Genomic DNA, 144,179 nt, shown 5'->3' with positions numbered 1-144,179 from the left:
TGGGTCACCGGGGAGAAGTTTAAAAGAGGAGTTTTCATAAAGGGTCAGGCACCATGGGGAGAAAGCCGAGGGTAAGAGCCGGGCAGTGTTGTCACCCCAGGCCCTTAGGGACTAGAGGAGCAGGTCCAGGAGACCGGAACGGGCCCCGGCTGGGAGCTGTGGCCTTGGGTAGAAGAAAGCGGCAGGTGTCTGTGGGGGAAGCAATGCCCTGACCTCCCAGCTCCTGCACAGGCCCCCGTGGTGTGGCCCAATGGGAAGGGGAGGACCCGGAGCTTGCCGACGAGATGGAGCTGGACAGAAGACGGGAGCTACCGGACACCATGGAGCAAGTGGGTGGAAGGATAGCTTGGGACTAAGTCGCCCCCAGGAACCCCAGGCTGAGGGGATTGGACTGTATTCTACACATGAAGGGGACCCAGCAGACCTGCTCGGAGCCACTTCAGAAGGAATCTCTTGGTGAATTGGTCATGGGAAGAATGGAGCAGTAGAGTTGAGGGGGTGGAAAATGTGAATTAGCATATTGGCAATTATTCAAGAGACATTTTGTACGTCAACTTAACAGAATGTATGTAGAGAGTGAGGAATGTAGAAGTTTCTAGAGTCTGGAGGCTGGGTAGACGGTGAGAGAGCAGAGAACTCTGGAGATCAGCAGGGGGGAGTCGTGGGGATTTTAGAGCAGGAAGGGCCAGGGATGGTCACTCCAGGGATGTTTTTCCACTAGTGACAAATGTTTACGCTCACTTGCTGCTGGATATATTCAAAGAGGTGTTAGTAATAAGAATTTGGGGCGGGAAGGAGAGGTCAGGAGTAGAAATTAAAGTTAAAGGATGATTATGTAGAGTCAGAGATGAAGCTGAAGCTACAGTAAAGCTTTGATTAGCAGACCCTAACCCATAACTATCTAAAATACCTAAAATAGATATTTTAGATACCTAAAATATCTCCACTTCTACTTTATAGAAAAATGAGGGAAATTACAAGATTTCAATATTAAGATTTTAGAAGGAACAATCATTTCTGTGGGGAGTCATTGACGCATCCTGATCAGACTGGCCCTCGCTCTGTCCGTGGTGTGGTGAGGCAGGAACTGATTCATTCATTCTTTCACATATGTCTGCTGGGCTCCTGCTCTGTTCCAGGTACTTGGCTATAGCAGTGGCCAAAATAAACTCTTCTGGAGCTCATTTTCTATTGGCAAAGAACATTTACAAAATGAATCTATGCCAGATGGTGATTTGAGCTCGAGGAAAAGCAAAGCAGTACAGGGGTTGGCGTGGCAGTGCTGGGCGGGAACTGGCTGAGGAGCCTCACTGGAGCCCAGCGGAGGCGGGGTGGGGGCCACGCAGGTGCCCGGGGGAGAGCGGCACAGGTGGAAGGCACAGCATCCAGCGGGTGCCCTGGGGAAGCATGCTTGGCACGGTCCAGGCACAGCTAGAAGCACCTGCGGCTGGGCCAGCACGGAAGGGGTGTGTGTGCGAGAAGAGGGGCACAGCTACAGACAGGCCCCTTGGCCTCCGTGAGCACTCAGGCTTCTCCTCCGAGGACCTGCCCAGGGGTGAGGTGCCACCTGGATGTGACATACAAGGATGACGTGAGAGGCTGTGTCGGGCACCCACTCCGTGAGGCTGTCCCGATAACCCAGCGAGGGGTGGCAGTGGGGCCTGGTGGTAGCTGTGGGGATGGTGAAAAGCAGATTAGAAGGCAGACGTATGTTGAGGGTGGACCCGCTAGGATCAGCTGAAGGATGAGATGTGAGATGTGATGGAAGAAAGAGGCATCAGGGATGACTCCAAGGTTTTTGCTTGAGCAAGCAGAAGGATGGAATGCCATATACTGAGATGGATAAAATGGCCAATAGTTTTATTCTTATACCCATTAGTTAACTGAACTTCCAATTAGTAAGTTCATTTCCCTTCCTGAACCTTCCGGAGAACTCCCTGCTTATGCTCTTCTATTCCCTCAGTGGGCATCTGTCGTCACCATCATGGGCATGAACTCTGGGTGGGCTCTTGGCAAAGCCCCCTTCCCCCTACTGCAGAGACAGGCATGGCCGTGCTTCCCTGCAGGGTCCTGCAAGGGATGGGCTGGGGTGTCTGCCTTAGGGGCTCAGTAATGCTTGTGAAAGAAGAAAGACAGAAAGCGAGGGAGGAAGGGAGGAAGAGAGGAAGATGAAAGGAGGGAAGAAAGAAGAAAGGAAGGAGGAAGGGAGGAAAGAAGGGAGGGAAAAGGGAACAGGAAGAAAAAGAGAAAGTTAGAAACCATCTAACCACGTTCCCCAAAAGACAGAGGCACCACGTCTCCTGTGGCACCCTTGGGGCAGTGAACACTTTTTGGTGGGAAAATTACTGCCATAAAGTGATGCTGTATTAGTGTTATGCCACGTCAAAAGGTGTGGGAAGATGCCACCCATTCCGTGGTTTCAGAACGCAGTAAATTCACATTTAAAATGCTTGAAGTACCATCTATCTAAACCTAAATTACTATGTCCTCCATGCACAGGTGATTTAATTGATAGGCTGAAGGACAAGGAAGGTGACAGATCTACCATGTCGACTTAAGGATAAAACATCAAGTGTAATTGCAAACTCTGTCAATACATAGCAAATTTTTTTCCATGTGGCAAATGTGATTATAGAATTCCATTTCTATTCTTTTGAAATGTTTACATTTGCAAGTGTGCCGGTTTCGATATTTTATGTCCCCATAAAAGCCATATTCTTTAATGAAATCTTGTGGGGGCAGATTTATTAATCTTTTTGATTAGGATGTGACCTCTTGATTGAATGTTTCCATGGAGATTTGACCCCACCCCTTCATGGTAGGTCTTGATTAGATCACTAGAGTCCTTTAAGAGATGGTGGGAGCAGACCGAGATGCTTGCTGATGTTTAGAGATGCTGGGAGATGCAGACAGAAGGGCGTTTGGAGATGCTAAGCCGGAGAAGCCCAGAGACATTTTGGAGAGAGCCATTTTGAAATGCAACCTGGGAGCAAAGGACCAGCAGACACCAGCCACGTGCCTTCCCAGCTGACAGAGGTGTTCTGGATGCCATCAAATGTAACTTTGTAACCTAATAAATCCCCTGTATAAAGCCAATCCATTTCTGGTATTTTGCATAATGGCAGCATTAGCAAACTGGAACAGCAAGTATCTAAGGGCAGTCTTTTAACGTATTAAAAACAACTCATTCCTTTTGTGGCTTCAAGCTTGCATGTCAACATTGGGCTCAAACTTCAGAGCAAAATATAAAAATCTCCCAAATAAATTGATTTAGCATGTCCAATGAAACTGCTTTTTATAAGATGTTTTGAATATTTCAAATCGACAGAGCTTGCACATGGGAACTAGAAATTAAACATAAGGGTTTTTCTGTTTGGCATATGGTCTGTGTTATTACCATGGAAAACAATTTATCCTTTCCTCACTTATGCCAGTGGTCCTCAATCAAGGGGAATTTCGTCCCCCACAAGGTATCTGACAGAATCCGGGGACACTTTGGTTGCCACAGTTTGGGGGGGGGGTTCTCCTGGCAGAGGCCACGCACAGAGAACCATCGGCCACCGTCATCAGTGCCGATCGCCATGGCTCTCCGGGAGGGCACCGTGCAGCTGAGCTTAGAGTTCAGCTTGCTCAGCTCAGCATGAGAGTGCCACGGGATGCCACACCGTCACGCTGTCTTTCTAGGACCTGAGGAGCACACTATTTTGAGGTTGCATGTTTTACTGTCAGTCATTCCTGGAGTTGGAAGACCATTCAATTCCTTATTAGAGACTGGCCATTGTACCAGACTAGGGCTTTACCTGAGGGACATTGTGAGAGGTAAGGAGAGAGTCTTAAAAGTTAATAGCCACCTTCGCTTCACACCGAAGGACTCTATGCCATTCCAGCGTCGGTTCTAGCCAGCAATTCCAGATGCTTCAAGATTTTAACTGTGGCTGCCAGATAATAATGAGATTCAAAAGCCCTGAGCAAAATACTCTACAATGTGTAACTCATATATTAAAGACAATCTGTCTCATTTTAATTTAGTGGGCTCTGCCAAAGCTCTTGCACACAAAATGACTTTTTTTAAAATCTTACTTGGCGCTGCATTAAATGTTTTTTAAAAGTGTCTTTCTCAATATACAATTCATGTACCACAAAATCCTGCCAATGAGAACCTACCATTCATGATTTTTAGTATCTTCAGAGCTGTGCCACCATTCCCCAAATCTAGGTTTGGAATATTTTCATCATCCCAAAAAGAAACCCTGTGCTCATTAGTAGTCACCCCACATCCCCCAAGGCCTCCCCCAGACCTAAGCAACCACTAGTACACTTTCTGTCCATATAGATTTGCTTATTCTGGACATTTCAGATAAATGAATCACATAATATTTTGGAACTGGCTTCTTTCATGTTTTCAAGGTTCATGCATGTTATACTACACATCAGTATTTCATTTATTTTTAGGTCTGAATCATATACCAATGTATAGATACATCACATTTTGTTTATCCATGTATCATTTGATGGACATCTGGGTTGTTTCCACTTTTGGCTATTATGAATAATGCTGCTATGAATATTCATGTACAAGTATTTATGTGGACATATGTTTTCATTTCTCTAGGATATATACCTAGGAGTGAAATTGCTGGGTTATATGGTAACTCCATACTAAAAAATTTAAAGAACTTCCACATTGTGGATATACATTTCTTTTTCTCTTGAGCTAATACGCAGGAGTAGAATAGCTGGTAGGTGTATGTTTAACTTTTTAAGAAATGGATAAACTATTTTCCAAAGTGACCAGTAATGAATGGGGGATCCCAATTTTCCACATACTTGCCAAAACTTATTATCTATCTTTTTTATTATAGCCATCTTTTAATGGGTGGTAAGTGGTACCTCATTGTGGCGTTGATTTGCATTTACCTAGTGACTAGATCTTGATTATCTTTTCATGTGCTTATTAGCCATTTATATGTCTTCTTTGGAGAAATGTCTATTCAAATCCTTTGTCCATTCATAAATTGTCTTTTTTTTATTATTATTAAATTCAGTTTTATTGAAATACATTCACACACCATACAATCATCCATGATATACAATCCACTGTCCACAGTATAATAACATAGTTATGCATTCATCACCACAATCTATCTCTGAACATTTTCCTTACATCAGAAAGAACCAGAACAAGAATAAAAAATAAAAGTGAAAAAAGAACACCCAAATCATCCCCCCATCCCACCCCATTTGTCCTTTAGTTTTTATCCCCATTTTTCTACTCATCCATACACTAGATAAAGGGGGTGTGATCCACAAGGTCTTCACAATCACACTGTCACCCCTTGTAATCTACATTATTATATAATTGTCTTCAGGAGCCCAGAGTACTGGGTTGGAGTTTGGTAGTTTCAGGTATTTACTTCTAGCTATTCCAATACATTAAAGCCTAAGAGGTGTTATCTATATAGTGCATAAGAATGTCCACCAGAGTGACCTCTCGACTCCATTTGGAATCTCTCAGCCACTGAAACTATTTCGTCTCATTTTGCATCCCCCGTTTGGTCAAGAAGATACTCTCAGTCCCACGATGCCGGGTCCACATTCATCCACAGGAGTCATACTCTGAGTTGCCAGGGAGATTTACACCCCTGGGAGTCGGGTCCCACATAGGGGGGAGGGCAGCGAGTTCACCTGTCGAGATGGCTCAGTTAGAGAGAGAGAGGGCCACATCTGAGCAACAAAGAGGTACTCAGGGGGAGACTCTTAGGCACCATTACATACAACTTTAGACTCTCCTTTGTGGTAATGAGCTTCATAAGGGCAAGTCCCATGCTCGAGGGCTCAGCGCATCAAACCGCCAGTCCTAATGTTTGTGACAACATCAACACCAGTCCAGGTGAGGATGTCCAACACATCCGCACCTTCCCCCAGATCCTCAGGGCTGGGGAGGGAGAGGCTGTAAATATATTTTTTATTATCTGCCCAAATTACTCTGGGATGTGTCACTATTTCACTCCAGCCTATACTAACCTACCATATCTCACTTCCTATTCAAAGTTCCATGCAATTGTGGTGTTTGAACAAATCGACTGTAGAGTTGTACTGTTTAGAAAATTTAGATCCTGTACCAAATAGATATCTATTCAATTGGTCTCATATGAAAGTTGAAGTTTTAAAACACAATCAGTTTCAACCTTTACCCTTTGGCCTGGCTTGCCCTGGTCTTAACCAGACCTGCTTCATTCGTATCACTAATTGAAGTCTGGGCTCTTTTTCAGCTTTTTGTTTTTTGTTTTTTTTTTGACAGTGGCTGTATGCACTAATACTGACATTCATATCTGCCGAGCTCTAGCTCTGAGTTTCAGGTGTCTTAGAGATATGCATTGTTCCAGAGACCAATCAGGTTATACGCTAGGGGATCAGCATCTCAAAGTTTAGAGATAGGCCTTACAATTCAGGGATAGAGTTAACTGCTGTAAGAGCTTACAATCTAGGGACTATTACAATTATTGTGTCCATGTTAGGCTATGTTCTAAGATTCAATTCTGAGTTTACACATCGTAGTTAGTCCATATTGGTGAGGCATCATCCCTCTCACCATGTTTTCTCCAACACTTTTACTCCTATATATATATTTTCCTACAATTTTATAGAATCATATTCACATACCATACATTTATCCACAGTGTACAATCAGTTGTTCATGGTATCATCATAAAGTTGTACATTTATCACCACAATCAGCACTTGAACATACTGATTACTACAAGAAATTTTTTTTTTTTTTTTTTTTAGCAATAAGAAAAAATGATAAAAAGAAAAATAACATGTCATACAATACAATATACTACTAAGGACAGCAAATAACACCACTACCAAGAATCTCATATTACTCCCCTATATCCCCCTCTCATATACATTTAGCATTGGCATATTGCCTTTGTTACATTTAATGGAGGTATATTGCAATGTTACTGTTGACCATAGACTCTAGTTTGCTTTGATTATGTTTTTTCCTGAATACCATCCCTTTTTCAAATTTCTACATGGTTGACATTCATTTGCTTTCCCACATGCAAAAACATTTTTATATTTGTATATTTAGTAACAGTCATTGGCCACTCCAGTTTTTGCCACGTTATACAGTCCCAGTCTTTATCATCTATCTTTACCTCTGGTGTCATACATTCTCCTATCCCACCTCTTTCAGCTTTACTCAAAGACATCTTTGTTCAGTGTACTTACAATACCGTGCTACCATCACACAGTATTATGCTATCTATTTCTGGATCTATGCAATCAGTCCTAAACATTCTGTAGTCCTTCAGCATCAAATGGCTGATCTCTGCCCTCTTTCTATCTCCTGGTCACCTGTGTTGTCAGCTTTTAACTCCCAAAGTTTGTTCATTAATGTCTGTTCATATTAGTGAGACCATACAGAATCTGTCCTTTTGTTTCTGGCTAACTTCACTCAACATAATGTCCTCAAGGTTCATCCATGTTATTATATGATCCATGTCTTTGTTCTGTCTTTCAGCTGCATAATATTCCATCATGTGTATATACCAAAGTTTGTTTATCCACTCATCCATTGATGGACATTTGGGCTGTTTCCATCTCTTGGCAATTGTGAATAATGCTGCAATAAACATCGGTTTACAAATGTCTGTTTGTGTCTTAAGTTTCAGTTCCTCTGAGTGTATACCCAGCAATGGAATAGCTGGGTCATATGGCAAATCTATATTTAGCTTCCTGAGGAACCTCCATACTGTCTTCCAGAGTGGTTGCACCATTCTACATTCCCACCAACAATGAATAAGTGTGCCTCTTTCTCCACATCCTCTCCAGCACTTGTCATTTTCTGTTTTTTGGATAATGGCCATTCTGGTAGGTGTGAGATGATATCACATTGTCGTTTTGATTTGCATTTCCTTAATAGCCAGTGAAGTTGAGCATTTTTTCATGTTTTTGAGCCATTAGTATTTCCTCTTCAGAAAAAATGTCTGTCCATGTCTTTTGCCCATTTTTAATTGGATTGTTTGTCTTTCTGTTATTGAGATGCAGGATTCCTTTATATATTCGGGATATTAAACCCTTATATGATATGTGGTTTCCAAATATCATCTCCCATTGTGTAGGTTGCTTTTTTACTTTTCTGACAAAGTCCTTTGATGTACAAAAGTGTTTAATTTTGAGGAGATCCCATTTGTCTATTTGTTCCTTGGTTGCTCGCGCCTTGGGTGTGAGGTCTAAGAAACCACCTCCTTTCACAAGATCTTTAAGATATTGCCCTACATTTTCTTCTAAGAGTTTTATGGTCTTGGTGCTAATGTTTAGGTCTTTGATCCACTTTGAGTTAATTTTGGTATAAGGTGTGAGATGGACATCCTCTTTCATTCTTTTGGAAATGGATATCCAGTTCTCCAAATACCATTTATTGAACAGGCTGCTCTTTCCCAGTTGCTTCAGCTTCACTGCCTTATCAAAGATCAGTTGTCTGTAGATGCGAGGGTCTACTTCTGAACACTCAATTTGATTCCATTGATCAGTATATCTGTCTTTATGCCAGTACCATGATGTTTTGAGCACTGTAGCTTTGTAATATGCTTCAAAGTCAGGTAGTGTGAGACCTCCCACTTCTTTCCTCTTTCTCAAGATATTTTTGGCTATTCAGGGCACCTTACCCTTCCAAATAAATTTAGTTATTGGTTTTTCTATTTCTGTAAAGTAAGTTGTTGGGATTTGAATTGGTATTGCATTGAATCGGTAAATCAGTTTAGGTAAAATTGCCATCTTAACTATATTTAGTCTTCCAATCCATGAACATGGTATGTTCTTCCATTTTTTCAAGTCTTGTTCAATTTCTTTTAGCAGTTTCTTATAGTTTTCTATGTAAAGGTCTTTTGTGTCCTTGGTTAAGTTTATTCCTAAATACTTGATTCTTTTGGTTGCTATTGTAAATGGGATTTTTTTCTTGATTTCCTCCTCTTGTTGCACATTACTTGTGTATAGGAACACTACAGATTTTTGCGTGTTGATCTTGTAGCCTGCTGCTTTGCTGAATTCATTGACTAGTTCTAGTAGCTTTGCTGTAGATTTTTCTGGATTTCCCACATATAGAATCATGTCATCTGCAAATAGTGAAAGTTTAACTTCTTCCTCTCCAATTTGCATGCCTTTTATTTCTTTTTCTTGCCTAATTGCTCTAGCTAGAACTTCCAACACAATGTTGAATAACAATGGTGATAGTGGGCATCCCTGTCTTGTTCCTGATCTTAGAGGAAAAGCTTTCAGTCTCTCCCCATTGAGTGTGATATTGGCTGTGGGTTTTTCATATATTGCCTTTATCATATTGAAAAAGTTCCCTTCTATTCCTATCCTTTGAAGTGTTTTCATCAGGAAAGGATGTTGAATTTTGTCAAATGCCTTTTCTGCATCAATCGAGATGATCATGTGGTTCTTCTGCTTTGATTTATTGATGTGGTGTATTACATTAATTGATTTTCTTGTGTTGAACCAGCCTTGCATACCTGGAATAAATCCCACCTGGTCGTGGTGTATAATTCTTTTAATGTGCTGCTGGATTCGATTTGCGGGTATTTTGTTGAGAATTTTTGCGTCTATATTCATTAAAGAAATTGGTCTATAATTTTCTTTTTTTGTAGTATCTTTGCCTGGTTTTGGTATTAGGGTGATGTTGGCTTCATAGAAAGAGTTAGGTAGCTTTCCCTCTTCTTCAATTTTTTTGAAGAGTTTGAGCAGGATTGGTACTAATTCGTTCTTGAATGCTTAGTAGAATTCACATGTGAAACTATCTGGTCCTGGGCTTTTCCTGTTTGGGAGCTTTTTGATGACTGACTCAATGTCTTTACTTGTGATTGGTTTGTTGAGGTCATCTATTTCTTCTTGAGTGAATGTCGGTTGTTTATGCTTTTCTAGGAAGTTGTCCATTTCATCTAAGTTGTCTAGTTTATTAGCATATAGTTGCTCATAGTATCTTCTCATTATCTCCTTAATTTCTGCAGGGTCAGTAGTTATATTTCCTTTCCCATTTCTGATTGCATTTATTTGCATCTGCTCTCTCTCTCTTTTTTTTTTTGTTAGCCTAGCCAGTGGTCCATCGATTTTATTGATTTTCTCAAAGAACCAACTTCTGGTATTGTTGATTCTCTCTATTGCTTTTCTGTTCTCAGTTGCATTTATTTCTGCTCTAATCTTTGTTATTTCTTCCCTTCTGCTTGCTTTGGGGTTAGTTTGCTGTTCTTTCTCTAATTCCTCCAGGTGAGCAGTTAACTCTTCAATTTTTGCTCTCTCTTCTCTTTTAATGTAGGCATTTAGGGCAATAAATTTCCCTCTCAGCACCGCCTTTGCTGCATCCCATAAGTTTTGATAAGTTGTGTTTTCATTGTCATTTGCCTCGAGGTATTTACTAATTTCTCTTATAATATCTTCCTTTACCCACTGGTTTTCTAAGAGGGTGTTGTTTAGTCTCCATATGTTTGTGAATTTTATGAACTTCTGTCTTTTATTTATTTCCAACTTCATTCCATTGTGGTCTGAGAAAATGTTTTGTATAATATCAGTATTTTTAAATTTGTTGAGACTTGCTTTGTGACCCAACATGTGGTCTATCCTAGAGAATGTTCCATGAGCACTTGAGAAAAAAGTGTATCCTGCTGTTGTTGGATGTAGTGTTCTATAAATGCCTGTCAAGTCTAGTTCATTTATCATACAATTCAACATCTCTTTTTCTTTAGTGATCCTCTGTCTAGATGTTCTATCCATTGATGAGAGTGGTGTATTGAAGTCTCCAACTATTATTGTAGTTATCTATTTCTCCTTTCAGTGATCACAGTGTTTGCCTCATGAATTTTGGGGCATTCTGGTTTGGTGCATAAATATTTATGATTGTTATGTTTTCTTGATGAATTGACCCTTTTATTAATATATAGTGTCCTTCTTTGTCTCTTTTAATTGTTTTGCTTTTGAAGTCTAACTTGTCTGATATTAATATAGCTACTCCCACTTTTTTCTGGTTGTTGTTTGCATGAAATATCTTTTTCCAACCTTTCACTTTCAGTCTGTTTGTCCTTGTGTCTAAAGTGAGTTTCTTGTAGACAGCATATAGATGGGTCCTGTTTTTTAATCCATTCTGCCAGTCTGTGTCTTTTTATTGGGGAGTTTAATCCATTTACATTTAGTGTTATTACTGTAAGGGGAGTACTTTCTACTACCATTTTGTTTTTTGGAATTTATATGTCATATCTTATTTTTTCCTCTCCTTTTACCTTTCCTGATAATCTTCATTTCTGCACTCTTCTCCAACTCTCTCTCTCCTGTCTTTTCCTATCAGCCTGTAGCACTCCCTTTAGTATTTCTTGTAGTGCCGGTCTCTTATTCACAAACTCCCTCAGTGTCTGTTTGTCTGAAAATGTTTTAATCTCTCCCTCATTTTTGAAGGAAAGTTTTGCTAGATATAGAATTCTTGGTTGGCAGTTTTTCTCTTTCAGTATCTTAAATATATCATGCCACTGTCTTCTTGCCTCCATGGTTTCTGCTGAGAAATCTGTACATAGTCTTATTGATCTTCCCTTGTATGTGATGGATTGCTTTTCTCTTGCTTCTTTCAGAATCCTCTCTTTGTCTTTGACATTGGACAATCTGACCAGTAAGTGTCTTGGAATAGGTCTATTGGGATCTATTCTATTTGGGGTACGTTGTACTTCTTGAATCTCTAATTTTCTGTCTTTTATAAGAGTTGGGAAATTTTCAGTGTATATGTCTTCTATTACTCTTTCTGCCCCTTTTCCCCTCTCTTCTCCTTCTGGGATACCCATAACACATATGTTTGTGAGTTTAATGTTGTCACTTAGCTCCCTAAGACCCTGCTCATATTTTTCCATTTTTTTCACCATCTGTTCTTTTATGTGTATGAATTTGAATGACCTGTCTTCCAGTTCACTGATCCTTTCTTCTGCCTGTTCAAATCTACTGTTGTCCCTCCATTGTGTTTTTCATCTCCTCCATTGTGGCCTTTATTCCCATGAGTTCTGCCATTTGTTTTTTTAAGTTTATGAATTCTTCTTTATGGTCAGCCAGCGTCTTCTTTATATCCTTCAGCTCTTTTGCTTTATCTTCCTTCATTTCATCAAATTTATTTAGCATTAGTTGCCACCACTCCTGTGTCTCAGCTGAGCTATTAGTTTGTTCCTTTGGCTGGTCCATGTTTTCGTGTTCCCTGGTATGGCTTGTTATCTTAAGTTGTCTAGGCATCTGATTTTCTTGATTAGTTTATTTTGGAGCTTGTTTTCTATCTTTTACCTAGTGCTTTTCTTGTTGGTTGGCTTTGTTCTCTGGCCTCTGTTATTCAGTTCAACTTATTCTAGACCTCTAACTTAGGTTCTATTTAGTTGATCAGAATTTTTCCCCTCTTGTATTTTCTGTTTCTTGCTCTGCCTCTATGTAACCTTTTTGTGAGTGGGTCTCCTCAGATATGGTCGACCCTAGTCAGATTTTCCCAGTCTAGTGAGGCCCAGGTCTCATTGGGAGGGTATGGAGTTTTCCTGAGAATGAGACCCTCCTATGAGGCCTTTAGAATTGGTGCTTTTCCTCTCCTGTCCAGCAGGTGGTGCTGGCCAGCCCGCAGCTCCCCCAACAGTGTAAGGAGGTGTGGAGACTTTAGTTCTCCTGGTGACTCTGATCCTGTCAGGGGCGTGGCTGACTGAAGGGGGAATCTGAATTCCAGCCCCCGGGGTCTGAGTTCCCAGAAGGAGGACTGCCAGTTGAGCTGGACCTCCCTCCACTCTTCCAATCCTCAGAACTCCGGTTGTCTCTCAGGGGCACTATTCCCTTCTCCTCTCTCCTCTTTCGGGCCTCTCCAGGTAGATTCCTTGGTCAGCCTGAGTTGCCAATTAAAGACGGGGGTGGAGGCCTTCAGTAGTGAATACAGAACTCAAAGACACTGTGGGTACTCTGTCTCCCCCAAGCCCAGCCTAGTCCCTCAACCTGGGCTTTCCGATAGAAAATAACCACATATATAACTTTTAGATTAAAAAAAAAAAAAGTAGAAAAGAAATCAAGAAAAAGAAAAAAGGAAAAAAAAAAAAAAGAGTCTCTTTTAAAAGTCTTTCCCCATGCTGGAAATTTTGTCAGTGTCAGAATAGAGCATTTAAAGATATGCTTTGGGCTATTGTCTGATAATTACTCTCCAACAGCTTCAATTCCACCCCTGCCGGGGGCTATTGAAATGCAAAAAGATAAGGGATCAGTGAGAAGCCAGAAGGGACAAAATGTAGGGGGAAAAAAAATGGCTTTTTTGGAGCCTGGGAATGGGTGCCCGCTTTAATGTGCCCCCACTTTTCGGAGCCCAGCCCTTCTTTAGCAGCCCAGCTCCCAAAGTTAGTTAATTAATTTGTTAATTAATTCTGCAGTTGAGGCTGGGTTGAGCCTCCCTTCTTGCCCTCAGCAGATTGCTGTTTTTGTTTTTTTTCCCCCCCTTTCAGGGAGCCGGCAGCAAGACAGTCTGTGAGGTCTAGGTGGGGAGGGGCGCCAGACCCCTGGTCCAGGGAACTTACAATGTTCGCTGCGATCTCAGCTTTTCCTCCAATTCCAAACTTGTGTTCAAGGTGTGACTGGTTACTGGAGACCCCGAAAACACTGTTTCATATAGTTCTTGGGTAATTGCCAGCTGCTCTAGGGGAGAGACGAAATTCTGCTCCTCACCACACCGCCATCTTGCCCCGCCTCTCTCCGTAAATTGTCTTTTTAATATTGATTTTTCAAAAATCAATTGTAAATATATATGAGGTTTATTTCTGGACTTTCTATTCTATTCCATTGGTTTATATGTTTATCCTTGTGCCAGCAGCATACTTTTTAGGTTATTATAGCATTGTATTAAGTATTGAACTCGAGAAGTGTGAGTCTTCCAGCTTTGTTCTTCTTTTTCAAAATGTTTTAGCTATTGTCTTGAAATTCCATAAGAATTTCAGGATGGGTTTTTCTATTTCTGAAAAAAAATTTACTGGGATTTTGGTAGGGATTGTATTGAATCTGTAAATATACTTTGGGTAATACTGTCATCATAACAATATTAAGTTTTCCAATCCATGAATATGGGATGTCTTTCCATTTATCTAGTTGTTAAATTTCTTTCAGCAATGCTGTGTAATTTTCAGAGTACAAGTCTTTTGCCTCCTTGGTTAAGTTTACTCCTAGATAATTTATTCTTTGGGATGCTATTGTAAATGGAGTTGTTTTCTTAATTTCCTTTTTGGATTGTTCATTGCTAGTGTACAGAAATACAACTAATGTTTGCATGTTAATTTTCTATCTCACAACATTGCTGAATTTATTAGCTAACAGATTTTGTGGATTCTTTAGAATTTTCTACATATAAGATCATGTCACTTGCAAACACAGATAATTTTATTTCTTCCATTTCAATTTGGTTGCTTTTTATACTTTTCTTTGCCTAATTGCTTTGACTACAACTTCCCATACCATGTGGTAATAATGAGTGTTCTGGTTTGCTAATGCTGCCGGAATGCAAAACACCAGAAACGGATTGGCTTTTATAAAAGGGGGTTTATTTCATTACACAGTTACAGTCTTAAGGCCATAAAGTGTCCAAGGTAATGCAACAACAATCGGGTACCTTCACTGGAGATGACCAATGGTGTCCAGAAAACCTCTGTTAGCTGGGAAGGCATGTGGCTGGCATCTGCTCCAGAGTTCTGGTTTCAAAATGGCTTTCTCCCAGGACGTTCCTCTCTAGGCTGCAGTTCCTCAAAAACATTACTCTTAGATGCTCTTGGGGGTGTTTTTCCTCCCTTAGCCTCTCTGGAGCAAAAGTCTGCTTTCAATGGCCATCTTCAGACTGTCTATTATCTGCAGCTCTTCTCTCAGCTCCTGTGCTTTCTTCAAAGTGTCCCTCTTGTCTTTAGCTCCTCTTCAAAATGTCACTCTCAGCTGCACTGAGTTCCTTCTGTTTGTCAGTTCACTTACATGGCTCCAGTGATTTAATTTAGACCCACTCTGAATGGGCAGAGCAACACCTCCATGGAAATTATCCAATCAGAGTCATCACCCACAGTTGGGTGGGTCACATCTCCATGGAAACACTCAAAGAATTACAATCTAATCAACACTGATACCTCTGCCCACACAAGGTTACATCAAAGATAATGGCATTTTGTGGGACATAATACATTCAAACTGGCACAATAAGCATACTTTTCTTGTTTCTGATCTTAGTGGAAAGCCCTCATTCTTTCACAATTCAGTATTATGTTAGCTGTGGGTTCCTGATATACAGTCTTTATTGTGTTGAGGAAATTCTCTTCTATTCCTAGTTTACTGAGTATTTTTATCATGAAAGTGTGTTGGATTTTGTCAGATTCTTTTTTCTGCATTTATAGAGATGATCGTGCATTTCCCCCCTTCATTCTGTTCTTTGGTGTATTACAATGACGGGTTTTATGTTAAAGCACCCGTGCATTCCAAGGATAAATCAACTTGGTCCTGACACATCATCCTTTAACATGCTGCTGGATTGAGTTTCCTGATTTTTTTCAGGACTTCTGCATTCCTATTCATAAGGGATGTTGGTCTACACTTTTTTCCTTGAGGTATTTTTGCCTGACGTCTCTTGTAGTGGTAATGCTGGTCTCACAGAATGAGTTAGGGAGTGATGCCTCCTCTTCAATATTTGGAAGAGTTTGAGAGTTTGCTTTCTGATATCAACCAGAAACGCAGAGGACCAGCTATTCCATTCCCTGTGGGTGCCTCTGCCTTCTGGGGTGTAGGATTACTTCCTCTACCGTCACCCAGTCTGAAGAGTAGATCGATGTAGGGTGGATACAAGCAATGATTTAATAAGGCAGCTTAATAAGTGCTTTAATAAGTAAGATTCTGGGGTAACAAAAGATTTTGAATGCAAAGACAGCTTCATTTGAAGGATGGTTTTACTTAATTTATATTTCAAGTGCAACTTTAAGAAAATACACATTTCAAAACACTTCTTACATAGTTTTATAATCCACATTAATGGTTGGTTAATAAAAGGCTTAACATTTTTGATAGTGCATATAAATAAACATGTCTACATATGTAACTTAAAAATTTGGAACTAGGCTAATAGGCAAGGTGTCAGCTGGTTAACCCAGCAGACAGCACAAACGTGCCTTCAGAAACCGCCATCCTCATCTTCTTCACAAAGCATGATTTGCGTGATGACTCTATACACAGTCATGTAAATGCTCTTGTACAAAAGATCCTTTAAAATTAATCCAATGATCTATGCATGTTTTATGATTAAGCATAAATTAGGTGTTCAAAGTACCTTTGATAAAAAGATATTTAAGACATGGAATAAACTTACTATCCTAATATTTAATATAATTTTTTTCATTCTCTGCATAGTACTTGATACTGACTACAAATTATGAGATTAATTTAAAATATAAAACATTTCAGGAAATAAATATGTATGGAGCAGAGCCTGGTAAGCAATGCAGTGATCAAATTAGAAAATACTTTTTTGGTTAAGAAACAAAAAACATGAGGTTATGAGGACATTTCTTCTGAGTTCCAAACTGGCTTTTAAAGCAATTTTTTTTTTTTACTGTGAATTTTTTTTAATTAATAATAAATTTTATTTTGAAATAAGTTCAATCTTACAGGAACAGTTGTAAAAACAGTACAAACCCCCTACATAGAATTCCATCGTACCCTGACCCCTCTCCCCCGATACCCTGATCCATCACCTTTAAGATCCTGTCACACCACTGTCTCTTCCTTTCCCTCCCTCTCTCCCTCCCTCCCTCCCTCCCTAACATCCATCATCTATTGCTCTATCTTCTGAACATATGGGAGCAAGCTGCACATATCTTTGAACAGGCAATATAATTCACATATACCTTTCCCATGGACAAGAACATTATTTTATGCAATCTCATTAAACGCAGCTAAGAAGTTCAAGAAATTCAACATTGATACAAAGCTTACATTCTATATTTCCTTTTTTTTTCTTGTGTCCCAGCTGTGTCCCTTTGAGCCTCCTCTCCTCCGGCCTCAGATCCTGTCCAGGATCATCCTTGGCATTTCATTGTCTTCTATTTAGACTGTCTTATTTTTTTTTTTTTTTCAATTTTGGAAAGATATATATAGCCTAAATCTTCCTATGCCACCCCTCCCTAGCATTCCCTTAGTGGGATTAATCACATTTAGAATGTTGCAATGCTATCACCTTCCAACCATCCATTTCTAGAAGTTTCCCTTCGCTCCAAACCAAAACCCCTACTCTCATTTCTTAACTCCCCATTGCCCCTTCCCCCACTTCTTGGAACCCCTACTCTACTTTTTATCTCTTTGGTCATATTCTTTGATACTTTCTTGGTGTTTACCATGGGGCTTAAATTTAACCTCTTAAATCTCTAACAATCTTGTTTTTCTTTGAAACCAACTTAACTTCAATAGGACATGTAAACTGTGTTCCTATACTCCTCCATTCCCCCACCTTTATGTAGTTCTTGCCAAGAATTACATATTTTACATTGAGTCCAAAACCACCGATTTATCATTACAGTTCATGTATTTTAGATCCTGTAGGAAGTAAATAGTGGAGTTATTAATCAACCATACAGTAGTATTGGTCTGTATATCTGCCATATGCTCTTTACTGGAAATCTTTATTTCTTCATGTGGTTTCAGTCAATTGTTTAGTGTCCCTTCCTTTCAGCCTGCTTAGGACTGATCTACTGGTGATGAAGTTCCTCAGCTTTTGATTGTCCGGGAATGTTTTCATCTCCCCCTCATTTTTATCTTTCAGGTGTTTGTGAATTCTCCAAGTCTCTGATGGTTATTGACTTCTATTTGTATTCCATTGTGGGCAGAGAATGTTCTTTGAACAAATTCATTTTTACATTTTTTATTTTATTGAGGCTTGTTTTTATGTCCCCGCATACAGTCCATTCTGGAGAAAGATCCGTGATCACTAGTGAAGAACGTGTGTCCCAGTGACCTGGGATGTAATATTCTATATATATCTGTTAAAAGTCTCTATGTCTCTCTTTCATTTCTTTGTTTCTCTGTCGGTAGGGCTCGCTTTAGTATCTGAAGTAGGGCAGGTCTTTTATTAGCAAACTCTCTCAGCATTTGTTTGTCTGTGAAAAATTTAAGCTCACCTTCAAATTTGAAGGAGAGTTTTGCTGGATAAAGTATTCTTGGTTGGAAATTTTCCTCTCTCAGAGTTTTAAATATGTCATGCCACTGCCTTCTCGCCTCCATGGTGGCCTCTGAGTAGTCATTACGTAGTCTTATGTTGTTTCCTTTGTATGTGGTGAATTGCTTTTCTCTTGCTGCTTTCAGAACTTGCTCCTTCTCTTCAGTATTTGACAGTCTGATCGGAATATGTCTTGGAGTGGGTTTGTTTGAATTTATTCTATTTGGAGTTCGCTGGGCATTTATGCTTTGTATATTTATATTGTGTAGAAGGTTTGGGAAGTTTCTCCCAACAATTTCTTTGAATACTCTTTCTAGAGCTTTACCCTTCTCTTCCCCTTCTGGGACACCAATGAGTCTTAAGTTTGGACGTTTTATTTTATCTATCATACCCCTGAGATCCATTTCTATTTTTTAAATTTTTTTCCCCATTCTTTCTTTTGTTCTTTCATTTTCTGTTCTGTGCTCCTCGAGGAGGTTGAGTTGTTGTTCAGCTTCCTCTAATCTTGTATTATGAGTATCCAGAGTCTTTAATTTGGCCTACAGTTTCTTTAATTTCCATAAGATCTTCTATTTTTTTATTTACTCTTGTAATATATTCTTTATGCTCTTCTAGGGTCTTTTTTATGCCTTTCATATTCTGTGCCATGCTCTTCTTCAAGTCTTTTATATCCTGTGCCATGCTCTCTTTGCCTGTCTGTAGTTCTTTGATTAATTCTGCCAGGAACTGTGTGCCTTCAGATCTTTTGATTTGAGTGTTTGGGTTCGGGTTCTCCATGTCATCTGGTTTTATCATATGCTTTAAGATTTTCTGCTGTTTTTGGCCTCTTGGCATTTGCTTTACTTGATCTTTAATTTGTTAGAATTGCAGTTTGGTGATATACACTTTCTCTAACTATCCAGCAGATGGCATCTGTGAGTCACTTATTCCCCTCAAGTCATTTCTCCCCAACTTTGTGGTATGTGGGGATCTGATTCTTTTGGGGTCCAATTGGTGCACTTAATTTGGGTGTGTTGTCGGTGCTGTCTGTCCTCAATGAGGGGCATGTGCCTGAGTGGTTAGGGAGGAAGGGTGGGTTTAACAATCAAACCTCCCAGGTGTTCCTGGAGATTTAAGGCTGTTCTCTGCCGCTGACACAGAAGTTCTTGGTATTGGCGTAGGTTCCCTGGGATTTCCAAGTGGTTCCCCCCTCCCTGCTGTGCTTTTCCAGGACCTCTGCTGAGGGGGGGAGGGCCGTGCCATGTCACAAGTGAGCGCCAGCCTCCAGGGAAGCCCTGGGCCGCCGGCTGTGTAGGGGCATTCCCAGCCTGCTTCAAAGATGGTTGAATGGGACGCGTTAACTTCCCCCTTTCTGCACAGCTCCACTCTCCCAGCTCTGGGACAATCAGCTGTGGGTGTATTCAAGGCCACTGTCCATGGCCGATATTGTGTCATGTGAGCAATGCTGCGGGAAAGACTCCCTGTCAGGCTGGGTTTCTTGTCTCGGCTCTGTGCTGTGTGTTCAGCCAGGCAGGAGCAGCCCAGCCTGCTGTGGTGATGGCTGCGAGACTGGGTGTCTCGGTTCGGCTCTGTGCTGTGCGCTCGGCCCTGAGCAGGAGGAGCCCCGCCCACTGGGGTGACGGCTGTGAGGCTGGGTTTCTCAGCTCGGCTCCGTGCTGTGTGCTCGGCCCCGGGCAGGAGCAGCCCACCTGCTGGGGTGACGGCTGCGAGACTGGGCTTCTCAGCTCAGCTCTGTGCTGTGTGCTCGGCCCTGGGCAGGAGCAGCCCCGCCCGCTGGGGTGACGGCCGCGAGGCTGGGTTTCTCCCCTTTGTTTCCCTGGACCCGAGACAATCTGCAGTGGGTGTGGGAAGGGGTATCTTCCACCCCAGACACCGAGGCGTTAGTCCAGACCACTCCCGTCTTATCTGCAGCTGTCCCCAGTCTTCTCTTTTTTTTTAAAAAAAAAAAAAACGCCAACCCAGTGTCTCCCCACCCTGCAGCGTGGCCGACGGATCAGCTTACTCACTCACTCATTTCAGAATGCAGACTCCTGGTTTCACCAAACGCACATTCTCTGTGGCTTTAGCAGAACTTGTCCAGCTGGTGCTACTTTGGAAGTGGTGTTCTGGGTCCTTTCTGGTTTTTTATCTAGTGTTTTCCACAAGGTGTGTTTTTCTCTGTCTCACCTAGTCGCCATCTTAGGTTCCTCTTAAAGCAATTTTGAGAGTCCACAGACTGTTTTGGGCATATCTGGAGCAACAGCTTCTCACAAACATGAGTGCAGCTATGCCTTATTTACAAGAGATTTCCAAATTGATTTGGGAGGTTTTTGCAAATGTATTTCCAAGGTAATTTATTTTAAAATTAAACAACTTTATTGCTATATAAACAAACTTCTATTTTAAAATATATAAAAATTATAGATGGGGCGAGAACAAAAATAAACTTAAAATATTATTTTTATTTACTGAAGGGTCAGAAATATTTTTATGGTTATTCAAACATAGTTTTTAAAAGTTTTTAAGTGAAAGCAAGTCTGTTGAATAGGCTTCATTGTTTAAGCAAAATTTTGTTTGGCATCTTGTCAAATGGGAATATGAAGGTTCGATTTAAGTTGAGTTCATTTTAAAAGCCCCTTTTATGAGCCATCATAGTGGAAAGATATACCTGATAGGAGCACAATGAGTGTAGTTTGCATTTCAGCATCTTCTTGATAATCCAGAATTGCTGCCAGTGACATAGTGTCAGATTGGATTGGCTCAGACTTCACCATTTTACTGGCTTTTACCAGTGTTGTGGCTGACAGAACTCAGGGTGGAAGTGAAGCATCAGCTTCCCAACACGAGATTTTCCTGGTCCACGCACTATTACCTTAGATGCGTGGATTCTTTGTGGGAAGCTTTTAAGGCCACATGTTCATTTTGTGAGGCTTAGTTTAGTTAAAACGGAGTGCTAGAGCCTGTGAGGTAAACTCATGCTATCGGGCACATGGAAGCAATATGGTGGGAGTAGGAGCACTAGAATGGCCTTTCACTGGGTGTGGCCAGCAGCTCCCACCACCGGGGCCCTGATCCCTGAAACGGGTGTCAACAGGGTGTTTGTGTCGACCTGCATATTAAATGAGAGGAAACCTAGTTTCTCTTCTATAAATATTTCTCCCACCCAAATACATATCCTGATATTTTCTTCTCACTCCCTGGGTCCCTGAGTGTTCCTGGGGTGTGCACAGCCCTCTGGAGACCACTACTGCACATCAGTGGCACCCCCAAAGGGATCTCATTTTTGGGTGCAGCATCCATTCTTTACATGCTTAGGTAACATCTAAGCATTATGGATGTGTTTTCTTAGGAACATTACAATGCTATTTATCAGTTGCAGCACAAATATCTTCATCTGTTTGCTGGGTAAGGGACATCATGTCTTACTGTTCTTGTGCACACTTGGGCCTTTTCCCCAAGGGTGGCCTAGCAATCAGGGTTTGACTGGAGAATCAGAACCATTAGGAGAGGTATACGAGGGGATTTATTCAAGCAATTGGCTGACACAATTGTGGGGGCCACTGGGAAGGATGGGCTGGACCCCTGGTGTTGCTGGCACTGCAGTCCACAGGTGGACTCACTTCTTCCCAGGGAAGCCTCAGCCCTGCCACTAAGGCCTTTCACCTGGTTGAATCAGGCCCACACAGGGCTCTAGGGCGATTCCCTTACTTGAAGGCAGCCAATGATATCTGCACACTACCTTCACAACACCTAGAAGAATGTGTAGTTGAATAACTGGGACCGAGCCCAGGCTAGCTAACCATCAGCTCTGCAGCCATGGGGCAGAGGACACCACTCAGATCATTCTGCATTTATTCAGAGGCAAGGTTTCGGTTTTAAAAGTTGGCTATCACAGGTAACTTCAACCGCTGAAATTTTGTTTTGTTTTAACAAAGTGTAAGATGCAAGATTAAATGGAGCTCCTTGTTACATGAAGTCCACAAAACTTGGCTATACAACTGCTGCTGTGGGTAGAGTTCTCTCTGTAATAGGCTTGTAACTACAGACCAGTAAAAATGTGCCCACAGCACTTGTTACAAGCTTGTCTAGAAAATGTTTTGCCAACTCCCAGCCTTGTTGTTGATGAGAGAATATAGGTAATTTAAAGACAGGCTAAGGCAGTGGTTCGCAAACTTTTTTGTCTCAAAATCCCTTTATAAACTTCAAAATTACTGAGGACCCTGCAGAAATTTGTTTATATGGGTTACATCCACAGATATTTACCATATTAGAAATAAAAACTGAGGAATGTAAAAATGTGTATTAACTCATTTAAAAATAATAAATCCACTATCTGTTAACAAAAATACCACATTTTCATTGAAAAATGTTTCCCAAAGTATAACAAAGAAAAACACTAGTGAAGAGATGGCCTTGCTTTCCATTTTTGCATGTCCCTTTAATGTCTCCTGATGAAAGGCCAGGTCTCACATCTCACATCTGCTAGACTCTCATAGATCCTCATATATGTCTCTGTACTCAACCTGTTGTGCCATTTTGTTTTGGTTGATACATAAGACAATTCCAGGACCCTGCAGACCCATGAAAGTCTTGGGGATTCCTGGGGTTTTGAGGTCCACACTTTGAAAATTTCTGGACTATGGTCAATGGACAAACTTGTTGGGTCTTGAATTCTTCTGAGAATCTAATAAACAAGGATGGTCTCTCCAGGGTGTGGCCCAAATGCAGTTTCTGGAATTTAACTTTGGAAGCTCCTCTGTGGACCTCCTGCCCCCAGAGTCCACTGACTCCTGGTTTGGAACGTTTGAGCAGGGGTCTGCTAAGGACCTGTTTAAGTAATGGTTTCCAAAACCTAGAGGTACAGCTTCAAAACCAAAGAGGAAAATAACAGATAGGAAGGAAGAAAGGAGTAACAGAGAGAACTGGAGTATTTGTACAGTCAGTAAAGATGCTAGAAAGGCTGCTGTGGAAGAAGGAATCTTCCTAATCTCCTTTGCTATAGGCGTAAAGGAAGATTATGGGTAAAAATAAAATATGAATTAGGTGTCTGCCAAGGCGAGCCATGGCTGACAGCCGACTGAGAAGAGAGCCCGGTGAAGGGCTCGCTGCACCACCCAGGCAGTGTCTAGCCCCGAGGTGCCAATGCGAGCACAAGCAGGAAAGGCCTTGGCCAAGTGTTAAGGGTCACCTGCTAGCCAAGGAAGGGGTTCAAAGGGGGAAGGTTTTGAGGTTTCGGGTAAATGTAACGTTCCACTCTGACACTTTAACACTTTAATAGTGCGATCATTTATCAACATTCTGACACAATAAAGTCTGACACACTCCCCTTAAAACACAGATTTGCCTTCTCCAAGAGGACATTTTGTGACGGTCAGAGGGAAATACATTCAACATTATCAACAAGCACTAATGCTCTCATCTTAGCAGATGGGAACTTCTAGGCAGCATCTGGGAAAGGAACTGCGTATCGTGCTGGTGTGACTATAGAAAGCCAGGAGGATGGAGGCGGTCAAAGAGGCCTCAGAGCTCCAAGCACAGAACTAGAGATGTGGTGAATATAAACTATGGGATCCTGAAAGAAAGTGCACACACACAGGTCAGGGATCAGAACTGAGATGGCATGCAAATGACAAATCTGGGAAGATCTCCCTACTGAAAAGGTGTTCTTGGACAAAAAGCTTCCTCCAACTGCCTCGATGAGGGGTGGAGCTCCAAGACCAGCTTACTGGGGAGACAAGGATAACTGAGGGGCTTGCAGGGAAAAGGCTGGGCTATGTCCTAGGCAGAAAGAAACAGTCATCACCTCTACAGAGGATCATTATACACAGAGGTTAAATTTGATTTGTTCTGCAGGAAGAAAAGGAAAGTGTGGCCCTAAGGACTTGGCTTTAATGTAACAGCATCCTGGGGTCACTGCTGTTGAGCAAGGGAAGGGACCGGGTCTTCCTCACAGCAGGTGAGGCTGGAGACGCCACCTTGCCCTGCCACGTTCTCTGTTTTGGTTCTTGGGCCGTTTTCTGCTGCATACGGTATCTGGGTTCTGTGACTCAGAGGTGACACCACATATCCTTTGGGCCACCGGTTACCACAGGGCTTCCATCCAAAGGGGCTTTCCAGGGCCCCTCTTGACCCCTACAGTGACATGCTTTCATGTGAGCTGCACAACGTGGCAGAAAATTTCATGAAAGACAGAGTTCACTGATCCTGCTTTGAAGAAATGTCATTGAAGATTATATTTTCTTTATTTTCGTAGGCAGGCTTAAGAGGCATTGCTTGTATTGATGACGTTTCATTTTTATATTAACATGTCAATCAAAAATTATCAAATGGCATATTATTGTGGGATTTTGTTTATGAAATTCTGGAAAACTCTAAAGATATCTAAAAGATTTCACAAAGCCTGAGGTTATTTAGTACAAATGAGTTTTGCATTTCTTAAAGTTTATACCAGTTTAATAAACATTAGGAACTCAAGCCCACTAAATCTTGGGAGAATTAGCAAATGAGAGGAGAAGATTGAAAAGACACATTTCTTCCTTTGAATTGATGATTAATCTTGTGCTGCTAAATTCAATTCCCAAATATTTTGATAAGTACTGCTAGATTCAATGATTATTTGCTAAATATTTGTGGTTATATCTTGAACTTATATGGTAAGAGTTAGTTTGTAGTTATTAATGTGACATAAAAGGAGCCAGTCTCTAAAACTAAATGCTTGGGTCTTTCTGCCGAGGTCACAAACAGAAAAGCTAAGGCTGCGGTAAGTCCAGCAAAGCTAACAGCGCGTGGAGCGAAAGGCTCTGGAGTCAGGCATCTGTACTTTACATTTCATAGAAATAATCTTTTTGGTCCTACTAGTGTCATCCAGAATCAATTCCACAGATCCAAACACGTAAATTCTTCTAGTGACAAGACACATCTTACTTTTCCTCACCAGCTCATTAGTATAGTATGCACTTATGTTCAAGAAAAACTACTTCCAAGAATGGAGCTATTTCCAATACTCTAAAATCTCAGGGAAGGCACCAAGTAATTTGTTTGCAGCCAAGAAGCTGTGGGGATTTGATCTTTGTTTTGAACAACTGTTTAGAATAGTCACTATTGCTTGAAGAAATAACAAATGCATATAAATATGGGACTCTGCTGTAAAGGCAGTTTTGATTTTTTTTCTTGACAGATATAAAAGAAAACCTATGGAAAAACATCAGGTAGGAAATTTCCATCCCAGACCACACCAGCCCAGTCCCTCCCCACAGCCTGAGCCCCTCGAGGCATGGCCGGGTCCCCCCGACAGTGGACAGAGCCACTCGCAGCCGCAAGCTGCACCCCAGGTACATCCAGGCACAGACACCCAAGTTCACAGAGAACCAGGGCGGGCAGGGCCACCCAGCAGGGCCGCGACAGAACTGCTGGAAAGAATGTCGTGCCTCACTCAGTCCGGGTGCAGTCTGCTGGATCATCCAAACGCAAAATGGACGTTCCCGCAGTGACCCACCTCTCCGGATTGACCCCATCTGGCCCCCAGGGGCGGGAAATGCTAACGGGGGAAAAACCGGAGGCAGAAACGCCTCATAGAAAAAAAAGGGGAGGGTTTAAACTGAACTGCTGTAACTGAACTGATAGGACAGGTCCCAGAACTGAAAAGTGTATGGAAAATGGGGCACTGAGGGAGAGAACTGAAACAAATCATAGGAGCTGGGGAGAAAATTCTGCACAAAAACAAACAGAACACATCAAGATTCTCCGAGAAGGAACAGAGGAAAGGAAGCTTTCCTGGAGGTGAAACAACTGCACCACACATCCAGGAAAGAATCAGATGAAGAAGAGCTGCGAAAATCTCAGCAGTTAAACACGGGCTCTTCTAAAGGTCCAGAATAAGTCAGACCACGCAATAAAGAAGAGCCTTGAACACAGCCCATCCAGGAGAATTCTCTTTTTTCACTGGGACCGCCTGGCTGGCCCTCACCCTGGCCCTGGTTTTCCTCCTGCTGGTCAGCACCGTGGCAAACACGTCCTTGCTTTGGGGTCAAGAGCACAGAGTAATTGGCGCCTCATGGTGACTATGTCTACCACCTGCTGTAGGAGGTGAATGGGGTGCTCCTGGCCATGGAGGAGCAGCCAGAGATGCCTGCTGCCCTTCACGGACTGATGCCTCATTTCCTCGTGGTCCAGCCTCTGCAGGGGTAACTGTAAGGCCACTGGTGAAGATGTGTCTGGGTGGCCTCAGCCCATTGCCGCAGCCACACCTCCAGTAGCACTTGTGCCTCAGCCCTCACCTGCCCAGGGACCTGCAGCCCTAGAATACAAGGGCTCCCCAGGGACGCACTCCCACCTCCTCCCCTGCCTGTGTCTGCTGCCCACAAGGCCTGGCCTCCAAGGGCCTGCTTTGGTGCCAAAGACTCTACCTCCAGGAGAAAGGGCCACTGGGGAATTGAACTCTCTGTGATGGGATCATGACAAAGTGGCAAATCCCATCCAGTGCCCGGGAAGGGGGTATGGTTAGAGATGCAACTCGGACTTCCTGGTTTTCTACAGACCTCATCACTGAATTTGCTAACCCCAAATTCTATTTCCTGTCATGGGGAAGCTCATCGAAAGGTAAGATGCAGAATGAAAGCATCATGTTTACAGACTTTCTATTTGGTCCTGCCTCTGAAAGGACTTTCTATCACTTGAATAAACTGATATAATAAACGGAAAACAAAACAAAACAAACAAAAAAAACTAATGAGAAGTAAAACCCTGGAAAAGAGGGAGAAACGGATCTTCAGAATTAACTGATCAAGCTAATCAGATGCCTAGACATCAGCAACAAATAATAAGCCATGCTAAGAAACAGGAAGATATGGTTCAGTCGAGGGAACAAATTAAAACATCAGAGGAGACTCAAAAGTTGGAACAACCAATCAAAGATGTTCAAACAAATCTCTTAAATCAATTCAAGGAGATGAAGGAAAAGATGGATAAAGAGCTAAGGGACATTAAGAAGACAATGTGGGAGCATGAAGAAGAATTTGAAAGTATAAAAAGAAACAACAGAAATTATAGGGACGAAAGGCACAACAGTAGAGATTAAAAATACCACACAGGCACACAACAGCAGATGTGAACAGGCAGAAGAAAGAATCAGTGAACTAGAAGACAGGACAATCAAAATCATACAGTCAGATAAAAAGATAGTAAAAAGAACAGAAAAAAATGAGCAGCGTCTCAGAGATTTGAGTGACAGCATAAAGTGTACAAACATACGCATCATGGCTGTCCCAGAAGGAAAAGAGAAGGGAAAAGGGATTCAAAGAATATTTGAGGAATTAATGGCTGAAAATTTCCCAACTCTTATGAAAGACATAAATACACATGTCCAAGAAGTGCAATGTACTCCAAACAGAAAAAATCCCAATAGACCTACACTTGGACACATATTAATCAGAATGTCAAATGCAAAAGATGAGAATTCTGAAAGCAGCAAGAGAAAAGCAATTTGTCACATACAAGTGATCCTCAATACGACCAAGTGCCTATTTCTCATCAGAAACCATGAAGGTGGGAAGGCAGTGGTATGATATATTTAAGGTGCTGAAGAAGAAAAACTGGCAGCCAAAAACTCGCAATCCAGCAAAACTGTCCTTCAGAAATGAGGGAGAGTTTAAAATAGTCACAGATAAACAGCAGCTGAAAGAGTTCGTTAACAAAAGACCTAACTTACAAGAAATACTAAAGAAGTTCTGTAGGTTGAAAGGAAAAGACAGGAGAGAGTGGCTTGGAGTAGTGTGAAGAAACAAAGATCATCAGTGAGGGTAACTAAAAGGGTAAATGCAAAACACAGTAGTACTGTATCCTCAATATAAAATCAATTCTTTAATTCTTATAAGAATCAGAATACAACTGAACAAGAAAAAGGCATATTTCCTGATAATGGGTGTGTAAAATATAAAGTGGTCAAGTGAGACAAAAATAACATGAAGGGGAAACAGAGGGATATGGGAGGAGAGAATGTGTATATTATTGAAGTTAAGTTGGTTTCTTTTCAAATTAGTAGGTTATAGATGTAGATTGTGTTACATAAACCCCAGGGCAACCACAAAGAAAGTATTTTTAAAATTTACAGAAACAGAAATGAGAAAGGATCAGTCAAGATCCATTAAGAAAAAAAAAATCAACTATACAGAAAAGGAGGTTGCAATAAAGGAAAAGGGAGACATTAAAAAGATATGACATATAAAAACCAAAGAACAAAATGACTAAAATAAGTACAGCCTTTATAGTAATAAAACTGAATGTTAATGGCTCAATGGCTCAAACCCCCCACTCAAAAGACACAGAATGGCAGAATGGATAAAAGAGCATGATCCAACTGCACATTGAGTACAAGAGCCTCACCTTGGACCCCAAACACAAATAGGTTCAAACTGAAAGGATGGAACAAGATATTCCAGTCAAATAGAAACCAAAAAAGAGCTGGATTATGTACGTGAATGTGGTTGAAAGGGGGAGTTTTGGGTCGTGAATTTTATTAGAATGGAAGTTAGAAGATAAAACATGGGACCACATAACACTATGAATCCTACTGCAGATGGCACACTACAGTTAACAGTAAAAGTATGAGAATATTCTTTCATGAATTATAACAAATGTATGACACTAATACAAGGTGTCAATAATAGGGTGATGTAAGGGAAAAATACACCTAATATAAACTATGGACCATAGTAATAGTACTGTTTTAATATTCTTTCATCAATTGTAACAAAGGTACCACACTAATGAAAAGTGTCAATGATAGGGGAGTATATGGGAATGCTGTATTTTTTATATGATTTTTATGTAAAACACAAACTTCTCTAATTAAAAAAAAAATAAGAAGACACATTTCACAGACCTGGTATTCGGTGTTTTAAATGAGGTAATCCATGTAAACTGGTTCACACAGGGCCTAGAGCATAAACTCTATCAATGTATGCTGGCTACTAGTCTAAAATAAAAACGGCACACAAACAAATGTGCTCTCATCAACTGTAGCAAATGTTCCACACCAATGCAAGGTGGCGGTGGTGGTGGTGGTTTACAGAATCCTGTATTTTATCTCTGATGTTCCATAAACTCACAGCTTCTCTAATTAAAAAAAAATGGGCAGAGAGAGAATGAGAATGAGAAAGCAAATGGGGCAAAGCGTGTTTAGCAGGTGGATCTGGGTACAGTATATTAAGGAGTTCCTTAGGTTACAGTAGCAATTTTTCAGTAAGGTGGAAATTATATCAAAATAAAAAATTACCAGAGGAACTAAAAAAATAAATATATATATAAAAAGCAAATTGACAAAAACCCATATGTGTACAAAATTTGTATATAAATAACATTTTAATTTTCTCTTTCTATCACCTCAGAAGCTGAAGTATTTGGTGGGGTATTTGATTAGATCATTTCAGGTGGATTTTATGTTCTGGATTTGTGATTTTGCTAACAAAAATGCAAAGATTTTGGTGATTGCTTTGCAAGTATTTACTAATGCTTGAGTCTGAGCATCTGCATATACTGTCTTTTAAAAGTAATATTTAATATTTCATTAGCCTAATTAAGTGTAATAGAAATCACTGTTTTAAGTCTAAGAAATAAAGCATCATATATCTAAAAGAGGACTAATTTTAAACAAATTGATAAGGTTTTCTTTATTGATTTTTCTTTGGAATGTTTTATACACTTGTTTAGTTCTGTTTAAATTTTATTTTTAACTTGTATTTATAGTTTATTTTGTATAAACTTTTCTAATGACAAAAAAATAAAACTTATGTTCTATGGCTCAGAAACTGAATAAATACCCAAATTTCAATTTCCACTAAAATATTTATTAATATCTCACAGAAATAAATAAGCAGTTTTTCTCTAATACAGATAAGTATATTTATATATATATTTCTTAAAAACTCAAGCATATCAAATAGTTTTCCCTAAAACTTTAGCTCATAAGGGGATACTAGGAAACGAACAAACAGAAGGCAACACTTCAGAACTCCCACCACGCCTTCTGAAGCTCAGCGCACTGCGGTCGGCGAGGACACGGGGGGCGGGCAGGGGCCTGGCCCACGCCCCCCTGCTCTGTGCCACAGGCAGGTTTCTCAGTTTTTCCAAACCTCGGTTTCCTTAGCTGTCAACGGGAATGAAACTATCTATCAACTCCACAGGACTGATGGTGAATTAAACCCATAACGCAGAGGAAAGCGCTTTGTAACACGGGAGGGGCCAACACTAAGAGCTGTGTTTAATCTCCCTAAGAGAACCGATGCCCGTCTCCCTTCAGGTGAAGCACCAGCACCAGGCCCGTGGTTTCCCACAGGCCGAGGGAAGGCAGCGCACCGGGACGAGGCACCAGAGCCCTGCGCAGACGGAGTCCAGGGTACTCCTACCAGGGTTTCGGGAGCGAAGGGTCCTGAGGGTCACCAAAACTCTGAAGGCTGAAGAAACAACCAAGAACATGCCCGGCGAGGACCCAGCGGGCAACCTCCTACTCCGCGCTCTCAAAGCCCGCAGCTCTTCACGGCGGCGGCAGCCCTCCCTTGTGATTACTCGCGATCATTTGCTGATCTCAGCAAGACACGCTCTTGTTCCAAGGATCCACTATTTGTCTTTAAGGGAAGTACAACTGGGATAGAATAACAAACACTATCACAAATTTAAATAGTGGTTAAAAAGTATAGTTTCACATGAACATGGGAAAGGAAAAGAATCCAAGACATTAGTACAATAATGATAAAAAACCCTGCCATATTTCCATGTTATAATGACAAGACATGAACTAATAAAAAAGTTGTGATATTTATAGATATATTCTTAAAACATGTAAAAACTTAATAAGAAAAATCAAAAGTAGAGAAAGCAGTTTAGATCATTTTAAGGTAAATATTAATTCATTTAAAAAATGCTACTTAGAGTTTCCAGCCTTCATGACACCATTAACACATAAGGAAAGTATGAACAGTTTTCAGTGTTTTGATTCTTAGTAGCAAGATGCAGAGAAAAGAAGTAACTGCCTAATATTAATTTATTACATGAAATTACTATGAATGGAGTTACAGTCTAAATCTTACTCAAATAACTAGGAGTTAATATAATTCACCATCTATTTAGAACATTAAAAGATACTGGTGAACCACATGCTAAAGACATCAAAGGCCCTTTCTAGAATGAGATCTCTGTGGGATGACAATAACAGGTCATATAAAACTAGATTAGTTTATTTTCTCTCTTATTCCAACTCTTTATAAGACTCAGCTCATCAAAAGAAAAGTACACAGCACCTTTCTTCATTCCCTCACATCATCAGATAGATACACTCTTTGGAATAAAAATAAATGTTTTATTAGAAGTGTAAAATTAAAAATCTTTACAGATCCTTTGGAAATGGAATACTGAAAAGGATTCTTAACTCATAGGACACTGTACAACCAAAGAAGAAACAAAGTCATCCTCGTAGGCCCGGCGCTTACGGACACCCACTGGACCCCTCTGTCTACACTGCCCTGCGGCTCCGGCAGCTGACGGCTGCGCTCGCCCGAGGCTGGACCCGGTGCGAAGGCTTCACTCGAGCTCCTCCGTCTCCGTGGTGAACAGATCGGCCAGGTCCGCCACGGTCAAGGTGGAGGCCTCCGAGTGCTTCCCTGAGGGGCTCGTGTGGCTGCAGGAGTTTCCAGGAACCGGGTTGGAAAGAAACACGCAGGACTTTAGCACATCAGTAACGACAGAAGACGAGACACAGAAGGTCCCCAAGCTTTCGTCATTAGCCATATGGACCTCCCAGAAGAGAGCACGCAATGAGGGCATAATTTCATTTTGTGAAAATTAGTGGAGACTGCTGGATGTTATTTTCGAGCTTTGTCATACCATGTTTCCTTTCTCTGCACAGTTAATAAAACAAAGAAATGAACCCCTGCCAATGGCCACTGTGACGAAGGCTTGCACCTTATAATTTACCTTCTTGCTACCCAAAGGTACCTTGTCAAGAGAATTTCAGCAGCTTTCAAGTTCCCATTTTATTTAAGCAGCTTAAGTAAAACTACTGAAGTCTGTTACATATGGAAACAAGCCTTCAAGTTTGGGGCAAAAGCTCCTGGGGTAGCCGCTGTCCTTCCTGTAAACCACAGGGGAAGAAACCACCCCTGGTTTCGAGGTGCTGCCCTGCCATGGGGGGGGCTCTGTGGACACACTCCCTTCTAAGGCAACACACTCCAATCCCACCCACCTCGCAGGGAGCAGAAAGGCATTCGTTTACGTTTTTAACATGACTTTAAAGAAAACAGAATACGGCATGTTAGGAAGTTTTATGATTCTAAAGCAGCCTATTCCGCCAGTGCTGCCTGGCCTCTCCCGCTCCGCCGCTGGAGTTAACCTGCGACCGCCAGCTGAGCTCGCGGCGGACGTCCTCCAGGCAAGTTTCATTTAAAGAGTAATCCAACTTAGCAAAGAGATGTGAGATGGTTTAAACATACTCACATATTAAAACCTAGAAATAATTTAACTTCAGTCAAGTTTAGAATGTCCACAGGATTAGCTGGGAAACAAGAATAAGACTGAACAGGTAAAACGTCCACACACTGCTTTTAAAAGCTGGTTGTGCCTTTCTATGGCTGCCGCAGAGGACATCTAAGAAGAAAGCTCCAACCCGATTCCAGAGCCAGGAGCACCCTCCCCACCCATTGCAGCCAACTGTCCCTACCTCCTCTCCACAGTCTTCAGCATGGCCTGCATTCGTTCTTCTATTGTGGCTTTAATTAAAAATCTGTGTACGATGGTCGGTCTGGAAGACACGCAATTTTAAGTTAAAGTCCTCTTAAACAAGTTGGTGACATGCAGACCTCAGGTTTTACACTTCCTCGGTTGGCCTGGGCCTGCTTGGGTCAAGCACTCACCAACGTGGGGATTGAGCAGGGCTTCAAGGAGGCGAGCTCCCTGAACCGACGCTTCAACTAGGAATGCGGGCAACGGACACACAGACCAGCGAGCTCCAGCTCCCTGAATTCTGACGAGGGACACGGACGATGGACACATGGACCAATGAGCTCCAGCTCCCTGAATTCTAACGACGGACATGGATGATGGACACCTGGACCAGCAGGATGGTTTCTGGTATAGGTAAGAGCCACGAGGAGGCTGATACTCAAGGTGAAACTTGAGGGATGGGATGAGGCTGCTAACAGAGGAGGAGTGGAGGGGCACCCAACAGAGGAAGCACCAAGCCCCTAGAAGAGAACGAAGCGCACTGGGAGGGCAAAGAGATGAGCCTTTGACTGGAGGTGTGCAGGGCCAAGTCCTCCAGGGCCTGGAGGACACGTCAGGATCTGGACGCAGTGTGGTTACGATGGGAAGCCAGTGGGGGCTGTGTGCAGGACTTGGGTGATGCTTGGCTATACTTGAAACCCCTGGGCTGCTGTGTGGAGACAGGAGAGGGGCAGAGAGCAGGTGGGATGTTGTGGGGTGACCCAGGTAGGAGAGGTATGTATCGGTGGGGCCGGTAAGAGTCGGCAGACTTGGACTGTCTTTAGCAGGTCGAGTGACGGGACTTAAATCACGGTTTGGACGTGGGGCACGGAGAAGAGACACAGGATGATCCTGGATTTCTGGTCTGGTGGTGCCTGTTCTACGATGGAAGGCCTCGGTCGGTGGGCTGCAGCAGGACCCTTCCTGGCTCATTAACCTGAGATGCCTGTTAGTAGCTCTGCTATCCATGTGCAGAGACGGTCGCCTCCACGGCTCTGACTTGGATGGGGACACACATCTGAACCAGCTGAGGGCAGAAGCTACTTAAAGCTCTGGGCTGGACACACTCATGCGGGTGCAGAGTGAAAGGAGAACCCGGGGGGCTGCGGCTCTGGCAAGAAGCAGGTCATCAGTCGCCACATGAGCCTCTCCAGGGACACAGTGGGGACAAGACCACCCAGAAAGGGGGAGTGGGAATGGGAGGTGGATGTAGTGTTATAGGAGCGGTTTTTTAAAAATTTAAGGATGGATAATATTAAGATGGACTTATGAGCTGATGTATCACAAGAGGAAAGTCTGTGAGAACATGAGAGGGTGGGGCTGGCTTCTGAGAGAAGGGGCCACCCCCTTCCACTGCAGTAAAAGTAAACACACAATGCTGGACTTGCATATCCTGCTACCGAACAGAAACCCCTAGCTGGATGTCTGATAAACACCTCAAAACTATCTAAACTGAGCTTCTGTCCTCCCCTCTTGAAAATGCCCGCCCTGCAGCTTCCCCTCACCTCACAGCTATGTCATCCTTCTCGCTGCCTGCCCCCACGTCCAGTGGTTCTCCCTTCAAAGCCTGCCAGGGTCTGACTGCTCCCCCCACACCCTCTCTCATGGGGTCCCGGCCACCTGTGCTCTCACCTGTGTCTCTCTTGGGCGCTTTCTCCCTCCCCAGCCAGGCCCAGAATGGTTCTCCGAGAACTGGGCAAGCCCAAGCTCCTGCCCTGCTCAGAGCATCCAAAGGCGTCTGTGCTGCTTGGAGTGGGAGCTCGGGCCTCACAGTGGCCCCAGGCCCCGAGCTCATAACCTCACCTCTTCGTCTCTCCCCTAGGCTCACTGGAGCAGCTACTCAACCTGCTGCACACACCCAACTCACTCTGGGCCCCACCTGGGTTGCACCATGTGCTGGAACATTCTTCCCCAAGATCCCTGCAGGACAGACATTCTCACCACTTCCAAGTCTTGGCTCAGAGGCTGCCTTCCCAGCAAGGCCGTCCAGGTCTCCAGACCAGCACCTGCCCCCTCAGCCCTGCCCATCTGCCCCGATTTCCCAGCTTCTAAGAGCACCTTGACTCATTAACCCCTGCTTCAAGCCCACACCCCTCACAGCTGGAATGTCAGTTCCACACGGGCATCCCAAGTACCGGGACTGCATGGCACTGAGGCGGTGCTCGGCAGAAACAGCTGCAGGAAGATGGTGATGGAAATACAAGACATTTCCAACCACTCTCTGCTTCACCTGCATGGGAGGGCGGGAGGGGGAGAGAAAACCTAAGGCTGTCTCTCCTCTCGGCAAGCGCGCATCCCTGTCCTGGCAGAGCTGCACGGCCCTTTAAGACCTGTGGCCAGTCAGGGTGAGGCCATCTATGGTTTAGAAATGCACTTGTAGGACAAGTCAACATTTAAACAAGAACCAAATGAGCCACCCAGTGTTTCCAGTCGTGCTTTATAGTGAGCACGCAGGTACTATGCTAATGCCACTTCCCTGGACTTTCTGGAGGATTTGTTTGGATGGACAAGTCTCTCTCCTGCTTGCCACTGAGACTCCGTTTGCGCTCATGTCTACAGCTTAGAGCTGTCCACACTTCTCTGCCCCCAACCACACCTCATCTCACACTTGATACTCCAGCAGTTCCAAATGCAGGGCAGCCCTAGAAGGCCAAGGGGCTCTCACCTGGGAGCTCCTGGATCTGCAGTTGTCTGGCTGCACAGGCACCTCTTCTAGCCCAGCTGCGGAGTAACTGCTCCTTCAAGACTCAACCTAATGAAGCCTCCCCTGCCTCTGGGGCAGAGCTGATCACTGCCCTCTTTTCCACCACACAGGAACCCCACTCTTCTATTTTTGCACACTCGACTGCAGTATTTTAAATCATCTACTACACGGTGACCTCCTTGGGGGAGGAGACCGTCTGAGTCATTTGTTGTGTCCAGCCTAACATAGAGCAGGTGCTCAGACGATGTTTGATGACTGCCTTTTATAGACGCACCTGGTGTCCAGGAGATGACAGACCCGGGAGGCCATGGAAGGGTGGGCGTCAATATATGATATTTGTTTAAAGGGGGGACACACCACAGAACAGTCACTTTCAGGTGTGCGGTGGGCCCTGGACTAAACCCCACTGCCTCTCAGAGCTTGTCAGAGCTCTAGGGCTGGTCTCCTAAAGGTCAGGATGCAAAAGGAGTCATGCACAGGGGATGCCTTCGTTTAACCACAGGCTACTCAGTCTTGAGGAACCCTTCAACTGGGCAGCATCTTAGCTGTTTCTAACAAGCTTTCCTGAGGACATGATCAGGGTAGTTTTTGAAGGTGGAAAGGCAAAAATCTGGGAGATTCTGGGACTGCTTGGAGGACTGGTTGGGAATCTCAATTTGCCCTTTGGCCATAAAACCAGGCTTAAAACATGTACTGCAAAAGGCTGTCATCAGAAATGAATAGGGTAAGCGGGAGGTAAGAGAAAGGGGTTAAGGCTCATTGGTGTCTCAGGAACGCGCAGCCAGAAGGGCTCTCACTTGGTCTGCCCGATGCGGTGCACCCTGCCAATGGCCTGGAGCTCACGGGCGGGGTTCAGGATGGGCTCCACCAGGAGCACGTGGGTGGCTTCGATGAGGGTCAGCCCATTAGAACCTGTGTGCAGGGGCAGCAGCAAAATGTTGACTTTGGGATCATGTTTAAATGCTGAAAGGTTCTCCTGAAAGAGAAAGGCGTATTTTAATTTTGACTGGATGAGACAAAATCAGAGCAGAATGTCACAGTTTCCTTTAAGGACAAGGTCATCGTGAAATGTAACAACTGAGACAATTAAATGTAAAATGATCAATTTTAGGAAATGCAGACTTGCTACCTGACTTTAATTTGGAGGAAAAATACCCCATAAGCACTCCTATTCTTTGTATTTACAGGGATCACACGATAGATGCAGGGTGCATGCAGATTAAACTACATGACAGAGATGCGATGTCCCCGAGGGAGGTGAGATGGGACAAGACTCTGCTGGATGTCCAGCTAGGTCCAGCTATGTCCAGCCAGCCTTCTCCGTGCCTCCCAGAGCTGCTCACCACAGCTGGGTGACAGCAGGATGGGGTGACTGTGCAGTGTCTTTAGAACCCAATTCCTAAGGCCCTGTCCACTCAAAAGGTGTATCACAGGCAATCTTTTCCTACAATAAAGAACAGGACCTCAAAATAGAAGACCTTAAATAAAAAGATTAAAAGAAGACAGAACCTGGTCTTGCTGTGAGTATAATTGAATAGATAGCAAATGACTGTTTACTTTCCTTTTAAATGTTAATTTTATAATATAAAGAAAGCAAACCTTAATTAAGGGGTCTTATATGAAAAAAGACAGTAACTATGAGTAATCTTGTTAACTAACAGCAGTTTCAATTTGCAACTCAATCCACTCAAAATAACACAAGTGAAATCTTCTTGACAAACCTGAAATGTCTTAACACGACTGATTTGTGCAAATTCCATGTTGTTGTCTGAGAGGGCTTTCGAAATAATGTCCAATACATCTTGCCACTAGAACACAAAAAACAATAAGAAAACCAATATTTACACATAGCTTTCATATAAAGAGGAGCTGAAAAGGGAATGTATCAAAATTTAATTTACTTTAGAATTAAATTAAAAACAAAAACAGTCAAATACAGTGTCATCAATATTATTTAAGCTCTATTTTGAAAAAAAAATTTTTTTTTTTTTTTGCATCAAATGCTGGCTTAAAGATAGTGAAAAATACAAGTGTCTTTGAGAAATGAATTAAGATGAACATAAATAAAAGAAAAAGAATAGAGTACTATCTTTCAAAAATGAAAACTAGAATTTTTACTCATTATTTTACTCACTAGATTACCTCAATTTTTTCTTTTTCCTTAAACAACTAAATTCATTTAAGTTAGACTCCAAGTTTATAGATTCCAATTTTTAAAATATTAAAATAAGAAAATTCCTAAATAAAATATAGCAATTACCCTGTGAAGTATCATCTAATTTCTCTAACAATAGTTCTATCCTACAGACATGGACAAATCTCACAGTAATTCATTCTAAGTCTCTGCTACAATACGGCAAACATTAAAGAGCAGTTCTTAATACACTGACAAGAGAGAGAAAACAGGTCTGTGTTAAAATTGAGGGTGAAATGCTGATTTACCGTTGAGAACACGAGAGCTTTGGCCCCTGGGTCTCTAAGCTGGATTTTCATCAGAGTTCTGACTACGGCTTCCACTTTTGTAGAATGGCTGCCCTTTGAACACAGAAGAAGACACATCACAATCAAATAAAATCTAGTGCGGTGGAAAGGAAAACCAAAAAAAATATTTTTTATTACCAAAACGATACATGCACCCTAACAAATTGTCAGGTGCATATGTATGGGTTTACTCCTTTCTATTCTGTGTTTGCTGGAAATTTTCTTTAGCCTCAATTTGTAGTCATGAACTTATACCCAGAGAATCAAATATAACAGCATGCCAGAAATTCATATTGATATGATCCTGAAGACGAGACTTTTAGAAGTGGCTGGGTTTTATGGCTACAAAATGTTGTTATTTTAGATGAGAATGAATATTCAAACCACCCTTCACTTACTCATTCAGACATCAAGGAGGTGAGAACATTACGCACACAAGGGACACTGTAAGCACACAACCCCGGTCCTACAAAGTGTGTGCACTTGCTATGGCGTTGCCCACCCTGAGGGTGTGAACCCGGGAAAATGATCAACAGTGGAGGAGTGAGGAAAAGGCAGCAAGTGTTTCTGTAGGCCTGGGAGAGCTCCCCCGGAATGAAATGGATATGCAGGGTGTGGTCTTGAGGGGAGAGAGACCCAGGTCCAGCTCTCAGCCTCACTAGGTGTGTGGGCTCCAACCTTCCTCAGTCTTTAAACTCTCAGCCTAGACTTCCGCATCTGTCAAAAATCCACTTCAAAACGCTGATGTGAGGATGGAACGAGACGATGCAAACAAAGCAATGAGCCCAGCACCTGACAGAAGTCAACCAGGATTCCTATCTTCCCGGGAAATTAAACAGGAGCAGCGTCATGGGTGGACTATACCACAATGCGGGGCAGATCTAACAAAAAGGAAATAAAGTATTCCCACACCAGCTTTACCCACTTCACAGGAAGAGACACTAGAGGTAAAAACAGAAACAAAACAAGGAAGAACGTTAGACCAGTTTTAAGTTGTCACGATAGTTAGGGAAAATGCTGAGTCTGCATTTATAGACTTCCAATTATAGCTGATAGGTTAAAAAACAAAATGTGTTTATAAGTACGGTAGTTTGAAGCTGTTATGTACCTAGGAAAGGCCGTGTTCTTTTGACCCATTGCTGTGGGTGCAGACCTGCTATGGATGGGACCTTTTGATTAGGTTGTTTCAATTGAGATGTGACCCTGCCCATTCAAGCTGGGTCTTGGTCCTTTTACTGGAGTCCTTTATGAGAGGATAAAGGAAAGAGAAAGCCCAGAAAGCTCAGAGAATAAGCCCCCAGAGGAGATGAGAGGAAGCCACTGAAGCCAGAAGCTGAAGGCAATGAAACCCAGGAGAGAAGGAGCAGTAAATGCCAGCCATTTGCCCTCTCGTGTGACAGAGGTGTCCAAGATGTCAGCAGCCTTTCTTCAGAAAAGGTGTTGTCCTGTTGATGCTTTAATTTGGACATTTTCATGGCCTTAGAACTGTGAATCTGTAAGCTAATAAATCCCCTTTGAAAAAACCAATCCATTTCTCGTATATTGCATTCCAGGAGCTTTAGCAAACTGAAACAATACGAGACCCATTTCGGTCTAAAACTTATCCCAAAGAAGAGTAGAGAGAACACAGGAATTTAGCCTGAGTGAACATTCAGGAAGTCAGACAAAAACATCCAGGTTTCCTACAAGGTTTCACTCTTGAAAGTATTTTCAAGTGAAATACCAGGATAACCATAAAACCCTTCCATCTGTTGTGCTACTTCTTACCAAAAGTTCAAAACAAAACAGAACCATCTTTGATAGGCAACATCGCCAACGGGTGCTAACGCGATGTGGGAAGCGAGTAGAGCAGCCCCTTTGGTCCGTGTGGCCAGTTCAGCGCTGGCTCTTACTGACTCTCCCGAATGCCACAGTTCTGTGCCATTTGGGTCCCATCCAGTTACTTCTCATGATGAAAGAACAACAGGGAAGCTGAGAAATCAAAGGCTCTGCCTGGCAGAAAGTTACCCAATTCAACATCCTCCTTCAAAAGGAAAACAGGCAGCTCCCAAAGAGTCGGACATGGGGAAAAGAGGCGCCTCTATGTAGCTCTGCTCCTCTTTGGGCAGGCATGACCCCACTTTTTAAAATCAAAGCCAGTGACGGCATTCTCTTTGTGCTGGACCAATGTGTTAAGGCATTTTCTCCCAAGACAAAAGACTGTCTACACTACTTGAGGACAGTCATTTAAATTATAAAAACATGTCTGTCACTTCACATGACAAGATGCTATGATGAAAGTCTACTGTCTCTAAGAATCTGTTTTAATAAGAATTCAAAATTTACTGCTAAATGAAAACAAAATGCCAAAGATGACAAAGAAAGGATTACTAACATGAAAATATAACAGAAAGGCAGTATGTGGTAGTAGAAAAACTCCCAACAGAAGTCAGAAAAGCTCTGGTTTCCTCCTACTTGCTAAGTATGTCACAAACCCTTGAATTTTAGTTTCGTCACCTCTAACTTGGGGATACTCTTTTCATTGCTTACTTGACATTTTTTGGGTAATTTTTAAAAAAAACACAAAAAGCAATATATGCTTATTGGACTAGTAAGCTAACAGAAGTATATAAGATAAAACATTTAAATCCCTTTTCATTTTTCTCTCTAAACACCATTAAGAATTTGGAATTTATCCGTTCTAGACCGTCTGCATTTTAGAAGTCACTGTAAAAGTGTACACTCCACAATTCTGAAAAAGTATTTCGTAGCATGCTTCTTTCATTTAACATTGTACCTAGCAATCGTTCTATGGCTCTATATATTTATATCATTCAAACAGTTGAATAATATTCCATGATATGCAAAATAATTTATTAAATATTTTATTAATATAATTTAGGTTGATTTCACTCATTTCTTACAATTAAAAGTAACATTCTGTGACTGTGCTTGGGCTTACAGCTCTGGGTATACGTGCAACTTTTTTGCTGGATAGACACCTCAAAGTGGAATTGTTGGTCAAAGGTCAAAATTTTTAGATATTTGGATTTTGGTAGTATTCCTATCAAACTGTCCTCTAAAAATGCTAGAATGGCTCTTTTGCACACTTGATAATATCTTAATTTTTTTGCCAATCTGATAGGCAAAATGAGCAATCAGATTTTCTTTTAGTCTGATTTCCCTGAGAGTAAGTCCAAATTTGCTGGCCATTTAGGATTCCTCATCTGCAAACTGTCTATTCACATTGTTTGCTGATTTGGAGAACCTCTTTATAAATGGTGGACATTAAATGTGCATGGTAAATGTTTCTACCTGTCTTAACGAGGCTCACATTTAATTGTGTTAAACGCAATCATGTAAGCAACTCACCGTGACTTCCCAGTGCTCAATGGATGACATCTGGATTTAAACATCATGTATTCTTTGACTCTATTTTACTAGATTTTTCTGCTTGACATTTAAATTGGTCTTTCAGAAGGGAAAGATGAGGGATTCTGGCGGAGCAGAACCACTTTCTCCTGTCAACTGTCCACCTTAGCCCTCCCACCTGCGACTTCCTATGGGATCAGGTCACACCTCAGAGAGTTGCTGGGAAGCCACAGACATGCTCAGCGGCTGTCCCCCAGCCCTTGCATACCCCTGTCCCCTCTTCCCTCCTGCTTGTTTGCAGGCAGGTGTTTGGTATGTTTCCATTTCACCAGAAACTGCAAGTAGCCTGGGGGCAGATGTTGGATCTCATCAAGAAAAACAAGCTACCCAGAGATGGAACAGTGTTATTGTACCTTGAACCCAAAACTGGGAACAAGCTTGCCAGTGCAGAAACTCTGTAGAAAGCCTGCTTGAGGGTAGAGCCCCCTCCCCTTGGGGTGTATAAAAACTTAACCCTCGGGCAGCACAGGTGTCCCTCATCTCTGTTGCAAAGCAGGGCTTGTGGAGCTGCATCTGCTGACCCCAACCTGAGCAGCTGGTGTCCCTGGGGGACTACTGGCCACAATGGGACCGCCTGTGCTGTGTACGGAATAAGGTGGTCGTTTGCTGAAACTCTGTTGTTCCCGAGCCTGTGCTCCCACTGTGCACTGAAGAGTGACTCATTCTGTAGCAGTGCACATCTGTCTTCCTCCATCCAGCATGTTCCTTGAGGAAACGGGCCAAACGGCACTGGCCTTCAGGTCTCCAGAATCGAGCCTGGTCTCTTGTAAACAGCAGGCACCCAACCAGTTTATTACATGGAAAAAAAGAACTTTTAAGAAACAATCAATCCCCACAGTGCTGAGTGAAACACTTAGGAATAAACAAAATATAAGAATAAAAGGGGATCAGAATATAATTTGATCTTCCAACTTCATTCATTCAGAATGGTCAATGGCAGGCTGATCAAACCCAGTGATCAGCCTCCATCTTTCCCATTCACTCTGACAAGAGCAGTCATGACAGGCTGGGAACCTGACTTGACCCAAGCAGAGCAGGCTCCAGGAGAGTTTTGTGTTGGGTATTGGGTAATGGAACCCTTGGGACCAGTGTTCACAGAAGCCAGCCATGGAAGATTGGTGCCTTCTCATTCCAGTTGAAAAACACGGATTTTCTGTCCATCAACAGCTACAGGCAAGGGTAATAAGCAAGGGTAATGAGGACAGTAAACTCTGTGCTTTTATTTCCAACCTTTAGAAACACGGATTCCTACAACATTAGTCCCTTAGTCGTGAGCTTTTTCTTCCTTGCTCATTTACTGTGCTTTATAAATTTCCAAATGACAAGCAGTTTCAAAAGAAGGCTGAAAAGACACTGACTGGTCTAAAAGAAGTGCCAAAGGAAGTGAACACAGAGACCCCTGGGGCGACCCTCCCCTGCTCTGTCCCTGTCACTCAAATCCCTTCAACATTCAAGTAAGTCCACATCTGATTATTCAAGTGGCTCATATATCCAACAGAATTTACTATGCACCTATCAGACAAGAACTGGATATAAAAAGATGAGAAGATACACCCTCTCACCCCCAAATACAGGCTAATGTGCATTACAGACTGGGGAGAAAAACAAAAATCCATTGTGCATCCTGCCGGTTTGGCCTGAATGCTCTCTTCACCATCTCAGGGAATATCTGCACCTTTTCCTTCACTGACAATCTCAGGGAGCACCTTCATCTTCTTCCTTCACCATCCCAGGGAGCATCTGCACCGTCTCCTTCCTTCCCAACACCTCAGGGAGCACCTGCACCGTCTCCTTCCTTCCCAACACCTCAGGGAGCACCTGCACCATCTCCTTCCTTCCCAACACCTCAGGGAGCACCTGCACCGTCTCCTTCCTTCACCACCTCAGGGAGCACCTGCACCGTCTCCTTCCTTCACCACCTCAGGGAGCACCTGCACCGTCTCCTTCCTTCACCACCTCAGGGAGCACCTGCACCGTCTCCTTCCTTCACCATCTTGGGGAGCACCTACACCGTCTCCTTCCTTCACCATCTTGGGGAGCACCTGCACTTTCTCTTGCTTGTTGATGCCTCCCTCTGCCTCCAATATGTAAATGAACGGCAGCTCCCATCTGCCAATGTCTAAAGGACTATCTGATGTGGTTATTACTATAGAAAATAAACATTTACTTTGTTCACAAAGATGGAAACAGGAAGCAGGGATGGATTATTCATAGCCAAGGCTCACAGGGATCCTGGAGAAGGCAAAGACAGGAAAGGAAATGTGGGCACCCCGGGAGGGGTTAACTGACTGGTGACCCAGTCCAGCATGGCTATTTTTCAGCTGTGCCAGAAAGACACAGATGCTTGTTAGGCTGGAATGACTCATGTTAGGAAGGAGAGTACACTGGAATAGAAATCACAGAAATCCCACACAACTGCTGACCATCCCGTCCAGTGGTGGCAGATCAAGCTGCATTTCGTGTGGGCCCCCCTGTCCTCTGAAGCTCATGTCCTTCTCTCCTCATCCCCAGCCTTCCCAGTTAGGCCCTTCAACTTTGCTGGACATGCCGCCAGCAGCGCTGACTTTGGGGTCAGTGCCTGATTTTCCCTCTGTGTCTGGAGAATCCATGACTAAGGCCAGCTTTGGAGAGAAGCCCTAATACCTGTTCTCTGCCTTCACTCAGCTCTCTCTGTGGTCACTCTCCCTAAGGCGCCAGCAAACCCGAGTGCCAGACTGGGTGTTCTAGTTTGCTAATGCTGCCAGAATGCAAAACACCAGAGACGGATTGGCTTTTATAAAAGGGGGTTTATTTGGTTACACAGTTACAGACTTAAGGCCGTAAAGTGTCCAAGGTAACACATCAGCAATCGGGTACCTTCACTGGAGGATGGCCAATGGTGTCCGGAAAACCTCTGTTAGCTGGGAAGGCACATGGCTGGTGTCTGCTCCAAAGTTCTGGTTTCAAAATGGCTTTCTCCCAGAACATTCCTCTCTAGGCTGCAGTTCCTCAAAAATGTCACTCTTAGTTGCTCTTGGGGTGCTTGTTCTCTCTTAGCGTCTCTGGAGCAAGAGTCTGCCTTCAACGGCCATCTTCAAACAGTCTCTCATCTGCAGCTCCTCTCTCAGCTTCTGTGCATTCTTCAGTGTCCCTCTTGGCTGTAGCTCCTCTTCAAAATGTCACTCTCAGCTGCACTGAGTTCCTTCTGTTTGTCAGCTCATTTATATGGCTCCAGTGATTTAACTCAGACCTATCCTGAATGGGTGGGGTAACACCTCCATGGAAATTATCCAATCAGAGTCATCACCCACAGCTGGGTGGGGCGCATCTCCACAGAAACACTCAAAGAATCACAATCTAATCAACACTGATACGTCTGCCCACACAAGATTACATCAAAGATAATGGCGTTTGGGGGGACATAATACATCAAACTGGAACACTGACAGAAACACAACCTCGGTCCCCATTCGAAAGAGAAGGCAGCACCAAGGACATGGCAACAATTACCAGTGAATTAAAGGAAAAAACACCCTTCCTTAAGAGTAACACAAGAATCATATCAGACGCTCTTTAAGAAGATCTTTGCTCTCTTACTTGTGATTTAATTAACAAAACCAAAACAAAACAGGTTCACATAGCTACAAAGATGTTCAGTCCTTCATTTTCTGGAAATAAAGTACAAAGTTAAAAGCCCCAGACTTTGGATAGGAACTGAAGGCCCTGAAGAATTAGCAGAGAACTCAGCACCAAAGGCCCACAGGGACTGACCGTTCCTCAAGAAGTTTGGCCTCAAGGTCACCCAGCACAAGCAAAGATCAGAGTGTCATGTAGCTGCTGATCTACTGTTAGGTCATGGACTAATTTTGTCACAAAGTTAAACTGGATTGGAATAAGGTAGCTCTACAGTTTTAGGCTCCTGTAGAAATTTCTGAAAATCTAAACTTTGAGTTCAAAGTCATTAAATGGGTTAAAAGGGCAGAAAACTCAGCTTTGTTTCTGTGCCATCTACCCAGTTGACTGAAAGAATCCTAATAAAGCGATCGAGTAGTGCCTGATTTAGCCTGTATCCCCTCATCTCCCCCAGAACGGATGTGCATGCTTCCCCTGTGCAATCCTGGAGCGAGGGGCTGCTTTTCCTTCCTGGGGTCATATGAAGGAAAGGGGAGGGACCCTGTGTTTGCCGCAGATGGAGGACTGCAGCTGGCTCCACTCTACGCCCGATCTGCCGAGACCCTCACCTGGAGGGAGAGGAAGAACAGGGATGAGGTCTCTCTAATGCAGCAGCAAAGGGCTCCTCGAACTTGCTACATAAATCAAAGGAAAATACATGCTCTATGCCTGGAAAGTTACTGCGGCACTGTGTTTTCCTTTCGTGACTTATACTATAAAGGTGAATCTTGGGGGACAATCTGCAGCAGAGCTTGGCGATCTGCAGCCGACCAAGAGACAGCTGCCCACTGTGTTCCTTCACCAGCGCCCTCTGCCGCCTCTGACCTCTCTGCTCACCTCGCCTGCCCTGACCCCCTTCCCACGCTCCACCTGTCAGACGGGACCACTCACTTCTCAAACAGGAAGATAACAGTGTCACCTTTCCTGTATCACTTGGATTGATTTTTGCCATCTGTTAAACATACTACAAGAATCAAAGGTCTCGAGTCTAGAGACATTTTGAGGACTTCATCCAACCAAGGAACATCACTTTAAAGAAGACAAATTTATATACCTTAGCTTTTCTTTTTTTCTCTCCAGTAGAGAATGATGTTCTCTGATCAGAAACATGACCAACTGGGATTGCACATGGTGGCAGGTAACAAAATTTTCTTTCCTTAGGTTTCCCTAATAGTTGTAACTTGCAAATGTCAAGAATGATGTTTCTGACTGGTGTTTAGTATAGAGAAGGTCATTTCCTGTCTTGCATTTTTTGTCATTCCTGACTTTGATCCTGTGCTTTCCTCTTTGGAACAAACCCTCCAGTGTGCCCATGGGCTCCAGCGGCTTCAGCAGAGTGACGTCAGTTAACGCTGTTTTATTTCTGTCTGCACCTGTTCTCCGCGCTGAACATCCCTGTCGGCAGCGACAACACAATTCAGAGTGGACTGGTCTCATGAGGTTGGAATCCTTTCCAAGCACATGCCTGGGCAAGGGCTGGGTTCTTCGAGCTTCACATGTTGCCACTTGACCACAGTTCAGTGGGAACTCCAGCTACACCATACCCTGGAAATATTATCCTGTCCTTGTTAACATTTTGCATAATTATTTCCAAGGAATAAGTTAGCAATTGCAAAAATGTTAAAAATTTTATTTGGATCCAAAGGCTCTTAGGGGTATTATAAGCAGACACCATCCATTCGTCCGCCCATCCATCCATCCATCTGTCCATCCATCCAAATCCTTACTGATTATTTCAAGCCAGGCTCTGCCCTAGATGCTGGGGACACAGCAGTGAATAAAACAGTCTCTTCCTCATGAACAGTGTCCTCCCCACGTTTTAATGGAGTTGAGAGTTCACACAGTACAAGTTTTTCACAGGGCAATGTCATAAGGATAATTTATACTTTATGTTCTTAAGTCTCTACTGCATGTTCAGTTTATTGCAAAATGTGGCAACCTTCAACATGAGGCTCACTAATACTTACAGAATTACAAGTGCTGCCTTGGCCAGTGAGCAGAAATTGTTTTGTAATTATAATAATTATTTATTCATGACACTTCCCAATAAAACCACATAATTACATTCTAAATTTACCAGTTAATATTCATGTACAAGTATCACATAAAAATTCAGATTAGTATATTTAAATATAATCATCTGTGGATTATATGTACCAAATTACTGTATACCTTTTTTAAACTTAGTTAATTTTATAATAGTTTTTTTCCAATTAAATGTTTATTTTAATTATACTTAAATAGTATGAGACAGACCTTAGAAGTCACCTTTGAGTTAATTTAACAAAAACTAAAAACAAAAAAAACCAAAAAGCCACCAACCCAGAATTCTCCATATGGAATACCACACCCTACTGCTGGGATTCTCTGGGAGTTTGAATGCACAAATACAGTATTTTCTTCTCTCTACAAGAAAGCTGATTAAAACATTTCTATTATCACTAGATTTGCTTGTTAAAATGCCAATTCCAGGCCCATATCCTGGATCTACTGAATCATAATTTATGGGGCTGGGCCCTGAAACACATTTTTATTTTAAAAAGCAGCCCAAGTGAATGTCTAAACGCTCTGAAGTTGTGAGGATGAAGCAGGAGTGTGTGAGTGGGAGGCCACAGCCACATGCTCTGTTCTCTCCCACACAGAAACTTTGTGACGCAAGGACCTGAGCACTATAGGATCAGGGCTTCCACTGGTAAGCTGCCTGGACTGGAACCTGGCCACCCTGAGGACATGGGGACAGGCCACGTGGGCATCTGCTCTGCCAGGAGGCCGCCTTCCCACCCATGTGCCGGGTGCTGTCAGAACTTGCAAGGGGAATTTTGTTTACTTTGTGAGCTGCCCAGTCGGTTCTCAGGGTCATTCAGGAATACTGTCACAGCGCTGTCAGGGTGCACAGCCCTAAGGCTTTATTTGTGCAACATCCAGGCACCCACCAAAGGGGACATCTGTGATCCTAAGGCTCATTTTATTTCTAGGGCCAATCAAGAGGATTTCTTACATTATAAAATCTCTTGTATCTAATAAAGACCACTAGAAAACCATGTCTAATTCCATTTAACACTATTTTGATAGCATCTGAATATCTTTTTCTACAGATCGGTTATATGATTAAGCACCACATGTGTTATCGTGTGGCATCATCACACCGTATTGTTCAATATGTCCAAGAGTCTTGACATGAACACTGAGAGTGATGTGAACATTCCAGATAACAGACACACTTCACTGAACACAAAAGTTACCTCTCATGCTTGTTTATCAAAGAGCAGGGACTTGTTAGTAAACAATATTATACTAAAAAAAAAAAAACCTGGGCTTCGGAATAGTTGAACTACTTCCTGAATTACTCACACAGAGCCATCTTTCTTTTATACATGATCACTTCTCAACTCCAGGATAGGAGACATGAACATTCAGTGGGGAGTTTCAGACAGTCAGAGAGGGAGGAGCGAGTTGGAGAGCAGAGAGCAGATGCTTCTGCAAGGAAGTGTCAGACAGGGACACAGATACAACACTCAGGAGGGAGGCAGGAGGCAGAAGGCAGCTAGGAGTGGGGAGGGGGACAATGTCCACGCTGGCACATAGTAAAAGGCATTGTGCACTGATACCTAATGGTCCAGAACTCAGTCTTGGATGTCGAGGAAGGCTCCTGCAAGTGGACAGAGCTAGGCCTGGGGCTCACGGCTTGGTTCTAGCACAGCGGGCAGAGCTGGCCCTGGGAGCTCCTCCTCTTACTCACCCCAGACCCATTTTTCCCCTTCCACCCTGGACCCTTTGGGGATGAGCCGTGGAATGATGGACTCGCTCTGTCACGTTTGGTTCCTCCTGGGAAGGGCTGCTCCCCACTGCCCTCTAATGGAGCCTGGGAGTCCAGGATCCCGCCTTCTCCTGGATGGCACTGCTGCCCACACTCCCTGCCTGTGGGCGCCGAAGCCCTCGCTGGTCCCCACGCAGGGCCCAGGTTGCCAGGTCTCAAGGCTGTAGAAGTTTCCGTTCTCCTGAGCCTCATGGAGCCTGGCTATCCCCTCCCTGTACCCTTTGCTGGCATTTACCGGACACAACACTTCATCAGTAAGGACACTGGTGCCTGACTCACAGCCTGCACCCCCACCCCAACTCCAGACATCATGCGCTGTCCCCTCGAGGCCTGTTTCCCCTTCTGGCACCTTCTCTGGTCACCTGCAGTGACCCAGGCCCAGACCACAGCTTCCTGTCCAAGTCGTCCACCTACAGCAGCCCTGGGGTTTCCATGGGCCTCTACCGTCCATCCGTACCTCAGCCTTTTCCCCGTCCTTCCAAGAAGCTTACATTACAGATTATCCTTTCTCTCTCCAGAGTGTTCAAACTACCCCTCTTTACTGGAGATTCAACATGCTCAAGAATCTCTCATCTTAAACAAAATACAAGTAAAAAGATGCAGAGTCTTCCTGACTCCCAGCTCCTCCTGGCTGTGCCTCCCGAGCTTCTGCCTCACTGCTAAATTGAGGATGCAGTTGTGCATTTTCTTGCTCTGCTTATTTACTTCCCATTCGCTCCTCACCCTCTTTGGATGGGCCTTCTGCCTCTACACTCCCACCGGGATGGAATGGGACGCGCACCACTGGCCAGACCGGTCCTCGTTGCAGCTGACTCCATGGACACTGCCTGGCCCCAAGAGGCCTCCTGTGGCTTCCTGGACGCCTGGGTCCAGGTCTCCTTTCCCAGGCTGTCTCTTGTCATTACACCTTAGAAAGCTCTGGGGTCTGCAGGACTTGCTCTGAAGCTAGCTTCTCTTCTCTACTTTTCCCCAGGTATTCCCGCTTCCTCCTCAGATTTCAACAGTTCTCCCTGTGGTGACCCGGAGTCCCCGTCTCCAGCTCTGCACAGTGTGCCTGCTGGATGCTTGTCTGCCCCAAGCACCTCATATTCAACACGTGGAAATGCCCTCCTCTTCTAAAACTCCCGATTGCAGGAACGGTAGGTTTTTCACATCGGAAACCAGAGGGTCATCTACGAATTCTGCTTCTTCCCTCAGCCCTCCAGTCTCCTATCTAACTCATCAGCTGAGTGGAACCAGCTCTGAGCTCACCATCCAGCTCCCTCTCCACCACCACCAACCTCACCAAAGCCAATGGCACTGCCGCAGGCACCTGCCAACTGCTCTCTCCAAATTCTGTTTTCCACACTGCAGCATTTCTTAAAACCCAAATCCAATCACGACACTTCCCTGCTTACAGCAAGTAATGGCTTTTGCTTATCTGAAAACAAAATTCTCAAGCCCTCCTATGTACCCAGCTTCCCTCTATGCTCTGTCGCGGCCGCTCCGGGCCAGGCAGCTCCTTCCTGCCTTGGGCCTGCATCCGATGGGTTTTTATCTGCCTGGGACCCTCCTCCCCACAGGGGCACGGCCATCCTCCCCAGGATGGGCTAACTGCTCCTCCTTTCAAGACCTGCTTCACTGCAGTCCCTCGTCCCGCGGACATACCTTTTGTTTGCTTATCGTAGCCCTCACACGTGACGGTCCTCCCTGGCCATGCTGTCCAGCCCCGTGGGCAGCAGCCACAGCATGTTTAAGCCCAGAGAAGCATCCATGAGGCCCAGCACACGGCCTGGCACACAGCACGAGTCCGACAAACGCATAGAGTGAATGAAGGGGTGGCTGGGTGGTGCAGGGCAATTCATTCCAACTTTGGGATTCTGCTCATTGCAACACACTAGAAAACACCATGACTGGTATTCTCAGGTTTTACTCAGTAACAGTGGGAAAAAACAGCAAATCTTCTTAACAACTGCCTAACTCCTGGCAGTAACTTTCAGACTGTACATCTTTAAACTACAGGGGAAGAAAGTACTGAGTGTGTTAACAGAGAGATGTGCTCTTTCCTGAGCCCCTCCCCGAGGCCTTCCTCTGCTGTTGATCTGCATTGATTTGTCCTTTGCCCAAGTCTGGTTAGGGAAAAAAAGGACCTTTAAGGAAAACAAAAAACAAAAATGTCTAGCCAAGGTTTTTCATTAAATAAACGCTCTTTAGGCAGAAATCCCAATTATGATCTGTTTGGAATTCAGATTATAGAGCTTTTCCTAAAATCCCGAATGAAGCACGGGAAAGCCCGGCTGCGTGGAGGTGAGCGGCTCCTTGCCACCCCACAGCGGCCGCACTGGCATCCAGGCCCATCCGTCTTTATGCCTGTTCACATTTTCACTATCCAAGATCCGACCAGAATGAGGAAAAGTTTAAAAACACTGATCTCCAGCTTAACCAGAGCCTCATCTCTTTGCAGGGCACAGAAACACTGCAGAAGGGACAGGAACAGGGACTCGGCCCCCTGGAAGCTCCCCGCCACGGCGGCAGCGGACCTGCTGGAAAGCGCTTGAGGCTGCCCGCCCACCACACGGCTCCCACGCCACCTGCTCCCGGGCCCCGTGCCCACGCCTGCCAGCCGCCGCTTCCCTCCAGCCTGCTGTGGCTGCCCCTGCACCCGGCCCACACCCCACGCACCGTGTCCCCGTGCCTTGCCCTGCACCCTGTCCGGTGCCGCGTCCCCCAGCTCCGCGCCCATCCCCGGACCCCTCGGCCCGCGGCCTGCCCTCCCACACCCCTTGTTCCCGCAAAGCGCCCCTGGGCCGTGTCCCTGCGCCTCCCCGCCCCCGCTACCTTCACAGGCAGGTCCGTGGCACAGCTCGCCACCTCGGAGGTAAACACGTAGGAGATGTCCTTGTGGGGCGTGGTCTGGCGGCAGATGGCGCACCTGATGGCGCTGCGGTGGGAGCCGACGCTGTACTGCTCGATCATGATGGAGACGCACTCGTTGCAGAAGCAGTGCCCGCAGGTCAGCACCGCCCACTGCACAGGAACACACGGAGGGGCCTCAGCCGGACGCTCCCAGGCCAACTGCAAAGCCACCGAGGCAAGGGAGCCACCACCCCCTCACCCTCCCACACATTCGCACTCTTTCAATCCTAAGGCCAGGCTGTGCCTCTGACTCATTTCCCGGGGTCCAAGCCAAGTAGGCACCCCCAAACTCAGCTCTGCTCACCCAAGACGGAGCATCCCCAGGCAGTGGCCACCACCTTGGAGTTCACCTTCAACACTCAGGAAAGTGCAAATTACTCCTTCAGCAAATACAGAAGAGGGGCTGAGAAGAACCCCTGCTAAGAGTACTCAGCATGCTCTTTTCAATTTACTAAATGGACCTACATCTTTACAGGTTAAAGCACTTTTACAGAAAAGGAGATGGGCTAGGAGCTCATGGGGTTTATTTTTAAAGAGGAAGGTTACATTAAAAAATGAAAAGACCTTGCCTGAAAAACCCCTTGTCCTACTTCAAGAAAAGTAAAATAATCGTCTTGTGACTCTCTGGAGCATCCCACAGAGACCAAGGCGGGTGCAGGAGAACGTTAGATACAGTATGGGTGCCAGGTCTAAAAGCTATGTCATCATACACACACTTTTTACCTTTTTTAAAAAAAACAGAGAAAAACAACACACTGGCTGTTGCTGAGTGGCTCCAAAACCCCAGCTGTGTTTGCAGGATGGGGGCACGGGCAGTGAGGCTGGTAAGCCTGGCTGTGAACTGGCATTGGGCCAGGGGCTATTCGGGTTTTCTGGGTGATGCAGTTCACACTGTCCCCCAGCTGCACTTTGGCTCCTGAGGACCTGTGCAGCGCCTTCAGCGGCGGAGGCTGCAGTGAGAGGCGGAGGCTGCAGTGAGAGGCGGAAGCTGTTTCCTGGTGTTTGTGGGTGACATGAAGCAGCACCACCCAGCAGCCTGTGCTCCCCCGGCCTATGGAGGTGAAGGACACGTCTACTGTGGCTCAGGGGAGCGTGGAATGCACATGCTGAGCAGGAGGATGGGCCCGCCACACCTGCACCTGCCCCGAGGAAAGCAGGGCATCGACAGTGCTGGCAGGTTAAAGGAAGCAGCCCAGGAGAAGGCGGGACCAACGGCAAGGCCTCCAAGGGCACCAAGCCGGCTCGTAAGAGGCACCTGGCAGGTCCTGAAATGGGGGGGGGGGCACTGAGGGGAAGGGCCAGCCTTCTTGCAGATGGTGGGCACGAAACTGTTAGAAACGTGCAGCGTTATTCCTCTTACTGCGATCGATCAGCTTTCCTAGGTGCTGGAAACCAGGCTTATGAACTTAAGATGGTAAACGCTCAGGACAAAAACTGACTAAAATTTCGGAGACAACCCATCTGTGTGGACCTCATCACACCCAGAAGCAAACGAGACGCTGCTGTGTCAAGGGCCTTCCCACCTTCACCCTATCACACCTGTCAGAAGTCTCCAGAACCTGCACCTGGTTGCCGTCTTTTGCTCGGCTTTCAGTGCAGTGTCTGCCCTTGTACGCCATCACCAAACAGAGTGTCCCTGAAAGCTGACCTTCTCCAGAAATCATGGAAACTGAAAGGACTTTCTTCCTGATCATCATTAGAAACGATATGGAACTCATACATTCAGGTTTCCCTATTAGGTCCACAGGAAAACAACAGCTCGGGGTAACTTCAACTAGTTTAATATGCTGATCTTTCAAATTTTGAAAAGCAGTGAGCATTCTGATGTGTGTGTATTGATTTATCATACAAAGCAAGAATTTATAGTTCCATAAATTACAGTTGGTAAGATAAAAATACGAATCTCCTCAAGGAGAATGAACAGTGCAGGATGTGCTACACACATTTGTACTCCGATAGTCACAAAAAAACATGCTCATACTTAAAGGACATAACAGCCTTCTAAAAACCATGTCTCCATTCCTCCAGGGGAGATGGTGTTTGTACTGAACTGATAAAAGCTGGTATCATGAGATAGTAACAGTGCCAAGTGACAGCGATGCTACTCCACCTTTGTAAGCCCTTGTCAAGCTAATCAACGCTTGCTATGCTATTTTCCTGTGCAATTACCAAATAACCACGCTAAACAGACAAAGTCTAGTTAGCTGACAAAATCCAGTGACTTGGAACAATGTTCAAAATGATGCACCTTTAATGAAATAGATGGAGTCATTCTAGAAATATTCTTTCAGCTGTCATTTAGGAACACACTGCACAATGATGTCACCTGAACTGGTTGCCTAAACCTGGCCCCACTTTCAGGATGGAGGTAATTCTTACATTTCACACGAAGTTGCCATGAAGAGGGGTGGGGGGGGGAAGGACGGAGGGAGAGAGAGGAGGGTTGTATGTAGAGGTCCTTGAAAACAGTGAAGGGCTTTATAAATACATGTGATGTGTATTATAATTTCACCTGCTTTCCCAGCTGCCGAGCACAGATTGGACAAGGTTCTGGATTAATACCTCCTGACGTTTTGTCTTGAGACTGTCCAAAACAGAAAGAATTAAAAAAAATATTAGTTATACCTTTACAGTTAAAACCTGATATACATATTACAACCGATTTATAGAAGTAAATGCTGCCAATTGCAATTTAAACAACCGAATAATTTGGATGACTTAATTACTTATATATTACCTAATACTAATTTGGGGAGTTACAAAATAACATTTATTCAAAGAGTGAACAAGAAAAAAGGAAAAATTTTATTTAGTATGGTCAAGTTATATTACTGTGTTTCTGATTATACAAGCACACCTCAGGCATATTGTGGATTCAGTTCCAGACTACCTCAATAAAGTGAACATCACAATAAGGCCAGTCAAGGTTTTTGCCAGTACATATAAAAGTTATGTTTACACAATACGGTGGTCATTTAAATATGCAATAGCATTAAGCCTAAAAAACAAACAAAAAAACAAACATACCTTAATTTAAAAATACTTTATTGCTAAAAAATGCGAACCATCATCTGAGCCTGCAGTGTTCGTAATCTTTTGTTGGAGGAGGGTCTTGCCTCGATGTCTCTGGCTGCTGACTGATCAGGTGGTGGTTGCTGAAGGCTGGGGTAGCTGTGGCAGTTTCTTAAAGCAGGACAATGAAGTTTGCCAAAACCAACTGACCCTTCCTTTCATGAAAGATTTCTCTGTTGCATGCAATGTTGTTTGATAGCATATTATCCACAGAACTTCTTCCAAAATCGGAGTCAATCCTCTTAAATCCTGCCTCTGCTTTTTCAACCTATTTAATGTAATATTCTAAATCTTCACCATCTCAAGAAACTGTTCACTTTGCTCATCCATAAGAAGCAACTCCTCATCTGTTCAAGTCTTATCGTGAGATGGCAGCAATTCAGTCCCATCTTCAGGCTCCACCTCTAATCCTAGTTCTCTTGCTATTTCCGCCACATCTGCAGTTCCTTCCTCCACTGAAGTCTTGAACTCCTCAAAGTCATCCATGAGGGTTGGAATCAACTTCTTCCAAACTCCTGTTAATGTTATTTTGACCTCATCCCGTGAATCATAAATATTCTCAATGGCATCTAGAATGGTAAAATCTTTCCAGAGGGTTTTCAATTGACTTTGCCCAGATCCATCAGAGGAATCACTATGTATGGCAGCTATAGCCTTATGAAATGTATTTCTTAAATATAGGACTTGAAAGTCAAAATCACTCCTCAATCCACAGGTTTGTTAGCAGGCATGAAAACAACATTAACCTCATTGTACATCTCCATCAGAGATGTACAATGGTGACCAAGTGCACTGTCAATGAGCAGAAATATTCTGATTTTTCTGAGCAAGAGGTCTCAACAGTGGGCTTAAAATCTTTAGTAAACCATGTTGAAGCGTGTGCTGCCATCCAGGCTTTTTTGTTCCATCTATAAAACACAGGCAGAGTAGTTCTGGTCTGGGAAAACCTGATTTGGATAACCAAGGAAACCATGCCTAGACAACAGAAAATTACAACCTACACTAAGAAAAACAAAGTTATGGCCCAGTCAAAGGAACAAATGTACACTTCAACTGAGACACAGGAATTTAAACAACTAATGCTAAATCAATTCAAAAAGTTTAGAGAAGATATTGCAAAGGAGATAGAGGCTGTAAAGAAAACACTGGGCATATATAAGGCAGAAATCAGAAGTTCAAAAAAACAACTAGTAGAATCTATGGAAATGAAAGGAACAACACAAGAGATGAAAGACACAATGGAAACATACAACAGCAGATCTCAAGAGGCAGAAGAAAACACTCAGGAACTGGAGAATGAAACACCTGAAAGCCTACATGCAAAGGAGCAGATGGAGAAAAGAATGAAAAAATATGAGCAATGTCTCCAGGAACTCAAGGATGAAACAAAGTACAATAATGTAAGTATCATTAGAGTCCCAGAAGGAGAAGAGAAGGGAAAAGGGGCAGAAGCAATAATAGAGGAAATAATTAATGAAAATTTCCCATCTCTTATGAAAGACATAAAATTACAGATCCAAGAAGCGCAGCGTACTCCAAACAGAAGAGATCTGAATAGGTCTACGCCAAGACACTTAATAATCAGATTATCAAATGTCAAAGACAAAGAGAATCCTGAAAGCAGCAAGAGAATAGCAATCCATTACATACAAAGAAAGCTTAGTAAGACTATGTGCGGATTTCTCAGCAGAAACCATGAAGGCAAGAAGGAAGTGGTGTGATATATTTAAGATACTGAAAAAGACTGTCAACCACGAATCCTATATACAGCAAAGCTGTCCTTCAAATATGAGGGACAGCTCAAAATATTTTCTGACAAACAGACAATGAGAGACTTTGTGAACAAGACACCCGCCCTACAGGAAATACTAAAGGGAGCACTACAGAGTGATAGAAGACAGGAGTGTGTGGTTTGGAACAAAATTTTGGGAGATGGCAGCACATCAATGTATAAGTACATTGAACAAAGATAACTATGAATACGGTTGAGAGAGGAAGGTGGGGAGCATGTGAGACACCAGAAGAAAGGAGGAAAGACAAAGACTGGGACTGTGTAACTTGGTGAAATGTATTCAACAATTGTGATAAAATGTACAAATATGTTCTTTTATGAGGGAGAACAAGCAAATGTCAACCTTGCAAGGTATTAAAAATGGGGAGGCATTGGGGGAGGGATGCAATCAACATAAACCAGAGACTGTAACTAACAGAATCATTGTATTATGCTTCCTTTAATGTAAGAAAGGTGATATGCCAAGGTAAATGCAGATAAGAGGGGGGATAGGGGAGGCATGTTAGACACTTGACATTGCTGGTGTTGTCTGATTCTTTACTGTACTTTGATTTAAGGTTATTTTTCCTTTTGCTGCTTCCTAGCTGTCATTTTTTTTCCCCTCTTTCTTTTGCCTCTCTACCTTCTTTGACTCTCCCTCCTGCCTTGTGGAAGAAATGCAGATGCCCTTATATAGATAGTGGTGAAGGCGGTGAACACATAAATATATGATCATACAGAGAACCATCGATTATTTACTTAGGATGGAATGTATGGTGAGTGAACAAAACCATATTAAAAAAAAATGTGTTGATGACAAAACCTCGAGGGCAATATACTGAGTGAAATAAGCCAGACATATAAGGACAATTATTGCAGGGTCTCACTGATAGGAACTAATTATAATATGTAAACTCATAGACATGAAATATAAGGTACCAAGATATAGGGTGAGGCTTAAGAATGGGGAGTGGTTGCTTAGTATGAGCAGAATGTTCAATTAGGATGAACTTAAATGTTTGGAAATGAACAGAGGTGTCGGTAGCAAGATGTGAGAATAACTAACAGTGCTGAATGGTGTGTGAATGAGGTGGAAAGGGGAAGCTCAGTCATATATGTCACCAGAAGGAAAGCTGGAGCTCAAAAGATGGGAATGTATAAAACTGAATCCTATGGTGGGCAATGTCCATGATCAACTGTACAAATACTAGAAATCTCTTCCATGAACCAGAACAAATGTATGACAATACAATTAGAATACAATACAATAGAGGGGCATATAGGGAAGGAATATATACCTATTGCAAACTATATACTACAGTTAGTAGTATTTCAACATTTTTTCATAAACAGTAACAAATGTACTACATCAACACTATGAGTCAACAATTGTGGGGGGTTGGTTAGGGATAGGGGAGTATTCAAGTTTCCTTTTCTTTTTTTCTTTTTTTTATCTTTCACTTTATTTCTTATGTGGAGTAATGAAAAGTTTCTAAAAACTGAACAAAAATTAAGTGTGGTGATGGATGCACAGCTGTATGAGGGTACCCAGGGGCAAGTGATTGTACACTTTGGATCTCTGGATTATTGTATGGTATCTGAACAATCCCAATAAAAATGAAAAAAAAAAAATAATCACAATGTGGGCAAAATAATTACCAGCCTATCTTGCCTAAAGAAAAAAAAAACAAAAACAAAAAAACACAGGCAGAGTAGATTTAGCTAATTCTTAAGGACCAGAGGACTTCTGGAATGCTAAATGAGCACTGGCTTCAACTTAAAGTCACCAGCTGCATTAGCCTCTAACAAGGGACTCAGACTGTTCTTTGAAGCTTTGAAACCAGGTACTGATGTCTCTTCTCTAGGCATGAAGTTCCAGATGGCATCTTCTTCCAATAGAAGGCTGCTTCACATACAGTGAAAATCTGTTGTTGAGTGTAGCCACTATCATCAATCATCTTAGCTAAATCTGGATAATTTGCTGCAGCTTCTACACCAGCACTTGCACTTTTATGTCATGGAGATGACTTCTTTCCTTAAACCTCAAGAACCAACAACCCCTGCAAGATTCAAACTTCCCTACTGCAGCTTCCTCACCTCTCTCAGCCTTCGTAAAACTGAAGCGAGTTAGCATCTTGCTCTGGATTAGGTTTTGGCTTAAGGGAATGCTGTGATTGGTTTGATCTTCTATCCATACCACTAAAACCTTCATAGCAGCAATAAAACTGTTTCATTTTCTTATTTGTGTGTTCACTGAGGTAGCACTTTTAACATCCTTCAAAAACTCCTCCTTTGCATTCACAACTTTGCTAACTGGCCCAAGAGGCCTAGCTTTCGGCTGGTATCGGCTTTCGGCATGCCTCCTTCACTAAGCTTAATCATTTCTAGCTTTTGATTTAAAGCAAAAAATGTGCGACTTTTCCTTTCACTTGAACACCCAGAGGCCACTGTAGGGTTATCAACTGGCCTAATTTTGATTTGTCATGTCTCAGGGAACAGGGAGGCCCCAGGAGTGGGAGAGAGACGGGGAACAGCTGGTCGGCGGGGCAGTGAGAACACACGTTTACTGACTACGTTTACCGTCTTACACGGTGCAGCTCACGGCACCCCAAAACAATTACAATAGTAACATCGACAATCCCTATTAACATGCTACCGTAACAGAGATAATAATAATGAAAAAGTGTGAAATATGGTGAGAACTGCCAAACTGTGACACAACATGATGTGAGCACAGGCTGTTGAAAAATGATGCCAAAAGACTTGTTTGAAGCAGTGTTGCCACAAACCTTCAATCTGTAAAAAATGCAGTATTGTGAAGCACAATAAAGTGGAGTACAATAAAGTGAAGAGCAAGAAAATGAGGTATGCCTGTAGTAGGAAGCAAAATTAAAAGCAAAATATGACATAGCTAATTCTCTAAATTTTATTTTCAAGCTAGATTTTGCTACAAAGAAGCACAGATTACTTTCAAAAATATAATTTGGAACTTTGAAATAAAGACTCCTTACAACTGTGGAGGAAACCGGAACTAAAGATCCTGCATGCCCACTTGGTTTGTGATTATGTGGGAACAGACATGGCGAGTATGTATAATGTAGCTTATAAATACTGGCTTCTCAGCATCCCTTTTCTTATCTCAGTAAGGCAAAACAACTAACTAGAAAGTAGAAATATTACTAATTTAAGACCTATCTATGCCTGGAAATTATATCAAAGTATAATAGCTCTTCAGAATCTCTTTCAAATTATTTACAGAAATTGAAAAAGCTTCAAAACAGTCACCAAATGGATGGGTTTTAAAAAGGAACAGATGTGAAGAACACTAATGCTTTAAGGTTTGTGGTTTCACAAACCAAATAGTTAAAATGTTTCAAAAATCATTTTTGATTATCCTTTTGACTTTAATAAGCAGTTAAAAAGAAAAGCTAAATTATGGATGGATTCAGCAACTCTAAGGGTTCAAAACATTTTCATTAACTAAAATGTATGCATGCAGGCATTTTGAAAAGTGGAACAAATGAAGCAATCTTTTCATCTGTTAATTACAGATTTCTGCTTCAGATAATCTTGCCATATAGTAAGCCACTAAAACCTCAGTGGCTTGAAATAAAGATTTATGATTTCTCAGGATTCTGCATGTACCCTGAAGAGTTCTGGGACTGAGTGACTCCGACGGCCTCGGGAGCGTGTCCTCCAGTGGGAGCTGAGCTGAGGCCTCGGTTCCCATGGCCTCTCAGCCTCCAGAACACGACCCTGGGCTTCTTCACACAGGGCCTCAGATTCTGAAGAGCAGAAGACAGGTGAACTCCAGCGTGCATGGCTCGTCAAGGCCCTCCTTGTGGCATACGGCCAAAATCACGTTTTCCGACTAAGCCCAGAACCAGCGTGGGAGAGTTGGGTAGGTCTGAGGGCATGGGTGCAGGGAGGGGAATTATTGTGGCTTTTTGTAAATTACTTCCCATAACTTACAATATTTCTTCTCTTCTAATACATGCATTTAAAGCAGGGGTTGACAGATTTTGTCCACAAAGAGACAGATGGTAAATATTTTGGGCTTTGTGGACCAGATGGTCTGTCACAAATACTCCACTCTGCACTTGTAACAGGAGAGCAGCCATAGTCAATATGTAAACAAAAGAGCATGGCTGTATTCCAATAAAGCTTTATTTACAAAAGCAGGTGGTGAACTAGATTTGTCCTACATGTGGCAGCTTATAGACCCCTGATGTAAAGCTATAAATTTTCCTCTAAGCATGGTTTATTTGCACGGTGTCACATATTTTCATTTTTATTCACTTCTGAATGTTTTCTACTTTCCATTTTGACTTCTTGTTTGACCCACGGGTTATTTAGAAGTCGGTGGTTGATTTCCAAACAATTTGGGATTTACCTGGTTATCATTCTACTATTGATTTTGTTTACTTTCTCATTAGTCAGAAAACATATTCTTGTAAAATTTTAATCTTTTGAAATTTAAGAGTTGTTCTTTGAACCAGCAAAGGTTTATTTTGGTAAGTATTCTACGTACATTCAAAAATGTGTAATCTGCAATTGGATGTGTTGACTGGGTCATAGTGTTCAAATTTTTGACATCCTTACTGATTTTTGTGTTTTTGTTTTCTCAGTTACTGAGAGAGGTATGTTAAAAATCTCCAAATAAGGGTATAAATTTGACTATTTCTCTTTTATTTCTACCAGGTTTTGCTTTATATATTTTGAAGCTATGTGACTTGGTTCGAAGCAATTTAAAATTGCTGAACTAGAACTTTTATCATATGAAGTGCCAAAATCCTTAACTCTAGTAATACTTCTTTTCTTAAAAACTATTTTGTTTGATATAGTGCCACGCCAGCTTTCTTTTGGAAAGTGCTTGCACGATACATACATCATTTTCCATTCTTTTGCTTTTACTTTCATTATGCATTCATTGCCATCCTTTTATTTCATTATAGTCAAAGTATGCCTCCTGTAAACATCAAGTAGTTTACTGTTTTTATATTTAATATAACTGATGGAGTAGGGTTCCAGTCCTCCATCCTGTCGTCTGTTTTTATTTGTCCCACCTGTTCTTTGCTCCTTTATTCCTCCAGTCCTGCCTTCTTTTGGATTAAGTATTTTTTATTCAAATTTGTCTCCTCTACTAATTTAGTGATATATCCTTGTATTCCTCTGAGTCATTACCCCAATTACAGTTCTGTCCTTGGCCTATGTCACATGTCACACCTCCTGATGTGTGCAGGAGCCTCTGCACAAGCTGACCCTGCCCCTCCCTCCACTGTGCTGCCGTGGCCTCAGGGTCGGTCCTGGGCTGCACGTCCCACCTGGCCCTGCTGCAGGACCAGCCAGCACTGCCACTGACCTTCCCAGTGTCCCCTTGACCTCCACTGCTTCCTGTGGCCACCGTGGCCTCAGGGTCGGTCCTGGGCTGCACGTCCCACCTGGCCCTGCTGCAGGACCAGCAAGCACTCGGTGACACTGACCTTCACATGGGAGCTTCCCCTTGCTTTCCTTCCGTTCAATAACTTTCCTTCAGGCCAAAGAATCTCTTTTAACATTTCTTGTTTTGAGTCCACTGGTGATGGATTCTTGTCTGAAAACATCCTTATTTCATTATTTTAAAAAAAGATATTTCTCTAAATATAGAATTCTAGGTTGGCAGGTTTTTCCTTTCAGAATTTTAAAGATGCAGTTCCCCTATAATCTGGTTTCCACAGCTTCTCTATGTAGTTAACACAGTTTTATTGGCGGTCCTTTGAAAGTATTTTGAAAAAATAAAATTTTGAGAAAAAGTATGTCTTTTTTTCTCCCAACCCTAGCTGCTTTTAAAATATTTTAATTATGTTTGGTTTTCAGCATTTTGACTGTGCAATATCCAGATGTTTTTTAAAATTATTATTTATTTTGCTCGGGGTTCTCTGAGCTTCCTGAATCTGTTAAGACACTGTCATACTGTCTCGCATCGGTTTTGGAAAATTCCCAGCCATTCCCTCTTCAGGCTGCTCCTGCCCTTCTCGCCTCGTTTCCTCCTGCACCTCGGAGGAAGTGAGTGCCAGACTGGACGGCTGCACCCACGTCTCTTTTACTCTGTTCTGCTATTTTTCTCTCTTTGCTTCTTCAAATTGGGTATTTTCTAATGAACTGTACTTGAGTTTGCTAATCCTGTCTTTTTCTGTTTCTGCTCTCTATCCTATGGGTTCTTAACTTCATACACTTTATTTTACAGTTCTAAATGTCCACTTGATTCTATTTTATAGATTCCAATTTACTTTATCTATGCCATCTGCCTTTTCCTCTCGTGAACATATTTATCGTAATTACTTTCAAGTCCCTTTCTGCTAAGGTCTGCAATCTAGATTCTCTGTAGGCCAGCTTCCATTGTCCATTTTCTTCTTTAATTACTGATCGCATTTTCCTGCCTTTACATTTCTTGTAGTTTCTTACTGCATGCCAGATCCCATCAAGTATAAACAAGCTGCAGAGACAGGGGGAACGTTATGTTGTCCTTACCTGTGAGTCAGTTAGGTTGAGAGGTGAGAAGCTGATCACCTCAATCCAAAAACTCATGCTGATCTGGTGGCAACTTGAGTTCAAAACCAGTGCACCTGTGGTTTCTAACGTCTCAAGGACAAGACTTGCAATGCCTCTGCTGCAGGCCTCTCACCCTAGTGGGAGCTGCCTCCCACGTGCAGCGAGACAGCGGGGGTCCAGTACAGGCATGTGAGTAAAGTGGCTGTCACCAGAAGCACCTCTGGATTCCAAATGCAACACCAGCTCACCTCCCATTAAAAGTTCTACTGATTTCTCTTTCCTCTTTAGAGTCCTTCTGTCTAGAACCAGTGTAATCCTCAGCCTGTACCAACTCAGCAAGTGCTGGTGGGCAAGACAACCACTGGTGGGCTCAACTCATCTGAAGGGCTCCTCCTTCTCTGGGGTGTCCTTTCAGCTCATCCCTTTTGCTTCCGCAAGTCTCCATGATCTTTAAAAATTGGACTCTTTATGGCAGCTTTATTGCCTAGTGGTTGTATGACAGTGATGGTTTGCCACTACCTGCTATTCCCACCCGGAAGTGTTACGCTAGCTATCCAAAACCCTCTGTGGTTGCCCGGTCCTGTTGAGACAATTTCTTCTGGAGATCCCCTTGATACTCTGGAACCTCACTGGAAATTTACCAACTTCGCAGAAAGTGACACTGAAAAATGCTAGTCAACAATCGAACTTACTCATCCTTACATTTCTCCAGCACTCTTGAATGCATGCCAGTGTGTTCTAAGTCATCAATCTACATTTAATTGGACAGCTTGGCTGAATCACTAACATCTTACTTATTAACCACTATTCGATCTTGTGCCTCCAATCTACCCACTTCAAAAGACTGTAAGTTCCTTGAGGCAAGAGACCAAGCCTGTTTATGTCTCACTCCTGGTATGATGCATGCACATGGCAGGTGCTCAGTAAGTATTTGTTGACTGACAATAATTATTTACCTGATTTATTTCATTATCTTATATTTATTTCTGAGTATACACAATCTCAAAGATTTGTGTTTATATTCCATTTATCATTTTAATTCATTTTTTTCTCTCAACTTCCCAAAGTGAGCTTTTTCTTGTGTCATTTATACCCTGAAAATACACCATTTTAAATATTTACATCATATTCCCTCTGTCAGAAATCATGATTTATATAATCATCTTAGGTTTCCCTAGTTTATTATTGTATATAACACAACAATAAATATCCTCATACCTAATTCACTGTCCAAATTTCTATTTACTTCAGATAACTCCCAAGAATTACTGAGTCAAAAGATATGAACTATAGAGTAAATTATTGATATACATTGCTGAAGAACTTTCAGGAACGGCTATACCAATTTATATTCCAACTGGTAATCCATAAAAGGTGTCCACTCACTGTCTGCTAACCACTGTAGCATGCTATCATTTAAAATGTCTTTGCCTACTTGTTGGCAGAAAATGGCACCTATTTATTTTCTTTCATTTTGAGATTAAATACCTTTTCTTATATTACCCAAATTGGGTTTTCCTTGGTGACATATTTTTTATGTCCTTGGAATTCTAGTTTTTTTTTTAAAAACTCAACATATAGAGTATAACAATTTATGTCCTAGAATTAACAGATGATCAACTCTCTCTTAATTTTGACTAACATATTTAAAGTATAGAGGTCTTACATTTTAAAAACTCATGTCTAAGAATGCTGAGATTTTTTCCCCAAGTATTTTCCTTATGCTAGCATATTGCGTAAGACTAATTTTAAAGTCTCTCTCCTCCTTTTCCTCCTGCCAGAGTAATAGTAGCAGTTGTCATCAGAGTAGCCATGGCAGTGATAACAACAACATTAACAGCAGTGAATGTCTAGGAAGCGCTCAGTCAGGAACAACGCTAGCACTTCACATATACTAACTTGCATAATTCTCCAGGCAGAAGGGGCAAAGAGAGGTAAGTAACTGGGTGAAGTCATATATCAAGAAGATGGCAGAGTCGTGATGCAAACGTGAGCTGTCTAGACCCAAAGTCTATCAAGCTACTGCGATGCTATTTTACCTGAGTGAATGTCCAACTTTTCAATTTGTGATCAATGGGATTTAATGGTTGGATTTGCAATCAATCTATCTTGTACCAGATTTGGGGGACAAGCACAGTTTACTGCTTTCCTTCATCTGCCCTATCCAAAAACCTACTATCTCACATTGTATGATAAGGTATCCTATCAACAGGCAAATTATGAATTCTTACAATAAAATGGAATTACATTCATCAATAACCCATCAGTTCATCAATGCCCAATATAATACTTTGCTTGGCTCAAAGGAGTACCTCAGAGACTGTGCTAGGAATTACACTGAATAACTGAAGTCTCCCTTCATTACCAGTTCTTCTGATTTAATAGCTTTCCAAAATATTTTACAGGTTCAAATAACTAAGTTTAAATTACATATGCACGAAGGAATGCCTGTGTATATATTTGAGAATACAACTGTAGGCATTTTATAGTCTCAGTTCACATTATCCCTTTCTGTATACTGCATGCCTTGTATTCACCCGAGTAACTGATATTTTCTATAAATTTAATTTTCTTTTGTAGTCTATGTAGCTAGGGTAGCCATAGCTAATGTTCTGACTCATATAACTAACACAGCCAATAAAAGGATTAATTAAAAAAAAAAAAAAAACTCTACCATTAACCCTGGGACTAACAGATTAAATGGAAGGAATCACTAAAATACCTTACGACACAAGCATAGGAAAAGTAGAATCTTTTTAAAACAATACCTTCTCCAAGTTAGTTAGGTAAAGAAGCTGCCCAAGTTTTTTCTGAAGCTGCGACGTTGCAACGGCTTTATCATTTAGTAGTTTTATACGGTTTTGTTCTACCTAAAAAAACAATAACAAAAAAAAGGCTTTACTCTCTTCCAGAAAGATTGTTAAATTCTACTAAACATGCAAATTCTTCCTTAAAAATATAAACATGTCTTGTCTTTCATTTATCCATGAAAATTCAAATTTGCAAAACGGATCTTAGATAATGTGCTGGTTTGAATCTATTATGGCCCCCCAAAAGCCATGTTCCATAATGCAGTTTTGTGGAGGCAGACTTACTAGTCTTTTTGATTAGAGTGGAACCTTTTGATTAGATCGTTTCCATGGAGATGTGACCCCTGCACATTCCGGGTGGGTCTTAATTAGATTACTAGAGTCCTTTAAGAGAAGTGGAGAGACACATTTTGGAGAGAAGCTAAGGTATGTAGTCCAGAGTTTGCTGCCAGGAGAAGCTAAGAGCCGACACAGATCCAGATGCTTGGAGATGCAGACAGAAGGACGTTTGGAGATTCTAAGCAAGAGATGATGCTGAGTTTGCCCCAGAGAAGCTGAGAGAGGACCCCCAGATGTTTAGAGAAACACCCCAGGAGAACAAGCAGAGAGCTGAGAGAAGCTAAGAGAGGCAGAAGCCCAGAGACATTTTGGAGAAAGACATCTGAAACCAGAACCTGGAGCAAAGGACCAGCAGACGCCAGCCAAGTGCCTTCCCAGATGACAGTGTTCCAGACGCCACTGGCCTTTCTTCAGTGAAGGTTCCTCTTGCTGATGCCTTAGTTTGGACACTTTTATGGGCTTAGAACTGTATATTTGTAGCCTACTAAATCCCCTTTATAAAAGCCAATCCATTTCTGGTATTTTGCATAATGGCAGTTTTAACAAACTGGAACAGATAATATATTTTCAAAGTACATTTTAACCTTACAGAAGACAATTCAGAGTGGGGTTCTCTTAAACAGGAAGCTTCCCTATATACTTGAAGTCTGATAAAAATTAACCCAAATTCTATTTATGTACCGTTTTTTCAGCAGTATATCTATGGGGTAAAAAAATTAAATAATGTGGTGCTTTGGCGCGAGTGATCATGGAACTCCAGGGAAGACCCCTGCTCCTGGCTCCCTCCCTCCATGGTGGAACACAGGAGACAGAAGTGCAGCACCCAGAGAACTTGTTTTCACAGAAAGCTTACTGAGAATTCATACTTTAAAAGTTAAGTGACATGGTATATAATTATTATTTCTAAGTTTATTGAGTTATAGTCTCCCAGTTTTATAAAAAGAGTTTTAAACCATTACACACACATAAAGGATAAAAACAAATTACATAGGAAATGATGTTTCAGTGTGGTGGAAAGGTTGGTTATCTTTTAACCACGAGACACAAGGAGGGAATTATTGAGGCAGCTGCAGAAGGGAGGTTCTGGCTGTGCCTGAGGAAGACCTTTCTAGCTCTGACAAAGCTGAGGCCACACGGGACACATGCAGAAACCCGACCAAGGACTCCTAACGGCTTTGGCACGACAGAAGGCTCAAAATCAGATGAAAGTGCCATCAGGAGAGGCACAAAAGGCTGCGAGCCGGGGAGTGTGACGCAGGAGCTCCCGGCCCTGGTCTGACCCACAAAAGCGGCGGGTTCACAGGCTCCTGCTGGGAGTCGGGGCTACCTCGTGCGGCTCGATGATGTGGGGGCCTGGGGGGCTGGGCCGGGGCTCCCGGGGGTGGCGCAGCCGCAGGCGCTCGGTGGCCATGGCGAGCTCGTCCACGGCGGACACGCGGTTGCGGAGCGCCATCCAGTACTCGTGCAGCAGCTGCAGCGACAGACAAGAGCCGGGACGCGGGGTTAGGGTCGGAGACGGAGGACCGTGGAGCCTCGAGACGCAGGGCGCCCCAGGACGGGCCGGCGGCCGTGGCCAGGAGGGAGCTGGGGGGTGACTGCCCCTCCGAGGCCTGGGGACAGAATACCCAGAGATCTTGACAGACCAATAGTAGCCCTGTGCAATTAAAAAAACAAAAACTTTCCAATAAAATATTTCACATATTCAAAATAATGTCTATCCTGTAACAAGAATCCTAAAACAACGACCCTGACCCACCACCCAATTTAGGAGACAGAATGAGACCCACCGTGGGACTGGCTGGCCCCTCCTACGGTGCCTTTTTTGCACTACCCACCCCCCAAACAGTGACCCTGCCCTGACCCTCTCCACCCTCTACAGTGACCCTGCCCTGACCTTCCACACCCTCTAGTAACCCCTCTCTGACCCTCTGCCCACCCAATAGTGACCCCACACTGACCCTCCACCACCCCAACAGTGACCCCACACTGACCCTCCACCACCCCAACAGTGACCCACCCTGACCCCACCCTCTAGAGTAATCCTGCCCTGACCCTCTACCCAACAGTGACCCTGCCCTGACCCTCCCCACCCTCTAGTGACCCCTCCCTGACCCTCTGCCCACCCAATAGTGACCCCTTCCTGACCCTTCACCCTCCAACAGTGACCCCACCCTGACCCTCCACCACCCTAACAGTGACCCCACCCTGACCCCACCCTCTAGAGTGACCCTGCCCTGACCCTCTACCCAACAGTGACCCTGCCCTGACCCTCCCCACCCTCTAGTGACCCCTCCCTGACCCGCCTACAGTGACCCTGCCCTGGCACTCCATCCTCCCCAACAGTGACCCCACCTTGACCCTCCCCACCCTGTACAGTGACCCTGCCCTGACCCTCCCCACCCTCTACAGTGACCCCACCCTGACCCTCGGCCCCCTCTGAGAGACAATGGCCCTAACCTTCCCCCCACCCCTGCTCACTGCAGTCACGCCCCATGTGTGCAGCCATATAATCCTGGTGCATGTTTATGAAATTTATAGAAATGGTGTCAACTAGTACACATTTTTTGGCCTGCCACACAAAGTGTGGCTCCTCCACTTTGATGTCTGCTGCAGCCGCTAATTCCCTTGCGCTGCAGTGAAAGGGTGCAGTCTGCAACACCGTGGGGCAGAGACCCACAGCCGCGGGGAGAGGCACAGTGAGCACCCCCGCGGGGACCCGCGCCTCCCTCCAGGGCTCGCTGCCGGCCGCGCGCTGGGAATCACCACGAGCCCGAGAACACCACCGTGGAGCAAAAGGATTAGCCCCCATTTACCACATGATGAACTTACACGACGGGCAACAGATCTTCCCTTTCTGGATAAAATTTTTTATCCTGCTTTAAAAAGCAACAACTTCAGATTCGATTATAACAGTATAAATAAAAGAAAGCACTTCTTCCATTTTCGCACCAATCTTACCTGCAAAGTAGGATAACGGGTGACAAAATATAAAGAACAATCCAAAATTACTTAGTTCTGGAATCTCATCTCAAGTACAGAGATTGCAATGGAATCACTGAAGTATAAATACCCTGGGCCTCTCTGTGATCTACCGATTGCAACAGTTTCCAGGCTTGTAGGTTGAAAAATATTTACTATGTTCTCAATTTCAAGGTTGTTTATTTTTATTATAATTCACAGAGTAAAAGCAAAACAGAAAACAAAATAAAACTTCACTCTATTCTCACAGAATAGGTGTTGTAAGATTAAGCTAAGAATAAAATACTTTTACAGCCAAATAACAGGTTTCACTGAAGCTTCGTTTTTAAATTTAGTAAATAGAATTTCTTAATTTTGGGGGTATTATTGGATTTATAATTCATTACAATAATTACATTTTAGGGAAAGGGAAACTGTGACACTCCAAGTCTCAACAGCAGATTTTTTAAAACTGGAGATTTTTTAAAATACTGTACCTTATATTCCTTCTTCCACACCTCAAACAGGTCCATTGACGCGCTCCCTTCCTCGATGAGCTCGGCATCGAGCCGGTGCGACCTTGCGAAGGCCAGCACGGCTTTCAGCGAGCGCTCCGTCTCGCTGGCGGCCCAAAGGCCCCGGCTGGTGGTGGGCAGCCGGTCATCCACCAGCCCCTCCTCGTCCTCGATCATCTCCTCGAATATCGCCGTCTGACCCTTGACCCTGCAGGGAGACCAGAGCCACACGGAGCCGCTACAGTCGGGGGCCGGCACTGCACAGAGCGCCACGGCTCGGCCGGCAGCACAGCCGGGCCCCAGGGGCCACAGACACCCGCCAGGCACTGGAGCAGCACCCATCTCTCCGGCAGGACTCAGGTGGCTATGACCCCAGGCTGTCCTCTCACTCTGAGAACTAAACAATACAAAACGTAAATTGCTGCTGTCCATGACCACGCAGAAGTCTGCAGTGTGAGTGGAAAGGTCACTGTCAAGCCCCCTATGTTCGAGGCAACCAGATCTTAGCCTTTCCTCCATTTCCACGCCAGTAAAATAGGAGCAACTTTGCTCATGCAAGGGCTGGATGCGCTCAGTACTGCCATCCCCCAAGGCGGTGCGGGTGTCACTGACGTGAGCCCGTCCTGTCCCAGGCACGATGACAGACCCTCACAGGCGCCCCTTCCTTCAGTTTCAAAGACCCAGGCAGGCAAGGCGAAGTGACCTGCCCACACAAAGCTGCTGCACCCCAGAACCTGGGACCTACCACTCCCCTAAGTGTCCTCCGTTCATTACAAATGAGGGCCCAGCATGAACATTTGGGGGTAGCTTTTGCACAGCTGAACCTGAGCATATTAAATGAGCAAATGCCACAAGTTTCTACAATGGGTTTAGTGAAAGAAAAACAGAAGGACACTGAGGGGAAAACACAGCCTTAGGATCAAAACACCAAGTCTTGTAAAACATGACATTTTCCTGATGGGAAATAATCAAACAGAGAACTTACGTGTGAGAAAAGAGCTTTGACTCATATTCTGTGAACAATTCATCAGCTTTACAAAAGGCACAGCTGAAAGAAACCAACAAAGAAGTGTTCACAACTATAACCGGCAATTTCTAAGAAAGCCTTAACATTTTGTACTTCACTTTTTCTTTACAACAAACATGCCATTTTAGAAAAAGAAGTGGTATGTTTTTCAGCCCGCAGTCGTCAAGAGCTCTTTCCACCCTGTTAGATTACTAATGCGTCTGGAGCCGACATCTCCTGTCGGAGAGCTCGCTCCCAGGCGTGGCGTCTCCTGCGGCGGCGTCCCGGCTGTGACCCACCAGTTGAGGGGCAGTCTGGCCGGCCGGAGGTGGCAGACTGTGGCAGACTCGATGACGCTGCGTGACGGGGGACCTTCCAGGCTTTTCACGGCCTCTCTCACGAGCTTCTGGAACCTAGAGAGCTCTTCCATCTGGGTTGTCAGCAGGAACTGGAGACCTCGGCAGTCATGGAACCTAAGTGCAGCACCACATGCAGCACAGAGAAGAGAACAGGGGTCAGTCTGCTCAGATGAAGCAAATGGAGACTGCGTGTAACGTGGACCTGCCGCACTCAAGCAAGTGCCCCGCAGAGCGTACTCAACGGGAATCTGGAGGAGTCGAGGTGCAGGAACACCGGCTGTCTACATGAGACACCCAGACACCTGCGAGCCCTGTCCTCGGGCCTGCAGAGGAGTGGGCCGGCTCGTCGGGGCGCAGCCTCTGGAGACAATGGCCACAGTCTTCCTTCCTAATGTGCCGACGGCAGCTGCCCCGCTGACACCCTCACTCCGTGGAGGTGACTCAGGGTAAAACATAAAGACAGAAACGGGGGAAAGAAGAAAAATGGCAGTTATCCCTCCTCCTTGGTACAAGGAGGACGGATGTATATTTTTAATTGTTTACTATGTGCCAGGGACTTGGCCAAGCACTTCTCCTGTATAATCTCAATAGTTCCTCATACGGCCAATTTACAGATGAAGCCTAATGAATGAAGGTAATTTAACTAAAGATACAAAGCTATTGTGTAGCAGAGCTGGGAGCTCAACCCAAACGCAATGTTGTTAACCACATTCTACCTGCATGAAAAGGGCTGAGAAAAAATGTAGGTGTGTGTGCGTATAGGTTTATGAAAGAAAAAAAGCCTCAAATGATGAGAGATTAGCAAACGGAAAGTACAAAGAGGATGTGCTTGCTTTTTAAGTTAGGAACATATCCACCCTTTCCGGCAATGCCGCCTGCCCTCCTTCCCACGTTGCAGACACCCTCTGAAGAGCAGCGGAGCCCACCCTCCTGAAGCCATCCCCAGAGCTTCCCAACACCAGGCTGTGTGGTGCTTCTCTACCCGCTGAGTTTACTGACATCACTGATTTTGGTAGTTTATGTGTGATATGCATACACACACTTATTTATCAAATTGCTCACGAGTCTTGTCTTCTCAAACTAATTTTCAGAAACTGAGGATTATGTCATATCCTTTTCTTAACTTATGTAATAGGCACAGAATTGTTGCTCAATAAATAGTTTCTAAAAGAATTTGCATAGATACTTGAACAAAATTGGGTCAATATTAATCACAAAAAGAAACCAAGTTTTCTGTTATTTTTTTTAGTTTCCAACTTAGAAACTTAAATTGGTCTTCAAAAATTAGCTCTTGGGAAAGGGGAAGAAGTGGCTTTGGGAAAATTCTGTTGATTTTTGCTAATTCAGCAGATAACTCTTATATACCATAATAAACAGTAGACACTATTCTAAGAAAACATTTTACAAACACTAATTTATTTAACACTCGCCATAGTGTCTTTACAGATGAAGAAACTAAGGCCCCAAGAGGGTAACTAGTATTCCCAAGGTCTTGGGGCTACTAAGTGTGAGTCAGGATTAGACTTGAGAGGCTGGCTCCAAATCACGAAGCTACACGGCCCTTCCAACAGTGCTTCACAAACAGACATGGCTCATTTGGCTTTTGAACATGGACACATGCAAAAACATAAACAAAGAAGTCACAAAGATCTCTGACGTAAGATAAAAATCTTAACTTACATATAGCATTCCATATGTTCACCCTCACACATTTTGAAGTGTGTTTTGCTACCTTCTATCTACGTCTAATGCTTTTGAAAAGAACATTTGTTTGATGAGTGGTAGGTTTTGTTTTACTCCTTGGACCTCAATACAATAGAGGATACATTCTAATATGAGGATTTACATCTTTTAAGTAGTTTCTATATGATTTAACAAAGATAACTTCAAAATAATTTTAATATTTTCTTAGCCAATTCCACAGTGCTGGCAGAACACCCTGGGACATGGCTTTTCAACCAGATGAAGCATCAGGGCTAAAACGACAACTAGTCCCGAAGGGTGATCTGTGGCTTAGCAGGGAAAAGGAGCTGCATTCCTGAGCGGTGCATGGCTCGGCGCAGGGCTCACTGCACGAGAGAAGCCACAGGGTCTGTGTGTCAAAGGCAGGTGAGGGTAGCAAAAGACATCCCAGAGAATAAGATAAGGATGCAGGGAGATGTGGAGGTGAATCTTGTTAGTGTTTGAGCAGGTAGGTATTTGGAAAAGCTGTTCAAAGGTGTGCTGGTTTGGATACATCATGTCTCCCACAAAAGCCATGTTCTTTAATGCAATCTTGTGGGGGCAGACTTACTAGTCTTTCCATTAGGTTGGAATCTTTTGGTTGAATGTTTCCATGGAGATGTGACCCACTCAACTGTGGGTGAGACATTTTACTGGGTTATTTCCATGGAGGTGTGACCCTCCCCATTCAGGGTAGGTCTTGATTGGTTCACTGGAGTACTTAAAGAACTCAAGAGCTGACACAGAAGCTTGCTGATGCTTGGAGATGCTCGGAGATGCAGAAAGAAGGACATTGGAGGTGATAAGCTAAGAGATGAAGCCCAGAGTTTGACCCAGAGAAGCTAAGAGAGGACTCCCAGGTACTTAGAGAGAAACGTCCTGGAAGAAGCAAGGATACACCAGACCTGAGAGAGAGGAGCCCAGAGACATTCTGAAGGAGAATGTTTTAAAACGCAACCTGGGAACAAAGGACCAGCAGATGCCAGCCACGTGCCTTTCCAGCTGACAGTGTTCCAGATGCCATTGGCCTTTCTTCAGTGAAGGCATCCTCTTGTTAATGCCTTAGTTTGGACACTTTTATGGCCTTACAACTGTAAATTTGTAGCCTAATAAATCCCCTTTATAAAAGCAATCCATTTCTGGTATTTTACATAACAGCAGCTCTAGCAAACCGTAACAAAAGGTAAACAAACACCCCAAAACTTTTCATTCATTCTCATGCTGAATTCCTCCTGGAAGGCTGGCCTGGTGCGGGGACTGATGGGAGAGGCCATGAGGGACTCTCTCTGCCCACCTGGAACCAGATGTGTTCCACACATCAGACGTTCCTATGGGCCAAGCCACCCAGAGCACATATGAAGAGAAGTACCTTTGTTCTTGGGGGGAATTATTTACCATTTACACCTCAACAGAAATGAGCCTGAAGAATGAGGGGTGCTGATGAGAGGAAAGGTGGGGAGAACAGCCAGGAACCAGAGCCTCGCCTCGGGGGCGAGCACACAGGGCCAGTGCCTTCCGGTGCCTTGTCAGGGTCGGAGGCTCCAAGCACAGCCCCCAGCAACAGGCTGCTGAAGCCAGTGCAGGTGACACTCAACCAAGACACAAAGAGAGCACAAAGATGGCATCTGGAAACAAAGGCAACACTTAAAACAGATTTTAGAGAAGGCACTAAGAAGAGAACATTTTACAGTGGCTGATATGTAGAAAGAAAGGTTTTTCTTTCAGACTGAGACCTGTTATTTTTGTTTGAAATGCACTCTTAACATTATGTAAAACCCAGACACTCATAACAACAGTAGGTTCTGATACTTAATTGCCCCTCTTCCTACCCAATGATTTGAATAGCTGGGCACCTACTCGTACAGGGACTCTATTTTCCAGTATTTTCTTACTTCTCTGACATGGAAAGCGTGCCAGTTTGCTGCTTGTAGTTGCTGGTTATTTCATTTCGCACTCGCTGGGCAAGCTCCTCTTCAATAGCAAATTCAATTGCTCTGTGGATCACATTCAGCCACCAAGGAGAATTAGCACGAACCTGCAGGAAAAAGACATTGCTGGTCACGATCTGCCCTGGGAAAGGGGATGCGAGGAGCTGAAGGGAAGTGGTGAACCTGCTCTCAGAGGGCCTTTGGCAGCGTGAAGACCCCACTCCACCTGCAACAGGCGCAGATGGTGTCCTCAGGCACCTGGCCCCCAGATGAGCGCACCTGCATAACAAAGCAGGGCTGCAAGTGCTTCACCAAAACCAACCTCCATACCTCTCTCTAAACTGAGAGGTAAAAGGTGTCCTCCTCAGCAGGCTCGGGAAAGCTTTCATTCTAACCTAGCAACTGAACTAGGTTCTACCTCAACTAACAAGATCACCCTCCCAAATACCAAATAATTAATGAATTAGGAAGAATGAAATGTGAAGCAAATGACTAAAAAATTGAAAAAGTAAAAGACACTGTATTTTCCTCCTTAGACTCTGCTACTAAATTCATAAAAAAAGAAATTTTAGAAATGGCAAGTGGCACATATTTGATAAGAAAAATGACCTGTGGTTCTAATGTTCTAACATGTTAAAAGAAAAGATTTTGGACAGAGATACATCTATGGTCAAAGAGACGATGAAAGCCTTTACCTTCTTCAAAAGACAACTTGGTGAGCTGTTAAGAGTGAGGTGAGAGGAAACCCACGGTAGCTTAAAAGAAACGAAAGAGAATAACCTTGAAGCAGCTCATCTATCTATGCATCTGCCCCTCTCATCAGTAAATATAACCAACTGTGGCTGCCAGTGCCTGGGCCCAGCCAGTGCCCAGCCAGTGCCCAGCCAGTGCCCAGCCAGGGTCCAGCCACCTCCATGGGCTCCGCACCTTCCTCTGGAGCTCGCGCACAGCCTGCTGCACCAGCTGCAGGGCCTGCTGGGCCTCGGCCACTTCCGCGTTGCACTTGCTCATGTAATGCTCTCGTAGCTGCTGGGCCTGCACAGAGAGAGGAAACACTTTCATTCCAGGCTCAGAACAAAATTCCCTGCGGTGTCTCAGGAACGATGCATTAGTTCAATGTGCTTTTCTATAGCTAAAGCTACTTAACTTAATTTTAACTTAAAACTCTGTAAGTACACTGGTAGAGAACATAAAGGTCAGGCAGATGTTCAAGAGAACAGAATTTACTGCTAAGTCACAAAATTTAAGAAATCCCCAAAGTTCACTCCCCAAATTTCTAACTAGTTTTTAATTAAACAAACAAACAACAACAAAAAGAGGATGAGGGAAGAAAAGAACAAGTTATGTGGCAAAGCAAGGACACCTTTCAGAATTTTCTTGTTGGTTTTAGTTGGTACAGTGTTGTGCTGGTTTGGATGTATTATGTCCCCCAAAGCACCATGTTCTTTGATGCAGTCTTGTGGGGGCAGACGTATTAGTGTTGATTAGGTTGGAACCTATTGATTCAGTGTTTCCATAGAGATGTGACTCAGTCAGCTGTGGGCTAGATCTTTCTTTGGATCATTCCTATGGAGGTGTTGCCCCACCTATTCAGGGTGGGTCCTAATTGGATCACTGGAGTACTTTAAAAAGAGCCACACAGGCCCCAATGTGCGGCAGCCGAGATAGACATTTTGAAAATGGCCATTGAAAGCTGACATTTTGGAGAACGCCATTTTGAAACGCAACCTGGGGGCAAGCAGATGCCAGCCACGTGCCTTCCCAGCTAACAGAGGTTTTTCAGATGCCAATGGCCCTCCTCCAGTGAAGGTACCCTGTTGATGCCTTAGCTTGGACACTTTTATGGCCTTAAGACTGTAACTGTGTAACCAAATAAACCCCTTTATAAAAGCCAATTCGTCTCTGGTGTTTTGCATAACGGCAGCATCAGCAAACCGGAACAAGTGTCACGGAATTACTCCAGTTTAAAAATAAAAACACTTGAGAAGATGCAGTAACACAGGGAGCTGAAAATATTTCCCCTCTTCCCTTTTCAAAACAATGAGAAGCACATAACCTAAAGCAGTAGCAATACTGGGAAATTATACTCTTATAAACTGCCTCTAGAAAAACCTATGAAAATGCTTTGCTGTCTTCTGTTCCACTGAAACATTCGCCTGGCTCCAGAAAACACTTTATGAGTAGAGAGAGGGGATCAGAGGCCACAAGGGACAGCAGGAGGAAACTGGAAAGCCTACTGAGCTGGAAATCCCGAGCCTTTTTCTTACCAGCAGGTCCAGCCACATGAAGTCACCAGCATCTGCAGTTCCTGAGGCTCAACTGAAGGACATGCGACCTGGGGAAGCCGTCCCACCTCCTGGGGCTGCATCCCTCACAGCAGAGGGGCAGCCCATAGAGGATTTCTAAGATCATGCCCAGCTTCGGCCTCTGAAAGACTGTGGTTTCACAGCCCACGGAGACAGGCCCGAAGACAAGGGGGCCTCCCTGGACACACACCCGGACACTGCGAAACTTCCTTCCCAGCGCCAGCCTTCTGATTTGTCCTATCAACCCCCCTGAGCCCTATTAACTGGCCATCAGCGCTGCCCAATGATCCTGGTCGGCCTGCCCCTGCTGTCTCCATCACTGAGGGTGTTTAAACAAACAGTGATGACACCTAAGGACTGCATGCCTGCACCAGGAAAGAGATCTCATTTGCAAATCGACTCTTGGAGCACCTTCTAGCATCCAGAATGATACAGCGGACTGTGCTTACCTATACAAACTCATTTTCAGTCTTGCTGATTTAACTGCAAGGCACACTTACAGGTTCAATTCATTCTAATCTATTCTTTTGCTTTAAGCATTGTCCTCAATCTTTGATATTTAAAAAGGCAAACATGCTGGAGAGAATTAGCATAAGCTACTAACAATTGACAGTGAAATAATTTAAACTATAACTGTCTTCAAAGAGAGAAACCACGTATTGCAGAGGGAACTTCTCTGACAGGATGTGAGAACGACAGATGAAAACCTAAGGTCATTCACCCCCTTGGACAATACACAGAAAGGTGGACAAAGTGCAAAGCTTTTCTTTTTCTGCTCAACTACATCTTCTGCAGACCTGGCAGGAGATCTGTCTCCTTCTTTATTGGTTGTTTATCAGCAACCTTAGCTGGTGGCTATTAACAGCTGTGTCTACAATGGGCATCACCAAGTAACAGTGAGCAGAGAGCCAGGGCAGCAGGGTCGGATGGGGGCTACTCTCTGTCCCCTACAACCACCAGTCTGGGCAGCTGGGTGGGCTGGGGCTGCAGGAAACACGGGTATATGACTCAGTGCTGCGTGCACTGGGGAATACCGACTCTGTGAGCATCAAGTCTGAAGAAAACCTGCTTTTACCGACAGAGTGAGGGAGAAACAGCCGTCACCTCTTCCTCCAGCCTGCTGTCTCTCAAGGTGGGTGGGATCCCAGGGTGCCCGGCGGCCAGCAGCTCCATCAGGTTGTGGGTGGCATGGAGCCTCTGCAAACATATGAAAGGCAGTGACTACAGCCGCCGAGACGGTGCCCACGGAGAGCCTGCTGGATGCACGCTCCACTTAGCCCAACACCACTTGTCCCCAGAACTCCAGTGTTACAGCAAAGGCCCCAATTCAGAACAACCTGAGCTTCCCTGACTTGAACGCACAGGCTTTGGGCTTGGCAGAGAACACAATGTGGGCTCTTGTCTTCTATCGCATGTGCCTCTGCCTATGCAGATCTGGATGAACCCAACAATAGAGTCTGATGAAATAAGGACTACAGTTTGATCACGAGGGCTACAAGGTGGGGGGTGGGGGTGGGTGGGAAAGAGCTGGCAGTGATGCTGGAGGAGGAAGGAGAGAGCTCTGTCCTGGTCTCTGTCCACACACACTGAGCTCCCACGGGAGGATGCGCCCACAGCTGGCTAGAGGTGTCCTCTAGAAGCACTAACAGGGGTCAGGACAGTGAGAGGCGAGGGTCCTCATCTGACAGGCGACTGGGGAGGGGCTGCCACTGGGCCTGCACGAGGGGCAGCGGGCCCTCTCCCACATCATCAGAAGGCCAGCCGGCTTGTCGGAGCTGATGTTTGGCGTGAGGACCAGGCGGTGGCTCTCAGCTCTCACCTGCACCCCTGACCTCAGGCCTCCGGACTGTCTGCCCCCCTGCCCAGTCTCCCCCTTGTGCCTCCTCTGCTCAGGAGCAGATGCCTCAGCACTTCCGCCATCCCCACAGTTTGTAAGCTTGACTCTTTCCCTTCTCAGCCGCAACTCACACCCCTGCTGATGTTTTCTCTCCCTGCCCTGCCCCTGCACGCCGCCAGGCACCTGTGAGCAGGCAGCCCGGAGGTCGCGATGCTCAGTGGCAAGGGGGAGGCCTCACGTGAGCCTCGGGCCCCTGTGCCGAGCATGTCCCATGTGGCTGGTGAGCTCTGTTTAGAGTATCTGCCAGGCAGAACCAAAAGAGGAAGAGAAGTGAGTGTCATAGTTCAAATACCCCCTGGAAGCCTTCAAAAATCTAAATGAGAAGATCACTGGCTGTGTTCCATTTTACTTAACTCCATTTCTGAGCAGAAACCATTTTCTCTTCTCTTGGTGAAAACAGTGTGGATAAATATGTTGTGGTTTGGACACAAAAGTGCCCGAGCTGACCCGTGGCAGCACACGCCCTCTGAGTGACTCTCCATTAGCTGCGACGACCGGCCTGAGCAGGACCTGAGGGCCCGTGAGCGTCGCACCACACACGTAGGCAGGCTGGGTCCCGAGCAGTAACCCCGAGAGCGCCACCGGGTCGATCCACCACCCTTTACTTGTGAACATTCAGGAGGGCCGTCCTCCCCATTTCCTTGGAGCGTGCAGCGCGTGCTCACCTGCAGCGAATCCGTCTTGAGCTTCCCCCTGTGCTCCTCCGACGAGCGCAGCACTTCTCTGTACAGGTCCGCTGCCGAGGCGAACTCACCTAGGGAGGTAACGGACGTCTGAAATCAGGACTGGTTTCAGGTCACTGCAGGCTGGCGGTACTTAAAAACAAGTTTTCAACACACTACAATCAAACTATACATAATCTGCAGGAAAATAATACACTCTACTCCATGCGTATTGTTCTTCTTGGGATTCATCTCAATTAATTTGCAACTAGCCACTGTATTTCAAAGACATGGGGATTCTTCTTTCCGTTTCTGCTCACACAGCCTCTGGTCTGAGAGGCTTGCTGTTTCCTGTTGTCCATAATTAGCAGCTCACTCAAAAAAAGCAACTCAAAGAGGACCAATTAAAGCACAGGCTGGCAAACTATGACTCCTGGGCCAATCTGTTTTTGTACAGCCCACAGGCTAGGCATGGTCTTGCCATTTTTAAATGGTTGAAAAAATTCAAAAAAGAATACTATTTTTTGACATGTGAAAGCTGTATAAAATTCAAATTTTCAGTGTCCAAGAATAAAGTCTTACTGGAACCCAGCCACACACACTGGTTCGTAAACTGTCTATGGATGCTTCTGCACTGCCATGGCAGAGGCACGGACTGGGAGGGCGAGCCCACAGCCACAAAGACTTCTAAGATATCTGGAAAGTTTCCTGAATCCTGAATCACAGAAGAGCTAAAACAAGCTTAGTAGCTTGGGTAATGGACCCTAGATTACCTGCTACCTGGAGGAAAATTCAAAACAGGTGTGCCGGTTTGTATATTTATGTCCCCCAGAAAAAGCCATATTCTTTAATGCATTCTTGTGGGGGCAGAAGATGTATTAGTGTGGATGGGTTGGAATCCATTGGTTCAGTGTCCATGGAGCTGTGACCCACCCAACTGTAGGTGATGAACTCTGACTGGATAATTTTCATGCAGGCATGGCCCTGCTCATTCAGTGTGGGCCATGTTAAGTTTACCAGAGCCCTGTATAAGCTCAGACAGATGGCGCTCACAGCGAGCTGGAGCTGAGACAGACATTTTGACAATGGCCATTGGAAGCTGACACTGACATTTTGGAGAGTGCCATTTTGAAATGCAACCTGGGAGCAAGCAGACCCAGCTAACAGAGGTTTTCCAGATGCCAATGGCCTTTCTCCAGTGAAGGTACCCTTTGTTGATGGACACTTTATGGCCTTAAGACTGTAACTGCGTAACCAAATAAACCCCCTTTTATAAAAGCCAATCCATTTCTGGTGTTTTGCATCCTGGCAACATTAGGAAGCCAGAACAACAGGTAATCTGTAAATACAATTAAAATCTAATCTAAATCACAGTGGCAGAAGCTTGAGAGGTTCAACTGCCAGTTTGCTCAGACGGAAAGCTTTTGTGATCATCTCACATGTTTGTTTTTCCACTACTGCTTCATGTGTAGTTCTAGCAGTTACCTAACACAAAGCCTCCTAAAACACCCATTCTCACAGTTCTTTAGAGTCAGCCAATGTTCTATTCACATTCATGACAGAGATTATTTTCACAACAATAAAACCATATTATAATGTAGGAATAACACTCAATTATCTTTGCACAGTCAGTTCCCTTTAATTTTTAAGATTTTTTAATTAAAGTTTTTTAAAAGACATGGGTTCTATCAATATTTATACTATTATTTATAGAGGATGATTAATTTAATGATTCTCCGTTAATAATTAGCCTTTTTAAGGAAGGTACAGTCACTAGACTAGAATGTAAGTAGTCAAATTTGAACTATTCACTATATCTGAGTTTTTACAATTAAAACAGACATGCTTTCTGAGGCAAAAGAAAAAAAAAAGAAAGAAAGAAACTATGCAAATTTATAAGTTCTGCAAGTTTAAGACAAATTTGGAACTATCCATTCTTACCTGCTTGATGACACTAACATTTCCAAGAAAACAAACTACTAGATTTGACATTGCCAAGTTAATTTTCTTCAAAAATAACTGCAGAAAATAGTGTTCAAATGGGAACATCATCGGCTTAATACTCTAATAACCTTTAAATAAGCATTGCTTATATACATGCAAATTTGCTTGTAATGTAAAAACTAGAGTTTGAAATAAATTCTCTATTTCCTTTAGAAATCAGATCTGCACTAGAAGTCTGATCTCCACATTGGAAGAGACTAAATTATGTAAGCTAAAATATGCAATGTTACTTTAAAAAGTGGTATTATTTAACATACCACAGCTCACCACGAACCTGAGCAAAGGAAGTGTCAAGCAGCAAATCCGTAACAACTGCTTTACACCCACAGTTAAGGTTGGAATGGGCCTCTCCTCTGTAACAGGCTCTCTGGCTGGGGTTTCGTGAAACACTGAGAAGCTGGCGCAGGAAGGAAGAGTGAGCCATGGTGGCCCCGTCATGCCGGGTCCTGGTGTCCACCACATGCTGACCCTGCTGTAGGGCTGCTGAGCTTGGGAATGACCTGACAAACAACCTCTGCCCTATCTGAGACAAGAGACAGGTCAAGAGGAGGGGCCTTGCCTGCCCGAGGCCCTGGGTCCGGAGAGCAGGCACTCAAGGGGGCAGCTCTCAAGTCACGGCGGGAAGGCCAGCGGGACTGTGCCACTCCACTTGAGAAGTCTCTGATGTGAGTTCCAACCTCTATGGATAGGCTGAGGTTTACACAAGTCTACTCGACAGAAGAATTAGCATAATGAAAGTTAAATACTTGATTTTAAATTGAAATATCTAGTGCAAATTTTCTGTCAATTATTAGCTATAATCCTGAGAAAGCAAGTAAGCCTTTCTGAACTGGCTTCCCTAGGTAAATGGGGTTGCTAATATCTCAGTCACTGGACAGTCATGGGATGAAACAATAATATACATAAAAGTATCATGTAAAATATAAAATGCTTGTAGACAAACAATCACTTCTCAGACATGAGGCTAGGTTTTAATGACCTTAAAATATTTTAAGCAGAACTTTTCACGTAGTAGGTACAGACCAAGCACAGATAGTGCTCATTTGTGACAGCCAGGCATTCTGTAATTTCAATTGCAGTTATTTCACTCAGACAATTTGGGCCCATGAGAAACTAGAACAGATAAGACACATATTCCCAAATTTGCCTAATAGTTCCAATGCAATTCTTTAACTCTCCACTGAAGAGTTGCTTTGCTCGGTAGCTCACTGTGGGCTGTAGAGCACAGACCATTTGAGACTTCAGATTGCTGCATGGGAGAAGACACTGTCACAAGGCACGCTCGGCCAGGGAGGGGGCAAGGCTGACGGTGATGGCGAGGACTCAGCATTAGGGAAGCGCACACCTGCAAGCGCTGCCGAGCAAGCCGAGTGCTTCCTAGGGAATGTCCTACGGGGGAGATGTGCTCAGAAAAGCCTCATGAGCTGCATTTGACCGGTTATAAGGAACACATTAGAAGACGCCCTTTTCTCCTGTTACCAACTACTGGTAGTAAAATCTGCCCTGTGAGCAGGTGGATAAAGTGGCAAGAACAGGACGTCACTGCATAACACCACAGGCAGGATCACTGTTCTCCACTTACACATCCCCATAGACTTTTCATTGTGCTTCCAGGTTTGCGTCATGTTGGGAACGGCACGCGGCGGGAGGCTCGGCTCGTGGCCTGGCAGCACCACACCAAGCTCATGGGGCTCGTGCCCGGGGTCTAACAGTTTTTGTAACTCATGACACCCCCAAGCAGCCAGGGACAGGAACACACACCTCCTGCTCTGGTTCTCTCCCAGTGAAGAGCTAACCGCTAAAGGCAGGCTGCTCACTGCAGTCTTACAACATTCCGTTATGCTTCACAGACAGCTCATGCTTCTCTGGGCCTTCAGTTTCTTCTGGATTTTCTTCAGTACATGGGAATAAGTGACTTGACGGAGGGACTGGCACTGACCCTCAAGTGCCCTTCCAGTGCAACACTCTAATGATGTGATAACTCCACGGATTTTGTGAAGAAGTAAGAATGAAGAGGCAATTGCATATCTAAAATTATCAAAATGCTTTGAAATGTACATTATTTCACTATTATAAAATGATACTTACATACATGATTTCAAGAAGTATATTCTATTTCGTTTCGGAGAGATTAAAATCAAATCATCCATAACCTAATTAATGAACACAGATGATAATGAAGTGAACTTAAAGGTATGGGAATGGATGGGATGATGACTGTTTGTTAATGGGATTATAAGTATCAGTGCTGCATTGAAGGCGAACATGATGGAAAGTGGTTGTTTAAAAGCATGTTTCCCACAGATTAGTACTACAAATATAAGTAAGTGCTTGCTTGATCTACTTCTAAGGTACGACACTGGTACAAAGAGTAAACAACAGAGCGGTATGTGGAAAAACTACCCATTTCATTTATAGATGACATTTAATCGGAATACCTTACCAGCACTACACCAACACTAAGGATGAATAATCAGCAGTTGCTAAGAGCTCTGGGATGTTTTGTGGTATGATACTCATTTAAAATTGAGAGTGATGATGATTACAACTAAGGGAAGATAATGTGAGGAATGATTGCTTACCTTGGACAGAATATATGCTCTGAAATTAGTTACCCCCTACTTAGTAAGTTAATTCCTCAATCTTGAGGCTTGCTCTTGTGAAACTTAGGGTTGTAAATGGGAGGCTGAGCCTTCCTATAATTATGCCTAAGAGGCACCTCCAAAGAACCTCTTTTTGTTGCTCGGATATTGCCTTTCTCTATCTAAGCCCACCTCAGCAAATAAATTCATTGAACTCCCCCTACGTGGGACATGACTCCCAGGGAAGTGCGTCTCCATGGCAACATGGGACGTGACTCCCAGGAATGAGCCTGGCCCTAGCACTGAGGGGTTTAAAATGCCTACTTGACCAAAAGGGGGAAAAGAAAGGTAACAAAAAAAGGTTACAGTGGCTAAGAGATTTTAAATACAGTTGAGAATCTGCCCTGGAGGTTACTTTTATGCAAGCTCCAGCTAGACATCCGAAATGGCCACAGTACGCTGAGCCCTAACCAACAGTAGTTCCTAAATACCTAGGTCCCTATCTGAGACTCCATAAAAGTTTCACTCACTAAGTTTATTTTTCAGAAAATTAAATCCATCAGAATGTTCCTATGCCAGAGAAGTCCTAAACCCAGAAGCAACAGCCTCTTTAAGAACAACAATCAGATGCCCCCTTCCCCTTAATGTTGATGCCCCTTCTATCAATGAACAAGTTAGGGTAGTGTTCCGGTTTGCTAATGCTGCTCTTATGCAAAATTCCAGAAATGGACTGGTTTTTATAAAGGGAGTTAATTTGGTTACGAAGATACAGTCTTAAGGTCATGAAAATGCCCAAATTAAGGCATCAACAAAATTACTTTCACCAAAGGAAGGCCCATGGTGTCTGGAAAACCTGTTGGCTGGGAAGGCACATGGCTGGCATCTGCTGATCCTGGGTTGTGTTCACCTCCTCTCTCAGCTCCGGTGCATTCTTCAAAATCTTGCTCTTGGGGTGTTCTGTCCTCTCTTAGCTCCTCTGGAGCAAACTCTGGGCAAGTATAAGTTTGCTTTCAATGGCTGTCTCCAAAATGTCTCTCGCAGTTGCTCTCCAAAATGTTACTCACAGCTGCTCTGAGTTCCTTCAGTCAGCTCTTTTATATGGCTCCAGTGATTTAATTCAGACCCATCCTGAACAGGTGTGGTAACACCTCCATGGAAATTATCCAATCAGAGGTCTTGCCCACAGTTGAATGAGTCACACATCTCCACGGAAGCACTCAATTAATAGGTTCAAACCCAATCAACACTAATACGTCTGCCCCCACAAGATTGCAACAAAGAACATGGTGTTTTGGGGGACATAATACATCCAAACCAGCAAAGGTGGTCACTGCCTAGACACCCCTGAAAATCAAGAAAGTGATTAAATGAGAGGAAGGGGTAGCAGCAGACAAGAAAGGATTTATCAAAGGATTACGAATAGCGAATCTTTATATTTTAGATAGATAGACAGATAGATAGATACATACATACATACATACATACATTAGAATAGCTAGAAGGAAATAACTGAAATGGTGGAACTGTAACCCATAATATTCTTTGAAATTTGCTCTACAGCTACTTGTTAAATTGTACTTTGAAAGTAATCACCTTTCTGTATATATGTTATATTTCACAATAAGGAAATAACTGAAACTGTGGAACTGTAACCCATATCATTCTTTGAAATTTGTTCTTGAACTACTTGTTAAATCGTACTTTGACAGTTACCGCTGTTCTGTATATATGTTAAATTTTACAATAAAATGCATTTAAAATAAATCAAATCATCTAAACCAAAGCTACTAGAGGTTTTTTTTAAACTGGCTTTTAAAAAGATACATTTCCATCAATACTTTTCTCATTACTAGAATGCTCCTGAAAGTCACCATGGTATAAAAGCTACAAATCTTCTATCTTACATTATCATAAAAACACAATAATGTGTCGAAGTGCTTGTTGAAAGAGGATGTAATGATCCAATGCAGTTGCAAAAAGGAACACTTGGGTTCAGAGAGCCAGACAAGGTGCCAAGAAGAAAGCTGGAGGAGAAGGACAGATGGCTCAGAAGTAAAGGCAGACATGCTGCGTCAATTCCAAATTTACTATCAAAGTAACTGAAGTCATGGAAAGGAATCTAAGGAGCAAATGAAAGCCAAGTTTTTCTTTATTTTCCACGATAACTAACAATTACAGAACTCTTATCATTGGGAACAATGCTTTCTTAGTTCCTGGTGTTTCCTAGGCAAAATGGCAGAGAGCCTATTATTTTTGTGCTACTGATAAGAACTACTTCCAGTTAGATTTGGCTGGAAGAGGGGACATTTATGTCCATTTATATTTATAATTTTTTATAGCTGTTAGAATAACTTTGATCCTTTATTATAAAAACCATACTGGCTACAATGGGAAAGTCAAAACACATGGATAAACATTAAGAAAAAAATAAAAATATTCCTAATCCTACCACAGAGACATAGCATGAGCTAGCACTTTCCTGTATCTGATTGCAGGTACACCTGAAAATCTTCTCTCTCTCACACATACACAAACACAGAGTATTCTTCAAAAAGCACAAATGGGATGTTTGCTACAGATAATCTTACAATTCTCCATTTAAAACACCTCAACTGAGATAAAAATGACACAATACAATAAACTGCATATTTAAAGTGCATGACTCTGTAAGTCCTGACCCAACGCACACCAGTGAAGGTCGTGAATACGGCAGTGCTCCAGGAAGCCTCCTCATGACTCTGGAAGCCCCTCCCCATGTCATTCTCTCCACACCCCCACCCCAGACACTAGGCCTGTCACCAGACATGAGCCTGTGTTTGCTGGAGTCCCACGTAATGGAACCGTGGAGCACGTTCTCACTCAGCACAGTGATGCTGAAGCCCACCCAAGTGTGTGGCGTCACCAGTCAGTTATTTTACCCGTGTGCAGCGGCATCACCTGTTGGTTACCCTACCCATGTCAGGAGTTTCACCAGTTGGTTACTTTTCGTTTGTGAGGAGTAATCCATTGCTGATCCACTCACCTGTGGATGAATGTTTCTGTGTTTCTAGGTTTGGGCTAACACACATAAAACTGTTATGAACACCAGCGTACATTCTTTGCACGGACTCAGGCTTTCACTGTTCTTAGATTTGTTCTGAGAAGTGAAATGGCTGGGTGGTATGATGGCTGTATGTTTAGCTTTTTAAGAAACCGTCAATCTCCTCTTTCAAGTGGCTGCATCACCCCCACTCCCACCAGCCATGCAGGAAGGAGTTACCCAGCTGCTCCATGTTCTTGCATTTGTTCTGATTTTAGTAATCCCAATGGCAGCATAGTGTGGTCCTGATTTTAATTTGCATAGACCTGATGACTAATGATGGTGAGCATCTTTTCATGTGCTTTTTGCCATCTTTATATCTGCACTGGTGAACTGTCTGCTCAAATCTTTAGCCCATTTGTATTGTTTTGTTTTCTTATTGAGTTTTAAGAGTTCTTTATATATTCCAGATATAATATGTGATTGCAAATATTTTCCCCACTCAGTGGCTCTTCTTTTCATTTTCTTAAGAGCGCCTTTTGAAAAGGAGAGGTTATTTATTTTGATGAAAACAAATTTAACCACGCTTTCTTTTACAGATAGTGCTTTGGGTGTCATATTTAAGAAATCTTTGCCTAATCACAAATCACAAAATTTTTACCCTTTGTGTTCATTTAGAAGCTTTATAGTTTTAGGTTTTGCATTTCTGTCTACAATTCATTTAAGTTAATATTTTATACGGTGTGAGGTCTGAATGTGTTTGGTTTTTTTATTTGCCTATGGGTATGCAACAGTTCTGGCACCAACTGACGAGGATGCTGCCTTTCTCCTCTGAAATGCCTTCACACACTTCTTGAAAAATCAATTGATCGTAAATGAGTGGGTCTATTTTTGGACTCTTTATTCTGTTCCATTCATCCACTTGCCTATGCCTATGCTATGCTTATCTGTAGAAGACCTAGAGTACAGGTCTTCTACAAATTGATGCCCAAGGATTTCAGATTCTTTGATGTCAGTGAATGGCTTGTTACAATTTTTTTATTTTAATTGATTTTTGTATATTCACCTTGTATCTCACAACCTTGCAAAACTCAGAGTTCTAGTTTTCCCACATAATCATACTGTAGTGAATAAAGAGTTTTATTTTTCCTAACTAATCTGAATGATGACTTTCATTTCCTGTCTTTCTTACTTGAGAAAACTTCAGGTATAACTTTGAACACAAAGGGTGAGAAGGGACATCATTGACTTACTCATGCTCTTAGAAGGAAAGCATTCAGACTTCAACCATTATGTATGACATTAGCAGTAAGTTTTTGTTGGATTTTATCAAACGCTTTTTCTGCGTTATTGAGATGATCATATTTTTATTTTTAGGTTGCTAATATAGTGAATTATATTAATGGATTTTCTAACATTAAACCAACCTTGCATTCCTGGGATTAACTCCACTTGGTTATCTTTTCTATATAGCGTTGTATTTGATTTTTTTTTAAAAGTTTTGTATCTATATTCATGAGTGAGATTGTTCTGTCGTAAGTTTTGTTTTTCTGTATTGTTTTTGGTATTAGGGTAATGCTGTCTTATAACTTAAGTTGGGAAATAGTCCTTCTGTTTCAATGTTCTGAAGAGCTTGTATAGGTTTAATATTGTTTCTTCCTTAAATGTTTGGCAGAATTCAGCAATGAATTCTACCAATGAATTCACCAATGAATCTGGACCTGAAACTTTTTTTGTGGGGAGGTTTTTAACCAGAATATCTAATTCACTGGATAGATACAGGGGCATCTGGGTTGTCTATTTCTTCTTGAGTGAGCTTTGGTAGTTTGTGTCAAGGAGTTTGTCCATTTCATCTAAGTAATCAAATTTTTGGCATACAGTGGCTCATAATATTCCTTTAAGATACTTTTAATTTCTATAGAATCTACAATGATATCACCTCTCTCGTGTCTGATATTGATTGGTCATTTGTGTCTTCTTTTCTTTTATTCTGAGCAATCTATATAGGGTTTATAAATTGTATTGATCTTCTCAGAGATTCAGGTTTTGGTTTCATTGTTCTTCTCTATTGTTTTCAATTTCACTGATTAACAAATTTTTATTATTTCCTACCTTTTGCTTACTTTGTGTACTTCATTTGCTCTTCTTTTCCTAGTTTTCTAAAGGTGTCAGCTAAAGTCACTGATGTGAAACTTTTCCTCTTCCTCCTTTTAAATATTAGATGTTTAGTGCTATACATTTCCTTCTAACTACTTACAGGTTGCATCCCGCAGATTTTGATATGGTGTGTCTTCATTTTCACTCATTTCAAAACACTTGCTACTTTACCTTTTGATTTATTCTTTGACTCAAGGGTTATTTAAAAGTGTACTATTTAGTTTCCAAGTGTTTAGGGACATTCCAGATATCATTTTGCTATTGATATCTAATTAGTTACACTATGATCAGAGAACATACTTTGTAAGACTTGAATCCTTTTAAATTCATTTTATAGCCCAGAATATGTCCAATCTTGGTAAAACTCACATGTGCACTTGAAAAGAAGGTGTACTTTCTTTTGTTAGGTAAAGTGTCCTATAAATGTCAATTAGGTTAAATTGCTTATTAGTGTTGTTCAAGTCTTTCATCTCCTTATTTATTTTTTTTGTCTACTTGTTCTATCCATAATGAGAAAGGGGTACAGAAATCTCTGAAAACATGTATTGATTTGTCTATTTCTCATTGCAGTTCTTTCACTTTTTTTTTTTAACACTTATTTTGAAGCTCTGTTGTTAGGTATATAAACATTTAGATTCTTACCTTCTAATGAGAAAATAACCCCTTTTATCCCTGAAAATATTCTTTACACTATCTCATAGTAATATAGCCACTTTAGCTGTCCTTCGGTTAGTGTTAAAATGGTGTCTCTTTTCCTATCTTTTTACATGTAACCTTTTCCATTTGCATCTTTAAATATAAAGTGGGTTTCTTACAGACAGAATATTGTGGTATACTGATTTTTTTACCCAATCTGACACTATCAGACTTTTAGTTGGGGTGTTTAGACCATTTACTTTCAATGTGATTGCCAATATGTTCGGGTTTAAATCTACCATCTTGCCATTTGTATGCTATCTGTCCCATCTGCTCTTTGGTTCCCTTTTTTTTCCCCCTGCTTTAACTTTTTTCCTCTGACCCCCCCTTATTATTTATTTAATGTCTTTATTTTCTTACTCATCTGTCCATACAGTGGATAAAGGGAGTATAAGTCACAAGACTTTCACAATTACACAGTCACACCATAAGAGATATCTAGTTATACAATCATCTTCAAGAATTAAGGCTACTGGATTAAGGCTATAGTTCAACACTTGTGGATATTTCCTTCTAGCTATTCTAATACACTAAAAACTAAAAAGGAATATCTATACAATGCATAAGAATAACCACCAGAATGACCTCTCAACTCCAATTAAAATCTCTCAGCCACTGAAACTTTATTTTGTTTCATTTCTCTTGCCCTTTTTGGTCCAAGAAGGCTTTATCAATCTCATGATGCCGAGTCCAGGCTCATCCCCGGGAGTCATGTCCCACGTTGCCAGGGAGACTTACACCTCTGGGAGTCATGTCCCACACAAGGGGGAGGGCAGTGAGTTTACCTGCAGAGTTGGCTTAGAGAAAGGGGCCACATCTGAGCAACAAAAGAGGTTCTGTGGGGGTGACTCTCAGGCACAATTATAAGTAGGCTTAGCTTCTCCTCTGCAGGAGTAAGTTTCTTAAGGTCAAACCCCAAGATTGAGGGTGTGGCCTATTAAACTGGTAGTCCCCAATGCTTGAGAGAATATCCAGAATTCCCCAGGTGGGGAAGTTTAATATTTCCACATTTTCCCCCAGTCCCTCAAGGGGGCTTTGCAAATACTTTTTATTCCCTGCCCAAATTATTCTGGGATGTATCAGGGCATCACACTAACATGTACAAAACATCAAGATCTCACTCCCTACTCAAGGTTCCATGTAATTACGGTGTTCAAAAAAGCTGACCATAAAAGTTAAATTGGATAGCGTGCTACGGAAAATAAAAATTTTGCACCAAATAAACATCTCTTTCTTTGGTCTCACACAGAAGTTGAAGTTTTAAAACATAGTCAATATCATCTTTTACCCTTTGGCCTGATTTGCCTTAGTCCTAACCAGATCTGCTTCATAACTCTTAACTGAAGTCTGATCTCTTTTTCCTACTTCTTCAACAGTTGCTGTATGGGGGAATGCTGACATTCATAACTGGCTCTGAATCTCAGGTAACATGTAATTATGGTGTTTAAAGTTCCAGGGAATGACCAGGTTATACACAAAGAGCTCAGCATCTCAGAATTTAGAAATAACCATAACAACTCATGAATAGATGTGACTGCTGCAAGAGCTAACAGTATAGGAACCTTTACCATAAGCCTCCCCCTGATAAACTATGCTCTCCGATTCAATTCTCAGAGTTTTCACATTATAGCTGGTCCATACGAGCGAGGCATTATGTTTGTCTTTTCGACTGTGGCTTATTTCACTCAACATACAGTCCTCAAGGTTCATTCATCTAGTTGTATGCCTTATATCTCTGCTTTATTTTACATTGGGTATATTATCATTCCATTTCATCTCTTCTTTTCGATCATTAGCTCTAACTCCTTGTGTTTTTTAGTGGTTAGTAAACATCTCTGACTTATAACTGTCTACCTTAATGTGCTAATACACCACTTCATATACAGCATTAGAAACTTTACACCATTATACATCCGCTTCTCCCCCCTCAGCCTCTGTGCTGGTATTGCGGTACATTTTATGTTTAGATCCCACATTAAATTGCTATTATATATTCATTTATTTTTTTTTTCTTATCTATCCACCCCACTCTTTCCCATTTCTTCAGGGGCTCCAATTAAATTTATTTTTTTATTTTTTTATTTTTTATCTTCATTTTATTGAGATATATTCACATACCATGCAGTCATACAAAACAAATCGCACTTTCGATTGTTCACAGTACCATTACATAGTTGTACATTCATCACCTAAATCAATCCCTGACACCTTCATTAGCACACACACAAAAATAACAAGAATAATAATTAGAGTGAAAAGAGCAATTGAAGTAAAAAAGAACACTGGGTACCTTTGTCTGTTTGTTTCCTTCCCCTATTTTTCTACTCATCCATCCATAAACTAGACAAAGTGGAGTGTGGTCCTTATGGCTTTCCCAATCCCATTGTCACCCCTCATAAGCTACATTTTTATACAACTGTCTTTGAGAGTCATGGGTTCTGGGTAGTAGTTTGATAGTTTCAGGTATCCACCACAAGCAACCCCAATTCTTTAGAATCTAAAAAGGGTTGTCTAAAGTGTGCGTAAGAGTGCCCACCAGAGTGACCTCTCGGCTCCTTTTGGAATCTCTCTGCCACTGAAGCTTATTTCATTTCCTTTCACATCCCCCTTTTGGTCAAGAAGATGTTCTCCGTCCCACGAAGCCAGGTCTACATTCCTCCCCGGGAGTCATATTCCACAGTGCCAGGGAGATTCACTCCCCTGGGTGTCTGATCCCACGTAGGGGGGAGGGCAGTGATTTCACCTTTCAAGTTGGCTTAGCTAGAGAGAGAGGGCCACATCTGAGCAACAAAGAGGCATTCGGGAGGAGGCTCTTAGGCACAACCATAGGGAGGCCTAGCCTCTCCTTTGCAGCAACCGTCTTCCCAAGGGTAAAACCTATGGTAGAGGGCTCAACCCATCAAACCACCAGTCCCCTATGTCTGTGGTCATGTTAGCAACCATCGAGGTGGGGTAGGCGAATACCCCTGCATTCTCCACAGGCTCCTTAGGGGGTACTACATCTTTTTTTCCTTGTTTTTCTTTTTTTTTTTTTTTTAACTTTCCCTTTTTAAATCAACTGTATGAAAAAAAAAGTTAAAAAGAAAACAAACATACAATAAAAGAACATTTCAAAGAGACCATAACAAGGGAGTAAGAAAAAGACAACTAACCTAAGATAACTGCTTAACTTCCAACATGTTCCTACTTTACCCCAAGAAAGTTACCTAATATAGCAACATTTCTGTGAACTTGTTCCTACTATATCCATCAGAAATTAACAGACCATAGTCATTCCTGGGCATCCCCAGAACGTTAAATAGCTTATCTGTTCTTCTTGGATTATTGTTCCCCCTTCCTTAATTGCTCTCTATTGCTAGTTCCCCTACATTCTACATTATAAACCATTCGTTTTACATTTTTCAAAGTTCACAGTAGTGGTAGCATATATTTCTCTTTTTGTGCCTGGCTTATTTCGCTCAGCATTATGTCTTCAAGGTTCATCTATGTTGTCAAATGTTTCACGAGATCGTTACTTCTTACTGCCGCGTAGTATTCCATTGTGTGTATATACCACATTTTATTTATCCACTCATCTGTTGAAGGACATTTGGGTTGTTTCCATCTCTTGGCAATTGTGAATAATGCTGCTACGAACATTGGCGTGCAGATATCTGTTCGTGTCACTGCTTTCTGATTTTCCGGGTATATACCGAGAAGCGCAATCGCTGGATCGAATAGTAACTCTTATATCTAGTTTTCTAAGGAACTGCCAGACGGACTTCCAGAGTGGCTGAACCATTATACAGTCCCACCAATAATGAATAAGGGTTCCAATTTCTCCACATCCCCTCCAGCATTTGTAGTTTCCTGTTTGTTTAATGGCAGCCATTCTAATCGGTGTTAGATGGTATCTCATTGTGGTCTTAATTTGCATCTCTCTAATAGCTAGTGAACCTGAACATTTTTTCATGTGTTTCTTGGCCATTTGTATTTCCTCTTCAGAGAACTGTCTTTTCATATCTTTTGCCCATTTTATAATTGGGCTGTCTGTACTATTGTCATTGAGTTGTAGGATTTCTTTATATATGCAAGATATCAGTCTTTTGTCAGATACATGGTTTCCAAAAATTTTTTCCCATTGAGTTGGCTGCCTCTGTACCTTTTTGAGAAATTCCTTTGAGGTGCAGAAACTTCTAAGCTTGAGGAGTTCCCATTTATCTATTTTTTCTTTTGTTGCTTGTGCATTGGGTATAAAGTCTAGGAAGTGGCCGCCTAATACAAGGTCTTGAAGATGTTTTCCTACATTATCTTCTAGGAGTTTTATGGTACTTTCTTTTATATTGAGATCTTTCGTCCATTTTGAGTTAATTTTTGTGTAGGGGGTGAGGTAGGGGTCCTCTTTCATTCTTTTGGATATGGATATCCAACTCTCCCAGCCCCATTTGTTGAAAAGACCATTATGACTCAGTTCAGTGACTTTGGGGGCCTTATCCAAGATCAGTCGGCCATAGATCTGAGGGTCTATCTCTGAATTCTCAATTCGATTCCATTGATCTATATGTCTATCGTTGTGCCAGTACCATGCTGTTTTGGCAACTGTGGCTTTATAATAAGCTTCAAAGTCAGGGAGTGTAAGTCCTCCCACTTCGTTTTTCTTTTTTAGAGTGTCTTTAGCAATTCGAGGCATCTTCCCTTTCCAAATAAATTTGATAACTAGCTTTTCCAAGTCTGCAAAGTAGGTTGTTGGAATTTTGATTGGGATTGCATTGAATCTGTAGATGAGTTTGGGTAGAACTGACATCTTAATGACATTTAGTCTTCCTATCCATGAACATGGAATATTTTTCCATCTTTTAATGTCCCCTTCTATTTCTTTTAGTAGAGTTATGTAGTTTTCTTTGTATAGGTCTTTTACATCTTTGGTTAAGTTTATTCCTAGGTACTTGATTTTTTTAGTTGCTATTGAAAATGGTATCTTTTTCTTGAGTGTCTCTTCAGTTTGTTCATTTCTAGCATATAGAAACATTACTGAGTTACGTGCATTAATCTTGTATCCCGCTACTTTGCTAAATTTGTTTCTTAGCTCTAGTAGCTGTATCGTCGATTTCTCAGGGTTTTCTAGATATAAGATCATATCATCTGCAAACAATGACAGTTTTACTTCTTCTTTTCCAATTTGGATGCCTTTTATTTCTTTGTCTTGCCGGATTACCCTGGCTAGTACTTCCAGCACAATGATGAATAACAGTGGTGACAGCGGGCATCCTTGTCTTGTTCCTGATCTTAGAGGGAAGGCTTTCAGTTTCTCACCATTGAGTACTATGCTGGCTGTGGGTTTTTCATATATGCTCTTTATCATGTTGAGAAAGTTTCCTTCAATTCCTACCTTTTGAAGTGTTTTTATCAAAAAGGGATGTTGGATTTTGTCAAATGCTTTTTCAGCATCTATTGAGATGATCAATTGATTTTTCCCTTTTGACTTGTTAATGTGTTGTAATACATTGATTGATTTTCTTATGTTGAATCATCCTTGCATGCCTGGAATGAACCCCACTTGGTCATGGTGTATGATTTTTTTAATGTGTCTTTGGATTCGATTTGCAAGTATTTTGTTGAGGATTTTTGCATCTATATTCATTAGGGAGATTGGCCTGTAGTTTTCCTTTTTTGTATCATCTTTGCCTGGTTTTGGTATTAGACTGATGTTAGCTTCATAAAATGAGTTAGATAGTGTTCCATTTTCTTCAATGTTTTGAAAGAGTTTGAGTAAGATTGGTGTCAGTTCTTTCTGGAAAGTTTGGTAGAATTCCCCGTGAAGCCATCTGACCCTGGGCATTTATTTGTGGGAAGATTTTTGATGACTGATTGGATCTCTTTGCTTGTGATGGGTTGGCTGAGGTCTTCTATTTCTTCTCTGGTCAGTCTAGGTTGTTCATATGTTTCCAGGAAATTGTCCATTTCTTCTACATTATCCAGTTTGTTGCCATACAGTTGTTCATAGTATCCTCTTATAATTTTTTTAATTTCTTCAGGATCTGCAGTTATGCCACCTTTTTCATTCTTTATTTTGTTTATATGGGTCTTCTCTCTTTTTGATTTTGTCAGTCTAGCTAGGGGCTTGTCAATCTTGTTGATCTTCTCAAAGAACCAACTTTTGGTGATATTTATCCTCTCTATTGTTTTTTTGTTCTCTATGTCATTTATTTCTGCTTTAATCCTTGTTATTTCTTTTCTTCTACTTGGTTTAGGATTGGTTTGCTGTTCATTTTCTAGCTTCTTCAGTTGATCCATTAGTTCTTTGATTTTGGGTCTTTCTTCCTTTTTAATATATGCATTTAGTGCTATAAATTTCCCCCTTAGCACTGCTTTTGCTGCATCCCATAGGTTTTGGTATGTTGTGTTCTCATTTTCATTTGTCTCTATATATTTAGCAATTTCTCTTGCTATTTCTTCGTTAACCCACTGATTGTTTAGGAGTGTGTTGTTTAACCTCTTTTCTAAGTCTCTGATGGTTATTGACTTCTAATTGTATTCCATTGTGGTCAGAGAATGTGCTTTGAATAATTTCAATCTTTTTAAATTTATTGAGGCTTGTTTTATGTCCCAGCATATGATCTGTTCTGGAGAAAGTTCCATGAGCACTAGAAAAGTATGTGTATCCTGGTGATTTGGGATGTAATGTCCTGTATATGTCCGTTAAATCTAATTCATTTATCAGATTGTTTAGGTTTTCAATTTCCTTATTGGTCTTCTGTCTGGTTGATCTATCTGTAGGAGAGAGTGATGTGTTGAAGTCTCCCACAATTATTGTGGAAACATCAATTGCTTCCTTTAGTTCTGCCAGTGTTTCTCTCATGTATTTTGTGGCACCTTGATTGGGTGCATAGACATTTACGATTGTTATTTCTTCTTGTTGAATTGCCCCTTTTATTAGTATGTAGTGACCTTCTTTGTCTCTCAAAACATCCCTGCATTTAAAGTCTATTTTATCTGAGATTAATATTGCTACACCTGCTTTCTTTTGGCTGTAGCTTGCATGAAATATTTTTTCACTTTCAGTTTCTTTGTGTCCCTGTGTCTAAGATGAGTCTCTTGTATGCAACATATTGATGGTTCATTTTTTTTGATCCATTCTGCAAATCTATATCTTTTAATTGGGGAGTTTAATCCATTTACATTCAACGTTATAACCGTGAAGGCATTTCTTGAATCAGCCATCTTATCCTTTGGTTTATGTTTGTCATATTTTTCCCCTCTCTCTATTAATATCCTTTAGTGTACCCATACCGAATCTCTTTAGTACTGAACCTTTCTCCAGGTCTCTCTGTCCTTTCTTTGTTTCTCTGTCTGTAGGGCTCCCTTTAGTATCTCCAGTAGGGCAGGTCTCTTGTTAGCAAATTCTCTCAGCATTTGTTTGTCTGTGAAAAATTTAAGCTCTCCCTCAAATTTGAAAGAGAGCTTTGCTGGATAAAGTATTCTTGGCTGGAAATTTTTCTCACTGAGAATTTTAAATATATCGTACCACTGCCTTCTCGCCTCCATGGTGGCTGCTGAGTAGTCACTACTTAGTCTTACGCTGTTTCCTTTGTATGTGGTGAATTGCTTGTCTCTTGCTGCTTTCAGAACTTGCTCCTTCTCTTCTGTGTTTGACAGCGTGATCAGAATATGTCTCGGAGTGGGTTTATTTGGATTTATTCTATTTGGAGTTCGCTGAGCATTTATGATTTGCGTATTTATGTTGTTTAGAAGATTTGGGAAGTTTTCCCCAACCATTTCTTTGAATACTCTTCCTAGACCTTTACCCTTTTCTTCCCCTTCTGGAACACCAATGAGTCTTATATTCGGACGTTTCATATTATCTATCATAACCCTGAGGTCCATTTCGATTTTTTCAATTTTTTTCCCCATTCTTTCTTTTATGCTTTCATTTTCCATTCTGTCATCTTCCAGGTCACTGATTCGTTGTTCAACTTCCTCTAGTCTTGTACTATGAGTGTCCAGAATCTTTTTAATTTGGTCAACAGTTTCTTTAATTTCCATAAGATCATCCATTTTTTTATTTAGTCTTGCAATGTCTTCTTTATGCTCTTCTAGCGTCTTCTTGATATCCTTTGTATCCCGTACTATGGTCTCATTGTTCATCTTTAGTTCTTTGAGTAGCTGCTCTAGGTGCTGTGTCTCTTCTAATCTTTTGATTTGGGTGCTTGGGCTTGGGTTATCCATATCGTCTGGTTTTTTCATATGCTTTATAATTTTCTGTTGTTTTTGGCCTCGTGGCATTTGCTGAACTTGATAGGGTTCTTTTACGATTTGTATACCAATTGAAGTCCTTATCTCTAATTTATCAGATCTACAGCTTCGTGGAGTACACTTTCTCTAACTAACCAGCAGGTGGCGTCCACGAGCCACCTGTTCTCCACAAGCCAGTTCTCCCCTGCTTAGCCTTTTTGGTGAGTGGGGTAGTGAGTCTTGTGGGGTCCAATTGGTGTACCAAGCTTGCGTGTGTAGTTGGTGTTGCCTGCCCTGTATATGGGGCGTGTTTCTGGGCAGTCAGGGAGGGGGTGTGGCTCTAACAATCAAATCTCCCTGGTGATCCTAGAGTTTTAAAGCTGCTGCAATAGTCTAACCCTTCAGTTCAGTCCTGCCACAGTTTGTCTCTGCCACTGACCCACAAGTCCTTGGTATTGGCGTATGGCTCCTGAGACTTGCAAGTGGGCCCCTCTTCCAGGCTGTGCACCCCGGGTCCTCTGTTGAGGGATGACTGTGCTATGTCACAGGTGAGTGCCGTCTCCCCAGGGCGGTTCTGGGCTGCTGGGCTGTGTAGGGAGGCTCCCAGTCTGTTGAAATGATGGCTGAATGGGGCTTTGTTAATTCACACTGCTCCACCTTCCCAACTCTGGGACAATCAGCTGAGGTTGCAGGGAAGGCTAATGTCCACGCCCAGTTTTGTGGTGTGTGCCTGTTATTTGAAGTGCTTCCATCACACTGGGTTGTCTGGGGCAGCTCTGGGCTATGGGGCTGGTGATGGGCAGGAGTGTTTCCTGTCCACCAGGATGATGGCTGTGAGCGGACACCCCCCTTTTCTTGGGGAGTTGTGGTGTTTAGTGAATTTTCTCAGCCACTGGATTATTGCCTTTTGTCTCAGAGCTCTCTTAGTTCTGCTCTTGTCTTGACCTGCCCAAATTGCAAGTCTTTGAAGCTTTCTGTATTGGGCTTCTTAGAGTAATTGTTTTAGAAAAAGAAAAAAGGATTAAAAAAAAAAGGGCCCTCCTCAGAGATCTAATGGGTTATTGAAATGCTAAGAGACAAAGCAATTAGGGCCATTACGGAAAGGTCCACAGGGCAGAGAGATCAGCTTTTCTTCAGGATTTGCATATGAGCCTCAGGGCCTGAGCTCTGCCCTTCCCCTTTCTATGTTCACCAGAACTCCAAAAATCCTCCGCTTTTATTTTGGAGTTTTTCGTGTTGTTTTTTTCTATGCCTGTCTCCTCTCTGCTGGGCTGGCTGCTCTCAGATTCTCTGGTGTCTGGTCTCAGTCTATCTATGGTTGGAGTTTGGATCAGTAGAATGAGTTTCTGATAAGGGCTGCCACTGCAGTTCTCCCTTCTCCTTCCCGGAGCTGACAGCCCCTCCTCCCACGGGACTGAGCCTGCCAGGGAGGGGTGCGGGTCTCCTGGCCACAAAAACTTACAGATTTCGTTGATCTCAGCAGTTCCATGTTTTCATGAGTGTTGAATGAAGTATGCCCAAAGTCAGATTGCTCTGTGGTGTCCAGTCCACGCAGTTCCTGGCTTTCTACCTACTTTCCTGGAGGAGTAACTAAAACATACAGCTCACCAGTCCGCCATCTTGCCCCTCCTCCAATTAAATTTATAATACACCACTTGACAATCTCAATGCTGTTTTAAAATTTTTCAGTCTTTATTCTCTTTTTAATGCTGGATAGTTTCTTATGCAATTTTATTCTTCAGCTTCAATAATCTTTTCTTCTGGAGTGCCTAATTTGCTATTAATCAAGTGTAATTTTTATATCAGACAGTGAAATTTTCATCTCTAGAAGTCTGATTTTGTTTCCCATGTCTCTACTTAACATGATTAATCTTAACTCTTGAACCTAGACTATTGTTCTATTAATTCTCATATCTATATGGAAAGGTGTTTATTAGATATTGCTTATTAAAATTCTGTAACTTTTGCTTCCAGCCAAGGGAAAGCAACAGAATATGATTTATCCACCTTCCTGAAACAACTAAAATAACACAAAATATATGACACTGGACATTAGGCAAGGGAAGACACTGATCCCCAAGAGATGAGAAATAACTAAGTGGATGGTTTTCCATGTAAATAAACACAGGCCTGCTTTAACTCTGTGCATAGCACATGCACTTCCCATGATGCTACACCTAAGCATCATGTGTATATTTGTCTCTCTCCCTTTCTAAGGATTTAAGCTCCACACAACCAGAGACTTTATTTTGTTTACTGCATCATCCTTGCCACCTAGATCATAACTGGCACACAACAGACGCTCACATACTTGTTGAAAGAATGAATTTACACAAAGGATTATTTTTTAAATAAATGAACAGTCTTCTATTGAATGAATGTGTCCAAATTTAAATATTCCTCTATTTCTAAACATTTAGGTTGTTTTCTGTTATTCATGATTACAGGCTACGATTAGCAAATACAAAACCAAATTCTTATTCACTTTCTTGTTTCTAAGTCTTCTGAAATGTTCTGGGTAGCCTACTGAATGACCGCCAGTGCCGTGTGGGAGTGCCTGCTGGGGGCATGGAGTCCCGTAACCTTTAACCTTCCGCGGAGCCCCCAGCACAGCCCCCGTCTACCTTGAATGATGTGGATGCCAGCCAGGCCGTTGAGGGCGCAGACGAGCTGCCGGTGCGCCTCCTCGCACTCCGTCCCGCACTTCTTCTGCAGGGATGTCAGCAGCTCCTCCATCGTCATGGTGCTGGAGGGAAAGGAGGCTGCTCAACCGGACGGAAAGCCCCAAGTGCTTCTCCAGTGGGTCTCCGGCAGGCTCCGTGATATCCTCCCCATCTTCCCTCCACTTCCCTTTCCCCTACCATCGTCTAACTCAGTGACTTCTTACTCTTCCAGCAAGCAATCGCATATCTGATCCTACAATTCTTTAAGTTTGTCCCTCTTCAGTCCATACTGTTGAATGGAACTAGGAAAACCAGCTCAACTTCAGCCCAAGTGCCACTTCCACCAAAGGTTGCTGAATCCCACCCACTCAGAAATTGTTTCTCTACTCCTATGTCCACAGCAATTTATAGGTACCTCTTGTGAAATTTATCTCATTGTGTATTAAAAAATCTATACTCTCGTGATTTCCCTTATCTATCACCTACTTAAGTGCAAGGACAAAATCTAAGTCCTCTTTAACTCTTCCAGCACCTGAAAGGGTATCTTGATAATACAGGGTGCCAAAACCAACAGTTCTCAAGTCACTGTGTGATTCACAAAGAAACAAAGAAATGAATTTCTGGGATGCCAGAAATCTGTGGTCAAAAATGCCTCAATGTCTGAGGAAGGACCGAGCAAAGAGCTACATTTAACACAATTATAACAAAAATATTTAATGGTAATCTAAGTCCCTGACATGAGAACCAAACAATAAAAAGAGAACAAAAGCCTTTCATGTATGGAGTGCAGCAATAAAAATGTCATATTCCTCATTTTAAAAGAAATCTCCAAAACCATGGACATGATTTTGAAGATGTGATTCTCCTTCACGGGTTCCAGACCAAAGAAACGTCACCGCACTGCGAAAACTGACGACTCAATTACAGGTCTCCGAAGGAAACTGTTAACAGGCTTTCACTCAGTAAGACTGCAGAATTTCAAAGTTCACAGCCAACAGAGCTTAAAGTATTACCTTTTTATCACCTAGTGTGATTCTTACACGCATCCCACAAGAAGCTCCGCCTGAAAAAAGCTAGAAAGACATGATGCTTCCTGGAGGACTGAGAGGAGAGCAAGCTCTGAGGTTGGTAAGATGCAGCAGCTTGGTTTCCTCCCTTAAGTCTCGCTTCCTGCACTGAGGAGCCCTCAAAACTGATTTCCTTTTTGTCTATTTATCTAATGCGTTTATGCTTTGAATCAAGTCTTCCAGCTAGACTTGGAGTGGTTAATCAAAAGAGTGAGGTGGATTATCACAAACAAATCACTCTGCTTAATCAATGCCTAGAAAGGAATGCCTCTAGGCAAGGGTGTCCCCTGTCCTGATAACTCCTTTCAGTAACGGTTTTTTATTTTATATTAACCTGACAAAACAGAATCAGAAATTGCAGTAAACTACAGCCTTTCTGGGGATAAATCTGCATCAGATTAGAGTCACAGAAGAAAAACAAAGGAAACGCCCAAAGGAAGTTTTAGGTGTGAAAGAAGAGGGAGGAAAACAAAGAAGAAAGTCACCTTAAAGTTGTCATTTTAAGGCAGGGCAATTCCACACAGCTTAACTAATGTTTTTCTTCTTCTATTAAATCCGATAAGCAATTATATTTCAGAAATACTGTTTCTAAAAAAGTAGCTCAATTTTAGAGTATTTCAGAGACATGTAAGTATAACTGCCCAGCCTACTCAGAATCTTCCTAGAAAAAAGTGTGATAGCCAGGTTACTTATTATCCTCCTAAAAAAAAAAAAGAAATCAGCCAGAATTAGGCAAATGTTTGCCTCCGCTCGCTGTCACTCCCATCCTAAGCCCTGCCTAAAGCAGGAATGAAATGCTAACAGGGGCCGCTGCTGCCTCCTGCTGGCCACTGTTGCCTTCTGCTGGCCGCCTGTCCTTCCTGCGATCCCCTGTGTTCTGCGAGGGTCCCAGAGAAACTCAGATCCTGCGGACAGAGCAGAGCCGCAGCCCACCTGCTGAGTGCATGCAGCAGACCCTTCCCAGCTGTTCTTGGGGATGACTCGGCGAGCTAGTGTGTGTGAAGTACCCACCCAGGGCCTGGTACCGAGCAGCGAACGCCTGTCATGCACTGACCAGCTTTACGCAGTTCCAGAGGGACAGCAGCTCTAGGCCCAAGGCCCAGGTCTATGGTTCATCCCTTCTTGGCCCAGGAAAACTAATGACTTCTATTAGGCAGAGACAAGTCTGGCACTTTTAAGTGACCTAAGAGAAATGACTATAATTCTTGGAAATGCTGAAAAATGTTTCTTTGGGTGGGGAATGGAAAAGCAAAAGAAGACCCTAAAGGCCTTCATGCCACCTGACGCTGATGCCCACACGCCTGCCTGGTGCCGGCCAGGATGTGAAAAGGCCCTGACCTTGCCGCTGGGCAAGTGCACTGCGCTGCGTTCTGAATACTCTTCCCGGCAGAGGGGCTGCACTCCAGCCATAGAAATAAGTCAACTGCTCATGGAGACGCACTAAGACCTTCCTCAAAAGGCCACTCACTATCCTTACAAGAGCGAGTGTGGCCCTGCTGGGCTGGAGAATCTCCAATGTCGCCAGCTCGTGTTCTTTGCCCTCAGTGTTGAAAAAACTAAATCTGATAGGATACAGTATTTATAGACAACTTTGGAATGTGATAGACAAAAATTGTTGACATACTAGGTGTTAACCAGACTTAATTAGCATGGAAGATATTGCAACTTCTGAAAGAACTGGTAAATTTCCACTAATTTAAAATACCTCCAATAAATAACTGCTACTACAACTTGGTTCTTACTTAAAAAAAAAAAAAAAAAAAAAAAAAACACAAGAAAACAAAGTTAAGCTTTCCCAAGTCCTCGCAAATACATGAAACAGTTTGCTCACCAAAACAACCCGAAGCTTACAGTACTGGAAAGGCAGCCTGGTCTACTCAACTGTCAACAGTCTCCAGACTGCCAGTTCCCGGGCAGTTCTTGAGACCAAGCAGATGGCAACACTGCTCACCACGGCCAGCCCACGGACAGACAATTCTGCCTTAGTGTTGCGAGTCTGGGGGCCGGGAAGCTGACTGCTTAGAGACCACCTACTCTGGCTTTAGAGTAAACAGCAGTCCAAGGAAACTGGTCACCGTACCTCTTCTGCAGTGGCAGGAACTCCCCGCGCACGGCCTGCGGGTGGCAGCAGGCCTGTCGGAGCCGGAGCAGGGGGTACAGGATGGAGCTCACAGTCCGGCGGTCCAGGCTGCTGAGCCGTAGTGCCCAGTCGGCGATCCTCCTGAGCTTGGCCACGGCGTCCCGGCAGCACGCCTCATGCTGGCGGTGGTAGAAGTGCCGCTCCACCGGGGAGAAGTGCAGCCGGTGCATCTCCTCTGTCTGCGGTGGGATCTGGATCTGCAGGGAGACAGATTTTCTAACTTCCTACCTGATGCTGCCTCTCTCTCGCCAGCCCCCTCACCAAACAAAGCAGCTACTGACTTGGTCGATGACATCCTTCTTGGCAGAGCGCCACAGGATCTTGGCAATGAAGCTGTAGAGTGGCTGTGGGTTCCTCCTGCAGTATGGGCGGTAGAGAAGCCGGGTCCACCAGTGTCGGACGCAGAACGGCTCCACGCCGAGGAAGACCACCAGCCCGAAGAGGTCTGGGAGGGAGAGAGAAAGCGCCCATCAGGAAAGCAGGGGCCTCCGTGGCCACCCTGAACAACCACTGCACAGCCATGACCCAGCACACAGGACTCCCATGAGCCAAGACATGGGCTGCACAGGCTCCGCATCCGAGACCCGATTCCAAGTCAACTGACACTTCTCAGCATCTATTCTGCTCTAAGTTTTGTGCTGGGTGTTAACATGTTGTAAAATTTATTCAAAAGTCTAAAATTTCCATCAGAGACAAAATCAGAAAACCACTTAATTGAGAGTACTTGCTCCGGAGACATCAAGAACTGTGCCCTGCAGTTAATAAACACAAAGACCACTACCAGGGGAGTAAACATGTGCTCCTTGTGGAGGTGACCTGGGGACATCCTGAGCAACACCCCTCACACTCCTCACACCCGTGGGTCCAATCACAAGCCTCAGGCCAGATAACCTAGACCACAGGCAAAGACTCACCCACACAGTGATTAACACACCAACAATTAAACTGTACACAGAATAAAAACGACCCAAATACAGGAATAATTAAGAAAATTACAGTGCGCTAAAGGAGAACAAGCCGTCACCCAGCCAGTCACACATCTGCTGGCTTCAGAGCACAGTGCTTCTTAACACATCTCTCCATCAGGCACTCAAATCTCCACTCCACATTTTTTTCCAACATAGTATTGTATCCTAGGCAGTTTTCCATATGTTTACAAACTGTTTAACATAGAGAAAACTGATAAGGATATAATATTTAGGATATATTATTAAGTGGAAAAAACAACAAAGAAATACTATGCATATAGTATGAGCTCACATAGGTAAACATGTATAGCAAAGACCAAACAGCAGTTACATCCTCAAATAAAGATTATGTCTGAGAGTAATTTTCTTTATATTTTTCTGTATTGTTGAAAACTTTCAGCGTGGGCATATATTCCCTTAATAAGCAATACAAATAACTTTAAAACAGCAGATATCGTGATGCTACCCATAACATTCATTCTGAAGATGACCAGCCAATAGCTCGGCTGGACTAAGTTCCAGGAGTTGGGGACACCTGGGAGAAGCGGCACATCACTACCTTTATGCAGAAGCATGCAGATTTTATTCTCAGCTCAAATCAATCCACCTGTCTCTCTGCTACCACTTCACAGAGGTCCCACGGCACCTCACACTCAGCCCGTCCAGAACCAAATGTCCTTGCCCAGTGTGTAGTCAACCTAGACACAAGATCTCTGGGTTGCTGCTAATCAGGGATTTACCCCTTGTAGCCTGGCATGGTGGACCCTGCCGGAGAGGGAGCGGAGGCATTTGGGAGTCACTACAACATTTGGGAGCTGCCGACAACCAGCGGCAGAGGGAGCTGCAGGCATCCTCCAGTGCACAGAGCGGCCCACAACAAAGCAGCTCTCTAGCCCCAGATGTCAAGAAGCATCCTCCAGAGCACAGGGCACTCCACAACAAAACACTGTCTAGCCCCAGATGTCAGCAGGGCCAAGGCTGGGAAGCCCAGGTCCAGTACCAGGAGAAAACAAACAATCGAGCCTCCACTTCTAAACCCAGTATCGCAAATCACAGCAGGCCGACATTCCCAGTGCAACGGATAGAAAAAAAATAGATATGGAAGCAGAGAGGAAATACCAACTAAAATTCCAGAAAGTTCGGAAAAGCCCTTTTTAGGTGAGATGGGGAGGCAGGAAACTTTGGGGGGTGTACACAGGTACACACACACACACACAAGTCAAAACTTTTCAAATTTTACATTTTAAGTATTTGGTTTTATTACATGGCATTTATATCTCAATAAAGCTGCTTATAAAACGTTACTCAAAGAAAATAATCTGTTGAATGGTACCAGGTGCTCAAATCACCTGCCATCATGTTCCACATCTAAAATGACCTACCCAGGAAACAAAGGAATTACCGCTCACATTCTTTCAACATTATAAACAGAAACTCCAATAGTACTTTTCTTTATTCTGTACTGTCAGCTCACTTTTGAGCAAAGGAGATCTTGATAACACTGAAATATTTACAATTTTAGCAGTTTCCAAATCTGAAAGCAGACCACTAACTTATGTGGCCTTTTAATAAGCCTGATATTGTCCTTTTAATGTAACTTACTAAAATTATGCATATTTTAAATATGTACTTAAAATATTTCTATAAGACTCCCCTCCCCTAAAAATGATCCTCAAAAAAATATATTGTTTTTCAAGTCACAGTACTGGATGTTGATATTTTTATTTTAGCAGAATGACAGTTTCCCCTACTAAAAACAAACACAATATTTGAAAACTTGAATTTTCAAAATTATAAGTTTTGAGGATGAATATTTACCACAGAAATTCAAGTATAAATTTTATAATTTAACTACAATTTAATGACAGCTTTTCAGGAAACTGAAAGTGCAGTATCTACTCTATGTAAAAAGTGATATGGATGAGGTTAATGCAGATGTGCTGGTTACAATATTTGGGGGCGGGGGCAGAAGAAGAGGACTAGCAACTATTCAAATGTCCAGAAAGAATGGTTAAAGGAATAATGGTGTAGGCATATGCTGTGATACGAAGCTATTGATATTTCATGACCTTTTACAACTGGTTAAAGCTTGGTGCCTATTTTCATAGACACAGCCAGCTGAAGAGCTGGGGTCACTACTTACAGAGCCAGCTGATGGAAATTACTTTTCTTTTCTTTTTCCACTTGTTTTCTACCTAACACTTTAGACCTCTGAGTTCAATTCAGACTTGTACCTACACTGTTTAGACAGGCCCAATTACTGCTTAACTTTGTTCAGTGGGAACACACACACACACACACACACACACACACACACACACTCATCGCTATGTATACACGTACACACAAACAAAAAGTCACCCAATTTCATTTAAAAAGATAAATGCTTGAAAGTGCTAGGAACCAATTATAAACACATGTGTAACCAGTGAACCACTTAAACACAGTTTCCCAGGAGCAGCTGGGCCTTTCCGAGGCGCGCAGTTAGGGGGCCACCATCACCTTCCAGGCCTCTCTGTACTGGCGTGCCGCTGACACACCACCGGTTGATCCCACTCAGCCGCTGGGCCATCTCCGCAGCCTGGGGAGACGAGAGAGAGCACACGTGACACAGACGAGCGGAAGGGAGCTGAAGGAAGTGGGTGTCTTACCCAGGGAAGCTGCACCGGGACCAGTTACCCAGACGCGTTTAGGGTCTGCTCCATGCTGGACAGAGGCACCCCCGAGGCTCCACCCCCCAGTGGAACCCGGCTCTCAGCCAGGACACCTGCTCAGTGCAGGCGACAGACTACAGGGGGAGAGGCAATCACCACACAGGACAGACAAAGCTGAATAAAATTCTCTCTTCTCAAATGCCATTTCCAGCTACCAGGTGGCCTCCCTGACACCAAACTGCCCAAGTCCACGTTGGCCCACAGGCATCACAGTCTACAGGAAGTGCTTCCCAGTGGGCAGAAATGTGTAAGAAAGCCCTAAAACACAGTTTCCCTTCATCTGTATCACAGGAAAGCTGACACCTTATTCAAATACAAAAGGACACTGCATGCAGAGCAGGAAGGGATTCCCAAGGGCTGTGTAGAGCACAGCACAAGGGAAAACAGGGAGAGTGTTCACGAGTCAGCCTGGCCACTATCCATACTGTGTTCTGACCGCACTCCAGAACATTCTCACCTTTACAGCAGGACACTCGACCATCTGAGCCTCATCCAGGCAGATGCGCCACCACTCCACAGCGACCAGGGGGCTGGGGATGGCCATGTAGCGCTTCTGGTTCCGCAGGCGACGCCCGTCCTCACTGCTGCTGTGTGGGATGTCCACGTAGTTCAGTTCTGAACGAAGGACATCGTAGGTGATGATAACTATATCCTGTTCTGCCAGAAAGTGAGGCTGCAAGAAGCCATCTTTCTTCACTCCTTGATATACCTGGGAAGTAATCAGTGGAGACAGTTACTGTGGAAAGGCTCATCTAAGGGAGACGATATTCTTCATCCAGGCGCTCACTGAGCCTTTCCTGCCTGCCCAAGACCATCTCAGGCCGTGAAACAGACCCCGTACCCATCTATAAAGACACGCCTTCCTGTGGAACGCCAGGAGCACGAGCTCGCGAAAGGACCTACACAGAAATGTAAGTTGCACCGTTGCTGCACGTCACATCACAGAGGAAAGCTAATCCTGTGGCTGAGGTGAGCTCAGGGAGGAGCTCCATGTGGGATGGATCTGGCAGGACACCAAGTCCTCACAGGCGGAGAGAAGGGAAGAGGACTGACAGGCAGTCTGAATACACTGCCCAGCAAGGGCACAAAGGGAAGAAAAAGCAGAGAGTGGCACTATCACTTACACACGCCTTTTCTGCGCCGGGCACTACGCACCATCTCCCACCTTCAACAACAACCCTGCCAGCAGTAATCAGTTTCCCTTCCCTCCGCAAGAAACGGAACCGGAAGGGCCGAGACTGAGCCCAGGGCTTGCTCCCCCACAGAGCAGCGTCCTCAGGGGCACAGGCCATGCTTCCTGGCCTTGGTATTCTCCGAGCCACAGGAGAAACTCACGCTGCTTCGTGGGGGCTTCCAACGATTCAAGGTGCGGGAGAAGGCAGGCAGGGGTGTGCGGAACACTGCCCCAGTGCAGGGACCCTGGCCACATGCCAGCACCCCACCTTCACGACAGGCCTGCAAGAGCTCTGCCTTCAGAACCCAGTGCAGCGCCTGGCACACAGAGGGCGCCCAGAACGTGTCTGTCGAGTGAGAAAATCCTCACTTTTCAGACAAGCTGGCTGAGGCCTGGAACCACACAGCGGCAGCCAGCCTAGCCGCAACTATCACAGTCGCCCTCAGGCTGCTTTCCTGCCTGAGAGGACGAGGCTCATGCAAAAACTCTGTCATCTGCACAATCAAGGATTTTTTAAAAGTTTCCACTCAAAATGGCTTAACTTCTGAAATTCTGGTATCAGAAAAGCAGTTTACTCCTGTATTTCCTAGTCTCGCTTTCCTCTTCCAGCTCTGATTTAACACCATTGCACTGCCTCATCGAGTTTAACCATGGGCAAACAGGAAGGCAACGGAGGACAGAGGCGCCAGAGGCCGCCGCGCCCGCCCAGCAGGGCCCGCCTTACCAGGACGCGCAGTGAGGAGGCCTGCACGTGCCTGCTGATCTCCTCCACCCACTGGTGGCAGATGGAGCTGGGCGAGATGATGAGGGTTGCCCCCGTGGACACCGGCTCCATCGCCACGAGGCAGTGCGGGCAGTAGAAGGGCGTGACCTCCCGGTGCTCCGCCTCATAGTTCACACAGGCTGCGTGCTGCCACAGCTGGCACTTCAGGCACTGGACGCGCGGCTTGCAGTCCTCCTGGTCCAGCTCACCACATATGCACTCGAAGTGGTAGCCTGGGGACTCAAAGGGGCTCTTGACAGGAGCAGGTGGCACATCGGCCCCAGCTCCGGGCTCCTGCTTAGCTACAGACACACAGCTGCTTCTGGATGCAGCAATGTCCGTGTCCCCAGAGTCGCTGGCAGGCAGACAGTGGCTTTGTGCAGCAGGATGGACATTCAGCTCACTATCCCCTTGTTTTGTGAGTGGAACAGGCTTTTTCCTCAGTTTACTACGATTTCTCCTGACTTTATCATAATAATAATAAGGATTATCGTCTTCATCGGAGGTGTTCGATGGCAAGTATTCAGAATCTGTGTCCTTGTTCCCTGATTTTCTGGATTCTTTCTGAATTTTCCTTGGACTCCCTACTACCTATTAATAAAAAAGTATTTATTTCAATATACACAAATTTATGAAATTAAATCCCCAACTTTATTTATGTACTTTACATAAAATCTCAGCAGCCAGTCTCTGCCACCCCTCCCTGAAGATAATCACTCACGATCAGGGGTCCTAAGAGCCCCTACAGGCTCCAGGCCCAGGAGGAAGGGAACGAGTACACTGCCCAGGGTTGGTCTGGGGAGAACTAAGAGGAGAAAGACAAAGGGGGCCACTGGTATTCTGGTATTAACTTATAATTTATAGTCTGCTTAAAATGATAAGGCACTTCAGTAACTTATCATACATAGATACACAAAATAGGGCAATTACAAAAATACTGAGGACTAAAATACAGCATTTAAAGAAAGTAAAAACTAATCTAGTTGCTCAGCTAGCCAATAAACTCCCTCTTTCCTTCCCTTTTCTGCCCCCCCTGAAACTTTACTGAACACCAACCCTGAGCCCGGTGCCACCTTGCTACCCAGGATGCAAATACAGTACCTGACGGCCCTGGCCTCAAAGAGAGAGAGAGAAGCAAAATGGTAAATGGCTGTAATACTGCCGATCATTGGTGAGCCTGGGATGCTGGGGCAGCAAAGGAGGATAACCTGAAGCAGTCGGGAGGCGCAGGGGGCAGGTGCCAGAGAGCGTCCCTGGAAGTGATGTCAGGGCTGGGGTGCAAGGGGGCGCGGGCCTCTGTCATGGGGCCACTCACAACACTGGGGGAGTTTCCTTCCTGGGGGCAGCAGGCCCTGTGGGCACTGAGGTTCACTGGCGTCCTGCGCTAACGGAGGGGCCTGGAGGGAAATGTGGCATGCCCCACTGCAGGAATTGAATCGTGTCTGTCCTTTCACAGGAGCCACACTGGTAGCCTGGTAGCTCCACAATGTAACTTGTTGTCATTATAGTCTTTCATGTTTATAAACACTGTTACTCTTTTCTTAAAAGCAAATAAAAATTCATTGGTCCAACAGAAATTTCATAACAAAATATAAAAATTGTGTTAAGATGGTGATGTGGGGAAAATGAAAGTTACGTAATGCATATGAAGTCCTATGCAAATTCAAGGTGGTGTGAATATTCTTCAAGTTCAGGCTAAATGTTTTAACTGCTGAGAAAACACCAGGACTAGGACAGAGAAGTCGGTTTAAACTCTAAATCACTTGACCTTCTGGTTCATTCAGTAAATATTTATCGAGTGCCTGCCATATGCCAAGCAATCCCCAGTGGACTTAGTGGCAACCAGAATGAAGCTTCTACTCTCGGGAGCTTGCGTGCAGAGTGGGGGCAACACCGGCCGCCAGCACCCTCCCAGCCGGCCGCCCGCTGCTGTTTCCCACGAAGAGCTGCAGGGCCAAGGCTGGCTCTGCTGCCCCGTCAGGTATCGCAGGCAGGCACTGAGGAGGAGCTCGTTACCTGCTTTTTCGTTCTATCATATATATCCTCTTCCTTGTAATTCTTCCCAAGTGCAAAAGTCCCACTGAAACCGTGGCCCTTGACCTGTCGCAGGAGGCCATGGAGGAGTAAGCACTTCAGCACTCGCTTCAGGAGGCCCCTGTTTCTGCGAACGTCGCACCCAAACACAGCACGGACATACTTGTAGATGGAGAAGATGGAGACGCCCCTTTTCCCGGTCATTTCCTTCACAGCTGTCAGGATCATCACACGCGTGGCTAAAAGCAAAAGGACACCTCATGCAGTCAAAATAATGAAAAATCAAGGAAGTAAAAGTCAGCTAATTTTAATCCACACTGAGGACCGTTAAGAAAAAAAAGATTTACTGTAGATTCAGCGTCTGTATAGTGCCATTTTGAGGAATATGTAGTAAAAATTTCTCACAACACACCAGGAAATAAAATACTGAAAGGGAAATAATAAGGAAGAATTAGTCACGTTAACTTGCCAATCTTGCATTCCTGCCATCAATCAAAATAACAGCAAACCAAGCAAGCCTCACAGTTACCTAGGTGGTGCCACCTGCAGGAAGGGAAACACCTGCACACAGGCCCCGGGCAGCCGAGCCCAGTTTAACCTGGAGCTAAAGAAACTGACACAGGACAGGGCAGGCACGAGCTGCCTGGGCCACTTCAGGGGAGAGGAAATCTCTGCTGTTGTTAAGAGAATACGGCTTGGCATTAACTCCGTTCATGCAAATACAAACCACTGTAAGAAGCCCTGTAAAGCACCATAACAAACATCACCACAACGTGGTAGTTTCTTTAAGAGATATCATACTTACGGGGACACTGAACTTTTTCTTTTGGTTCAAATTCCATATTCCTGGTTTCTGTGTTTTTCACTTTTCCTTCAGCATAATGAGATGGAATGAAATAGTTCACTGCTTTTCCCTGATGTGAACAAAAGACAGCAGTCACACAGGGTTTTGCTTTCAGCACTCTGAACTGCCCAATAAAATTAAGCCTCCTTCTATTAAGGAGACACAAAACATTTGTAAAAAAACAAATTATGTAAGAAGGGACTAAATATACTATTTATACAAACAAACCTTATTTTTCATTTCAAACTTTATAGCTAGCAATCACTTTTAAGAATCAAGTGTATTATCTGAAATTAAAAGTTAGTATGGAACTTCTGAAATTAATGTTTCAAAGCTTATTTAAATCTAGAATTAACTCACTGAATTTACAGTAAGGCTGAAATTACTGCTTAGAATTAAAATACCTAATGAATAGAAAATACCAGAAAGAAGTCATTGATAGGGTTAAAACTATATACTCTAGTTATTTTTCTATTCCCTACTCAGATCTGAAAGGCCAATTTTGCAAACTTGACCCTCTTAGAAGATCACAAAATCACTGAGACTATGAGCATGATGGGCCCTCGAGGTAACTAGTTAGACCCATAACTAGTAGCCTCATTTCAGCAGGATTTAATGTGATTTCAGATCTCATTTTTGGAAAATGAGAGCTATGAGCTATATTCACCTCAACAGAGATTTTTTTTTTTTGGCAAACTCTAAAATTTATATTTTAAAACACAATTATTTATTTTGGGACAAGGGCTATAGGTTATTTCATATAGCAACCTAATTACCAAGCAACCCATTCTTTAATAAGGCTCTAATGATTAAGATTTACATACCTGAGATATGTGCTATTTTTAAGTAGCTTTCAAAAATTTAGTGGTAATATGGAGACTTGTGGTAAGTGACAAAGCATTTGAGGAAGCAAAATTGTCCCTTCTTAAAGGAGTCCTCTCTGTCAACTAGAAGTTATGACTATGATGGTCAACAGCTACTGATTTGTTAATTATGTTTAACAATTCCTAAAACTTTTATAACAAAAATTATAAAACCACTGTATAACTGTCTTCTGTCTTGAGATGATAAGTGACCGCATATCCCCTTCCTGGTTGGCCAACATTGTTTAAAAAATCCCACCGGGTCCCAAAAACCCATCCTCTGTGCACACTTGAAATTAACAAGCAACTAAGACAAATGGAAGCGCCGAGCAGACACCTGCCCTGGGACACAGTCTGAGGATGTGGCCCTGTGACCCCCCCAGCAACGGGGGCCCCTGGTACCTCGGGGAGGGCCGGGGTGTTCTGCCTGATGTCCTGCCGGGTGTGTGTCAAGATCAGAGCCAACACCTCCACCGTCTTCCCCAGGCCCATCTCGTCTGCCAAGATCCCGCCCAGCAACGGGGGCCCGGCCCATGGGTGCTCACGGACGAAGCTGCAGGAAAGGCAGGAAAAGCCAAGATGACGACTACACTACTCCGAAGGAGAGCAGGAAGACGCACGTAAGAGTCTAAGTTTTCTGAGACTGTATTCTGGGGTGAAACAATTCAAATCCCTAGATCATGAATACAAGATCTGTGATAATCAAAACTGCCTGAGCTGACCACGAAGCCTTCAGAAACAAGAGGAACTGATACATATCCATTATTTTCCTCTTTTATAATTAAAAGAGAACATGTCTACCTTCTTTTTATGACTTTGATGAACTATGAGTAAAAATTATGATGGTCAACAGCTACTTATTCATTAATTATGTTTAACAATTCCTAAAACTTCTATAATAAAAATTACAAAACCATTCTATAATTGTCTTCTTTCTTGAGGTACTGCCAAAGCTAAAGGCTTACTCTATCAATCTCCTGCAGTTTTTTTTATATTTATTTTTAAAAATCAAATACAAAAATAAAATTTTGCCTTACCAGCCTGTGTATGGATTATAGTAGAGTTTCAAGCCCTCACATGTTAAAATTTCTCGCCATAAGAAGTGCAGGGCATTTTCTAAAGAAAAACATAATCATAAGAACGAGTTTTGGTTTGTTCAGTTTTTGTTTTCCTTTCTGCAAGATACTCACAGTAAAATAAAAAAAAAAGTTAATTTCAGTACACCCTGGAAAACAGATGAGGGAGACCCATACTCTTGAGAAGTCTCAATCCAGGAACACCAACATCCTTAGCACCCAGGGACAGGTTAAGGGTCCCTCTAATTCCTTCCTTCTGTTGTTATTCTTTAGCTTTCTTTGCTTTAGGTACAAATATGTTCCAGATATTAGCAAGAAATAAGACAGAAAAGCAAAGTACAGCAAATTACAGGGGGGGTAACAAGAAAAGAAAACTAACCCATATAACCAACTCCTACAAGACAAAGAAAAGTAGCTTGTGTTAGTAACACTTCAAAAGTTAGCATGAAGTGTTTAAATCACTCGACAAATACCAGTGGGCCACTGCATTCACCCAGATCAGACCTAACTTCTCATATGGGTCGGGGGGCAGGGGGTTATGTAGCCGAGAGAAAAGTTCTAAAACTATAACAGAAGTACTGAGTTGGTTTCAACCAGAATCTTCCACCATCTTTTTCAATATTTTTACTTGTTTAAACCAACTGCCAAATAACAACTGTCTCTACCCATTAATAGCAAGTAATATTTCATTGCCTTCTTTAGGGATTAACAGATGAAGTAAGAAAAAGGAAAACATTAAAAGACAAAACATTTCAATTTATAAGCATGTCCTTCCATCCCCCTATAAGGGAAGGAAGGACATGCTAGATGACATGTGGGGATTCCATCAACAAAATCCAGGCTGCGGGGAGTACAGAATGAACCACCGGCACATGCAGCGTGGATGCATCTCAAAAGCATCATGTTGATGGGAGCCAGGGAGAGCGCACACTGTATGATTCCACCGACTGCTTCACAAACAGGATACACTAACTTATGGTACCGCTGGTTGGCTCCAAAGGGGCTGAGGTAGGGATGTGCTGGGAACAGCCCGAGGGGACTCCCCAGGGTGGTCAACCATTATAGTTGCACTCTCTGGAAGGAAGAGAACGTGAGCCACACAGGTGGTTGTAATTTTGTAGTTGTCATATTAAAAAAAACAAGCATATGAAATTAATTTAAGCAGTATATTTTATTAAGCCAATATGACCAAAATATTATCATTTCAATATGTAATCCATATAAAACATTATTGGTGAGATATTGTATATTCTTTTTATTTGGTACTACTTGAAATCCAGTGTGTATTTTAAATGTGCAGCACATCTGGATTTGAACAGCCACATTTCGAGTCTCAGACCACATGTGGCAAGAGCTGCCTTCTGGGTGGTGACAGCAGTTGTGGGTCTTAAGAGGGTCATTGGTTACACAGATGCCATGTGTGTCAAAACTCATCAAACTGCGGCCTTAAATGTTAACTAAATTAGTTAACTAAGGAAGTAATACTTCATCTTGGAGAAAAAAATATCCAGTCTGTGGGAAATCTCTAGAGCTAACAATTCACTCTTCAGCAAGTAAATTCATAAAGAGAGAAACGAAGCGAGGGATGGAGGATGGGAGAGGAATCCATGGACTAAAAGAAACCTAAGAGAGCAACCAATTGCAACGGTTGGTTATGTGGTTCCAGATCCAAGCAAACTGCAACAAGAGGAGAGAAAGAAAGGCAGAGGGATTTGGTGGTATTATTAAAGAATTAATGGGTCTTAAAATCCATTTATTTAAAAGAACCCTATCTTTTAATGAAACAATCTGAAATATTAACAGTTGAAATAATAAGATATGTGGTATTTATTTAAAAATAATTCAGAGTATGGGGTGAGGGGAGTGGGAAGAAATAATACTGGCTGTGAATTGGTATTTCGAAAATGGAAAAGTTAAAAAAACACGAAGCTTGTTATGGGAATCCTGTATTTTATGCATGATTTTATGCACTCAGTAGGTGTTTTCTTTTATTACTTATTTCGTGGGGTAAAGAAAATGAATGCAAACCCAGGAAAATCTGAGCAGCCACATGTAAGCTCCCTATCTTTGTAAATGTGCTTTCTGTTGCAACTGTGAAGAGTGTCTTACAGATGACCAGCAAGACTCCCAGATGCTCAGGTTCTAAAAGGAACATAAACACTCTCTGGGGTTCTAAAAATTTCAGTCAAGGTATCCTTCCTTTTGGCAGGAAGAACCAGTACAAACTTTTATGGATAAGGGACTCCCAGGGAGGGTGTCTCTTGTAAGAGTCCTTAGTGACCCCCATCCTGTCCTGCCATGTCAGGAGGGTCTGTTGGCTTAGCTTCCCCGCCCTGCCCATTCTCCTGGGACCCCTGGCAGTCGGCCTTTTCCTGGGGCTCCAGTACTCACCGCTGGCAGGGGTGCCTCTGAAACGCTCCTGCTGCAGCATCCAGGTGACTGCCTCTCTCTGGTAGGGTCTCAACACAGGGATCAGCGCGGGGTGCTGGACATCCACATGCACGGGGCGGGCTTCTTGCTCATGTGCTTGCTTCACAAAACAGTAGAGCTCATCGATGTCCTGCCCCTCCGGCTCGCTCTCCGCACCTTCCTCACCCTCTTCGAAGGCATCTGCTCGTGCAACAGCAAATGCCGGCGCTCAGAGCCCGACCCACCTCCAAGCCCAGCAGTGCTCGTCCTGGGGACGGCTGGGCACGCCCCCAGCTCAGGGCCCTGCTCAGCGTCTCGGGCCTGGGGCACCCTGTGCTGAGCTGCTCACGGTCACAGACCCACCCACCATCCTCTGAGGGAGCCCACGGCCACCTCTCCATGATGGTGCCTTTTGCTCCCCTGCGTCTGTAATACTCTCACACTCTGGTCAAAGTGACATGGTCACCGTCACGCATATCTGGCCCTGCTCTGCTGGCACACTGATAAACATCTTTCATGCTTTACATTTCACTTTTACATCTTAAAAGTGAAAGAAATCCCAATACAGACATAAACAATAGACATAACTCTTCTGTGTCTAATAAGGCAAAGGTCCTCATTCTAGTTCCTCTGCGGAACATGTCTGATTTCCTTAAAGATAAATTAGTTGTGGTTGAGGATGGCTAAGGAACGAAATTCTAAGAAAGCAGTCAGGGCCATGAGGGCCAGAGCAGATGCTGAGGCCAGCAAGGAGGTGAGTGGAGCGTGGTTCCGGCAAGTCAACCAGAACGGCGGCCTTCTTTGCTGGGCCCCAGGCCCTGGGTAGAACACTGGTGCTTCCCGTAAACAGAAAGGAACAATGTAAAACCCTGAGCAAATTTACAAACCCCATTTGGCTAAAGATTCGTTATTAAAACTACAATTCTTGCAAGGTGAAAAACTGAACCATTTATCTCTGAATTGCTTTATTAGGACACACCTTAGATGCTCAAGAACTAAAAGACCACACCACAAAATACACTACTTATTCTTTTCAATAAGAAATATGCCATGAAAGATTTTCAAAACGTCACAATTCTAGCATGGCTATAAGCTTGGTATTTCAGACTGTTACTAAAGTTATATAATCTAGTGTTAATGAAATTTGAAGTTTTCTTTAGACATCATATTTAAAAAAGTTCAAACTGTATTATTTTTAAAAGGCAGAATGGCATTCTTACAACTTTAAAAATTCTAAACGTGCTTAAAAGCATTCCTCCCAATTCTGAAACCAGAGACTTCCCTTCTTTTGTCTCTCACATGCAAAGTGATCTATTACTAATGGTATTATGACACTTTGCAAAGAACTAACTAGAGAAACACCTCAACAACCGAGCTCGGAGGCTGATTCCAGCGGGAAGCTGCTGTAGCGTCTGAGTGTCTTCCCAGTGGTGCTGAGGGGCTGCCCCAAACCCAGCCCTCTCCCCTGGCTCCAAAACCACTGTCCTTACCCCTGGCCCACACCCAGCCAACTGCTCCTGGGATTATTTCTCAGCCAGCAACCTCTGACAGGGTCAAAGCACACATGCAGGGATAACGTAAAAGTTCCAACCGGCTCAGACCGGCCGTTGGCTTGCTCACTGAGTCCACAGGCATCTCTTGAGTACTTACCATAAGCGACGCACAGCATTAAGCAAATAAAGCGTGGCAACAAAATACATCAGCAGGGCACTTCAGGTAAGCAGGATTTTGTCACAGAGTGATATCATGGAGGTAATTTAATTTTTATTACAATTTTGTTAGTTGTGTTTGGTTGTTATCATAGGAGTTAGGGAAAAAACCCACCACTCCTAAGTAACAGCAATTTTAAAGTTACTTCTAAAATTACCTGGAATAAAATTGTATAACTTTTCCATCACTCTCTTCATGAGTTGATTGAACTTTTTCATTCTTGAGTTTGCATCACTCAAATAGTCTAGCTTAGCTAGGCCAGCTTCCAAAAGATAAATTCCAACCTACAAAGAATTAATCAACATAAAAATAGTTTTAATTGGAATAGTTTTAATTAATTTATGTCTTCGTGAGGACTTAAGTAAAATCATTTTTGGCATCACTATTTTTCAAGATCTTCAGCTTTTCCCCACATACTAAATGTCTACCTCTCAAATCTCCCTCTCATGTTTTCACTTTCAATAATGAATTATCCTACAACTGCATGTGCAAACTACGTGCAGTGCACCATTTAAGGTGCTAGAAAATATATTCCCTAGCTGGAACTGAATCTGGGCGAATATGATGAGAACCCAATTCTACCTCCAGGTCACCGGTCCCAACTCTGACAGGCTGCAGCAAGTTTGATAAAAATGGAGATTCCTCTGGAAGTCTGCTTTCCTACACAGTTAGGCCTGGATTCCCCATTAGATCAAACACTCAAACACAGAGAACAGATCTTGATTTACGTCACACGTCTTGGCTCCAGCAAAGCAATGCAGTGTGAAATTTTACAATCAGAAGGCTTGAGTGTGAATGCCGGCATTGATATTTGGAGCTCAACAAACTTGGACAAATTAGCTGATTTATTCTGACCCAAATGTTCTTATTTGAGAGATGCCTATATGCTATGACTTTAAGAAGTCCTAATGGTAGACGCTCCATAAAGTCCCATCCCCCTTGTTTCCCTAGACGGCTCTGGCTGGATTCCCACTAGCAACTGCTGAGGTTCTCAGTTTTTCACTAAAAGACAAGAATCTGATGGGCATTACACAGGAATGAGGAGCAGTGATTTTATTTCATTATTTACTGGTACCCTGCCTTGTGTACTCCCGGGATGGGACGGCCTACCATGTGTAAATATTTATAAAAATCAGAATCAGGAAAACAGACAGGAGCAGGTCGGGACCTGGTTTGTGAGGAGATGAACGGAAGGCAGATACTCAGACTTGTTAACAGCGGTGGCCTTTGGTAAAGACAGGGAACCTCAGCCTCACAGTTTCATTTGCCCAGGAAGAACTAAACGCAACCCAATGTGTCTAAACTTTCTACTTTCTGCTTGTCTATTCTGAAACTGTAACTAGGGCTTTTTAATGTGAGAAATGTTTAAGACTGTTTTCAATTCAACAAAGGAGAATTTAATTTCAGAATTTCATTTCCTTTGAAGTTTTCGCATGAGGACTTACTAACTTGCCTGTAAAGTACGTTTATTTACAGTATCTCACCCAATTTTCAACACACTCCTATGAGGTAAGAAGAGTGGGTATTATTTACATTTCATACGGAATGATTCACATGAAGTTACTTGACCAGTGGATGGCAGAGTCTGGAAGGAACTGTAAATTCATTCACCCATTTACTGGAAGTCTGTAGGTAGCAGGTGCTGCAACCGGCCGTGGCAGGGTGAAGGTTCCACAGTCCAGTGCAGGACAGCGCAATCCACAAGGACATGGCCAACAAGCAACACACGCATCCAGCATCCCAGGACTAGCAATGCTGCCCAAGGGGTTAGGGAAGGGTCTCTCCTTAGGAAGTGAACTCTGAGCGGAATATGAAAGAACGACCAGGGGTGACCCCGGATGGGGGAAGGGGACCACCCTGGGAGAGAGATGGAGAGAGCCAAAGCAAAAATGAAAGAAAAACAGGGTCTGTGCAAGAAACAAATCAATTTAGGACAAATATGAAGCAGAATTATAAATGAAAAGGCTGGAGAAACAGATAAGAGCCTATCAAAGGAGACCTGTGTTTCAAATTAGAAAGATTATACTTAATTCCATAAGCAGTAAAGAATTCAATTCAAGTTGCATTTTTATTACAGCATTCCAGAGGCAAAGTGGATAAAAGAAAACGAAAAGGTAAGACTGGAAACGGGAATGGTTAAATGTTTCTACAGTGAGAGCAGAACAGGGCATCAAGAGGAGATGGAAAGGAAAACAAGATTTCCTCATGAAAACATATGGCCTAGAAAGTATTAGTTATAACACACTCTAACAGTTCTTGAAAGCCCAAGATAAAGTGGACTTAGAGACTCTCCATGAGAAGCTTACTCCTGGCTTTTGTGGCCTTCCTTCCAACTCATTAACTTCAGAATGGACAGCCAACGCAGAACACCCTTAGAAGACGCCACAGAAATGGAGTACCTTGATAACGCGGCCTCCTTCTGGCCTTTGGTAAAGTTTTATTCTTCTCTTCTTCTGCAGCCACCCCAAATCTTCTAGCAGATCTGCACTGAAGGATGACTCCACCTGCAGACTCCTGCCACCAGCACTGGCAGGTGCTTGCAGTCCTCTCCCTGGTTTCTCCACATCTCCACAGTCTGAATGAACACAGACCAGCAACTGACTGCTGGCCTCTGAACTCACCAAGGTCAAACTCCTGCCAGACAAATGTTCAACTAACCCCTGTTCAGGAAAAAGCTGAAGAGTCAACTCTCCTAGAAGTGCTTTCCAAGAGTTGTCGAGGTGATAGGGAGAAATCTCAATTTCCAGCTTCACAAATGACGGGGAGCGAATCCCCGCGGTCTCCTCTTTCCGGGAGGACTCTGAGACGCTGACCGCCTCTGAACACTGCTTCTTATCTCTGTGGGCCACGTCCCCCACGTCCGCAAGGACGGCACCATGTGCAGCACAGAGCTCTGGGCCCGGGCACAGCTGCTCGTCCTCCTCTGGGAGCAGGGGCTCGTTCCTCCTGTCCTCATGCATGTTCCAGCAGAGCTGCCGCTGCCTTTCTTCGTCCACCCTCACCGGAGGAGCACGTTTCCGCCGGCTGCTCATGTTCAAGTTTTGTGGGTTGCTCGATGTGAACTCTAGAAGACAAAGACAACAGTGGGCATTCCACTAAATTCCATTCAGTAGTAAGGTGTTAGCAAATGAGAAATACAGCATATACCCATTGTCCACACATACAACATGAAATATTCAGAGATACATAAAGCAGTGGATCATGTTTAAATATGCCAAATGCAGCTATGGAACACACGAGCCACAATCTCATACATCAAATAAGTTCTAATGGTCTTACTGGTCTTTAATAGATCCATTTAGTCAATATAACTGATTGTATGCAACTAAATAAAGTCTCAAAACATACTTAATGAGTAACATAACTGTAAGGGAAATCTCTTAAACAGCCTGGAAACACTTACTTGAAGTGTTTCAGAAACATTTACACTCACAAGGCCACTAGAGAATTTCAATTTTGTTTTATAATCATCCCAAGGAGTTAAAACTTCACTTGACCTTTACAAACATAAAAACTCCTGAAAACATATCTTCTCTTTTAAAGGGGAAAATGAAAACAACAGGAATATATTTCTTTCTATGGATTAGAGGATAAAAAGGGTAAGAGGGATAGCTGGGAGGGAATAAGGTGGTGACAACAACCAGAAAAAAAAAAAAAAACAGGGCAAAGCCAGAATAAAAGAAGAAAGAAAAAAAAAAAATGTAGGGGTGAAAGAAAAGAAAGTTTGGTTATCTCAAAAGTAAAAATTGGGCTGAAAACATTCTATATGATATAGGCTCCAAACTACAATTTCCCACAGAACAATAGCCAATTCGTTCAAGAATCACAGAACAACTGAGGGATTAAACCATAGTCACAACAATGGTTGGTGCCTATTACAACCACGTACCTGAAAAAAGTTGATGTATAAACAGTAAAATTCGATTTCAAGTGCAGTTTAAGAAATATTTTCAATAACTGAATTTCTGAATAAAACTCAATTGGGTTTTTGAGGACTCAAACTGGAGCCCTCATCAGTACTCGGCACTGGGCTGCATTTTAGGGAAGGATATGAAAGACATAGACATTGAATCATGGGCTCTAACTCTGTGCAGACAATAGTGTCTGGTTACCTGATGACAACCTGAGTGCACAGAGTAGATTCCACCCCAGACCCCACCAACTCCCCATACCCACCTACCCTGCTTCGAATCCAGGCAGGAATGAGGAATGCGTTTCAAAGAAATAGTCCAATAATATGCAGACCTGTTCAAATCAAAACAAACCAGTAGGGGAAAACTCAGTTGACAAGAACCTTTCAGGAATTCCTAAAAAACAATTCAGAGGGAATCAGACTAAAGAGCTACGTGATGATCAGGCTACTTCTGTGAAAGTTTTAGCATAAAAGATGGGCATGTCATCAAGAGGGCTTCCATGCTCAATGGTGGTGGGCCTGTGCTGGGCCTGTGTTGGGCCTGTGTTGGCCTGGAGGTGGGTCTGTGTTGACCTGGAGGTGGGTCTGTGTTGGCCTGGAGGTGGGCCTATGTTGGGCCTATGTTGGGCCTGTGTTGGGTCTGGAGGTAGGCCTGAGGTGGGCCTGTGTTGGGCCTAGAGGTGAGCCTGTGTTGGGTCTGTGTTGACCTGGAGGCGGGCCTGTGATGGGCCTATGTTGACCTGGAGGTGGGCCTGTGTCGACCTGGAGGTGGGCCTGTGGTGGGTCTGTGTTGACCTGGAGGTGGGCCTGTGGTGGGCCTTTGATGGGCCTGAGGTGGGCCTGCGGTGGACCTCTTGATGACCTGGAGGTAGGCCTGTGGTGGGCCTGAGGTGGGCCTGTGTTGACCTGGAGGTGGGCCTGTGTTGGGCCTGTGGTGGGTCTGTAGTGGGCATGAGGTGGGCCTGTGTTGGGCCTGTGGTGGGTCTGTGTTGGGCCTGTGGTGGGCCTTTGGTGAGCCTGTGTTGACCTGGAGGTGGAACTGTGTTGGGTCTGGAGGTGGGCCTGTGTTGACCTGGAGGTGGGTCTGTGTTGACCTGGAGGTGGGCCTGTGTTGGGCCTGTGGTGGGTCTGTAGTGGGCATGAGGTGGGCCTGTGTTGGGCCTGTGGTGGGCCAGTGGTGGGCCTGTGTTGGGCCTGTGTTGACCCGGAGGTGGGCCTGTGGTGGGCCTGAGGTGGGCCTTTGGTGAGCCTGTGTTGACCTGGAGGTGGAACTGTGTTGGGTCTGGAGGTGGGCCTGTGTTGACCTGGAGGTGGGTCTGTGTTGACCTGGAGGTGGGCCTGTGTTGACCCGGAGGTGGGCCTGTGGTGGGCCTGAGGTGGGCCTTTGGTGGGCCTGTGTTGACCTGGAGGTAGGCCTGTGTTGACCCAGAGGTGGGCCTGTGGTGGGCCTGAGGTGGGCGTTTGGTGGGCCTGTGGTGGGCCTGAGGTGGGCCTTTGGTGGGCCTGTGTTGACCCGGAGGTGGGCCTGTGTTGGGCCTGTGGTGGGCCTAGAGGTGGGTCTGGTCCCTGGTGGTAGCCCCCAGTGGGTCCAGGGCCACAGTACAGACAATAGTGGAGTAAAGACTAACAGTGGAACACCAGCCCCTTTCTGCCCTCCTCTCCTAAAGGCAATCAGCTTTTGGTGGTACCTACTCTCTGGTGGGAGAAGGGGCTAAACTGGAGAGCTATCCTCTGTAACAGGATACAGAAGAAAAAAATGTCTGACACAGGACTCGGCCTATCCAGGGGTCTTGCCAATCCCTGCGCCTCTCAACGCTATAGAAAACAAGTGCCAGAAGCTGCCTCGGGACCTCCCCTGAAGCCAGCTGCACAAGCAGAGATGAGGAGAGGAGAACCAGGGACTCTCGACTGAAAACATTAGCTCCCAATCAACAATCATTCAGGGAGCTCCAACAAAATAACTCAACAAAGACCAACTTTCACCCAAGGAAACAGTTAAGGGAGCAATCTGCTGGGACGTGAAACATACAATCACACCAGCAGGTAGACAGCATGCTGACTTTATGAAGTAGAAGCAGTAAGTCATAACACAAAAAGATGGCTATATAAAAAAACAATTGATTAACAATCTTAGAAAATTACATAGCTGAAATTTGAAGAAAAATAAAATATAAAAAAAAAACTTGGCCAATAACTAAATAGCAGTATGGATATAACTACAGAGCAACTGTGATCCCTGAAGGAAGTGAAACAAAGGAAGTTGGCTCTACCATTGCCCCAGTGAGGGGAAAACAAAAGTTTGATTTTCCCAGTTTTAGCAACGGAAGTCACGTGGAACCATGAAACCCCTTGGAACTGGGGACCAGCGTGGTTGGTCCTCAGCTCCCAGCTTACCAGGAGAGTTTCCAGAACTTGTGGAGGACAAACCCAGGCAGGGCCCGGGGGTCTCTCTGAGCTGAGAAAACAGAATTTAGAATGTAGGGAAGGAAATACTGGAGAGGTGGGAGCTGTCTTGTCTTTTGTTTGAAGATAAAAAAAAAAAAAAGACATTTTCAGACAAACAAAAGACAAGACAATTTATCACACGTAGACTTACACTATAAGAAATGTTAAAGGACATTCCTTATGCTGAAGAAAAATGATACTGGATGGAAATTTAAATCTACACAAAGGAATGAAAAGCATCAGAATTGAAAAATATGCATATAAATATAATGGACTTTTTCTTGTTTTTAAATCTCTTTAAAAGATAATATTGTTTTTTAGACTTTTTATTCTGAAAAATTTAAAACTCATATAAAAATAGGGAGAATGGTATAATGAATACGCACAAATCCAATCATCACAATGTAATTCCAGAATATTTCTATCACCCCAAAAAGAAACCCTGTATCTCCCAATCTCCCCCTCCTTCCATAGACTGGCAACCACTCATCTACTTTCTGTCTCTAGGGGTCTGCCTATTTTGGAAACTTCAAATAAATGGAATCATACAATATATCTTTTGCATATGGCTTCTTTCACAGCATAATGTCTTCAAGGTTCATCCACGTTGCAGCATGAACCAGTATTTCATGTCTTTTTATGGCTGAATAATATTCCATTGTACAGACATAGCATCTGTCTGTTGATGGACATTTTGGTAGTTTCCACTATTAACCATTATGAGCAAAGCTTCTATAAACACGTGGGCAAGTTTTGTGTGGACATATGTTTCCATTTCCCTAGGAGTGGAACTGTTAGTAGCTGTACTATTTGACATCGCCATCAGCAATGTGTGAGACTACCAATTTATCCACACCCTCATCAACACACTATTTTCAATTTGCATTTTGGGGGTGTGAAGTGATAACTCACAGAAATTTTGATTTGCATTTCCCTAATGACTACTGATGTTGAGCATCACTTTATATGTTAATTCACTACCTAAAGCAAAAACAACAACAATGTATTGTGGAGTTTATAACATATATAAGTAAAATGTAGGCAAACAACATAAAGGAGAAATTAAAGAAGAAAAGGAGAAATTAAGGAAGACCTAAACAGATATACTATGTTCATAGACTGAAAGACTCAATGTTGCCAAGTTGTCAATTCCTTGACATCAATCTATATAGTGAGAGAGTCAAAGCAATCCCATTAAATACTCCAACAGACTTTTTTTGTAGAAATTGACAACTGATTTTAAAATTTATATCGAAATGCTTGAAACCCAAAAGATTCAAAATAATTTGAAATAGAATAAAGTTCAAAGACTTACACAGATTCCAAGACTTACATCTACAGCAATCAAAACAATGTGGCACTGGTAAAAAGACAGATACATAGATCAAAGTACAGAATAAAGTCCCATAATAGAGCTATACATATAAGGTCAGTTGATTTTTGACAGAAGTTCAAAGGTAATAAATAGTGACAGAAGTTCAAAGGTAATAAACAGGGAAAAAATACTTCTTTCAATAAATGGATATCCATAGCCAAAAAATAGCCTTGATCTTTACCTCATAACATATATAAAAGTTAACTCAAAATGGATCATAAACTAAAATATAAAAGCTAAAACTTGCATGGAATTTTTTCCATCCTTTCGCTTTCAATTTTTTTGTATTGCTAGGTATAAGATGAGTCTCTTGTAAACAACATATTGATGGTTCATATTTTTTAATCCATTCTGCCAATCTGTATCTTTTAATTGGGGAGTTTAATCCATTCACATTCAATGTCATTACTGTGAAGGCAGTTCTTGAATCAATCATCTTATCCTTTGGTTTTTATTTGTCAGGTCCATTTTCTCCCTCTCTCTCTTTTAAAGTAACCTTACTAAAACTCTTCAGTTCTGTACCCTTCTCCAGGCCTCTCTCTTCTTTCTTTTTCACTCATGCAGTAGAGCTCCCCTTAGGCTGTAGGGCAGATCTCTTGTTGACAAATTCTCTTAGCATTTGTTTGTCTGTGAAAATTTTAAGCTCTCCTTCATTTTGAAGGAAAGCTTTGCTGGATAAAGAATTCTTGGCTGGCAATTTTTCTCCTTCAGAATTTTGCATATGTCAGACCACCACCTTCTCACCTCCAAGGTGCCCACCAAATAGTCAGTACTTAATCTTATGTTGTTTCCCTTGTATATGGTGAATTGCTTCTCTCTTGCTGCTTTCAGAACTTTCTCCTTCTCTTCAGCATTCAACAATCTGATCAGAATTATGTCTCAGAGTGGGTTTATTTGGATTTATTCTATTTGGAGTTCCCTGGGAATCTTTTATTTGCATATTTATGTCTGTTCCAGTTTGCTAATGCTGCTGTTCTGCAAAACACCAGAAATGGATTGGATTTTATAAAGGGGGTGTATTTGGCTACAAAGTTAGTCTTAAGATCGTAAAGTGTCCAAGGTAAGGCATCAACAATAGGGTACCTTCGCCAAAAGATGGCCATTGGCATTCGGAAAACCTCTGTTAGCTTGGAAGGCACGTGGCTAGTGTCCGCTTAGCCCCAGGTTGCGTTTCAAAATGGCAATCTCCAAAGTGTTGTTCTTGGGGCATTTTGTCCTCTCTTAGCTGCAGCTGCTCTTCAAAATGTCACTCTCAGTTGCTCCAGCATCTGGGCTGTGTGGCTCTTTTTAAAGTACTCCAGTGTTCCAATTAAGACTCACCCTGAATGGGTGGGGAAACACCTCCATGGAAACCATCCAATGAAAGGTCTCATCCACAGTTGATTGAGTCACATCTCCACGGAAACACTGAATCAATAGGTTCCAACCTAATCAACACAATACGTCTGCCCCCACAACACTGCATCAAAGAACATGGCATTTTGGGGGACATAATACATCCAAACCAGCACAATGTCAATTAGAAGGGTTGGGAAATTTTCCTTGAGAATGTCTCCAAATACTCTTCCTAACCCTTTTCTTTTCACCTTCTGTGACACCAAAGATTCTTATATTTGTGCGCTTCATATTTTCCATCATTTCCCTGAGAGCCATTTCAAATTTTTCGATTTTTTTCACCATTTGTTCTTTTGTGCTTTCACTTTCCATCACCCTAACTTCAAGTTTGCTAATTCGGTCCTCCACCTCTTCAAATCTAGTGTTACGTATCTCAAGAATATTTTTAATTTGATCAACAGCATCTTTTATTTCCATAAGATCCGCTATTTTTTTTATTTACTCTTGCAAATTCTTCTTTATGTTCTTCTAGGGTCTTCTTCATGTCCTTTATATCCTGAACCATAATACTGATGTCTGTAGTACTTCTTTCATTAACTGCTCCAGGTTTTGTGTCTCCTCTGGCTTTTTCATTTGGATGTTTGGATTATCCATATCTTCTAGTTTCTTCATATGCTTTCTAATTTTCTGTTGTTTTTGGCCTCTTGACATTTGCTTATCACTACAGGGTTCTTTTAGAATAGGCAAGATTATTTGAACATTTATCTTTAATTTGCCAGAGCTACAACTTGGTGGGATGCACTTTCCTGACCTACCATCAGATGGTGATCAAGCCAGTTCTCCTCAACTTCGTTTATGTACTGAGTGGGATCCAAACCATGTGGAGGTCCAATCAGTGTACCAATTTTCCATGTGTACTGGGGACTGTCAGTCCTGTGGATGGGGGGTATGCCCTGTGCAGTTTGGCAGGAAGTCTACCCCAGCAGTCTGGCCACTCCCTGTGCTATGGGTGGAGCGCTCCAGGGGCCACAAAGCTGCACATCTCACCCTCCAGCTCAAATGCCCCAAAGTCCCTCTCTGTCATGTACTCATGAGTCCCTAGGATTGGGAAGGGCTCCTGGCACCTCCATGTGGCACTCCTGCCTCTAGGCTGTGCACACCATGGGCCTCTGCTGAGTTAGAGTGCACGCCATCACAAGCCCGCCAAATCCCGAATTCCCCCAAGGAAGCTCCTGGATGCACGGCTGTGAAACGCTATCTCCCTGGCAACTGCAAAGATGGCTGAATGGGGCGTGGAAAGATACCCATCTCTGTGATTGTCTGCCTGCTCAAACCACCAGTCTCTGGCACAGGGGCTCTTGGCCATGGGTATGTGAAGGGTTATCCTCTGGGCCTAGTACTTTGGAGGGTGCCCAGGATGTGGAAGGCTAATTCCCTCCATGCTGTCAGCCAGCTGTTTCCAGCTGCCTGTTTCCTGGCAGTGTTCCGAGCCAAACACACACCCATCTTGAACACAGTCTCTCAGTTTCTCCAAGTAGGTACTCACTATGTGTGCAGAAGTCCCTACTCAAGCAGTGGGACCTGGGAACTGCTGTTCTGGAGCACTTTCTGTCCTTTAGTGTTCTTCATGGAGGAGAATTTTGCTCTGTCTCTCCTAATCCGCCATCTTGGAAAATATTCCATGCAAGCTACAGCCAAAGGAAAGCAGAGGTAGCATTACTAATTTCAGATAAAATAGACTTCAAATTCAAGGATGTTATAAGAAACAAAGAAGGACACTATATACTAGCAAAAAGGACAATTCACCAAGAAGAAATAACAATCATAAATGTTTATGCACCCAATCAAGGCACTCCGAAGTACATGAGATAAAGCATTTGATGTTGCCACAGTAGCTGAGGAAGACTTCAATACGACACTCTCTTCTATAGATAGATCATCTAGACAGAAGACAAATAACAAAACTGAGAACCTAAACAATATGATAAATGAACTAGACTTAACAGACATATACAGAACACTACAAGCCAAATTGCCAGGATATATAGTAGAAATGACATAATTGAAGAGACACTCAAGAAAAAGTTCCATTCTCAATAGCAACTAAAAAAATTAAGTATCTAGGAATAAACTTAATCAAGGATGTGAAAGACCTCTACACAGAAAATTACATAACTCTACGAAAAGAAATAAAAGGGGTTCTAAAGAGATGGAGAGATATTTCGTGTTCATGGATAGGAAGGCTAAACGTCATTAAGATGTCAATCCTACCCAAATTGATCTAAAGATTCAATGCAATTACCATCAAAATTCCAACAACCTACTTTGCAGATTTGGAAAATCTAGTTATCAAATTTATTTGGAAGGGACAGATGCCTCAAATTGCTAAAAACATTCCAAAAAAGAAAAACGAAGTGGGAGGACTTACACTGCCTCACTCTGAAGCCTACTATAAAGCCACAGTAGTCAAAACAGCATGGTACTGGCACAAAGATAGACATATTGATCAATGGAATCGAATTGAGAATTCAGAGATAGACTCCCAGATCTACGGTCGACTGATTTTTGATAAGGCCCCAAAATCCACTGAACTGGAATGTAATAGCCTCTTCAACAAATAGGGCAGAGAAAACTAGATACCTATATCTAAAAGAATGAAAGAGGACCCCTACCTTATACCCTACAGAAAAATTAACTCAACGTGGATCAAAGATCTCAATATAAGAGATAGCACCATAAACTCCAGAAGATCACGCAGGGAAACATCTTCAAGACCTAGGATTAGGAGGTTGCTTCTTAGACCTTACACCTAAAGTACAAGCAACGAAAGAAAAAATAGATAAATATGAACTCCTCATAATTAAAATCTTCTGTACCTCAAAGGAATTTGTCAAAAAAGGTAAAGAGGCAGCCAACTCAATGGGAGAGAATATTTGGAAACCATGTATCTGACAAGAGACTGATATCTTGTATATATGAAGAAATCTTACAACTCAATGACAATAGGACAAACAACCCAATTATAAAATGGAAAAAAGATATGAAAAGACATTTCTCTGAAGAGGAAATACAAATGGTTAAAAAACACATGAAAAAAATGTGCTGCCTGTACAGTCCGATAAGGTAGCTATGAGCTGCATGCAGCTATTTAAATTTCAGTTGAGATGAAACCATAGTGTAAATGCTGCTTGTCAGCCACTCGGCACATCTCAGGCACTCAGGAGCCAGCGGGAACATTCACAGCACCACCGAAGTCCTCTGTAACAGTGCCGGGCTAGGCCACCACAAGCTGCCACTCCGTTGGCCGGGCATGACTTTGGTTAACTACTTCAGGTATCTTGTCCCGTGCCTTATCTTGGAGGAATAATACAGGAAGCCCCACATTTCCTAGTGTTTCTCTTCATCCAGTTCTCCCCAGAGTACAGGTTGGAATACGGAGTTGGGTCCACGTGCTGGAACCTGAGAAGTTACCCTACCAGCGCATCAGTTGACTACTGCCACAAGCCTGCTGCATAAGGCACCTCTCCAAAGCTGGACACCCCGAAACACCCCTCACGTAGCCTCACAGCCCTGTGGGTCAGCAGAGGGACGGCTGGCTGAGGATCAGCCTGTCTGGAGGAGCGGCTTGGCACCTAGAATGGTCTTTTGGCGAGGGCTGAGGGCAAGAGGGCAAACCCAATCACACACGCACTTTTCAAAGGGCTTGTCACATCAAAACCACCAAGGCCCCACTGGCCTCAGCACGTGGACGGGCCCAAAGTCAGGAGGTGCAGAAATGTGCTTCACCTTGTCACTGGGAGGAACTGGCAAGGCCAAGGGCGGGACCTGGGGACTGAAGGTGGGGCCAGTGGGGCCATCTGTCACACCAAGGATAATACGGATAACGTGGTAATTATGGATCAGGCACTCTGAAAGCCCAAAAGCAAATGGCTGTGTAGTCTCAAACTGCAAAGCAATGTGGCTGAAGGGACAGTGCCTGGGCCTCGGAGTCCTAGAGTCTGGCTTTGGCGTTTACTAACTGTGTGGCGCTGGAATAATTACCTAACCTCTCTGTGCCAGCTTGCTCATCTCTAAAATGGGGGTAAATGACAGCTAAATTAAGGACAGTAAAACAGTATAATCAAAATACTTAACACAGTTCCAGAAATGTAGCATGTATTCAGTAAATGGCAGGTGCCCTCGTAGCGTCATCCTGAGAACCCTCTAACCCATGTTTTACAGCAGGATAGGGAACCACAGGTCAGGGCCTCTCACACTTGGCCCTATGTTAGAAGCTTTGGTAGCTTTTAAAACTCCTGCTGCTTAGGTGGCACGCCAGCCAATTCAATCACAGTAAGTGTGGGTAGGACGCAGGCACAGCCTCCATGATTTTCCAGGCTCTCTGGATGATTACAGTATGAGGCCAAATCCGAGAAGCCTTCTTACGGATAACTAACTCCCCACAAAAATATGCTTTTCCCAGGGAAGTACTGCGGGTTACTGAGCATATACCTCGACTTACCAGGTCTGGGCTAGGGGACCTGCGCAACCCCTAGGGAGGGTAGTGGGTACGGGCGGTCAGTGTCCTCCACAGCCCCCCGGACCTAAGGAAGCGAGGTCGAAGGCAGGCCCCATTTCCTCACCCAAAATACCACCGGTGGGGGAGGCTTGCCGGAGGAAACCGCCCTTCCCCCAACCGCCCTTTCCCCCACTTCCTTATCTTGCCCGTACACTCCCCGTTGCCAATGCAACTCCCATCACCACCAGTGCGCATACATTGTTGCCAGACACCGTTGCCAGAGCAACTCCTGCACCTTTTAGAACAACCTCCGTGCCCTCTTAGAACCAATCCTAACCTCCGCACCCTCTCAGAACCAATCCTAGCCTTTATCCCCTCAGCATTGGCTTGTAACAACCCCCGCCCTCTATGCCAGCCCATATAACCTGTGCTCACCCCGGAATAAAAGTCCTTTTGTTCTACCCTTACTGGAGGAAGAGTGTCTTATCTTTCCCTTCTCGCCGCCCTCCACACCTTGCACGCCTCCCGCCGGGGACCTGGCCAAGTCCCCCGCCTCGCCCTCGCCTCCGGGAAAGAGCCCCCGCCGCCGGTACCCTCCAAGCAACGCCGATAGCCGAGGGTTCAGCAACCGGCCGCCCCCCCCCCTCATACGAATCAACTGCGACCGCAAAGTACAAAGCAGCTGGGAAAGGTCATAGGACTAGTTCCTACCGAGGCAAGGGAAGTGGGAGGGCTTGTGCCTATGAGTGTCTCAGGGGTCTCAGCACACAGGCATTATCAAACCAGAACACACGCCTTCAACTGTGTATTCTGATCCGATAGGACCCACTTGGTATCTTCTGAAGCATGCCACTAATCATCTGCACATCCCTTCAGCATTTGCTTCCAAGCTGGTTCTTCTATCAGCATCGCCCCAGGGTACTTATCGATTAGGATGACAATTTGGAGAAATGCACACACCAGGATTTCTGGAAGGGTCTCCCTTTATCCAGTTCTCCAACGAGTAAAGATACGTGATGCAGATGAACAAAAAGATCTGGTTTGGGTTGACTCTTTCCCTAAGGGACCTCTATCCAGGGATGACCTCCTGAACTAAAGACAGTATTACTTGGTCAAAGCTGCTTGCAACCACAATGTTCACTGGCACTAACAGGCCAAGTACTGGAGAACTTTCTATCTCTAATCACCTTCCACATTTTTCTCCTGCTTTTCCTCACACCTCATAAATCACACCTTGACATGCCACTTCCTCTTCTTGCCCCAAATGTCAGGTGCATGTGATGGGTGTGTGCACATCTATGTGGACTACACACTCACGGCCTTGCATTTAAATGCAGGAAGCCTCTGCCCAAAATGCCCTCGCACTTGTTTCTGCCAGCTGCTGTCCCAGTCTTCCCTGGAAAGCCTTCCAGAACCTTCCACAACCTGGCAAGCTGGCTCAGGCCTCTCTTCCCGGGTCCCAACTGCTTAACTCTCCAGAACTGTCAGACTGTGAACTACATGGGGGCCAGGAGGGAACAGCACCCCATGCTGTGTCCCAATTCCAGGACTGTGCCAGCTCACAAACGGCACACCAAATGAGGTGAAACAAAGACCTCCCATTCCCTAGTGCCAAGGAGCCAAGAGAACTGCACTCACACTTCTTTTTAGAGGAGTCCCCCTTAACCACATTCGGGACGACCGTCCTGGTGCAAAATGAAACAGAGAAAACCAACTCACTTGTATCTTTGCTTGACAGAAAACAAAGATAAACCACCAGAAAAACAAACCTAAACATTATTACCAGGACAATACAACAAATGGACACCAACTAAACTTAAATTCAGATATTTTCCCCTCCAAATCTCTTTTGTTAACAGACACAAACATCCTGACAACAAACAAGATGTTGTTAGTTTAAGTTAACAGACAACAAACCCCGGTCGGCCTGGGCTGGCTTGTCAGGGGACGAGGAGTATGTGTCACCCTGCTGTCCAAGAGGCCTGCACCCAGCACACGCAGCTTTTCTGCAGGGACAGCCCAGCAGGGTGACAGCGAGTTCCTTGACTGAACCCTGAAACACATGACCTCACCAGGAGCTTTTACACCAGAAGGTTCAGTTTCCCCACAATCTTTCTGGTCTAGTTCTTCATATGTGATTTAATACTGTAAATATAGTTCTTTTACGCTGAGCAAAAGGTTATATAACACCATCTTTCAGAAGTAAAGCATTTTATTCTGCTGCCTGCCAGCTCACTGGTTCAGGTCCTTCCAGGCTCCATCCCTGCTGCAGAGGCCTAGGGTCCCGGCACTGGTGGCACTGGTCCAACCACAAGATCCCAGCACAGAGTCACCACACCAGGTCTCAGCACAGGGTCCCATCATGGGGCCTGCCAAGGGGTCCCCCCAAGAGGGTCCCACCACAGGGTCCCAGCACAGGGTCACCACACTGGGTCCCAGCACCGGGTCCCACCGAGAGGGTCCCACCACTGGGTCCCGCCGAGAGGGTCCCACCACTGGGTCCACCACAGGGTCCCAGCACAGGGTCACCACACTGGGTCCCAGCACCGGGTCCCGCTGAGAAGGTCCCACCACTGGGTCCACCACAGGGTCCCAGCACAGCCACACTGAGCCAGGCCGCTCACTGCCTCCAGCTTGGTCATGTCAAAATAAAATCGTCTTTTTAGTGACAGTTCAGATTTTACGGATCATTTCTATTTGGGAGTTTCATCACCCCTGCCATCATCCACTGGAGTAAAGATTGCTCTAGTGACTTAAAATGATTTTATTTTTTTTCAGTTAAAGCCTCAAGTTAAGTACAAGTGGTCTCCCACCTGCTGGATAAGGTCAGGTCACTTGGGAAAGGCAAGTGTGTATCTGAGCGCCCGCCCATCACCCGCACCCCACAACCTCCTCGCTGGGTCAGGACGGCTCGGTGGCCACCCCAACTGCTGACCCTGAGGCAGCGCACGGCTACGGGCAGACCACTAGGCAAGGGAGAAGGGGGCCCTCACTACCTCCCGGCCCGCGCACCGGGGACTGGGGGCCGCCTCGGGGAGGGCGACGCCCCTCGGCTCACGCTCGGCTCCCTGCAGCTTCTCCTTAACCCTCTGTGGGACTCCCGGCGCGGGACCTTCGGGGGGACGCGACCCGCGGCGCTGCGCCCACAAGCAACACGACCCCGGCGTCCCGGGCAGGGCTGGGGGTCCCGTGGCCCCCGACCCCCTCTCCCTCCAAGGCCTCCACCATGGGCACCGGTGAGAGTTCGCGCGACGTCGCCCTCCCGCCCTGTGGATTCCGGGCCCGGGACACCCCGAGCCCGCGTACAGGTCCCGTCCCAGCCTCGCCCGACCTCTGACCCCTGACCCCCATCACACCAGCGCCTACCTGGAGGGTGCTCAAGGCCGCTCGGGCCTCTCGGCACCAGGCCGGGCCCTCCGAGGCCCCGCGGGCCCCAGGCTCGCGCTCACCAACCCTTGGATGTCCGCCGGGCGGGCGCGCGCCTCAGGCTACGTCAGGTCGGGGTCCCGCGGGTCCCGGAAACCGTAGCTCGGGCTGCCGGGCACGCACGGGAGCGTGGGGTTAGATGGACGCGCACGTAGGGCGCCACGCCCCCTCCCTCCAGCAATGTCCTCAGGAGCCTCTTCTGCGCAAGTGCGCACGGTCGGCCACCCTCTCAGGATAGTACCGTGGACTCGCGATAGCATCACGTCACGCCTTTGGGAGTAGCGGATTGGCGGGCGCCCGAGGGAGGCGGGCACTGGGCGGGTATGGGCGGGGCTCCGCGCCGGGGGGCGGAGCTGGGCTCAGAGTAACGGCGCGCGGTTGGTGGTTTTAATGAGGAGGGAGGGGCTTCCGCGGAGCTGCCGGCTCTGGGGCGCGGGTCGTGCTTCCTCCTGGAAGTTCTTTCCTCGAAACGCCGAGCTGACGCGGCCGAGAGCCCGGCCGGAAGGAGCGTCCACGGCGGGCCTGCTCAGACTCCCCAGGGGAGAGTTCGGGCCGGGCTCGCTTCGGAGGATCCGAGACTCGCGGGCGGGACGGCCCCCGCGCGATCCCGAGGTCGCCCGCGGGAGCCGTGGATACACCGAGCCCCGAGAAAGTAGATGAGGATCTTGCAGGGTTCATGTGGAGCACTCCCCGCCCCGGGCTTCCCCAAGGCTCCTGCAGGCTCCCCCAGGTTCCCCCAGGAAGCAGGACCAGGGACAAGAAGGGTCCCTTTCACTGGAACTAGTCATTGTGCAAGCACAGGCCACATGGAGTCTTTTTTTTCTGGAAACGTGATTTGAAACTCGGTATTTAAACTTATATTGTGCTGTAAAAGGTTACCTTTGATCGTTTTTATGTCACTTCCCACCACTGGAGCAGAGATTTAGGCTCACAGTTTGGCTGAGCCCAGCCGGTGCCAGACAGGGATATTCAGAAGGAGCAGTGCGTCGTTTCATCTTTGCTCACATCCAGCGATAGTTAGGGTATCCTGCGCGGGGTATCAAAGAACTGCTCCCAATAGCGATAGTTACGGTAATCCTGAGGCAGAGGGTGGGGTGTATCAAAGGACAGATCCCAACAGATATGGAATGCTGTAGACTGGCATTCAGTGGTTACAATGAAACAAATTCCCCCTTTTGAAATTTCTAATGATACATTGAATCCTTTGGAAACTTCCTCTCTGGAGTAATGGCTTTCAATATTAGACTCAACCAGAGCTGATTTCAAAAATACAGTTCACATGAGCCTGCTGGCTCCCTGAAAACTCCCAGCTGTGAGACACCTGTGCACCTGGCAACACTGGGTTCATCCACCAATAGATGCTGCAATTGATGACATGCCACAGTTGGGAAGCCATTGATGGGATGCAAATACATCTTGGTGAACCGTTTAGTGTTCCTAGGGTTCGACAGCATCTCGAAATTATAAGTGTAGGGTAGGCAGTCAGTCCCCTTGTATCCTGTGTGGTTCACTAAGCCAAAACTATAACCCCAGTCTCTTTTAACCATCCCACTGACTCGGTTCATCTGTTTTACAGATGGAAGGTTTAAGTTGTTTTGGAGAGGGAGTAGATAAGTTAATGCAAATTGAACTCACCTTGGAGAAGCAGAGGATAACTGATGGATTTATGTTTGCAAAGACTTTTCATGGTTACTTTCCAATGTGATTCTTAGAACAGTGATATGGGATATTTTAAATTTCCATTTTATAGAAGAGGAATCTGAAACTCAGAGAAATTTGGTGATTTGGCCACAATTTTGCTCTAAGGAAACAGCAGGACCTACAACTCATCTTGACCCCTCTGTCTCGGCTGTTGCTAAATCTTGCTGTCCATCAAATCAAAATAAATTATTTATTGAGCAACTATGAGAAGGAATGAAGCTTTGAGAGACACAACAAGTGAATGGATCCTGTACACAGCATTTTGAGTGAAGTACGCCAGAAATAAAGGCAAACACTATAATGCCTCACCAATATGGACTAACTACAATGTGTAAACTCAGAATTGAATCTTAGAACACAGTCTAAGAGGGGAGTGATTATTATAATTGTCCCTAGATTGTAAGCTCTTACAGCAGTCAAATCTATTCCTGAATTGTAATGGCTGTCCCCAAACTTTGAGATGCTGATCCCTTAATGTATAACCTGATTGGTCTCTGGAGTAATGGGTATCTCTGTGACACCTGAAACTCAGAGCTAGAGCTCAGCAGATATGAATGTTAGTATTAGCGCATACAGCAACTGTTAAAAAAAAAAGCTGAAAAAAATAAACTGTTTAGTCATCCAACTTTGTAGTTTGACATGGGCAACATGAAGGCAAGAGGTGTGAGATTATTTGGTGACACATTCAGTCCCAGTAATGCATTCTGCTCAGTAGGAAGATGATCAATAAATTGCTTGAGAAGTTATTCCATACTCTACTTACCTTGCCTGTTCTCTAGAAGTGAAGGGGGTGGCCACCCAGTGCGACTGATGACAACCAAATCCCTCCACTACCAACCTGTCTTGAGACTGCTTTCCCTTCTGCCTGGCAAATGAAAGTGTCAGGGTCAAAGTCACTGTTCCAGGATAAAGTGCTATGTCCAACAACACTGATGTGTGTGGTGCTAACAGGGAAAGGGAGGTCAAAACAAGGTCTTGAAAAATTGGTGCTGGCAGGGGTGATCAACTGTGGTGAAGGAGCAGTGCCAGGCCACAAAAAGAAAAAAAAAAGGTGTTAGGGGATTGGGTACACTTGGTGGGAGCAGGCACAGTTGTCAGGTAGGAGCTGTGTGACCCGAACACAAATCCTCCTGTTCTGAGCTTCACAGCTTTCCTCAGGCTAGCCCCAGATAGGTTTCATTGTCAGCTTCCAATTGTATTCTTCCCTGGTGATTTGCAGGTCAGCTTTATTTAGAAATCCCCTGCTGCAAGCTCAGCCTGCAAACCAAAAACCCAAGCTGTGTCCCTTCTGCCTCTTATCATTTGTAAAGCAAAAATTTGTAATCTGTACACAAAATGCCACATTGGAAGTGAACTGACGACTTAAGCAGTAGAGAATTCACTACGTTTGGGTGTTAAAAAAACAGTGCTTGTAAATTTGGTAAAAGCAAGAAGCTTGAATCTGGGTCTCCCAGGAAAGAAAAGACCTGAGATTCTAGTTGGTGATAATCAATGAAGATAGCATAATCCGTATCCTTGGCCCCATCCCAGACTCCCCCTCCCTTTCCCAACTGCTACTTTTCCCTGATGGCATGTCTTTTTTTAATTAATTTTGTCAATATAGACTTGGGACATTAAGGAATAGAATATTGCAGGTAAATCTATTGAGGCTTATGACTGTAAGTAACATTTATTACACAATTTTGAGACCTACGAGCATGACTATGTCAAAGGCCACTGCTATATGCCATTTTTAAAGTACAAAAAATAGTGATATAACACTTTCAAAATGAATCTAAAACCTTAAGGAAGCTTATTCATATCAGTGTTAGCACAAAATGATTGCTGAAAGATTGATCCAAAGCGTCTGCCCACGAGAAGGGCTGGTGCCAGACTTGGACCTCAGCATTGGTATGTTGGTTGGGTCAACCAACACTTGAACAGGTGACCCTCAACTTATGACCTAATTGGTTTCTGAATGGTTAAAAATCAAGCTCACATAAATCAATTTCCTATATCCATAATGTGACAAACTGGGGCTCTATTCCTGGAAAGCCATTTCATTCCTTAAAAATACCAAAATCGATCATGAAAATAAATAGAAAATAAAACACAAATATATGCTTTAACAAACATCAGTATGTTGCAGCAGCCCAGGGCCCAGGCCCCTTCCTAACAGCCCACAACAGACCTGCTTTAACCAAGGACAAAGGTCAAGAAAGTAAACAGTCTCTCCGGAGGGGGAAGAATGTAACAAGGGATGTAAAAATGTCATTGATTGTATTTTAGTCTTAAACACTAATCTTAGTAAACATCAGGTCTTAGGCCCCTTTACTGTTTATACTAGAGACCTGATGTCCTCATACTAAATGCAGTGTCTTTGTTGTAAATCGCATATTACCCCCTGCACTAAACCTCCGGACTGGCCACTGGAGAACTGCTCCTGTTCATAAGTCCCTGTACATTTATGTCCACTTCTGGGCCTGGCGTGTTTTTCAATCTCACAGCAGTAACAGCCCGTGCTCTGCCTGAACTCAATCTGGGCACCAACATATGTTAAACAAAACTCTTCATTGAAAAGTTATATTTTAAATGATACTTTAGGAAATTTTTCAGCTGCCTGGAATATCTTAAAATATTAGTTGAAAGAAATTTGCAATGAAGAGGCCTGATTTTTTGATGACTCTTTCAGCATTAGTATTTTTGGGCATTCTTTGTTTTTCCAAATACCTTTGAATTAACTTAACATTTGGAGGCTTCTGTCTATGACAGGTGATTGTCAATTCAATGCCTCTGGGAGTCCACAAGTGGTGAATATTTATATAGCCGGGGAAGAGCTGTTTCCTTGGTGTCATAAAACCCCTATTGATTCCTTAATCTAAATGTGGTTACAGTTTGAGTCTGCAGTGTCTTTATTGGACTCTGATGCCCATAAGTGTTGCCATTGACTATAGCTGTGACACAGCCATGGGTTTGATTTTCGGTCTTTCTTTGGGGTTAGGGAGGCGTTCTCCGTTTTTTTGTTTTTTTTTTTTTTAATGCAATTTTATTGAGCTATATGCACCACACAATCCATCCATCAGTAGCTCACAGTATCATCACATAATTGTGCATTCATCACCAGCATTCTCCTTTATTATTAGGAAGGAGCTAAAGGCAGAAAGTTACCAGCTGAGGGTGCCTGGATTGGCTTCTTCAATCTTCACGGACCTCATGAGTCCTGTGCTGGCCGAGCTGCACGTGTGCCAGAATAGATACTGAGGGGACCAATCACTTCTCCAAGTTTCTTTCATTTGAAGCCCTGGCATGAAAGCGCTATATCCCACCATTTTTTTGTACTTAAAAATGGCATGTAACAGTGGCCTTTGAAATATTAAAAGAATATGTTACTTGTAGATCCTGAAACTGCTTAATGTTACTAAGAGTCATAAGCCTCAAGAGATTTAACTGCAATATTCCCGTTCCTTAATGTCCCGAGTCTATATTGAAATAATAATTTCAAAAAAATATGCCAACAGGGAAAAGATAATGGTTGGGGAAGGGAGGGGAAGGATGGGGGCTAGGATACAGATTATGCTATCTTTGATGATTATCACTGAGTAAAATCCCAGGTCTTTTCTTTCCCAGCAGATCCAGATTCAAGCACGGTTTATATATCCTACAGTCCAGGTTGGGGACTTCAGGCCAAGAGCATATTTCTCAGATTTCTGCTGGAATTAATATACAGTTTGAGTACAGGTTAAAGTCTCTGATCCAACGCTTCTGAGCTGTATGACCTAAGCCAACTCACTTATCTCTTTGAGTCACAATTTAATCAAAAGTAGAATGGAAATACAGATGCCTACTTTAAGGGGTCTATGTGCATATACCCACCTGTGTGTGAAGGAGTGGAGTTAGTGTGGTGTGGCAAATACAGTACTTAATAAACATTTGTTATCCCTATGACTATTCTTTCCACACATTTCCTTAAGACCTAACACAGACATATTATTAAATGGACATTGTGTCCAGCTTGAAATGACGTGAAATTTTGAACAACTGAATCAGAGCTAGAAAATCAATTATTTGTCCACAATGAGTGAAACGATCCATGTAAAATGCCAAGTAACTGATAGAGCCAAAATAAATTTTAAAATTTACATAAATAAAATAAAACCTCCCTCCCACCTTCCAAAATGAATTCTCCAGCACCTTCAGATATAGGCTTCACTATTATAATCAAGTTAACATCCTTCTAGGTCTTAATTTCCTACATCATTTTGTCCATTTTCTGAACACATTCACAGCATGATTGTTGTAGTTTGCCAGGGCTACATTGACAAATACCACAAACTGGTTGACTTGACAGAAATTTATTGTCTCCACAGTTTTGGAGGCGAGAAGTCCAAAATCAAGGTATTGCGAGACCAGGCTTTCTCTCCAAGTTTTCAGCATCCTGGTTATGTCTTTCTGGCAACCCTCCAATACATGGTTTGGTGGATTGTATTATGTGCCCTGGTTGGGATGTATTCTTGGTCTTGATCCACCTCCCTGTGGGTGTGAACCTTTGCAGATGGGATCTCTTGCCGAGGTTGTTTTGAGTTAGGGTGTGGCCCAACCAAAGGAAGTTGGGTCTCGATCCAGATTACTTGGGTCCTTTATAAGCAGAAGAAATTCAGACATAGAGAAAGCCATGAGGAGGAGCCAGAAGCCAGAAGTGAGCAGGAACGTGGGAGAGAAAGGAGAGGTCTTCACCATGTGGTGGGAAAGTGAAGGAACCCCAAGATTGCTGGCAGCCAGCACCAGAGGCTCAGACCCCAGTGGAAAGCATGGTCTTCCCCATGTGCTTTGATTTGGACTTCCTGCAGCCTCAGAACTGTGAGCCGAGGAATGCCTGATGTTTCGGCTAACGCACGTGTGGGGTTTGTCCTAGCAGCTCAGGCAGACCGAGACATATAGTCTTCTTTCTCTTCCCGTCTCCTCCTCTGGCTCCTCCTTCTTTGTCCAGTTTCCTACGTTCATAAGGACTTCAGCCATCCTGGACCAAGGCCCACCCTCACTCAGACTTTGCACAACTTAGCTTATACCATCTTCAAAGGTCCCGTTTACAGATGGGTCCACACCCACAGGACCACGGGTTGGGACCTAACAAGTCCTTCGTGAAGAGCGTGACTCAACTCCCAGCAACGATGGAGGACTCAGTTCGAGACCACAGCAACGTCACCACCCCAGACTGCTCTGGGCTCCCAGGTGCCCGGCTCTCTGTCCAGGTCTGGGGGCACAAAGGGGAAGTCATGGGCACTGCCCTGCAGTGGATCCTAGGTGGGAGAGCAGATAAGACTAGCAAATCCATCCTGAAGTTATAGTGCAAGAAATGCTGCCACTGAATAGTATTTTAAATAGCTCCCAGAGGAAGGCCCTAGAAGCTCTGTCTGAGAGAACTGGGGAAAGCTTTAAAGAACAGGTAGCTCTTGCACTGGGCTTTGAAAACAGACTCTGAGCAGTTGAATTCAGGCCCCAGAATGATGTCTGACGTAGATCAGAGGGTGGGTAGATGAAAGAGGCTCTGGTGAACAGACACCAGTTAGGACATTTCTCATTGCCTTGGGGAGGGAGATGATGAGGGCCCAAGCTAGAGTGTTGGGAAAGGGGAAGACCTGTCATAGAGATGCAAGGAGGACCCCCTTTTCAGCAACCCCCGCATCCCCACACACATACTGTACTTTCAGATAGTAATTTAGAGGAACCAGCTGCCTTTCTTGTGAGACATGAGAAATGGCATGTATTGTGCATCCACTATATTCCATGTACTACAGAGTGCACAGGTTCTCTCCTAATACAAGGTGGACATTACTTGTCACAACTAATAGAGGAGGAAACAGAAGCTTGGGGGTGGGGGCACAGGATGTTGAAAACAAAACAAAATGAAAAACATGTCTGAGGTTCAGGGTTTCTCAACCTCAGAATTATTCACATTTGGGGCTGGTTATTCGTCACTGTGTGGGCTGCTGTCTTGTGTACTGGGGAATATTTAGAGCATCCCTGGCCTCCACCCACTAAATGCCAGGAGTACCCCCCTCTCTCCAGTTGTGACAACCTAAAATGTTCTCAGACATTGTCAAATGTTCTTTGGGGACAAAACACCCTAGGTTGAGAGTCACTCCACTAGAGACTCGTATTTTATCTCTGAAGCCTCAGTACCTGCCAAGTTACCTTGCAGACAAAAATGTTTAATAAATGTTTGTGGACCAAATGAAGTACAGGAGGTCAGATTAAAGCCCAAGTTTCTAAGACCCTAAATTGCATGCTCTTTCCACTCAACACACCACTGCTTCCTTTCCCATTTCCCCCTTTAAATTTATCAGTAATCTTAGCTCCTGCCAGAGAGCAGGTTGACTGAGGGTTGGGAGCGTTCCATAGTGTATTCACTAGAGAAACAGAGCCAACAGGATATTATGAGATTTGTAGAAATTGGCTCATGTGATCGTGGAAATGGGCAAGTCCAAATTCTGTAGGGCAGGCTGCAAGTTGGGAAGGTGACAGCAAATTCCCCAGGAAATGCTGGCTGGATGAAGTAGAGATGGAAACTCTAACTTCTGACTGCTGAAATCCTCAGTTCTCCCTCTAAGGCCTCTGTGCTGGTTTGAATGTATTA

General features: G+C 43.7%; 1 protein-coding gene across 4 annotated transcripts; it reads right to left on the bottom strand.

The window, feature by feature from the left end:
* Nucleotides 1-31,526: 31,526 nt before the first annotated feature.
* SHPRH (SNF2 histone linker PHD RING helicase) lies at nt 31,527-136,022 on the bottom strand. Of its 4 annotated transcripts, XM_037842263.1 has the most exons (32): nt 135,806-136,022; nt 129,488-129,629; nt 123,054-123,118; nt 121,273-121,937; nt 119,031-119,157; nt 117,146-117,364; nt 114,716-114,794; nt 114,081-114,231; nt 112,777-112,885; nt 111,954-112,210; nt 109,899-110,528; nt 108,458-108,709; nt 107,789-107,867; nt 104,600-104,763; nt 104,259-104,515; nt 101,073-101,194; nt 79,783-79,871; nt 78,325-78,417; nt 75,842-75,949; nt 74,879-75,021; nt 71,205-71,378; nt 70,885-70,947; nt 69,882-70,107; nt 67,754-67,897; nt 66,046-66,147; nt 54,416-54,487; nt 51,826-52,014; nt 38,091-38,183; nt 37,370-37,456; nt 36,446-36,624; nt 32,904-32,984; nt 31,527-31,865 (listed from the first exon to the last, which is right to left on the bottom strand). In XM_037842263.1, the coding sequence occupies exons 4-32, from the start codon at nt 121,903-121,905 to the stop codon at nt 31,769-31,771; spliced, it is 5,019 nt and encodes a 1,672-aa protein (XP_037698191.1). In that variant the 5' UTR covers nt 121,906-121,937; nt 123,054-123,118; nt 129,488-129,629; nt 135,806-136,022; the 3' UTR covers nt 31,527-31,768. The 4 variants fall into 4 exon arrangements, with proteins under 4 accessions (XP_037698191.1, XP_037698190.1, XP_037698192.1 ...); XM_037842262.1 differs by lacking the exon at nt 123,054-123,118; XM_037842264.1 differs by lacking the exon at nt 129,488-129,629.
* Nucleotides 136,023-144,179: the final 8,157 nt, after the last annotated feature.

Source organism: Choloepus didactylus, chromosome 7, assembly GCF_015220235.1.
Source record: "Choloepus didactylus isolate mChoDid1 chromosome 7, mChoDid1.pri, whole genome shotgun sequence".
Classification (NCBI taxonomy): domain Eukaryota; kingdom Metazoa; phylum Chordata; class Mammalia; order Pilosa; family Megalonychidae; genus Choloepus; species Choloepus didactylus.
The sequence above is the reverse complement of the archived record's forward strand: the minus strand, read 5'-3'. Positions and strand labels throughout refer to the sequence as shown.

Bases quoted from the DNA above. Each gene is read 5' to 3' on its own strand.
- SHPRH (XM_037842263.1), bottom strand. From the start codon at position 121,905: ATGAGCAGCCGGCGGAAACGTGCTCCTCCGGTGAGGGTGGACGAAGAA. The intron at 75,022-75,841 runs GTGCGGAGCCCA...TTTTTCCTGCAG, and splicing joins TGCGCGAGCTCCAGAGGAAG to GTTCGTGCTAATTCTCCTTG. The intron at 38,184-51,825 runs GTAGCGGGGGCG...CTGTGTTCAAAG, and splicing joins CCACGGACCTGCCTGTGAAG to GGCAGCCATTCTACAAAAGT.